This window comes from Thunnus albacares, chromosome 18, assembly GCF_914725855.1.
Source record: "Thunnus albacares chromosome 18, fThuAlb1.1, whole genome shotgun sequence".
NCBI classification, from domain to species: Eukaryota; Metazoa; Chordata; class Actinopteri; order Scombriformes; family Scombridae; genus Thunnus; species Thunnus albacares.
Window position 1 is genome coordinate 12690964 of NC_058123.1, and position 144179 is coordinate 12835142.

The following is a 144179-nucleotide window of genomic DNA, read 5'->3' on the forward strand; positions in this document are numbered from 1 at the left end:
CCAGTGGAGGAACAAAGGTGAGTTGCTCTAAAAATAGCACTATGTCTTCCCTGCGGTAGTTCCCAGCTCTGTGACAGAGGAGAGAAACTGAAACAGTAAACCATAATCTTCTAGGGAAAACAATACATTGCTCCTGTGTCTTTCAGACGCACACACACACACACACACACACACACACACACGCACATGCAGAATGAGAAAAATGAAGATACGCATAGCTCCTGGGTATGTGTGAGCACACTAATACGACTGTTTAGTCCTAATGACACCTCAGTCACAACAGGTACACACACTGTCGACTGTTCTCTTCACGTCATGCTGAGCGTTGCACTTGTTTGCTCTATGAACCCTTGACTTATTTAACAAGAAAATACAAATACAAGGCCAACAGAACAAGTCCTCCATTGATAGCATGAGTGTGCTTTAAATAGCAAAATGACTTTTTTTTTTTGCTGTATGCGAATGCGGTGACACTGGTGCTGAAGCCTCCAAGACAAACAAAAAGTTGTGTTTTTCCCTCAGCATACAGAGTGGAGGTGTGTATGAGTGTGTGTGTGTGCATATACTTATATGGTGCTTGCATGCCCACGTCTCACTGGCTTTTTGTAAAGTCCCACAATATGCCGACATTTCGCCACATGACAGTATCCTGCATCATATTTTCCCTCCACGATGCAGATGTTTGCTAGCTCATGTCTGCCATATATGTGAGCAGGCATACATACTGTAGCTTGGCATTGTAGGGTAGTGGAATAAGTCCTCACACTGGAGAGCATCCACTCTGGCTGTAAGGTCTATAAACCGACGCAGGGCAACGAGGTCACATAGTTAGAAATACAACCGCCATGTGAGTCACACAGTTCTCTTAAAAAGTCTGGTGGCTTGAGGTATCGTTGGAAAAGCACACAAGGCATTCATATTATAATAAAGTGAGATATGTATCAAGATAATTATCCAAATTATTTTGAATCTGCCAACTAATGAAAGCATTCATTTCAAACAATCATAGGAGCAGTGGATTTGTACAACAAAACTGGCATCTCCTGAGGCTTGAAATGTACTCCAAATCCAATTTGGCATGTTCACACAGGCAAAATGGTAGCTTTGGACCAAATTATGCTTTAAATACTGCAGCTTGTAGAGGCAATGACCAGCCGAATGTGTCAAATGTTTTCACACAGTCTCATTCATCATCTCGCCACTCAACCAAAGTTGAAATATATCAAAAATAACATCTGATTATCCGCCTTTTCACACATGTTTCTGAGTGTTAGTTCCAGATTTAGTTCTTGGTTTTGTGGAGTTCAAGTCTCACATCTACTCGTGTCGTGTACTCTGTGATCTGCCATTGCAGCTCGCAATCTCCTCCGATGGCAAATAAAAGTACACCACTAAAGGAACAGACCGCGACTTACAGTGAGCGTACTTTTTATTTGCACACAATTTCAAAAGACAGGGATATAAAACTGGCTCAAGTTACAGCAGATAAACTTGTGGTTTGATGGTCTATTTGTCCATCTCTCAATGAGTGAACTTGATTGGTGTTAAAACTGTTAAATATTTGTTGTTCTGTCGCAGTGAAGTCTCACTGTTAGCCAAAGCTCTAATACTCTTTCTTTACTGGTATCATGTACACACAACAGTGTTCCTGTGCCAGTAGCTGAAAAATGAGACAACTGATCTTACTGGGATCAAGTGTTGATCTTATAAGTTGCATCAGTGCCAGTGGTCTGATGAATGCTTATTTCCAATGTTTTCAGTAAGTTTATGAAGAATAAAATTACAAAAAAAAAAAAATTAGATTTAAAGGCCATCTTTACACAATTTACTCAGCTTTCCACCAAAGATCAATAAAATGTGTGGGCAAGAAACACAGTATCCTGAGTGCTAAAACAGACTTACATGTATTTTCATTGATGGCCAAATTTTAATGATTACCATGCTTTTGTCATGTTTATGGGCACTTATGTGAAAGATTTTGCCAGGGCAATCCTAATTTAATTCTTTAGAACTTCTCAATGTTTTTTTTTTTCTAAAGCCTATTTCATTACAGTACCATAGCCTACAAGCTACGTCATGAATGCCATTAACAGTTGGTGAATTTACTTTAATGCCTTCAAACTGCACTGTTGATCACAGTTGGTATGAAATCAGAAGTCTCTGATGTCTGTTCAAAAATGTCTGCAGATGAAGAGAGTTTTGCTGATGTGGCAGATTTCCCATTTTGGTTGTAAAGAAATCCATGTGAACCTACTAATTTAGTTCACTTCTAACAGCCAGTTTTCTTTTCAGACTCATTAAATCCATGTGTCTAATGAACAGCCTGTACCTCTCGCTCTGCTCTGTACTGGAACCTTACACTGGGCTCAAAGGAATAGTTTGACATTTTAGGAAATTTAGAGCATTAGGTGAGACGATTGATACCACTCTCATGTTTATACGGTAAATATGTTAGCTTAGCTTAGCATTAAAGCCTGGAATGAGGGTGAAACAGCTAACCAGCCTCTGTCATAACAAAATCCGCCAACCAGCACAACTGCTTTTGCCAAGAAATAGTTTGGCACATAACCCCATGTAAAACATTTCTTGAATGGATTAAACCAAATGAAATATAACAGTGGACCGCATATAAAGATGGACGTAGCGAGGTGTGATGTCACCCATTGGAGCATTGGAGCCGGTTTGAAGCCCAGAGTTGCAGCTTATGGTTGGCGTCATCTTTTCCGTTTGGGCTAACGTTAGCTACTTTAGCTAAATTGTGCTAACAGGACAGGTATCGCAGTCAAGTAACATTAAACTTACTCAAATATTGCGAGTGCAAGAAGCAGGTGAGCGAAGTGTCAATCACACCTGTCAATCAACACCCACCTGGCAGACATCGAAGCCTACTATAAGTCTTCAAATCTTATTAATGGAGCAATAATTTCCAGCACAGTTATTAGAGAGCCCAAATTTAGCGATTGAGACCATAATATCTGAATGATCCCCTTCACGTTTCTACAGAGAAATTGACACTTTTTGAATGAGAGTCAATTGGAGTCAGTCCTCTTATGTAATACTCGGCAAGAGACCGAACAAGCGTATTTCCCAAAAAATCTGAACTACTCTTTCATTAGGGGATTCATTAGTCTATCTTGGCTGTTCAAAAAAAAAAGATATAAATCCATGGAGTTCAACATTCAAAGGTGCTTTCACCACTTACTTAACGCCTTCCAGCTTCACGTGTCTTTATGATAAATGGCATGGTATCAAATTCTTACAATCAATATAAATTTGACCAAATAGGTCAGTTTTATGACATTTTACTCCATAGTTAAGTATTTCATTGAGCCAAAATAGCTCTGTGAGTGCAAGAGAGAGAGAGAGAGAGACAGGATGGAGAAAGAGGGGCTGTTAGTTCATGAGCTGGTGGCCCATCTGGTTTGAGTTACTGAACCCCCCCCCCCTTTCTCAATTAGACTCAGCATGATGTCAATAAAACGTCAGACTGGAGAAGCTATCACTTAAATTGGGCCTGTCAAGCACTGCTCTTTCCTCAGCATTCCAGCAGGGCCGATCGGTCTGAAATGATTTGTAGTTTGATTAAGGTTACCACAATGTGCCATTTCTGATTTGATTTGGGAACTTGCCTGCTAAACGTTGCCATGAAAGTTGTTTGCCTATTACTGGGGATATATATATACAGAGAAAATGGACTGAGGAACGAAAACTGATGCGGCTGAGTGAGAAATTAAAGCAAGAAATAAGTTAGTTTCTACTTTGAACTTTTATTTATTTTTCTTACAACAATTTTCCATGTCTTTCCTCTTGGTCCTTCGCAACATTCCTAGTGTTTTCCAAACTTTTGCCATCTAGCCTCTAGATTTATGCTTGAATATTAAACTTTATACAAGGGAGGTTTGAAGAAACAGTGGTGACATTTATGTTTCTTCTCTCTTACTGCAGAGTGAATTTATTAGGAGTTCCCTGGTTTCAGCGACGGGAGTTTCCCAACAAGACTGTATCCCCTCTCCTACAAACCATGGATCATCCTGCAGCGCCTACGTGCTTACATATAGGATTATTACTGTCATTTTATATCTCTGAATGGTTGCGCCAATTGCAGGCATGTTTCCAGACAGTCAATCCAAGGCCTTAAAAAAACAGCGATTCATGGAAAAGGTCACACATTCCCAACCGCTCCCAGTGGGAAAACAGGAGAGTCCACACCTTCTCAGGAACGCAGAGGCCTAGTACCCTGAAATCTGACAACAATTACCGCATGGATTTCAGCATATTATAATGCCAAACACTTTATCTGCAGACCTCCACTCGATGGTGCTCAGTCAGTCTGGAGATCATCAGCAGATGATGCGTATTTGGTAGTTCTAGCTGTAAAAGCGATCCATTTAAAGTATTCAAGCTTTAAGCAAATCTGCCGGAGAGCTCAAAATTCACATTACAGATGCTTAAAATTCCAAATGATATGCAGGCCCAAAGCCCTGTAAATCACACACTGCAGGTCTATGTCACTGAACCAGCAAGCCTCTATCACATTGCATCTCAAATTCCAGTGTGCCTCGCGAACATAAAGTTTTAATCAAGTGTTGTGAAAATGTGACAGCCACGGTTTAACAGCAGTGCAATGAGAGGATAGACGACCTATTAGCTGCCTCTGAATCAATGCCAGAGCACTCTTTTAGGTCTAAGAATGCCGGCCATTGCCATAATTGCCGTGCAGCAGGGGTCTGATTTCTGGGACTTAAACTTTAATACTCATATGTTTCTATGGGAACCTCTCTAACATAGTAAAGATGTGGTCTTGGTGTACTGACAGACTATACACTTAGCTTTTATGGTACAAGCATGACTGAAAAGGTTTGTTTTAAATTAGATTGTTCTGTAGCTCTTCTGGAATATATACCGTAGATACAGGGGGTGGGCAAAATGATGTAAACATTTTAAGAAAGATAACTACATTTGCTAACACAACTACAGATGTGGGTCATATAAAAAGACTGATTAGCAGAACCATATGGAACAATATGATATAAATGTTCAACATATCCCTGCTGGCCAGTTTCCGCTTGTGACTGTGATACTTGTTGTTTGTTGCAGTTTGCCAAGTTATCGTGATTTCTGAAATGATTTTGCCTACATATTTTTCTTTCCCTGCATCTGCAGTTTAGGCAAAGTTAAGTTATTTTCTCTGCTGAAACTTTGAGAACTAACATCAAAGAGCTGATTGCCGGATGTCTTTTATAGCTAACAAGTTGCTGCTAACTGGCATTCAACCTTAAATGACCCATTTTCGAAGTGCTGTTTGTAAATGTGATTAAAGTACCGCAGGAATTAAGTCCTTCTCCATGTTTACATTATGATGTCTACACCCTGCGGGTAGATAGTACATGCAGCGTCTATTTTATTAAGGACACTGCCTTGTTTATGCAGACGGCTCAACCATTTGGGCAGTGAGTCACATTTCAATAACACAATAAGTATGAAGCATGAAAAACCTGGTGGAGGGCTTCAGAAACTGAATGTTCAGCTCACACATTGTAACATGTCCAAGATTACCAATCAATTTATTTGACTATTTCACAATCTTTTGATTATTTTTCCATTCCTAAACCCTACACGCAACTAAGGTTGAATGTATTCCAACATCATTTTTATTATTTTTAGTATTTGAGTATTGCAAAAGCTTTCAGTTTGATATTGCATGGATTCAAAACAGCTATTTCCCTCGTGAATTGCCTTGATTTGCGCTTTATTTCATCATATCTGAATATTTGAATCATCCCTAAATGTGAATCTTCCTTTTTCTGTCACTCCCAGTTTACCATAAACTTCGACTCCGTCAGTGTCATAGCAAAAGCACCACCATTACACTAGTTTTAACATTAAATATACTGTATACTAGACAAACAACCAGTGGTATTATATATATTTAAACAAAATTAAGGCTGACATAGTCTGCATGCACATCATTTTAAATGACATGTGTCCACTGTAGATGTAGAAACAATGAAAATCAGTTAAACATAACAGTCTATGATGTGAGGCTGGTACTAATTTTGCTGGTAGTGAGGTTAGTGCAGATTGAGACATGACCTAGTCCAAGTTCTCTGTATGTCAACAAGGTGAGCTCATGGGAAGTCCCTGATTCTCCCATGTCAGAAAGACAGAGAAACACATTCTCTCTAGCTCTGGCAGTCTAGTCCCAGGCCTTTTCTTTTTAGAGGCTTCTAATCCTGGCGGGTCCCTGGCCTGACGTCACAGGGCCCTCCCCCCACCCCTCTGTCTGCTGATGTGCTGTACCCACACTCTCATTTCCTCCGCAGCTCACGAACACCAATCTCCGCTCTGGTCTTTTTAGCATCTGACGTCTGAGCATCTGATTAAGACACTGCCTCATCTGACGCCCTGGCTGGCTGAGAGGGTTAAACTCTGAAAAAGAGTGAATATGTGGGCTGGTATGGGTATGAGGCAGCCAACCAAGCTCCATCTCCTCCCCTCAGTCACTCACTCTTCCCCACTTCCCCTCTTGTATGTCTCTTATACGGCTGCCTGAGATTCATCATGTGACCAGGAAGTGTGGCTCCCCTCCACTTCCCCTCCTGACAGAAAGGAAATATTGTAACAGAGGGGGCCGGCGCTGGGCTCTGTTACGTCGCTGGTTAAAAATAACTGGCATATTTAAGGCTGCCGAGGAATCCCAGGGCAGGCAAAGGCTGGACAGCCTGCCGCCCGGCAGGAGCTCTCTCCTCCTTCTCGGTCTGTTTCTCGCTGACTTCTCCCTCTGTCTCCCTCCTCCTCTAAACCCATTTAACTTTATACACAAGACCCTGCAACACAACTATAACCACCATCGTTCACCTCAACCACATTTTTTTACACCAGTGGAAGCCCACCACTAAATTATATGACGTGATGAAAGCACAGTGTTGGTTGGTTGCATCCCAGCCTGGCCGCAGCTCTGTCCAGCTATAAAGGCTTGGCTGGAATTGTCCAAACAAACAGCCTCCCACTGACTCAGACCTCATCCATATGCATACCATCACACAGCGAAACTGTCAGCCAGCCCCGTCTGTTAACACAGTAGCCCTATGGAAAACAAATACAGATCTATTTTGCAATAAAAATGACCATAACCAATTCCCGTCACTGTGATGATTTACTGTACGCTCTGCTTGCTGTTGGACGTCTGGACCACAGTAACAGGTGTGGTGAAATCTAGGGGAATAAAAAACTGTGTTGAGCTGAACACTATGTAGGACTGGATCCATCAGGTGTTTTATATCTTCTTATCTAAGTCTTTCAGTTTATCTTAAGTACTTCTGTTCTAAAAGGACTTTTGAAAGGTCTGGTTGACTGTAATAATAATAATAATACACACTAAAGTGCATCTACAGTCAACTCGCATAATTTGTAACGTCAATGTTCTTTCATCACTGGAAAATTTCTGTTTTTAAATTACAAATGTACACTTCTATTGTCTGTTTTAGTTATGTATTAGTTATGCAAAATGATGAAAATAAAACAAATTTCAGTAATCAGACATCCTAACATGTTGTAGTAGAGTTGAAACGATTAGTCAATTCACAGAAAATGATTCTGCTATGAGAATCAATTCATTGTTTTTAGTAATTATTAAAGCAACAATGACATTTGCATTCAAATTTCACTGCCTCCACTTTCTCAAATGTGGTGATTTACTCGTTTTCTCTGTTTTATATAAAGCGATTTCAACATGACATCATGGACTCGGAGGGATTGGGATGAATGTTTCACTACTTTCACATGTTTGTGACATAGAATAAATGATTAATCGATTAAGAGAATAATTGGCTGATTAGCTGATCATAAAAATAATTATTAATTGCAGCCCTAGTAGTTTGTATCATAAGTTGAAGGATTTTAAATACCCGATCAATGGCATGGTGTTCATTATTGGTTTTTGAATTCATTGAATAGTTGCCTGAATGGTTGTTTATGATCCTTGGAAAACACTAAAACTATGGCTAAAGGATGATTTAAGTGGTGGACATTAGATGAACTGACACGTTTTACTGCAAATATTTTTTTACTTGACCCACAGAGCTTTTTTTGAGCCAGTGAAGTCTAATTTTATCTGAGATGGAGAATTATGATTCCAAACTAAAACATTACTATTCATGTCTTAAAACACTGCAGTACCAGAGGAAAGGATTATTATAATTAGACCTGCAGTCTGTGCCATGTTGCCGGTGCTGTTCAAAGATAAACAATCTAAAATTCATCTGAACCTTGCTTCTTTTTTGGCTTTGCATTGGGTGACAAAACAGAAAAAGCAGAAAAACCACCGCTAACATAATAGTTTTTTAGAGCTAATGTGAGCTGTAGTGGAAGGAAGTACAGCAGTGAGAATCAAGAAAGTTTGACTCGGCTTTCAAGAATTAAGGAAAGAATGAAAGCTATTTTTTAATTACTGAACAGCATCTGGAAGAGAGCGGTGAAAACCTCAATATCTGGAGTTATAATCCGCTGGTACTCATATTCACTTGGGCTCTTTCCAAGAGGGGGGAACTTGACTGAGAGACACCGATGGAAACCATGTCAGTCAAGCCAATAAGTGCTGTGCAGTTGAGTTATTTGACTATTCTACAGAGCTCCCCTGGGATCAACTGAGAAAAAAAAGATCCATGTGTAAAGCTGTACCCTCAGTTTAGAAAACTGTGCTCTCGGATTCATAATCCGTGCCCTCGAGTTACAAATCCATGCCCAAGGAATTGTAAACCACGCCCTAAAATGTTTTAATTATTTTTAAATACTATAATTATAATGATATTATTAATTGTATTATATTTTTTATTTTTAAATATCTAAATTGTCTTCACCTTGTTTGATGCTTCATAACTGGATAAGCAGTAAATGGAAGCTTCTCACATTGTTGTGACACAAAGTTCGGCTAACAAGTAGGCCGGGGAAGCTAACGTTAGCTGTTTCCCGGCTAGCCTCAAACTGAAAGGTTGGTTTTGGAGTGAAAAGCACAATAAATATGTTACACAATGAAAACTGTGAAACGTCCAAAAGTTGTTTGAGCGCATGGATTGAAAATCCAAGAGCACAGTTTACAATTCCATGGGCATGGATTCGTGATTCGAGGGTGCGGATTATGAATCCGAGAGCACGGTTTATAAAGTGATTTCTACACTGAGAGTACAGATTTACACATGGATCTTTTTTTTTTTTTTTCTCAGCTGACCCTAGGGGGGGCCCTATTCTGTTCACACTCTACGCTCTATTTAATATCAATGTTCACAACTGTGTGATCCGATTATCAACTGTTTTTGATCTCGATGTGAATAGTAGCATGACCCACAGATTACGTCAACTGTACCGTGACTGTTTTGGAAATACTGAATGACTAACCAATCGAAACTCTCGGAACAGCTGAGACAAACACCCGAGTTTACCTTTAAAACTGCATTATTTTGAATGTGCTTCTTCAGGTGGGTGTCTACACTTGATCCACACCGAGAGATAACGTTGTCAGGACACATGAATAAGAGGAAAAAGTTACACTTCTAAAGTACCGAATTGGTACACAACAGCTATCCATGTTGATACAATAACATTACCTCAATCTCTCCACATCTGATTCTTGCAATTATGTCACCTTCAGGATAATGTCAATATCTGGAATTATGTTACACTTGAGATGATTCATCGTGGGCAGGTTATTGCAGCTTACTCGTTTATATTCCACGCACTGTAAGTGTTGCATTAACATATTTTATACAAGCAGTAACAAGAGTTACTAAACCACCATGACTTCATTGTGTCAGGAAAAGTGCACAGTGGTGTCATCTTCTCTTCCTTTATCTCTTTTTTTTTCTCTGTTCCTCCTCTCTGTGTCATTATTGCAATGCAAAGCACCTTGGTTGTCAAAGTCAATCCTTTGTTTTCAGGATCATTTTCAAAACCATTATCTCCCACCATAAAGAATATATAATGACTATAATGACATGAGTCCCATTGTGTTCCTACCTGCTGTAGGAAGCAAGAGTTCAAAAACAAGAGATGTAGTACAGATATTGTAGATTTAAAGACATGACTCCTCACCATGCAAATGCAGAAGTATTTCAAAGAGAATACACCATATTACTGTTTGGATAAATATAGATTAAGTATCTTATTGTTCGTATATCAAACAATAAATCATAAGCTGTCCAACAGGATACATTTTCTATTTACAATGTTCCTGTGCTATTGTAGTCTCTATTTTTCCCACCAGTTTTTGTTTGCCAACCAAAGTAACGTGCATTCACACAATTTAGAACTTTGAATTAAGAGACCAACAGACACTTAGCCTACAGTAAATGTGTCCTGTTGAAGTGACGGCATGTTTGTTGACATGCCTAACGGACAAGATCCTGATGCAAGCAGGATCAGTGGCAACTGCTTTGTTTGCTCTTGCACTGAACTCTTGAGTCAATGTGTCTAATTATGTCGGATAGAGAGGCTTGTGTTAGCTCGCTAGCTCTGAGCAAACACTGCCTGAACCCAATTCAAACTCAGCTCTGAACAGTTCTCAACATTTTAATGTTCCCAGGTAAGTCTTACTCATCCAGAATTTTCATTTGTTAAACTGTTCTTTGTGGGGTTTTTACGCTAGTGGAAAAGAATGTGAAGGCAATAGAGATATTTAAGTATAGATAAGCTTAATTAGGGTTACTTGCCATAACATTGTAATAGGTATATAATTTTGTATTCAGATACCTACCTGTGTTATTATTATAAATTACATTAGTCTGACATTCGTGTCAAGACATTTAAGTGTTTAAGACAGCTATGTATAATATGTCTACTATGCATATGTGGGTATACTGTATATTTATAGTATAGACTACATGTGCTACGTAAGCTAATTGTAAATTGGCAAAAACAGTAATACAAAGAAAAACAAAGATTAAATGTTCTTTTGCACATGCATGTACAGTATGTGTTGTGGGTTGGCTGCTGCTATTGCAATCCCAGGATGTAATGTAAACCCAACATATGGGAGCATTTTGCATAATTACCTATAGGCTACTTACCTGGTACAGTGCTAGTACTGTATATCTAGTGTAATTTTTGCCTCCAATTTATACAAGTGGAGCAATGACAGATGGATTATTTGATAAATCAGATAAGTACACCTAACTTTCAGCCTCTTAGTGTGAGTTTTTTTTTTTTTTTAAAGGTTGCTAATGATGCTAATGTAAACTTTTGAACATCCAGGTGATGCCCTCGCCTGCAGGTGTCCCTCCTCCTTACCTAGTGAAATAAAAGTCACAGTCATTCCCATGTGAGCCAGACTGAAAAGATGCGCCTGTTCGCCCACATTTCACACGAGTAGCAGCAGTAAGGATAGGTACGGTTGCTATGAATACAAACAAACCTCTCTCTCTCTTTCTCTCTCTCTCTCTTTCTCTCTCTCTTTCTTCCCCAGCTCGTCCCAGCCTCCCCTCCTCCCCCCACACGTGCTCCCTCCCTCGCGCTAATGTTTTTCCGTGCTTGTTGCTGGGCAACGAAGGCGTGTCCAGCTCCAGTGATTTAAGGATACCTCTCACGCGGTTTTTCTCAGTCCTTGCCGGTCCCTGCATGGCAACAGGCGCGAGGGATTCCCCGCGTACGTCGCCACTCTGTCTTCCCGTTCAAAACTGCTTTAGCGTTAAAAAAAAAAAAAGAAACAACAACAAAAAAACCAAACAAAATCTGTCTGGCTGCTTCGACCCGGCGCGCCCAGCGGCGGCAGCATGTCCTGGAGCACAGTATAACGCGCGACGCGGAGCAGAAACTTTAAACCCGGGGATATTTAACCAAAACCCAGTGCAGTCACACCGAAGAGCAGCTGAAAGGACGCCACTTACACATTCTCATTGATGAGGTGCGGACCCTGAGAAACTTTTCAATAACTGACATCTTACTGGTGAACATTATGGACTATATCAGTCGCTTCCTCGGGATCTCTCCACAAGGATTTAACATATTTTCTGTTTAATTGCAGGCAGCCTCCAAATGACGTCGAGATGGCTTTAGGTGGGACTCTTCTGCCATCCATATCCACGTTTGCCAGCGGCCCCACTGTCAAGAGCAAATCCATAGGAAGTGCCAATTTAGTGAGTAGCCTGTGGTCACTTCTTCTTTTACATACACATGCCAAATAACCATCAAATAATCTGTGAGGGGGGAAAATATCTAGCCTGTGCAGTTTATATTTACAGTGTTTTCCAATGTGTCGCTCCCCATGTTATTATGGGAACAGTCAGGGTTTGACACTGGGCTCTACTGGGGCGTGCACCAGTTTACATAGGCTGGCTACTCCAGGAGGGTTTTCTGTGAATGGGGAGCACATGGGCCACTACACAACTCCAAAGAAAAAACATTGTAAGTTAATGTCCAATCTGATGGACTTGTTTACTTTAATATTAGGCTGTTCAATAGGCTGCACAAATTCTTAGAATTACGGCCCACTGTTCCTTCCTCCATCAGAGAAATATTACCTACCTACGCCTCAAGCTCTCCGGGGCGATTTCTTTGTGAGTAAGAAAAATCTGTATTCTAGGAAGTGCTCTGTGCCAAGGACACTTGCTAAACTAGACTTAGCTCAGTAGCTGAGCTGTCATAATAATCTCTTCCCCTTATAGATCCAGGTTCCGTTCTCCTTGAAGCATTAACTTCTACTGAAACTGATGTCTTAAAACAGATTATTCAAAACAAGCTCTAATTTTAAGTAGGACAGGGTAAAGTCAAGGGTGATTTACTTGTCTGTTTTTTTCCAAACAGTAAATTACACAAACAAGTGCAGTCATAAATGCCTCTGTAACTTTCCTCTAGAGATGGAAGGAGGAGTTGTCCCATCTTAAGAGACCCAGTGTGCCAACTGGAAGCAGCTGCTCCGACCCAGACCATCCCACTGCCACCAGCACAACAAGCCCCAGCATGTCCAAGAAAGACGTAGAGCTAGACCTGGACTTGGACTACGACTTCATTCTCTCTAACTCCATCCTGCAGCAGCAGCAGCAGCAGCAACAGCAGCAACAGCAGGAGGAAGCCATGGCATGCGGCTCTGCACAGGGCCTGTCTCCTTCCCCTGGCTCTTTCTCCTCATCTTACCCTCTTCCTTCCCCTCCGGGCACAGCCAGTGAGCTGCTCTATACCATCCCAGACATCAGCGACGTCTCGCCCTCTGGAGGCTTTGTGGCAGAGCTAATGAGACCCGAGCTTGACCCGGCATACCTCCACCCCACCAGCCTCCACGGCAAGTTCGTGGTCAAGACAACGATGGACATGGGAGAATACAGCCAAGGCGTGAGCGTAAGCAAGGCCTGCGTTACTGCTGTGACAGACCCAGCGCTTTCACGTGCCTCGCCATCCTTTACATGCCACAGGATAAAGCAGGAGAACCCCAGGAACTGCACCCTCTCGCAGCCAATAGACCTACACCTGGCTGGGGTAAACTCCCAGGGCCGAGGGGGCCAGCAGCGCCCTGGCCACTTGGATCTACATGGCTTCCCAGTTGGAGGGAGGTCCATGACAAGCAGCAGGTTATCCTCATCCTCTTCCCTCTCCCCAGACCATCCTCTGAGCCGGGAGCAACAGGGGCTAGGCCACCCTCATTCTCAGATTCCTCTACCTCCCCAGGGATACCACCATAGCTCCCCGCAGGGCTACACCTCCTACCCTCAGCCATCTTCCATGCAGTACCAAGGTTAGAGCGCATTTCTTTTTCACATAATTCAGAGTTACTTTATATACTTATAATCTCTTGTGGCCACTGGTTGCAATAACTCAGCGGGGAAGAACGTGTAATTTAAATTCTGTCCATTAGTCAAAGCAAATATATGCATACATTTAGAACAGACTAACAAAGAACAGATTAGTCAACAGGAATACAAAATGAAAGTCCATAGTCTATTTAAATACATCTTATACAACCTTGAGGGCTTTAATTATACCCCAAAAGCCAGTGGTTCAAAAGGAATAAAACCTACAGCCCATGGCATTGGACAACAAACCTCTCTTGTCATCATAAAGTTAAGTCATGACCAGATGTTGAACAAAGCATCCAGATATTTTGCTGTTTTCATAGGATGAGTGTTATGTTGATTGCGCAAAAAACTGTTGCGCTAAAGTACTACTAAGTCTTTTGCAAAGCGGGCTGTTTTTCATACAAGCTTTTTATATTATTTAAGAATAACGCGGGTGTTTTTTTTAATTGTATCTTTACGCTAATGACAGAAAAAGTACTTTATCGGCCTATTAGGTGATCTTTTTACCAGATCTAGCAGAATATGTGACATCATTACGCTGTGGGATCTCTGATTTATATACACACATAATATTTTTCTCTATACATTACTGTGATAAGGTACAACGATGAAGAAAGTGATATTTGATTCTTTGACCCCACAGAGTCCCTCATGATCTCCAGTGGGGACTGCTTGCCAGAGGAACCGAAGCCTAAACGTGGAAGGCGCTCCTGGCCGAGGAAGAGAGTCGCCACACACACGTGTGACTATGTTGGCTGTGGGAAAACCTACACAAAGAGCTCCCACCTCAAAGCACATCACCGGACACACACAGGTATGTAAACTGTATGTTGAAGTTGTCTTTAAAGTATTTTTGTTATTCCTTTAGTTTTTTGTGCCATTTGTATCTGGTTTAAATTAAATAACGTCACATGCAAATAGCTTTCTATGTTCTCATCGAGAGGCATATTACTGGTTTTTATTGATGCTAATAACTATTTAAAACAGTTGTTTTAACACTTCCATACTGTTTTTATTGTTCAGAGCTTATTAATATCTAAAACAACAAGTCTGTTGCACATTATGTACCAACACAGAGAATAATAGAGACATGAATGGGGTTTAGATGGGGTAGGGGAGTTGTTTGGCAGGTGCAGTGAAACAGGTTGATACTGATCCCTGTTCAAACACAAAACCCAGGCTGATTAGCTTGGCCTTTATACACTAGCTGCAGGACAGGAAGGACCTCTTTTTTCCTGGAGGTGGGGAAGGTTGGGCCATTTTAACCTCAGGGCCAACGCTAACTGCTCCGTGTGTGTATTGTGTTTCCATCAAAGGGGAGAAGCCTTACCACTGCGACTGGGAGGGCTGTGGTTGGAAGTTTGCACGTTCGGACGAGCTCACACGCCACTACAGGAAACACACAGGCCACCGGCCATTCCAGTGTCAGAAATGTGACCGGGCCTTCTCAAGGTCAGACCACCTTGCTCTTCATATGAAAAGACACTTATGAGACCTGCTTGGAGGAACTGAGTGGATGGCGGTGGATGAAGGCTCTAGAAAAATATACGTATATGTTAGTGAAACCCTGAACAAACTTGTGACCTACACTTTTAAAAAACCATAATTTGCCTTCAAGCTGTTGTTAAGCAACAAGACAAGCTGTGGTGTTCACGGCAAAAAAAGAGCATTTCTCCCTCAAGAGTCTAGAATTTCTCTTAAGACTGATCCCGTCTTCACACATGGCGCAGGTGACTCGATGAGACCTCTCAGTCAGGGTTGTAAACTTTTATGAAAGGGACAAAACTGGAATTTGTCTTATTTATCCGACAAAACTTGGAGGACCAGGTGCCAACAACTTTTAACTGGAAATGTATTTTTTGTCAGGGAAACCAGGAGCAACAGACAAACATCTCCGGAGGCCTTCTACCAGCAACATGCCATTATAGGCTCTGTTAACTACACACTGTTCAAAATACTGTATTAATAAATACATATATATTTATATACACATTTCACCTGCAATGCCATTAATTTCAGGTACATTGTTAATTTATATAGAGTGGTGCTCAGTGACTCTAAAGAAGGTTTTTTTTTTTTGTTTTTTTTTTAAAGAAAAGGTACCAAAGATTACGGAAAATATACAAAAGGGTGAAAACTATGAAAAAGTGCCATATGGTTGTTTGTGTGTTTCTTGGAAACCTCTCTTACACAATCTGACTTAAATCAGGTGAACACTTCACTTTTGAATGGTGATGGCAATCTTCAATGCACTGCAGCTGCAAAGTGCAATAATTTATATGAGACATTCATATTTTTGTATTGAATGAGTAACTCTGAACAAAGATTTTTTTGTTTATAGCCAAAATATGTAATATAATCTCGAATTTTGTACATTTGTAAATAACAAACATTTTGTTATTGTTTTGTATTTCACAATATAATAAAATGTATTTGAAATAATAAAACAATGATGACCTTTATACTCTTCTACTATATCTACAACATTATTATTCACTTCATTGGAAACAAAACAACAAAAAAATCATGATGACACTCTCAAGTAAGCGTCACTCACATTAAAAATGACAGAAAGCAGAGGCTCCATGAACATCATTAGTTACAGTAATTGGAGATTTCCATGGTGGTGTAATGGAGAAGCACATTTAAATGGCAGCAATAGCTCACAGTCACTCCCCCCCTCGCTCCCCCGATAATACTCAGATTGCCGCAGGCAAAGTAACACAATGTTGCTGTTAAAAAGATTTTTAAAAAATACACTCCCACAATGTCGTGTTTCCATGGGGTTCTCTTTCCAACTGTCAGCGGGGAAGAATGGGAAGGACAGCCGAGTTGCTGGCTGACATTCAAGTGTGACACCAAATCTGACTGCCACTTTCTGCTGGAGCTGGAGCTCTCAGGTGCACAATATGAATGAAACCCATAGAGAAGCTATAGTGAGATAGCGTCTTGATATGTGTATCTACTGTATCTATCTACATGCATTTTTCATTAATTTCATTTATCACATTCACATACTGGACTGGATTCACAGTAAGATACATTGTGTTTATGTTCACTGATTTTTTTTTCATGTTTTTGGTTCATTTGGTTCTGAAACTTGAGTTCATGATGCAGTTTAATTAACATATAGTGCCTAATTTTGTAAAAAAAAAATAAGATAGCAGTTCTGTTTGGTAAGTAATCAAACCTTTAAAACTGATTAGTGTGTGATCACCAAATGTTCTCTTATAAATTAATTTTAAAAAATGACATCTACTTCACGTATGGCAACATCATAACCTTGTAAAACATATTTTAAAATTCATACAAGCAAAAACAAGCAGGAAAAATGATGAATTACATTATGTTGATAGTAACAAAATCTTCAAACAACATAAAAAGCCCATGTTTTGAATGAAAGCAATATGTGTATCCATAAAAGTCGCATGTCGTCCAAGTCTGACTATTTACATATTTAATTTGTCTTTAGAAGTTGAACTGTTGTAACAATTTATTCAAATGTTGTAAAAAGGCTTTAGATATTGACACAGGCTGGCTAACAGCTTGGTGTTGACATTGTTGACTTTTAGGTGCATGTTGTGGTCTATTCTGCCCCCTGTAGGTTAATTTGGGTTAAGCACACTCAGGACTAGTTTATTTATAAATGGAGCACTATGGAGGCTGCCTTTTTTAGAATGTGTAAAATTGAAAGAATTAAATTAAGACTTTATTTAAAGAATAAAAAAAAATTGCAACTCACTAACAAGCCTGGGGTAAGAACAGTGAAATAAAAGGAGCGGACTGAATGACACTGATAAAGCACATAAAAATTAAAACAAATCATAAAGGCAAAGCACTCGGGTTAATTCACACTCTACGTTCAGATTTGCGCACAGCCACACACCAGGCACACAAAGGCTTTCATTTTTCTTCAAAACTTTATTTTTTTTTTTCCTGTAAAAATGACAAGTCATTGCAACTACACCCTACCACATGTATGTTAACTATATACATGTAAGAATGCTCTGACATATGCCTTCCAGTTCAGACTTATCTCGTGTCTTTTACACAGCTCTCGCCTACAATCCTGTTGCTTCACATGCAGATGAGGGATGTTAAATAGAAAAAGAACCAGTGCCGTTCATGCTGCTTCTTTGTAATTTTTCTATCTCCAACTTGTCAACTTGAAAAAGAAAACAGTAAGAGTGCATGTATACTGACATTCCAAGCCATATTGATTTTCCTTAAGACAAAAACAAACAAAAAAATAAAATCACATTGAACTTAACTAAAGTAATTATAAAAAAATCAATAGCACACAGGTGATTTCTGATGCAACGTTATTGTACTTTAATTGTTCTTCCATTTCAAACTGATCAAAAACAACAGCCTGTCTGTGTACACCAGCTGATAATGATCCAGTGTTATTAAGAGAGGTGAATGTGGAAGTGGTGAATAAAACTTGTGTGAAATGTAAAAGGTGTGTTGAACACATGTATCCGATATCAGCAATCAAAAAGTAGAGGAAGAAATATGAAAAAAAAAAAAAAAAAAAGTCAAAATTAGAATGGCTCTTTTAATCATCGTCGAAATTCTGTTGTAAAAGGAAGTTTGCAGCCAAGTTCTCGTTCTTCTCACAAGCAAAGTAGGCTTGTATAACAAGTCCCTCTGGAAATCCTAAGGCTTTTAGCTGGAACGGGAGAGAGGAGAGTTGCAAATTAGCCAAACGATACTCTAATAAGCACATCACAATGTGTGATTCATGTTAATCAGTCTCTTGTTATGTAAAGAATAAAAAATCAAAGTGAGGATTTTCACAACATCATCAGAATAATGATAATGATAATCGTATTCCTGTACTTTTTGTTAACTTTGAACTGATGGGAAATGTTAACTGTGTTCCCTGCTCACCCTCTCAATGGCCTCTTTCTCCTGTGGTGTGACCTGGATATAGCTCATGTGACCTCCGCCGGGTGGATCACCTCCCATCCCTCCGGCTCCCCCTGCTCCTCCCGCTCCCCCCGCTCCCCCTGCTCCGCCTCCACCACCTACCGGTACGGCTTCTGGGTTAGGCTCGTTGAGCATCTGGATGAACTGCTCTTGGTGGTTGCTGATCTCCTACAGTGGTAAATGAACAGTTTAGGCACGACTGCAGAAGCATAGGAGCTGTTAATTGTTGCTTGGTATTTAAACAAAAAAAAAAGCCAAAAACTGAAACAACAACAGCATAATTTCAGGTTATATATTTGGTTTCTCAGTGGAGTGAAATAAAAACACCAGTTATGTGAAATATTAAAGGGATACTCCAGTGATTTAGTATTGCATTTCCATAAAGCTTGGGGACTCTCAGGAGACAGACTTACAAAAGAATAGTTGAAAAAGCTAAAATTTCCATAATGCAACTCAATAGTGTTTTTCATTAGACCCCTCATTACTCAACTGTCAAAGGCTCCTCTTAGACGAGTGAACTGAAATTCAAGTGTAAAATTTGTGGCTCCAATGACTCTGATTAAACCAGAAACATATTCCATCAGAAATGTGTCAACACATCCACACCTACGGCAACATTCTTGCCATTTAACACGTATCAAGCTCTGCGAGTGCTTTACCTGCAACAGCTCGGGGTTTTCTCTGCCAATCTCCTGCAGCAGGGCAGGAAGCAGGGCGGCATTCTGCTGGATCAACTGTCGCATCACGTGGAACTGGGGCTGATTTCTTAGGAAACTCAGAGGGTTTCCTGAGAGGATGAAATATGAGCCGGAACGTGTGAGAAGCCAGGTGCAAAAAAAGACAGACACGGAAGGATAATTACAGAAACAAACATTTGCTTATTGATTCTGCTGCAAATACGCAGAGAGTACGGCCCTCTTACCTCCCCCAGCGCTTGGTGAAGAGCCAGTATTAGCAGGGACGGTTATACCGCCTGCAGACACAGCTGGAGCTCCACTCACTGGAGGCACGACTGCATCAGACCCTGTTGCATGGCCCTGATCTCTGCCTGGGATACCCTATAAGAAAAGCCATGAAATACAACATTTTAAAAAAATGCCAGATATACTGTACAAGCTGTACAAAGATAACTTTGTGTGATAGATTTGTGGGTTAGATCATGTCATGTACACATTTTAGGAATTCTGATTATTCAGGAAGCATCTTAAATGTTTTTGAGAACTGGTTATGATGGTGGAAGATTTGCATAAACATGCCATGTCTGGTAACAAGTGAAGTAGGACAGTTAAAATTCCTACATTTCAACACATTGCCCAAACCCCAAGGCTATGCACCAATCCAGCACTTTGATCTAAGACACATTTTCTAGGGTTCTTACTGTGAGCAGGTACTCCACAGCTCTGTCTGGGTTGTTGAAGCTCGCTCTCAGAGCTGCTACCACCTGCTCCCTCTCGTAGCCCATGAGCATCATCTCAGTCACCATGGCGTCGTATGATGGGCCTGTCACTAAAGGAACACACCAGACACACAAGTGCACTTAAATAGTGGGACTAACTCGTCTGTGAACTTTTATTTTGTCAAGAACGTCACTGTGCTTGGCCACATCTAAAGCCATTTCAGAAAATTAGGAACTTAAGTCCAATCATGTCCTTATAATAAATGACCCAATATTTGCAAATTAATGTTAAGTACAGTTTTAGTATTGAACATAAAAGTGTGAATCATTTAATTTAAATCACAAGTGTAAAACTGTCAGGACCACCAGAAAAGTAGATCCTACAACTGTGGAAAACAAATAATCTTTAAACGTACTTGTGTGTGTTGCCAAGGCAATTTAATGAAACAAAATAACAGCATACAGTTAAAGTTATTACTATGACAGCATAATAAACAAAACACTGCATCTGTTGAGCATAATATTAATACATAACAGGGGAAGACACATATAGGAGTTTAGCATACGTCAAGGTAAATTTCTCTACTGTGTACAATAAAAACAAACAACCTGCCTCAATTACTGAAAAGTGACATTAATGGCTACATCAGTCATTATAATTAAGACTAATAGTATTTGCTCTGAGCATAGTAATATTTGCAAAGTTAAGAGCTTGTGGCCACTGGGAACTGTGGGATGATGTTTTTGCTGAGCTGTTGTATTGTTGATTAAGATATATTGATGTCAGCACGCTATGGGTATCCACAAAAAAAACAGAGGTGGGCCGAACTGAACCAATATCCTAGATTCACACACACAAAATGATGTATACCAATGCAGCCTTACCTAGAGTTGAAACAGCCTCTTCAACTAAGTTTGTGTTTGTTGAAGCCTCAGAGCTTCTGCAAAACAAAACAGACCTTGGGTGAGGCATGATCTGCACGTCACTGCTCAAAGCAAGACACACTGAAATCAGATAGATAGTTAAAGACAAACATCTACCCATCTTTACCCGACAGGGGTGGAAGGTGGGTCAGCGGTTGTGGACTGCCTTTCCTCTGGTTTGTCATCTGTAGAGACACGCTCTGTTGGGTTGTCCGAGCTGGAAGATGAGGCGGGAGGTGCTGCGGGGGCTGTAGTGCTGGGAGCTGATGTGGCAGGTGAAGGCTGAGAGGCAGCTGAGGTCGTTTTAGGCTGCAAGTCAATTTTTAACAAAACATAAAAATATGTAGCTTGTCCAATAGCACTTGACAGTATTCATTTGCTTACCAACTGTCAAATGTTAATTTTGGGCTGTCTGTCAGCAGCGATAACACTGTGAGCTACTTTTTCCTGTGTTCAACAGCCTTGATAGACATAAGTGGTTTGCGGTGGAAAGCGAAGGTTACCAAATGTAAGCATGGTTCAGTTTTTGCTCATACTCATAACACTCAAAAAAATCTGTTCAACCAACACACAAACTGCCATTTATTAAAACTATTTCTAATCTCCGAACCTTTGTCACCATGACGACCACAAAGTTCTTCTCATCGATTTTGTATTCTTTGATGGCTGTGTCATCGCTGAGGATTTTACCTGGTAAACAAAAAAAAACAAAACAAGAAAAACAGGAAGATGAGTCACAATACTACTGACATTACCTGCCATGAACTCTGAAACAACACACAGTGATCTAACAATAGGCAGTGTCATATTATATCTTTGAATAGAAGGTTGTTGAGCTGATCTGCTAAATCTCTTGCTTTTGTCCCCGTTTCTGGTTCTTTTTGCTATATTGTAAAGAACTGCTTTAGTTATGTGTGTGAATATATATATATATCAGATAAATGAAGTAGGTCAAGCAAAACCCCACTGTCCAAAATGCTATAATATACATATACAATATACAGACGGGCAGCAAATTAAAGGAAAACCAACATAAAGTGTCTTAGTAAGGTGTTGGGCCACCGCCTGACGGCTTCAGTGCACCCTGGCATTTATTCTACACGTCTCTGAACTCTACTGGAGTGATGAACACCGTTCTTCCAAAAGATATTCCCTCATTTGGTGTTTTGGTGATGGTGGTGAAGAGCGCTGTCCAACACATCAGTCCAAAATCTCCCATAGGTGTTCAACTGGGTTGAGATCTTGTGACTGTGAAGGCCATAGCATATGATTCACATCATCAACATACTCATCAAACCATTCAATGACCCCTCGTGTCCTATGAATTGGGGCATTGTTCCTCGAAGAGGCCACCCCCATCAGGACAGAAATGTTTCATCATAGGATAAAGGTGATTGATCAGAACAACTTTGTACTGATTTGCAGTGACCCTTCTCTCTAAGGGGACAAGTGGACCCAAACCATAGCAGCGCCACATATGCACTCATCCACTTGTCAGACCATATCGCTTTTTCCCCCCCCACATCTCTGTAAACCAGTGCCTATGATTTTTGCACCACTGAACTCTCAAATGTGCATTCATCTTTGTAATGAGGGGTTTATGCACTGCAACCCTACTATAATATCTCTCTCTATGTAATTGCCGACAGACTGTTCTCGCTGACGCAGTCTGATCACGTACTGCCTTGACATTCTCAGTCACCTGAGGAAGAGTTGCTCTTCTGTTTTTCCTTTACACTAATGCATAAGCATCACAGTCATCAAATGTGTGCTGTCAGCCACACAGGGCTGAACGATTAATCAATTTTGTTCAGGCTGCAGTGTAGGTAGGTCTCGCTCTCTCTCCCTGTGTGTGTGTTTGGTTATGTTTGCTTGATGTCTTCAGTGTGGTTTTTGCTCCTTTGTCTTTTAGATATTATTGTTTGACAGCACTTTGAGATGCACTGTTTGCATGATAAGTTCTATATAAATATTAATTATTATTATTATTTAATGTATTATTATTATTACAATTATTATTACTTGTTTTATGATTTGTTTTTCTTATTGTTGCTGATTATATTGCTTTCTGTGAAGCACTTTGGAAAAAGAAGACACTGCACTGACTCAGGCACAGCAAGAGTTAAACTGCCGGAGCACTCGTTGATTACAGAGTGTCCCACAAGATGGGACTCAAGGGGTATGAGGGTATGGGAGCAGAGCAAGGCCTCGTCTCAGGTTCTGACTGAAGACAGGAAGACGAGTCCCCTGGTCCCTACTTGGCAGGACACAGAGGTCCTTGAATCAATCAACAACGCCCTGCGTCCTCTCCAGGGGTTTACAGATGCCCTCTCTGGTGAAGCGTATGTAAGCGTGTCATACCTAAAGCTAGTCCCGCATCTCTTGAGAACATCAACTCTGGCTAAAAATGACGAGGACACTGACCTTACCAAGGCAATAAAGTCAAGAGCCCTTGGCTACATGGAGGATAAATACAGTGTTCCAGCCACACAGGAGCTTCTGAACATCACTTTGTTCCTTGATCCAAGATTCAAGATTAACTACATAAACGCAGACAATGTCCCAGACACCACAGAGTGTGAAGAGTGAAGACTGAAATGGAACAGGTGGCAAGAAAGGTAACCTGTCTTGTTTTTATGTGTAGTTTAGTGAATACAAGATGCCACATTCAATATGAGTTATTGTATTTTTATTAAACTGATTGGCAATTTTTTGAACTTTTCAAAACATGCCCAGTTGCTCTGAACTACATCACATTGCAAAACTTAACAGCTCTCATCTCTGTGTTTTGCAGAAGAGTGCTTGTGTCAGCACCATAGACACCGTGCTTCAAAGTGCAGCAGAGGCAGAGCCATCCACTGTGAAGAAGAGAAAGCGGTCATTAGGCAGCTTCTTTAAAGAGCAGCGCTGTGCCCCCTGCTTCATCCCCTGTGCAGTTAAGAGGATGCCATGGACGCTGAGCTGAACAGCTACCTGATGATGCCTACCATTGATAGAGAGGAAGAGCCCCTGGCCTGGTGGAAGGTATGCAATGTTAACTTTCCGATGCTGAGCGAACCGGCTCGCAAATTCCTGCGCATACCGGCCATGAGTTCACCGTCAGATAGACTGTTTAGCGCTGGGGGGAATGTAGTCACATGTCAGTGTTCAAGTCTGAAACCAGCAAATGTTGACATGCTGGTTTAATTGTCAAAAAAATCTGTAAAGACCGCAGTGAATGTTGAGAAGTGGAGATTTCAGGAAAACAAGTGTTACGTAAGGCTTCTGTTGTTTGGAGACTGTTTTGTTCTGCAGTTGATCATAAAGTGGCAGCCTTGGTGAAAAAAAATGTTCAAAAATTAAAATGCTGGTTATCAGCAAATAAATGTCTCAGTTGAATTGCAATATCTGGATATTTTGTGTAACATTTATATTCTTATTTCTATTATTATATTTATCACTTTTTTGAAAATTCTGTGGTTTGTCAATCTGTAAGCTAAATGCTGGATATCAGTAAATAATGTTCTATTGATTACAGAATGTGCAATATTTAGATGATGCTCCTGAGCGAGGGGTGAAAGAGCTACCTATTTCAATGTCAGATATTGTATACAGAAAGTTTTTTTTAATTTATTATTATTACTTTATTTATTCAACTTAACAGTGACAGCTTTTGTGATAATTGTTTTCCTTTAATTTATCACCTGTCTGTATATAAACAGTGCCTATAAAATGTATTCAAACGTCCCCTGGAGTTTGTCATATTTTATTGTTTGAAAACACAGAGTATAGTGGTATAACTAGGATTTTTGAGACTGACAAAAATCATATTTATTGCTTGTTTTTTTCCCCCCATGTTCCCCAAGCGTTATCTTAATGCACCTTATGAAAGACAGATAACTGCAGAGCCTATTTAAACAAATGGTGGTAAGCAGGTCATGAAACACTTGTGCTTACTCAAGCTGCAACCTTTGCAGTTATAATCTGGCAAACGTTTTCATTTGTCTGACAAGCAGACATTCTCTTAGTCAGGTTTCTTGCTACGGGCATAGTCAAGCAGGAGAAAAATCAATATATTACATTTTCCTGATCCTGTTTAAAAGCTGGTTTATATCTTTTTTTTTTTATATAAACACATGAGTTGTCCCCTTTTTAAATTCCCAATAGGGCTGGAATAAACTTATTTTCACTCTTTATAAATCTTCCCATCATTTTTCAATTTCAGTTGTTTGGTCTATAAATCAAAAAACAATGAATGGCCACCACATCATCAAATGTCTTGTTTTGTCTGACCAACAGTCCAAAACTGAAAGATATTCAATTAATTATGACGTAAAACAAAGGAAATGCAGCCAATTCTCAAATTTCAGAACGTGAAACCTTCAAATATTTGCCATTTTTGCTTAACAAAGACCTACAGGATGAACTGATTATCAAAATGATTGCAGATTAATTTTTTGTCAACTGACTTATCGACTCATCAACTGATCATTGCAGCTCTAATTTTCAATAATGAGAAGTTATGAATAGGGCTGTCCCAAGGCAAACTAACGGAGGGGGGGATCCAGGCAGGATTTGTTTGACTGACTGATACTGTCTATTATTAAACTCAACCTATTTCCAACATTCGTCAGTTTACTCAGAGTGTGCCAGCTGTCAAAAATGCCACATTGTGCTCCTCTAAAACACTGGATCGGCACGGCCGTGTGAGCAAGGGAACTAGGAGAGAACCATCAAAGCAGTAAACAGCAGCCCGTAGTTTCAATTATGTGTCAGCATGGAGCAGCAGGAGATGTGAGCAGAGCTGCTGCTGGGAAGAAAAAAAGGAAACTTTGCCTTGATTTCTGCAGTTTTGCTGGAGATGTACCACACCTTGTGCTCAGTATTTTTTCATGCTGGGTTATAAGGGAAGCTGTCAACTTTTCTGCCACAATATAGCATAAATACTACAGTGAACCATTAAAGGGAAGCTGTGATGCAGACTATATTTTCTTTGTATTCAGCTGGCAAACATTTAAAATTTGTAATAATTTTAATGTAGGCCCACTTTAGGCTACATGCATTGTGTATCAACTTGTAGCACAGAACCACATTTCAGGCGTTCAGACCAATTTAGGCTCCTTATGACTGTACAGAATACCACATGCACACATCATCTCATTATGAATCAGAAGAAACCACTAGCATGAAGGCAAACTGTTGGATATAGCTTGATTAAACATATCTACACCCACTCATCAAGGTGACAGTGAGGGCTGGAAAGTGAGAATAAACGTCCATTTCAACAGTAAAATCACCAGATAGGTGCTTACTGTCTGAGAGCTATCAGCATCACAAACGTATTGCACTTAACAGTGTAACAAGTTGCAGCAATTAGATTAACATCCAATAAATAAATAAAATACATTAGGGCAGCTATCTGGTAGCAAATTCTAAATGTTTTATCTAATCTAAACAGTAAACCATTGATCAACTGAAAATAAAAGTAGATTTTGAATGCATGGGAAAGAAATGATAAGCTCTTATCAAGAAATGGGAGGATTTAAGTTGGGTTAAAACAATAAACAGCCTGTAAACATACCAGCATATATCAGTTTCTGTCCAGCAACTGGAAAATTGTCCTTTCCCTTCTCCTGCTCAATCCTCTCCTTTAATGTCGTCACCTGTGGAAGAATCGTGACAATTTTCCTGATCCTTGCAGAATACTAGTATATAAAATGAATAAACTTTACAGCCACCATTTAGCCCACCCCCTGAGTGTATGACACGAATAAAGTCCAAAGTGTGCACCATCATAAAATCCATGTGGTCAGTGTCATGATGAAGAGACACATGACACTTCTGCATTCCTGAGACAACTAAGCTAACTCAAACGGAATACAAATTACTCACTCGGAGCTTAAATAAAACCTCAAGCCAGTTCATAAAATGAAATTGTTAGGCTAGTCGAAAGTAAAAGTGAACGGTTGGCGTTAAATTAGCAAAATTTAAAGTTTTATGAAACTGTAACGTCACAGTTGCTATCAGTCCTCAGTAAGAACGACCGTTAGTTTTTATTTCTTCGTTCAGCTAAACGCTATAACTACATTTAACAACGTTAATTAGCTTCTACTGCCCCCATTGTGCCGCTAATTTAGATTTTTATTTCACAGAAAATTAACAGTGTTAATTACTCATAACACGCTAGTTCACAACAGTAAAAGCTAAAGCTAACTTTTCATATTCTTCCCCCCATCTGGAACCTTAAGTGGGCTACGTCTAAAAGCTGATACTATTAACTACTTTTCTAACGGATATTTAATAAATGAAGCTAATCTGTCTGAAGTTCCGCGTCAAACGTGAGCCACATAATCCTGAATCTAAATCTATCTAAACCCAATCACTTATTTTAAAGCACTCCTTGCAATAGATCGTTAACTTTGAAAATAACTAAAATACTTCGATCCAGGACATAACCGACTCCCACTTCACCACCCCTCACAAATGCCATGGTTCCCAACTCTCACCGTCTCCTCTTCATCGATGTCGATTTTGAACGTCTGCTGCTGCAGGGTTTTCAAAGTTATCTGCATATTGGCGACAGAGATTTATCCCCGGCCCTGGTTGAAACGCTGTAAATCCAACTTGCAAGAATCTTTACTGTTTTCGTTCGCTCATTACAAACTGTCAGCCGCCATGACTTTTCGCCTTCTTCTTCTGTGTTCTGTAGGTAAGCTACGGCGCTTCTTCTTCTTCTTTGGTTTTACTGGCGGACTACAAACCAACGTTAAAAGTGCATGCCGCCACCTACTGTCTCAGAGTTTGTAACATCATGACTTCAAACAACAAAAACTAACAAACAAACAAACGAAAATATACTTTATAAAGAACTTGTACTCTGGATATTTAACCTGTTTCGTTTAAATATTTAAATAGGCTACAGCGCCCCTGCTGGTTAGCCTCAAAATTGCAGTGGAATTTGTATTTTTCCCCCCGGTTTTGTGTTGGATCCACTTAAGTTAGTGGTGGAAGAGTATTCACATCCTTTATTTAAAGATCCCTTTCAGACATGTATTAAGACATATATAAATACTCAGCTCGGAACAATAGTGTGTCTGATATGGTTTTTCCACACAAAAAGTATAGCCTAATTACCACGTTCAAATCCTTGAAATGGCATCTACTCCCCCTCCATCATAAAAAAATTCAGAATCTCTGAATATGTAGATATATTTCATCTCAGAAGTTTAGTTGCTGAATACAAGACATCTACCTCTCTCAAAAGGCAATGTATGTGTGTACTGGAGGTTTCAGGTTTCCACATCACACTTGTGTAAGTTCAATACTGGACTACAATTGGCTTCAAACTAGTTGTGATGTCACAAATCACACCCTAAACACTTTTAGCCTGAAATTTTATGACTTTTACTGTGACCCACAATATGCAAAAATGAGTAAATGAGAAAGAAATATTTCAAGTTTTTTATTTTTGTGCAGCTGATTTTGACACATTTTTGTATATTGAGGGTATTCTATGTTAAATTTGACCTGTATTTATAAATAAAAAAATAAATTAAAACTCACCATTCAAAAAATGTTGTTGTATTCTTCACATTCAATAAAATTCCTTGAAATCATGATGGTTGTTTTGTTCTCCTGTTGTGTGATTATGAATGTTTTTTCTACATAAACAAATAGTGTAAAACCTAAATAATACACTCTTTCTGCTCTCTGAAAACTTCATTACGGCTTGGTTAATTAAATCCATTGACTTGAACAAGAGTCAATTTGAACAACTGCTGCTAAAGCTTGAAACTACTGGAAAAAACAAAAAAAGTTGAAGTGTATACACTCTGCAGTATAATTTCTATGCAACAGTTCCACTTATAAAAAAATAAAGACAAATACCTCAAATGTTACAAATACTTTAAGTGTGTGAGCACTATATCACATAAATATAGCTGGACTCTTTTGTCATATTTCAAAAAAAGCGGGAAGTCTGTTGTGAAATGACACATAAAATGCAATTAATTGTACAGTTACAGTTATTTTCATTATCTAATATAGTACAACGTGAGGCAGTGTAACTTTTTATACTAAGTATGAAGAGAAAAAAGACATTTTAAAGGCCTCCATTTTAACGTAAACACACTTTCACTTTACCATTGGATGCATAAGCTGAATGTTTATGGTGCCTGTGCACCATGTTCTTCTCGAGACTTACAATGGTGGAATAAATTTGCTGCTCTTACTGAACTTGAGATAGTGTTTCATGCTGTTATCACCAGTTTCAACAATCCGATCCTTCAAGCATGCTGGAATTTCAATATCATCCATCCAGCACTCAGTATTCAGAGGCTTTATTGACTTCTGTCTTGCATGCTGCCCAGCTCAGACTTTGAGAGGACTGTTAAGTGGGAGAGATAATATGCTGGATCTCAATGGGGTCTCTTCCCCGGGCCACTTCTCCCTTATTCTCATATCACTCCCACTTACTTTGTATGACTGTGTGCATGAATCTTTCTCCCACTTCTCTCAACTGCCTCTCCCTGTCCTCCTGCCACTCTTCACCCTCCCTACTCTTCTTCTGTGATGACTTTTCCTTCTATCTCTCAACTCAATCCCCCCCACCCCCCTTCTCTCTATCATCCAGTTATTACGACAGGAGCGGTGCCCTCGTCTGCCTTGGCCTGAGCGCACACTCATCAGGCATTCCTTATGTTGCTCCACTCGGCAGTGTCCTCCTTTCCCCTCTCCACACAGTGGCTGTGCCTCTTGCTCCTGTCTCCAGGGGTCGTCAGTCTGCCATCAGCCCCCTCTGAAGTGGTGAGCCACAGAGATTACTGTCTGATCCTTGGTGACTTAGAGATATTTTTAAGAGATGATGTTATGTGAAATAAAGACTTGGCCCTTTCTAAAATAGGCAGGAGATGAAATGCAGAGGGTGTATGTAAAATCCTCTGGTAGGAAGACAACTACGGCCTTCTCCAAGTGTTGTTTTTTAAGTGATACAGTGAGATCTTCACAAAATGAAAAGCCATGTTGGAAGCATAGCTGAGTGAACTTGCTGATCTCAATGACTTAGTATTCAGGAGCTGCAGCATTTCATGCATGTACATTACACAAGCACACAAGAACGTACACAAGTGCACACTCACAAGTGGCATTTTCAGTGTTTGTGGTTTTGGTCAGCAGAGCTCTTGAAGGATGTGGGGTGGAGTAGAGAGAGAGAGGGGTAAAAGAGTGTAACACAGAGTGAAGGTCATTGGGATGCCATTTCCTGTGGACAAGCTGCCTGAACTATTATTGGTTTTCCAGGGGCTCTGTGGACATGCTACAAAGGAAATCCTATGTGTCATTGAAAATGGGAAACATGTCACACAAAATTAGCCAAATGCTAATATTAGCTATTATGCTATTTCCCTGTCTTTTCAAACACCCAGTGCCAAACTAACATGCTGATGTTTACCATGTTCACCACCTTACTTTAGCAGGTTAACATTTGCTATGTAGGCTAATGGTTATTTCATTAGTTTTGCAGGAATTTGGTCGTAAACTAAATCAAGTATTGATCAAATTTGACCTGATGTCAGGGAATTAAAAGTTAGAGGATCCCTAAAGTTATTGTAAATCAATCACCCTGACAGGGACATGAATATCTGAATTAAATTGTCATGTCCAACAATCCCATTGTTTCTTAAAAATTCACAAATGTTAACCTCATGGTGGCACTAAAAGATTAGGATACGTCATCTGGGGAATTAGGAGCGTCTGTACAAAATTTTGAGCCAGTCCATTCTGTAGATGTTGAGATATTTCAAAGAATAAATGAAAATGTAGACGGTGAAGCTATAGACTGAAAGTCAGTGGATCACCAAATGCACTCTGGGCACCATGGATATCTGTATCAAATTTGGCAATGGCAGTTCATCCAATAGTTGGTCCAGCCTAGCCTAGCATGGCTAAACATATTGTATATTGCCCAAAGATCTGCTCAAGACTGGATTCCTAAATTATCATTTTTGTACAAAGATTTGAGAAAAGAATGGGATTTTAGTGAGATAAACGATCCAATAGTGAAATTCAGGTGTTTCTTCCCTGTTCAATTCCTCACAGCTTTCAAACACTGGCATACTGTAGCTGACTAACTACCTACATATGTCATATTTGTTTTTCATTTATGACCAGGACAGAGCAGCAATGCCAACACTGTCCTTCATGTTCTGCCATCCAGAGATAGATTTCTCCACAGTTTGGGTATTTGTATAAATACACTGGAGTAAATGGTGCCAAGGTCTCTTTTTCATGATATTCAAATTCTACATTAGCTTCAAGTAATTTAAAATTTGAACCCCAACCCAAGAAATGACATGCAGTAGACCTATTCATTCTCCAGTCAATTTGACAACAATTGTTTGTTTAAGTATGAAGTTGTTGTGATCACACTTCAGAAAATCCTTGTCCTTGAAATAGGAAGCACTTCACTTAAACCTTTTTTCTTAATTTGCTATTCAGGAAGCTTGCTTATCAGGGAATTTTAATACTTTGACATCTGTGCTGATATGCATAATTCACTGATTTAGAGGGCAGCAGAAGTTCTATGTCACAAATGAGGAAGTGATATTATGCGTGATATCAAGTGTATCAAGTCTGCAGAAAACATAAAGTTATTTTACAAGGTAAAAGTACATAATGTTCCCATATTTCTATATTTGAGTGATCACATATAGCTCAGTTAATATCTTAGTGTTAAGCAAGGAAAAGTAACATTTTAGAGGCCTTAATTGTACATATCAAAGGAGAAATTGTGTTTACAGAGAGAAAAACCCAATTAACCGTTATCTGATAACTTTATTATCAAGTTAAAAAAAGACAATGAATTACAATATTTACAGAATATCCAGAGATAAATGGAATAAAATTGTAAACAATCATCCTAGGCAACATCACAACCCACCATCAGGTAATCAGATTTATATGGGAAGAAAGGCAAGAAGGAGAGATTCTAGTGTCAAACTATGGAGACAACAGTCTGAAAAGAGAAATGCATCGGAAACAAACTAAACATATATACAAGTATCCAGTGTGTTGTCAGCAGGGACTTAACTTTGGGTAAATTGGGAATATTACAGTCTAAAGACTGCACACAGTGAGGGATTCATAGTCAGTTTCTATTAAAATGATCACAGAACAACAAACAATTTTGGGTTGACAGCTTCATTACCCAGATTGTCCCAATTTATCATCCGGTTTTTACACTGGGCTTTCAAGCTGGGCGACAAGCTGCCTTACAAAGCTTATTTCTACAACAACAGTTTTACTTTCAAAAAGCTACAAGCTGGTTCTGTAAAACAGAAAAAGGGGGCTTTGAGGTTCAGCACCAACTCAACCTGTTTTTAAGGTACAATAAGGATTGAAGAGCATGGCAGGGCTGCTACATTCCCACCTATTGTTGAGTGGGTAGACTATGGGCAGGCCTACTTGGAGCAAGAGAGCTGCTGCCCTTACTGGTCATGGTTAGAAGATACTGGAGTGTCAGATGGGAGACTGGACATGAGTGAGCTAGATCTCAGAGGGATCTACAGGTTGACTGGAAACCCAGTTGGTGACCGAGCCCAGAGGACCAAGCAGTTAAGGTAAACGCTCCCAACGCAACTATTTTTTTTCTTGTGTCTTTCTTTGCAATGTTTTTCCTCTTCACAAATAACGCCCTGGCCATTAATTAGTAGGGAACTGCATCATTGGCTTTTACGTGTTTAAATATGGTACAACCACACTGCTCTTCCTATCTGCTCGTTCCCATTACAGTACAAAAAGGAGATATTTTTCATTGTAGCCAGACATTGTACAACAGCGTAATAATGTTGGATTGGGGACTCAAAAAGCCCCTAAGGGTTATCTATCATCTTTAGATTTCTTTTTTTTCTATTTTTTTCTTTTTTTATGAGAACACCTAAAGGAAAAAAGGGTTAAAGTATCCTTTCTGAAACACCACAGTTCAAACACTTAACGAGTAGTTTTGTTTTCTATACATGGCTGCAAACATGTAGTTTACCTGGGATCCACCCATAGAACTCCAATTCTAAAATTCTATTGTCCAAACCCAGATTTCCCATTTCCATCAATGGTTCAACGCTCAGGAAAGACAATCACAGCAGCAGCAAACACAGCAGGCGTAGTAAATATTTTGGTACCAAGAACACAATAACAATTTATTGTGTTTCTCTACAAATTTCATATTGTAGTTATCAGCCATTTCATTTCAAACTGTTTAACGTTGCTTATTGGTCATGTTGGAATTTTGACATAAATTTGACTTAATTGCTATTCATTTCTTATAAGGCTTAAGGGCATTCAAGCAGCAACTTGCAACAAATACAATCTCTGCCTTTTGTCAACATCAACAATGATAACTTTGTCTAAAAAGAAGAAGACAAATGCAGGCTATGACAGTTGTGTCGATACAGGATAAGAATTTAAAGGGGTTTAAGTTGGGGGATTTGACACCTTTAAAAAATCAATCTTCACATTACAGTCCCAGTGGCACATATACTTTATATATGTGGGGGGAAAAAAATGGTTTCAAAGCTTTCTGCCCAGGTTACACTTGTCTTTTCAGTGTATCCGATCACGTCAAAACTGAACCATAGACTGTTAGTCCGTGGCATCAGCCATATGTTTCTGAGGGGACGTTTTGAAGGCTAGATGTGAGTTAAATGCTTGATGTCAGCCTGTCATCCAAATTTGGACAATGTGGCATAACCTGTATGGAGTTATGGTAATCACCAGGGCTGACTGTGAAAGGCCGAGACACCTGTCAATCAAGCAAATATACTTCCAAACATACCCCCTTTAGCATGGAATCTCATTTGTGGTGCTCACAGCATTCATAGAGACTATTTCTTCAGTAGATAGTATGAAACCTGTAGATCATCCACAGTAATGAGACACTGCTTCTGGACTGAGATGTTGAATTCTTAAAATGTATTCTTTTCAATGCTGTAAGCACCACCAAACTTAATTCCATTCACTACTTTTATATACAGGAAATTAGAGATGGATACAGAATCTGGGCACATAAAACGGAACTATAGAAGGAAGTGAGAAAATATGTCTTTTTTTATTCAAATTTTGTCAAATGCAACTTTCTATTTTGAGAGAGAAGTTGGGTGTTTTCCTAGTAACTTCAAAACAGTTGGAGTTTTCTCAAAGCCATATGGTGGCCATTAGAGGAACTGCATTTTAAGGCACTTAGGCACTGGCTTTAACACTGAGCAATGGTGATCAACACTTCAGTACATAGTATGGTCCGATTCTGTACACAATGTAATCCAGTGAGCCAGACCCAATAAATTGGAATAATTTTTGTTCTGATTGCTGTCTATGGTGTTTCAGCTCCTCTGACTGATTTGAGGTGGCTTCTGTGCACCAATCAGGAAGTCATGAATATTTCATAATTAAGTTTTGAAACCAAGTTTTCAGGGGTTTTCATTGTCATGTATGGATACACATACAGTACATGGAGAGAGCTGGATTCCAGCACATCCATACACAGTTTTTGCACTGAAAAGACAAGTGTAATCTCTCTCTTTTTGGTCATGATGCCACTATTGATTAAATCTGTAGTCCTGTTCCAGGCTAACCCTTATTATTCTCAGCTTAACGGACACCTTTATCGTATGGTTTCAGTCATGACACATTAAACATACCTCTGTTGTTATATAAATCCGCTGAGGGCACAGGTTAACTATGATATTGATAACCTGGACTACAAACAACATAATGTATTACATGGGGAAGGTAGATTTCAACTAATCCCATTATTTCCACGATTTCATCAGTGAAATAACTGAACAATGAAACAGTACAGTCAAAATGCTAAGGGTGCCACAGGCTGAAGGCTTATACGTAGTATAATATTAAGGGACCTAAAATATAGCAATTTGCTACAAACATTGGGGTAAATTGTCAGTATTTCTACGAATGAAGAAAACGGGATTTTACTAAAAATAGTTAAGGTGCGACTCGTCCTCAAGGAAAACTTCTACACATTTAACACAAGGATATGATGGAAAAAATCTCAAATTTCAACAAGAAACAAGAAAAGGTAGCTCTACAGTGGGCCATAGTTGTAAATGCTTTCATATCGTATTTGTTTCTTTTGGGTAAGTTTACAGTACCCCTGTTTTGGAGTATAAGGGGGAGTGTAAAAGGTGCTTCAAATAATAAAATGCTAAATTTAGTTCATTGTTTTGGACAACATTCTTTATAAATAGCTTAGTTTTATCTAGGTGGGATCTTTCACTGTAGATTTGACCAGAATGTCAGCAATAAAGAGTTCTGTTCACTATTGGTTACCAATATATTAAGATCTGTCCTAGGGGACCGCCCATTTAAAGAGCTCAGCCGTTTTATGCAGCACAACCTAATACTTATATATGTAACACCTAAAATCTAATAATGCGCCAACTCATAAGAAGTCACTTTTTTTCAGTTTCGATATTTTTGTTTCCTTTAACGTCCTATTTTAAACATCCAACTCAGTGCTGATCCTACCCAGTTTTATCATTTTCTAGCACAATATCCAGAGAGGCCACAATCTGTTCAACCAAACTGTTGATCCTTTTTGGTGTCAAGCATTTCTTTGTCTTCCATATACTGGCTTTGACTTCTCTGTGATGGATCCGCAGGGTTCCCTTCCTCTTTTGTGTTGCTGGACAGGTCCAATCCTGTGTCCATCAAGACAGAGGAGCCGGTGGAAGATGGAGCTGAGGCCTCTATTGCTGTAGTGGTGCTGCTGTCCATTCGACTGTTGTTGACCATCCTAAAAAAATAATAAAAAATTGTGTATTAAGAATCATAATTTCCAAGTCTGAATGCACAACCTGGATGATTTGCCAAATCAAGACTAACCTCAAAGGGTATATTGTTTGCACAAAGACCAGAAAGATAGATAAAGAGGACTATGGTAAAGGAGGAAAGGACAAAATACTTCTCACAGCTCACTGACGCAAATTCACAAATCCCCAAGTTACTATTTAAGACTATAAACTCTCTTTCTTATTCACCACCCTCCTTGTTCCTATGAAGTCTCTGGCACTGAGAGATGTGAGACATTTTTGTCCTTTTTTTGCTGAGAAAGTTGCCAGCATTAGAGCACTAATCTTGCCATCTCTGTTTATCTTACCATACAGTGAGGCATCTCAGGTTTTTAATTCGTTTAGTCTCATATCTCAGTCTGACCTATTGAGGACGATTAATGGCATGAAATCTTCCTCTTCTGTTTTAGATGTTTTACCCATTAGACTTTTAAAACAGTTTCTCCTATTTTTGCATCTGATATTTTATCAACATTAAATAAGTCTTTATCCTCAGGAGCTGTTCCTACTATTTTTAAATCAGCCCTTGTTCAACCACTGCTGAAAAAAATGAATTTTAATCATTTTAGACCCATATCTAGATTGCCCTTTCTTGCTAATGTATTTAAGAAAGTGGTCTATTCTATACTTAAGATCCTTTACAGTCACAGTATATTAATTGATCAACTAAATCATTGAGTAGGTGCAACTGGGACTGCTGTACACTACTGAGAATGTCTCAACCTAGCAATGCAAATATAACCTGTGGGGTTCAGCAGGGGTCTATTCTTGGTCTTTACTGTTCTCAAACTACATGCTATCATTGAGTCGCAATAACATTTCTTTTCATTGTTATACTGACGATACACAGATATATTTGTCCATGAATCCATCAGACCCCTCTTCGGTTACCTCAATCACAACATGTCTTGCAGACATAAGGGCCTGGATGTGTAGTAACTTTGTGATGTTGAATGGTGATAAAACAAAAGTGATGGTGTTTGGTCCTAAGGGTGATCTTTGATTCTGAATTGAATGTCTTTACACTTAGCACTATTACTAAGTCAGCTATCTGTCTTGCTAAGGAGCATCACCAATATTAGATCCTTTCTTTCATTCAGTGATGCACAAATCCTGTAACTCACTATTTGCTGGATTGCCCCAGTAACCGATTAACTGCCTCCAGCTTGTACAGAATACGTCCACTAGGGTTCTTATAAGAAGTAGAAAATATGAGCACATTTCTCGCCTCCTTGCACTGGTTAACTGTGATGTTCAGAATTGATTTTAAAATCCTACTGCTTGTCTTGAAGGCACTGATTGGCCTTGCCTCATCCCACATTGTCGACCTTGTCAGTAATTACACTCCTGTTCAAATTTGGGATCTGCTGACCAGCTGTTGTTGTTGTTGCTGTTCCCCATGGCAAGAATGGAAACAAAGGGTAGTAAGGCATTTGTTTTTATTCTTATTATTCTTATTTTTTATACCTTTCTTTTAGATTTTTATTTATTTTTATTCAATTTCTTAATTGCACTGAAATTATGCTATTTTGTAATTATGGTATGCATGACAGAATTGGCTGGGGGAGCTTACTGAATAAGGGGAGAGATAGGCTCACACATAAAGAAGAGTACAGAAGAGGAGAAAGGGGAAAATAAAAAAAAATACTAACATGCCATGTCGAAGGACATGACGTTCCCACTCGAAGCTGTTGGTGAAGCAGCGGCCACAGAACTCACAGGGAAGACGCTTCTCTGCACCGCTCGGCCCAGAGCTACTGCTGCTGCTACTGCTGGTGGGAGATGCAAGGACCCCTGGGAAACAGAATTTAAATGATTGTTTATCCTTAGAATAGTAACTTCATAGGTTTCCTATTTGTTACAATATGACATATTTACTGCTACAGTTTATTTATTGTCATGCAATTCATATTCCACAAGTAATTATACATTAATCATTGAGTAAAAATGCTTAATATATTAGAAATTCTGGCTATGTAGACCAAGGAGGATCAGTATATATTAGTATTAAATCTACTTTTCACTAGTGACCATGTATATTCAGTGAATTATAAACTTATGGCTATTTTAGGAGACAAGCTGTGTTCAAACAGAACAGCTAAAACACATTACAAAGCATACGTATGTATGTTATGGGACTTCCAAGATAAACGATATTCTGAAAGAATGTTTGTTTTCTTACTTCTGGGCACATTTATCTGGCTTAAAAAGAGACACATGAGATTTTTCCACAAAGATCACAATTTGATATGAAATAACCGAGAACACCAGAGAAAATGGCTTTTCAGCAGATAACAATTTACAGTGTAATCCCAGTAGGTTTTCAGTTGTGCAGTAGACTCATATGGTATGGCAGCCAAACAGTACCCAGTAGTGTTCTCTGTTTACCTTGACTGTCTAGGTGTGAAATGTGTGTTTGCTCTTAGAGTATTTACCACCGAACATTGATCTTTTACTGAGGCAAAATATACTGTTTGAATAGTTTTAAGGGATTTTTACTGTAGTTGTATTTGACAATCTGATCTAATGTAGGATTCAAACTTTCTGATACTGTAGAGCCAAGCAGAGAGAAAATTATTTTACAACAGTTACTGACACACAGGATTAGGAGTATACTCCGTTGCTCATTAGCATTCATTGTGTCTGTGATGTTTTGGGAACAAATATGCCCTGATCATTGTTTCATGTTTATTTTAAGTGTACAACAACTATTGGATTTGTTAATATAATGTGGTATTATCTGTTTACATAGCTCTAAACGTCTCCTTTGGATATGGACATTGTCTATCTCAGTGGTTCCCAAAGTGGGATGTTGGACGATTTTTAGTCATTCAACATTTATTGTGTATTTATTGTGCATTTTTATTATTGTTTCACCCTGTTAAATCAATTACAATGTTTTCAAATATATAAAAACAGAAGTAATAAGAAATAAATATCAAAACTGAGCAATAACGTTTAATATGCAGTAACATTACAGCTAATGGTAACTCATGGTTCCCAGTTGTCATAGTAACACAACAACCATTGTGGTGGGGGGTTCCATGATCAAATTTTTCTTATGAATGGGTGCTGTGGTCTAAAAAGGTTTGGGGACCGCTGGTCTATCTGACAACAGTGTAAAGATGAGTGAGGGTAGATATTCACCTTGTATGGCGGGCTTCTCTTCTTCTACCTCCTTGACTTCATCTTCTTCTTCTTCCTCCTCCTCCTCTTCTTCTTTGATGTTGTTGTCTATCTCTTCGTCATCCACCTCTCTCTGTTCCTCCATCATGTTCTCCGTAATTTCCATTCCTTCATCCTCCTCCTCCTCCTCCTCCGCAGCAACTTTTCCATCTACCACCAAATCCATAATTTCTCTCTCTTCTTCGTCCTCTGTGCTGCTCCCTTGTCCCTTTATCATCTCCAGCTGGTCCAGGTTGACCCGGCCCATCAGCTCAAAGTTACGGATAACCTGATCAAAAACAGGATTGTTTCATAAGTCTTAAAGTCTTTTTAAGCTGTATGTTTGTTATTTACCATTTTTATATTTAATAATTTACCAGAGAACCTCAAGAATAATACATACAATATAAATTCTGGAGCCTCTTTATGCAGATTTCACAACAGTGTTGAGATATTAAAGTTGTTGTTTCTGCTTGGGTGTTTGGTATAGTAGCTATGTTTCTCTGATCTATGTTCATTCATTGTAACACAAATGAATATCCTGCCCATACACACAATTAAAACCATATTAAAAATAAGTAAATGGTTTTTCAATTATAGTTTTATGTTCTGGAGCAAAAAAATTGCCATTAATGAAATTTATAGTAGCCTACAGTGCTAAAACAACTGGGTTGGCCGGCTTTTTGAAAGTAATCATATATTTATTAATTCCAGTGGCAAGAAAATAAAATTAATCTACTGCCTGGTGTGCAATTAAGACCCACAACTCAGGGCTCCGTGAGTGCTAAATGATTGCTTTATGTAGTGGATAATGAATGATTTAAAGCTTTTAAAACATGGCTCAAGTGCTTTAAGGCACTGTCATGCTCAAGTATCTATCCTTTTTTTTTTACCTTTATCTCCCAAACATCTTGAGGAGCAAAATTTCTGTGCTAAATGACGGCTTGAATGAGGAGGGTGCTTCACTCCCTGTTAATGTGCTGAGAGAACCACATTTAATTGAATGTATTGTGATGTACTGCTATACACGGTAAGAAATGATCTGAAAAGGTGCCGCCTGTTCATAAGTAAAAGACCTTTCCACATCCAACTGATAAAAGAAATCTGATTTCACATTTCTTTTCAGAAACGTACACTCACTGATTATTGGTGGCGGAGTAGTCTTGATCTGTTGTGTGCCACTAAATGTACCTCAAAACAATTATTTTAGTTTTCTTGGATTTGCAACATTTGACTTTATCTGTCTATGAATGAATTATTTTCTTATCTCTTATCTTTTATTATCTGTTTTCATTATATACTGTATAAAGTACCCGTTCATCCATTCACCCATTACCTGTACCCACCTATTCCTGTTTTAAGTAACAAGTAACAGTTGGGCAAAAAACAACGATCTGTAAAGAATGAGAAACGATAACCGGGTGCCCTTTTAAGTTTAATGTACTATAAACTCCTAAAATACCATCTGCCTTCTGAGATCAACTCATGAATTATCCTCGTTCAGGGAGACTGAGAGACGAAACCTTTTCTCTCCTGGATATGTTTAGAATATACTGAGTCTCAAGCAATCTGATATGTATGCAGCAAGTCATCTTATTCCACTGTATCATTCAGCAGCCATTTCTCTGATATTTTTATCTCCTTATCTGTCAAGATGCAATATGCAGTTTAATTTTGGCTTTATAAGCTTGTGTAGCAATGTTATCTGTCATTTGAATAAATCTCTTCCATAAATATTCACATTCAAGGACGCTAAAAGGAAGAAGTTTGCTTAGAAAAATAAGACAAGGAGGAACAGAGACGCTCCAACTTAACTTCATGGCTCAGAGACTCTGGAACTCTCTGTAGCTAAAACCAATGGTGTGTAGGAAAATACAATTGACCCCTTGCCCAAGGCGCTGGAGAAAGTTAAATTAATCTATATAACCCAGATTTATCTGTGACTGTATACAAATGTTCATACCACCATAAAGATATGGTCTGTATTGTTTTTCTATGGTAGTTTATGGCACTTATAACACTTTTTTTTTTTTTACTACTGTCTGTCTTACCCAATGTGCCATCCAGGATAGACAAGAGGAGGAGGGTAAACTTTAAAGACCAGAGGAGTAAAGAAGAGCCTTTGTCGGGCAGTTGATGAATGCCATAATGTACATGGATAGACAAGAGTATTAGGTTTGTACGGTTATGTTAGAATAATCTACGTTCAGTATTACAGATGTATGTAGAGGTTGATGATTTGTTGCTGTCACTCTAACCTCCAGTATTGAAAAAGAATAAATTTATCACAAAAATACTGTGGCCCACTGTAATTGGAATATAATAAAGATTTCTCATCTAATAAAGTTTTATTACGCATGTTCAAAAAAATAATATCACATGCAAAATAAATGACAGTTGAAGCATTAACAGGGTTTTTCTTTCCTGCCTGTCTTAATCTAATGTGGGTTGATTTGGTTTTCACTGTGAAACAGCTGCAGTATTCCCATATAGATACTGGGAATAGCTCAATTATATTTTAACTGACACACAGTAAGTAGTTAAGCTGCTCTAAACTCTCCATTTGGACAGTTATGACTCCGTTTTAATACTTTTTGCCGGTAGGTTCCCTTTCTATGCCGCTGTATTAAAAGAGTTCCACTGCACTTTGGTGGCATTAGACAAAACTTTTTTTTACTTGCCTGACTATAAAGATAGTTTCTTTTAGGACATGCATCAGTTCTTTTCATATGTTTTCAAGATGTTAGATCTTTTTTATGGTCAGTAAGTTTTATTTAGGAGTTGAGGAGTAAAATGGGATTTAGCATAATATGCAATCTCCTGATGCTAAGGCTTTATAGTATATTTAAACAATTTGAAACGCGTCATGCTATAATTGTCTAAACATATTACATAAAGTATATCAGTTTACATTTAGTTACACATGTGGACTCAACTGACCTTGTGCTCAAGGCGAAGATGCTCCTCTAGCTGGCTCCGTCGACTGCTGTCATAATAGCAGAGCTGGCACTGGTAGGGTTTGATCTCAGCATGCTTCTGCAGGTGCAGCTGCAGGGCCTGGTCACTGGAGCATGTGAAGGTGCATTTGTGGCAACGGAACACCAGGCCCTGAAGGTGGCGTGACAGCTTGGAGCGGCTCACCTCCAGTGGAGCCACACGCTCCTCTGATGGAGGAAGAGGAGAAGGTTGTTATGGATTATTAGGTTGGAGAGAGGGAAGGGAAACAAGAGGAGAGCAGGGGAAAAGGAAAGAAGAAGAGCATCAACACAGCAGAAAACACACACACAAACACGTACAGACAGCTGTGAAGGAAACAAGGTAATCGCAGTAGCCGTTACTGTTTGGTGGTTTTGATATTTTCTCTATTTCATCGCAAACTTTTCCTCTAGATATCTGAAAATAGCCTAATAAAAACTACCCAAAAAAGTTTTATCAAACATCAGAGCAGTTCTATCCCTCTGCGCTTGCTTTTAAAGGACCAGTGTATAAAATTTAGTGACACCAAGCGGTGAGGTTACAGATTGCAACCAAATGAATACACCTCACCTACCCCTCCCCTTCAAAGTGGGTAGGAGAACTTCTGGTGGCTGTGAAACTAATGAAAAATGTGAAAGGCCCTCTCTAGAGCCAGTGTTGGTTTCTCCGTTCTGGGCTACTGTAGAAACATGGCGGTGCAACATGGCGGCCTCCATGGAAGAGGACCCGCTCCCTATGTAGATATAATCGTTGTCATTTGAAGGTAATGACAACGATTCTTATTTTCATAGGATTATACACTAATTAAAACATACTTATGAATATTAGATTCCATTTCTGCCAAGTCCTTTCCACTAGATGTCGCTAAATCTTACATACTGGTACTTTAACCTTTCATTTTCAGTTCTGATGAACTGTCTCTTACAAGCAGAGCCTTCATAGAATAGCTTCATTTTTGTACTATTTTTATAACTTGTGTTATTATTATGTCTATATTTCATATACTGGAACACAAGACGCACAGCAAGGTTGTTGAGAAAATTTAGTGTTCAGTTTTTCAGCCATTCAGGAAATATGTTTGAAAATATGTTTTACAGGGTTATGAGGTTTTCACTTGACTGTGATAGCAAATATGCTTATTCCAAGAGTTAGACAAGAAGATTAATACAACTCTTACATCTGTACAGTAAATATGAAACTGGAACCAAGAGTTAGCTTAGCTTAGCTTAGCACAGAGACTGAAAGCAGGGGGAACCAGCTGGCATGGCTCATTAATGGCAACATTAATAAAATACACCTATCAGCACCTCTAAAGGTAATAAATTAATGTAATTAATCTGTATAAAAATGGAAGTGTAAAAATAACAAGTTGCTATGCTGCATTCATATAGTTCAAACTGTAATCTTAACTGTAATTCAGAGTCGAAGATATCGATCATTTCTGACAGTGATGATATCTCTAGTCCAGTCTCTGATATGTTCTAGTCTTTATGCTAAGCTAAGCTAATGGCTGCAGGCTGTAGTTTCATATTTACCATACAGACATGAGAGCAATACTGATAGTTTCCTCTCAAAAATGTCAAACTATTCCTTTAAAAGCACAGCTTTCTGTGTCCCTGGTTCCATTGTGCATGATGCGTACCTCTGTGCAGGACAATGTGGTCAATCATATTGCTCTTGTGTTTGGTGTGGTAGAGGCAGAGAGGGCAGCGCAGGTCTTTTGGGAGGTCCTCAGGTGCGTTGTTGTTGTGACCAGCCTCCACATGCATGGTGAAAGTATTCCTGAGAAGGAGTCAAGGACAGAAAGAGGGATCATTTAACTACTATTTTTGTACAGGTGAATACTCATGTATAAAATATCAATATTTTTTTTGTCAACTAAAAGCGTTTCCTTACTTGTAGCAGGTGAAAAAGGAACAGTCTTTGCACTTGAAGAGCTTCTTGCCACCATGGCGGTCCCTGTAGTGCCGGCGCAGGCTCTGCATGTATCCAGAGCTGAACTCACAGAACTCGCAAGTGAGGACGCCGTCTGGTCGATTGTCAGCCACTGTAGAGCCACCAGGTGTTGAGCCGGAAGACATTTGACTGCGGGAGGCCAGCTGGTAATGACTAAGCTGCTGACGAACATCCGCTGGCTCCAGGTATGATGGGTCTGAGACAGGGGCAGAGAAATGGGGAGGAATTTGCTGTTAATTATAACACGCTGTATGGATTTCTGTGGACATGGAAAACCTAATACGTTGTTCTAAATTAAGAACTTGCTGGAGTATATTCAGAGTATATTCTTCTTTCATGATTATTTTCTAACATAGACAAGAAGTAACAACTGTCTTTTTTGCTTATTTCAAGAGGATTTGGGCTCTGACTTAGTGCTGCAACGATTAGTTGATTAATCATTTAGTTGATTGACAGAGACATAATTGGCAACTATTTTGATAATCGAATAATTGTCATTTTTTAAGCAAAATGCCCAAACATTTGCTGCTTTTGGCTTCTCAAATGTTATGATTTAATGAATTTCTTTGTCATACATGATAGTTAACTAAATATCTTTGGGTTTTGGACTGTTGTTTGGAAAAAAATAAGACATTAAAAGATGTAATCCTTGACTATGGGAAATGATAACTGGCATTTTTACTGCTTTCTGACATTTTAAAGACAAAGCGATTAATCGATTAATGGAGAAAATAATCGTCAGATTAATTAATAATGAAAATAATCATTAGTTGCAGCCCGACACTGATTGTCAACCCACAAAAATAAAAAATCATTTAATAATGTTATTCCAATGCACATGGAAGCTGTCAAGATTTTTGCACAGCAGGATGGAATTTAATCTGCATTATGCATCTTTACATCTCTTCTATTCTGTCAATGAGAGATGTCTGATTATTCAAAAAGACAAAGCATATATTTTGTAAATATACATAATATTTAATAAGAGGTGATTAATTTCATTCATCTGTGGTGGACAGCAGTTGATCCTTTCCTCTCCTAAGAAGAAAGGACCCCCCCCCACCCCCCACTTACTGATACAGAAATGTTACTGTTACTGTCATCATTCGTCCCCTACCTCGTTCCCTCCTCATTCCCTCTCTCAAGAGTCTATAATATCAGTGAGCAAGCTCATCTTTTCGTCCTACTTTGAGCCTCCAACACATCAATAAATAAACCACAGTGACACTAATAGAATATCTATCCATGTGAAAAATGCCTCATTCAGCAGTCGGGAGTATATGAAAAAGCATGGAAGAAAAAAATAAAACTTTTCTTTTAAACTTTAAAAAATGCTTGAGATCCAATTTCTCACTTTTGCAGAAGAGGCAGGGGAATTCATACGAATCAAACAACGCCACAGTTGATTCATGTTTTTAATATCCTCTCTGCATTGTGGAGATGTATGGAGATGAGATAGTAAATTCTGTAGTACTGTGGTATTGTGTCTTCTTGAATGGATTGAGGGCCAAAACTATCTATTACATTGCACAAACGAGAGGTGGAATACTTCTGTGAGGGGTTGAAGAAGACGGATGAGCAGAAGAACGAGAACAATTTCAAAGGACTTGGGTCTTATTTTCATAGTTTTGGGCAGGTACAGGTTTAAACAACTGCAGCTACTATATATCAAAACAGTTTCTCAAGAATTCTAGTAAACATCACTCCCAATAAGAGGCAATCACATGGTAATATTTTCAGAACACATTTCATTTTCACCAAAAGAGAACAAACTCTCTGTATTCCACTGCAAATACCAGAATTTTACAACTGAAGGTAGCTAGTTTGGCACGGTAGAGAGATATTCAATATGTCAGCTCTGCTCTTTCTCTGTGCTTCATTTGTCTTGGTAGGGCACAGCTGACAGTGGTAGTTGGTGCATTGAGGAATGCTGCCCTGCTTCAACTCCAGGGAAGATTCCACAGCTCCAGCAGCAAGGTGACAGCTGCTGCCAAGAACAGTCTGGAAGCTAAAGCAGCGGCTGCACAGCCACTAAAACACCTAAAACTGGCAGCACATCAAAGAGTTAACTGCTGCACCTGCAGTGAAGGTGTCTCTTTGACTGAACATATTCCTAAAATTCTTATATAATTTATCCAATCTGTGCACACAGCCCTTTTCAAGACTATGTCTATGACACAGACTTGTTGACTATATCTGCTGATTTTCTAAATTTATTGCTAATCTAAATCATGTCACATTAATATATAGTATAAAAAAACCTCTAGGATAAAAAGGCCCACCATAAAATGTTAGTTACAAAGTATCTATGGGTCACTGACGGCAAATAATTTTCCACAAAATATTAAATATGATGATTTTGTTTGACTTCCTGTGTATCTGTCCAATTACGTTTGAACCCCTACACATTTGGCACAATGTGTTAAAAAGGCTATATCTCCCACACAGTTCTTCCAATATTGATGTAAACCCCCTCAAATTAAAGTTGAGACTTGCACTTTAATGTAGTATCCATCCATTATTTTATTTCAGATTCTATGTGCTGAAGCACAAAACCTGAAGAACAAAAAATGTGTAACCGTCCAAATACTTCCTGTCTGGACTATAGATTATATAGGCTATATACTGTATATACAGTACTGTGCAAAAGTTTTAGTCACTAAAAGTAGTGAGAATGCTTAAAAAAATATTGCTACAAATTGTTTTAATTTATCAATTAACTTCTTACAAAGTTGAGTAAACAGCAGAAACCTAAATGAAATCAATATTTGCTGTGAGCAGCTTTGCCTTTAAAACAGCAGCAGTTCTTCTCGGTACACTTCAACACAGTTTTTAATGGTAACTTGCAGGTAAGTTGTTGAGAAAGAATGTTCTTCTGTGGATTTATTATTTAGGCCATGTCGGGTGCTTCTTCATGTAATCCCAGATTGACTCCATGATGTTGAGATCAGGGCTCTGTGGGGGCCATACCATACCATCTGTTGCAGGACTCATCATTCTTCTTGTTGCTGAAAATAGTTCTTTATGACTCTAGCTGTATGCTCGAGGTCATTGTCATGTCATGAATAAATTTGGGACCGATCAGACATCTCCCTGATGGTATTGCATAATGGATAAGAATCTAAACATCTAGGGTGCCTAAAACTTTTGCACAGTACTGTAGATACTTAAGAGTTGCAACTATTAGTCAAGTAATGGATTAGTTGATCAAGAGAAAGTTGATCGGCAGCTACTTTGATAAATAATAAATAATTTTAGTCATTTTTCAAACAAAAAATGCCAAGCATTTGCTGGTTCCTGCTTCTAAATTGTAAGGATTTCATGCTTTTCTTTGTCACATAATGATCTTTGAGTTAAAAAAAAGGGTTGAATAAAACAAGACATCTGAATACATCTGCTGAACTGTGAGAAATTGTAACTATTTTCTGTTCTTTAGCCAAATAGTTGGCGATAATTTTATGTTTATTTAAAACATATCAATTAAATATTAATATATAGAAATCTCCTGTGAACCCATCGGGATATCAAACCCTCACAAAGCTGAGGAATTCTGGTTTAAGCATTCTGCCAAAATACTCAATAAAGATTTTCCAAATCCGGTCAAACAAGTGTATCATATGATCTTATGTCTATTAAAATGACATTACGCATGATCTCATACCATCCGGGGTCAAGGGAGTCTGCTCTGTGTTACCGGCCAGCCGGGAGGGCCTGAGGGCGCCATGAGCAGCCTGGGTAGCAGCCCGGAGTTTGTGGAGGGTCAGGGTCTCACCATGGTCTCTCAGAGAGTGCTCCTTCAGCTGGCTGATGGTCATAGAGGAGAAGGGGCACGACAAGCACTTGTACATGTGCTGCTCACCTGAAGGAAAAACAAAAATCATCATAAGTCAACATAAATGATGATATTGGGTTATATAATTGAGAACTCACCCAACCCCACTATATAAAAGATTCAAAAGGAATATTAGATTAGGATTTGCAGAGACCTATAAATGGTTGTAAATACTCATAGTGATAATAAACAAATCCTCCACCACAAACAAAGCAATTCCCCTCTGAGCCAATCTCCAACAAATATGTCACCTTGTACTCACTTATTGCTCCCTTTGCACTAATTAGTCAAATGTTGACACATAGACATGAACTTATAAACAAACACCTTAAGTCAGATCCAGATCGCAACCCTCCAACATATACATTTCTTGTAATTTGTAAGTCAAAGTTGATGGTATATTTATCCTAAACAGCATCTACAGCACAGTATGTTAGAGGCATTACAGTGTTTATGTGAAACTACTATCATTTTAGAATAAAAGGCCCTGAGTGTTAACAGAGCCAGAGGACAGAAAGTCTGAATGGGAGGCAAAATGTCACTGAGAAACTTTTTTTTTCTCCATAATTAGCATGAAGCTTATTAGCTAGTTTGACTGATTGATGTTGTTTTTCAATGGAAATGGCAAAGGAGACCTGAGTTGACTTGGCTGACTTCATCTGTGCACATTCATTGAGTAACATTAAATGGAGTTTTGTACAGGATGTTGAGCCGGGCACAAAAGACAATGTTCCATACAAGGTTACAATAAGCTATTAGATGACTCACATATGCTGACCAATTCTTCATTGATTCATGCTGCTACAGTATATGACTGTATTGTACGGATGCAGTTGTGGCTACTGTGTGTGTTTGCCAGATTTTGGAGGATTTATAGCATTTTGCTTCTTGTTCCTGTTGAATATATTTACTTCATAACCTAATGCAAGCAGCACACTCAGGGGTGCAGCCATCAAAACCAAATCTGATGTGATTGTAGCATGTTTGATAAGGAAACCACTTCCTTATATAACTGTTTCTGGTAAGATTATTTGGAATAAGACGGCTCCTAGATGTGGATGCGTCAGTCCAAAGTATCTTTAGCCTGCTGGAAGACAAGCAAGCACACAAAGCAAAATAAATAAGCCACAGTGATGAGATTTTATTGTTTCCAAAATCATCAAACCCAGCTTTTCAATTGTAATCGCCTCAAAATGCAATTAACTCTTACTGCTGTTTCTTGTTCTTTCAAATCAGACAGCCAGGAGCTCTCAAATGCCTTTTTGAAAATTGGCTTTTTCTAGTTTGCCAAAGATTGTTTCTTTTTCTCCTCTATCCAATTGTCAGGTGGAGCTCTTTTGCATGTGCTTGTATGTGTATGTTTTTGGATCAATGTCTGCTGTCTGGCTCTCTGAAAAACAAAAATGATCACAAGCGAAGACGTAAATCTAACTAGACACCTGTGTGCCTTCACCTTTATAGCACGCTGCGGGTTTCTCACCATATACCCAAATAGACAATATTAACAATATATTCACCCTGTGCTAAAATCTAAATCTAAATATGATTATTTTGGATGTGCTTAATTAGGTGTACCTAATGTGCTCAGTGAATGGTGAAGCTCCTCCTCAAGCTAATCCACTGGTTTCATTGTGCTGGATAAGCTAAATCAAGCACAGCATCGCTATGTAGAAGATAATAAACAGGGGGCTGCTATTCTGGCCAGGGAATACCTTGTTAGTCATGGATACAGCTGTGAGATGTGATTTTAATGTATGTATGTGTGTGTGTGTGTGTTTTTTTTTTTTTACCTGTGTGTGCCTTATGCAGGTGGCTCTTCAAGCGACTCACGTAGGCAGATTTAAAGGGGCAGAGCTTGCACTTGAAGGGCTTGTGGTGCCCGTGGTGAGACTGCACATGTCTGTCCAGACTGGCGATGAGACAAAATATACAAAACCAGAAGGGAGGATAGGAGATAAGAGGATAAAAGAAAAAAAAAAAACAGATGAAATGAGGACAAAAGGATAGCAGATAAAGTGAGAAAGTGACAGGAATAGAGTACGGGTAAGAAAGAGGGAGAGAGCTCCACTCTACAGCGTCTACTTTGATGATTTCAACGGCAGGGTTTTCAGCAGCATCTAAAGCGCTCCATTCTGTTTACCTCACAAACAACAGCCACACATTTCCAATGACTACAGAACAAGGAGCCGTGGGGTGAACTCATCTACCCACAATCCCCTGGTGGGAATGAGTGTGTGAGTGCCTGTGGGGACGGTGGCTGTGTTTTTAATGCCAGCCTCCTAGGTGGCATGGGAATGCGGCTTCTTTCTGGGTCAGGGCACATACAGTACAGAGGGATTACACCTGGGAGCTCAGAGGAGATGAGGACTCTCTCTTTCCCTCTCGCTCTGTGTCTCTGTGATGGATAAAACAAATCACACTATCAAAATGTCTGTCTCGCTGCTGCAATGTTTGTCTTACTCTCCTAGGAGGCTAGAATTCTTAGAGGAGATTGAGGATTCAAATGGGTTTGAGATAGGGTAAACAGAATAAGGTGTAAAACTGTGCTCTGTAGAAAATGAGTTTAACATCGAGTTGATTTGTAGAACAGCTGGTGTAAGACTAGTTTAAGATCAGCTGCTACCGGGGCTACATATTGCACATAGTGTAAGGGTGCAGCTATAACATGCATGACCATTTCAGACAGCAGCCATACAGTTGGCAAGAAATGACTGTTAGGCATTAATCTGCTGCTCCAAAGTGTCCTAAAAGTCCTGCAATCAACACCACAACACACATGAAAAATTACGTTCTGTTATAGATGTTTTTAACTTGGAGAAAGGTGCTATATGTACAGTATCTATACACAGCTGTGTCAGAGGTGTCAATCATATCGACTCTGCTCCTCCCTACTTACTTGTGTCTGAAGGGTGAGACGAACTGGCAGTACTGGCAGCTGTATTTGTCCTCTCTGTTGAACAGCGCCATGGCTGAGTGGCTCCTCTCATGGGACCTCAGTCCCTGCATGGACATGAAGACTCGGTCACACTGGGCACACGGGTGGCCCCCCGCCGCTAGTCGCTGCTTCATCGGGCCCCCCGATGCCACGGCCCTCGCCGCAGCCACGAGGGCCGCTGCCCTTCCCTCGACAGCATCCATTTCTGGTTCCAGTGTCTCCACGGCAACAGCAACACCGCCAGAGCCCGGGGAAACCAAGGGTGGGCCCATTGTTGTAACTGCTGGTCTCTCGAGGCCATCGGCTTCAGCTGCTTCATCCTCCTCCAGGTCGCCGTTAGTTAGGCTCTCTGAAGGCAGGGTCAGTGGGACCTCGCTGACCTCCTGCTGCAAAACAAAGAGGAAAACTCTCAGATGCTCAGTATTCTTTCAGTGCCTGTTGATTTTGTCTATCAAAGCCTTGAGCGTGTGCTCATTTTAGTTATATGGAGGCACAACACTGCAATGAAAGTGTAACCCTTTATTTGGATAGCCCAATGTTGATACACAACCAACTACCAGATGTCAAAAATAGCTGTTCACTTAAGTATTAGTTAGAGTCTGGCAGCTCTAAAGCTTTTACCCAGATTAACAGCACATAAGCAACAGTTGAGCATCTGTTTAACACCTCAGATTCTGCCAACTCTATGCTGTATTAGTGCAAAAATTTTCAGCTAAGTTTTACCTTCAGCTCTTTCTTTTCTGTTTTTCACTCACGGTCTGTATAGTCATTTGACTACATTTATGCTCAAGTGCTGAACATTGGAAGAATAACATGTGGGTATATCATTGACCTGAAAGCCTTACATGCAAGGCATTTTCCTGAAATACTGGCCAGGAACACATAAAAAAAAAAGTTGCCTCAAATGCTTGAAGCTGCAGTGCGGGGTTGTATGAGGGTAAAATGAGAGTGTTTCTGGTCCAAGAATGAATGACTGAAAAACATGACTGAGTTGAGTCCAGGACGGGCAAGCCTTAACGCTAACCGTTAGTCCAACTCCAACCCTGACCTGAAACTCTGCAGACTGCTGGTATTTACTACCAAATGGAATGTGACAGTAAAAGTCCAACCCCTTGAATCTGGTTCTGTTACATATCATTCCCAAATCTCCTCCACCTTTCATCTATTCCTCCACCATAAAACTCTTAAGAATAAAAATAAATGCAATAACATTCTTCTTAAAGCCAATCACAATATGCACCCAGTCCTACCTTAATACCAAACCGCAAGCGTTTATTCTATAATCTGTTTGACTACCAGACTTGTTTCATATGTAGCTGATGATGATGATAGATCACCCTAAAGAGCTAAAACAGCAGACCTTGCACATTCACTACAAACAATGAAACATACCAAAATAAATGGATTACTTGTCTTCTTTTGTTTGTTAGAATGGTGTACTATAAAGAGAGAGCAAGAGCTATTCATCAGGACAGTTGTATGTTTAACCTCTTTTTCATTTCAACTTCTTGGCAACTTAGCAAAACAAAACTTCTCCATCTATTTCTTTGTCCCTCATGTGTTGGCCGAGTGCAGGCCGGTTTCTGCAGTCGTCACAAGTAGACAGACAATCACCACGACTTTTTTTATTGCCTCGAGGAAGCTCATTCTTTCTGTGGAAGGACCTGACCCTGCACTTCATGCAGCCATAAATAAGATGTGGCATCCAGAGGCCCAACCTTGCCATCCAGTCTGTTCCTGACTGCACTGTCAGCCTGTTCTTCATCCGCCTGTACAAGAAACAGTTGCAGGTCTACAATTGAAACTGTGTTCATGATACTAAAAAAAGTAACATTTATTTTTACTCTCTGCAAAGTGTTAAGCATACAGTATATTCCCTCTGGTGGATGTAGTACATGGTCATGGTCATTATGTTGCTTGATGTATTAATTCAACACGTTCAAGTGTATTGATCTCCAGGAATGATTCCATATACTGAATATACTAAAAAAGTGAAAGTCAGAACAGAAATACTCTATAGATGCCAGCTGCCAAGGTGAACACAGTACATCTTCACTGTATCACTCTCAGTGGCCTCAAACCGTCTCATCTTAAATACATAAAAGACAGACTGACGGAAGAAACAGGCCTAAATTTGGGTGAGGCGTTGGATCCTTAGGCCTGTTCCCCTCACCGGCAGTCTCAGTGGAATACTAATGTTCGAATGGTTACCCACCGCTGCCCTAAAAGTTATGGCTCACCACTCTGTCCTCCACTCCTCCCCCCACCAGTGCAATGGGACACCATTGCTTGTTTTCTCTGGGGGAAGCTGACAGACTATCTACCCAGAAGCCTCCATCAGTAATAAACAAAATGGGAAACAGAAACCAAGTCTAGTAAGACAGATTGCTGCAGAGCTAGGAGGACAGGAGTAAGATTACCAGACAGAAACAGTGGGGACAGAAAAAGTGGGCCTTTCAAATATTGTTTAAGATGATATGATGGTGAGTAAATAATGTATACTGTTCTTTTGCTTTATCAGTCCAACAAGATGTGTTAATACATTTCACAACAACAACATACATACAGAAATATTTCCAAAACAAATTTTTACTGTAGCAATAAAATAATTAATAATAGTAATGAATTCAATCTTTTTTATACAAACATCTGTTTAACATTGACATTTGGATAATGTAGTAAATTCCCAATCAAAATCCGAAAAAAAAACACCATTTAAGAAATTTGAGAAGAAATCTAACTCTGTTTACCTTGACATGTCCCTCTTTGACCTCTCCATACTGGACATGTTTCCTAAGGTGGTTGCAGATGGCTCGGAGGGTGGGGTGCACCTCTACGCAGAAGTTACACCTGAATCCTATGGGAGCTTTATTTACAGGGCTTTCCTGTTGACACAAAGAAAAATGACAAAAGTTATGCAGTTTCCCTCCCTTTTTGTTTGACATCTTTTATAAATGTAGATGGAAATTATTTATAATAAAGATGTTTATTTCAAATTATATTGTTTGACTTTTAAATGACTTTAACAGTGTAGTTTACTTTTTGCTTAGTGTCATTAATGCATATGAACAGTCTAAATCAGCTGATGTTTGCCACAGTCAGAAGATACTACTATCTCTTTTCTATGAGATTTACCTTTTCTCTGTGAAGTTATAGACCGCCACTGTTCTCAAATATACTTTAAATGAGATCGATGGTATTATTTATTATGAAAGTAATTATCACTCGTCCACTGTTATGTACTCCTGGTGACAGCGAAGGGGCAAATGGAAATATATAATAGTGTCTTTAATTGTCTCTTCATTTCAGTGTTGGCGGAATTTGAATACTTTGGGTACAACTGCAATTAATGTGGGTTTATAAAGTCATGTGATGATAAATTAACAGTACTGTCATTGATAGATATATCTCTATGAGCTATTTTCATAGATTTTCATAGATTGGAGCCTATGACTTCCAGGTGTAAAGAATAGCTGTAGTATGATTGACAGTCGTAGCTTGAGACTGCGGCATCAGATGATTTATAGCATGTTCTCATATACATTAATGGTAATAGGATAATTACATTTTACAGTTTTATTGTTTGATTTACAAGGTTTCACTCATATCTGCGCTCACCTTCTCAGGTTTGGTCTCAGGTAGTTCTGCGGCTTTCTGTTTGCTGAGAAGCTGCCTCCTCCTCTCCTGCCTCATGGCTCTCTTCTGAAACTCCTCATTATGGTTGAATAGATGTTTGGCCAGAACTGGGAGAGCCAGGAACTTGAGCTCACAATGAGAACACTGGTACAACTCAGAGTCCTCATCCCCGGGACCAGGCGATACCACAAAGTCCCTCTTCAAGTCGTTGCTGTGGTGGTCGTTGTAGTGCATAGAGAGCAGCTCGCCTGTGCTGAAGGACAGCCGGAAGCATTTTAGACACTTAAATGGCAGCCATTCAACCTCTCTGTCCTGCTCGGGTTCGAGCGGAACCTCCAGTACTTCTTTTTCGTCTTCTGCCATTGCACTGACAGCGAGTTTCTCGGGTTCTTTGGCATAGATAACGGTAAAGTAGCGACCAAGCTTGCTAGAATGCTGCTTCTTGGGGAAGACACCTGGGTGGCGTTTAATGTAGTGTGAGACAATGCTCTTCCTGCTGAAGGCCTGGAAATTGCAAAGAGAACACCTTCGTCTCTCCACGGCCAAACGCAAGTCTTCACTCATTTCTGAATTGTCTCCTTCAGATGGCGGGGGTGCCATCACTTTGTTGGGCTTTTCGGTTATAGTCTTGGAAGCAGCCAGACAATGGGTATAATAGGCATCAATATCATGCCGCTTCTGGTAATGTGCTGCCAGGCCTTTGCGTATAGGGTTTGTGTACGCACAGAGTGCACATTTGAAGACATTGTTTTTACCCTCGGGCTGAGCACGAACATTGTTGTGCTTGATACGGTAATGGCGAGCAATGCCTTTCCTGGTGGAGCAGAAGTATTTGCAGAGCTGACACTTGAATATAGCATGTTTCTCTGTCTTATTGATGGGTAACTGGGAGAGAGCAAAGTCCAATTCACTGACCTCTTGGACTTTTGCGCCGCTTGATATATTACTGGCACTGCATTCAGCTACTGGCTCTGTGTCCTTACTGGAGGAGAAATTTGTCAGAGCGGGAGTGAACATATCAGAGGCCGACTGATTGTGATATTTCTCATAATGGATTTTGAGTTTCTCCAGTGTCCCATGTGTGTACGGGCACATTTTGCATCTGTATGCGCCAAAGCCCTGCCTTTGAGTTTTGCACTTGTCATCGCTATCATTAACGTCACTGATTTGCTCTATATCATTTGCAAAGTCCTCTGCAGTGACTTTCACTAATGGGTGTCTTTTCTGATAGTGAGTGAGTACGCCATGGATACGGGAGTTTACATATGGACAGTGACGGCATTTATACACAGAACTGGGGTTGATATCTGCCTCCTGTGCAAAATCTGCAGCTTTTACCTTCATGCCCGGGTGCTTCTTTCCATAGTGAGTGAGGAGGCCATGGAGACTGTTGTACTCAGACAGACATACAGTACACTGATAAGGATTATTAGAGATGGAAAGACGGGGGTGGGTAGGATGGGGGTTGCTCTCTTGAGGTGGGGTGGCAATGACCAAAGCTCCATCATCTTCAGCAGACTGGCAATTGAAAGACGCATGCTCTTTGGCAACCTGCTGGTGGATCTTTTCAGCTGAGACATTTCCTTTGATGATATCCAAAAGCACAGATTCATCCCCTTTAATGGCCCAGGGATGGACTGCCTGATAGTGACTGGTTATGTCCCATATTGTACAGGCCTCAAAGGCACAATCTCTGCATTTGTAATGTTTAGTTTCCGCATTGCCCCCTTGTTGGGTGGTCTCTGGCCCAGCCCATAGCTTGCTGGCCATGTATGTGTAATCGACATTGTGCTCAGGATGGCGTCTTTGGTAATGGAGCAGCAGGCCTTGGGGTTCAGCATGGGAGTAAATGCACCACTCACAGTGGTAGCCAGCCTCAAGAATGCCATCTTCGTAAGCCCAGTGTAAAATGGTCATGGCTGTGGCTTTCACAGTGGGGTGCTCTTTCTTCAGATGCTTCTTTAGAGCATAGACATAGGGTGATGTGTAGGAACAGTGTCTGCACTTCAGGGAACGCAGAGGCGTTGCATTTTCAGAGTCTGGAGGGGCTGGCACCATTGCAGAAGAGACACTGCTTGACTGAACCATCTGTGCACGCTCACGCTGACTCCGGACAACTGCAGTGTGACGACGTACAAGGTCAGCATTGGCCTTGGTTTCTCTATGCTTTTTCTGGTAATGAATAAGCACCCCTTTTACAGTGCGGTTGCCATAATCACAGTGCTGACAAAAGAACAGCTCGTCCTCCCCTTTCTCGCCACTTCCTGGTTTAGGGCTTGAGTTGTTGGATCCATCGTGACCGTTGTTTTGAAATTGCTTCAAAAACTGTTTGGGAGCTGCAATTTGCAATTCATCCATTAATTTCATCAAACCTGGGGTGGGGGCACCATGTTTTATATATTTTGCTGTCACTTTTACTTCTGGGTGTCTCTTTTGATAATGGACCAACACACCAACAACAGATCTGTTGCTGTACACACAATGTTTACAGTAGTACATTTCTTCATCTGATCCATACAGTGCTGCACTTGATTGTTTTGGAGGCGTAGCCATGCTGAGGTTAAATGAAGAGTTGGCAACAGGTTGTGACTGATCCACTGAGATGACCTTCATGGTTTTCTGTATACGGAAATAAGATGCCTTTTGCTCTGGGTGTTTCTTCTGGTAATGGACCAAAACAGAGTGCATGTTGGGGCTCGCAAAAGAACACACATCACAATCGTAGACAACAACATTGGCACCCATAGCTTCTTTGAGGGAGTCTGTCTCAGCACTGGCCTCAGGGGTCTTGGGGACTGCTTTCGGTACTGGGCTTGAGGAGGACCTGGGGGTCGACGTGGCTGAGTTAAAACTTTTGGGGCCAGAGTTTAAAATTTCCCTCAAAGTCTGCGATTCGCCAGTCTTGTGGGACTGCTCCACTACGTAGCTGGAGAAGATCATGGCATTGTTAATTTTTACTGTTGGATGCATTCTTTGGTAATGGGGCATTAGACTCCTGACATTGGGGCTTGTGTATGAACAAAAGCGGCACATGTATACCAAATTTGGCTGGTTGAAGTTGAGAACATTGCTTGCTTCAGGGTGGTGATCCATGTAGTGTTGGTGTAGATCATTGTAATTTGTGTATTCAATGTAGCACTCTAAGCAACGGAAGACCGCACTCTGGTCCTCGGGGTCCAGGATGTACTTAAAGCTGAACTTGATGTAAGGGTGCATCCTCTGGTAATGGGTGCTGACGCTACGAGCCGACTTGTTGTGGTAATCACAGTGTTTACAGTAGAAACGTGCAGTTCCAGGTTCTTCTGAATATTCACTGTTCTCTTGGATAGCATCCCTACTATCACTTGGGTCAGCGGAGATGTTTTCACTGTCATCTGAAAGAGTCAGCGATATAGGAATGTTTCTAGGTTTCGATTTAGGGTTGCTTTTTCTTTTCCCTATTCTACCTCCCTCATGAGAGATTGTTGATTCTCTTGAATGAAGCTGCTGTGTGTTGTAAGCAAAGACAGGGCTTTTGCTATCATGGTTTCTGCCCACTTTATCCGCACTGGCATGATTTTCTCCAGCTTCTTCATCATCCATGTCATCCAGATTTATGATCATGTCCTGTTGGCTTTGGCTAATCTTACTTTGAAGGTTACTGGCAATTTCATCAATTCTGGTTCTCTTCTTGACCGAGGACAAATCCAAAGGCAAGTCATTAATGGACTTCCTGGCTCTTTTCCCTGTTACTAAGGGCTTTTTGGTAGCAAGTCCTAAAATGGAGGTCTGGGTTTTTTGTAGAAAGATCGGAGAGGCGTCCACTTCAGCATCCAGCTGGTCAGTCAGCTGACTTTCAAAGACAGTGGGATCTAGGTCATCACAGTAGGAATGCTTGTGCTGCTGGTGAACCCTCAGACCTTTCAGAGTGGTGGTAGAGAAGCTGCAGAGCGTGCAGCGATGAGGGTTCTGCTGGTCGTTCAGTGTGCTGGTTGTCTTTTTTCCATTGACTTTGGAACTTACATTACCCCCATTAACTGGCTCTGCAGCATTGTCATTCTGAGGTTCTGGACTATCACTCGTCAGGTCCAGGGTCTCTAAATCTGAGGAGGTATGACTCTGTTTGTGTGTGCCCAGTTTAAGAGGGCTGGTGCAAATAAATGGGCATTCATCACATTTATACACTGTGGTTTTACCAGAAAGGTGAATGTTTTCAATGTGGCGGGAGATGCTCCGCCTGTGCATTGTGAGGAAGGAGCAAAAGGGGCACTGAAAGCGATTCATGTACTTTCTGAATGGTATTCCTTTAGTCTCCAGTAATTTATTATCCTCATCAGTCAAAAGCTGCTTTGCATCTGCTGACAGGGTTCCAGTATAGCTGGGATCATCTATATCGCCCAACTCTTCTTCATCATCATCTTCTAAGCTGCTCCTAGAGTCTTCTTCATTGAGTAAGTTTGCGTCCATCTCTATGCCACTGTTGGAGACATCAGATGAAGCAAACCTCTTCGACACAATGGAGGAACCTGTGCTGTTGGGTGTAACTGCACTCATCTGTGCATACTGAAAAGATGAGATCTCTGCAACTGATTTCTCCAATGTATTTTCTGGTGTTTTTCCACCTGACTCCTCGTTTCCACGATCATCTGTGAAACTTATCTTTGATACAGTCGGGCTTTGGGAAGAGGAGGGAGAATCTGGTTTAGGTGAGCTTGCACTTGCCTCCCCTTCCAGCTCTGCAATGGAAGAAACTATCTTGACTTTGTCACTGTGTTCCTTCACCACATGATTAGTCCAGCTGTCCTTCTGGTCAGTTTGATAGTCACACCATTCGCAGGCGAACATTCCCTTCATGAGTCCACTGGCCGAGTCGGATTCTCCTCCAGTCTCAGCATATTCCGAAGCATCTCCAGCGCTTTCTGAGGGAACTTTGTTATGATACATGATTTGGTGTTTCATTATCCTTGCTTTGCGTGGAGACTTGTATGTGCAATACTGACAGGAATACACCTTTGAATGGTCATTATGCATTATAACAGTGTAGCTGGGCTGCTTTGTTGTTTGTGTGGAGATATTTTCCCCTGAATCTTCCTCTACAACATTATGCACCTTTTTGGTGTGATTTCTTAAGAATGACTTCGATCTGAAGTAACGGACACAGAACTTGCACTGGTAAAACGGCAGATGGGTTTCAGCTGTCTGCTTCTGTGACGTTTGGTTGGAACCTTCAGTAGAGTTGGGGCCTTGAAAAAAAAGAGAACGTGTGTGAGACATGTGTTGAAAAATAGTAAAACATGAGCATTTAGCTTTTGCTGTTGTCTCTGTTAATATAACCAGCTACATGTCAATGCATTTTTATGCTCCTCAATGAAATATACAACCATCCTACTATGTAGAGCTCTTTGAAACAGAGAAAGAAGTGTTTCCTAATCCTCAACAAATTAACTGTAACATCTGAATTAATGTGGTAGGCAGGCATACTCATTCCAGCTTTAGGAGGCGTATAATCCTTGTCATCCTTATCCTCATATTCCTCCTCTTCCTCCTCATCTTCATCCTCGTCTTTCAGCGAGTCAGACTCATCTGCATCTGCAGGCTGCAGGAAAACAGTGTGTACTTCCTGAATGTGGGTCTTCAAATCATCATATGACTCGGCACGGAAGTCACAGCCATCACACTGCAATACCTCCATCACTGAAAGGGGGGAGTACTCCCTGGAAAATCAGGGAAACCTGCAAAGAAAAAGGAAAAAATCATGAGGATATACAGGATTTTCCAGGGAGTTATGGCACCATGCATGTCTAATTCATCTGGTTGTGACTGAGAAAATAAAAATGAGAATCATTGGCTAACCCCCATTTACCCTGCAAGTTTGGGGGGGGACTTCTATTACAAGGAGACTCTCTGTATGTACAGACCTAAAAAAGCTTGAAGCCTGAAGTCAGTTAAAAATTCAGAACAGGGAACATGTCCATAAAAATGATCTTAGTGATAATCTAACATGATTACCAATGGCAATCCCTGCTGTGAACCAAGAATAATCAAGTACAAGATGAATGACATGTCTTTTCAATATAACAAGTGAGGCGATGGTGAGCAAAAACTATGACGTCTTCAACCGTTCATGATTACATGCTCAAAACGATATCCTTAGAAAGCACAGCCTCATTTGCTAGCTTTATAGAGCCTCTTCAAATTGCATTTGCAAGAATGTCCTACAAAAGCAATGCAGCACATTGCTGTGAATGGAAAAAAATTATCTATGACAGCAATGAGATGGTAAAATAAAAAGTTGTAGGAACGAAAAATTAAAAATTATATGAAGAACGCACATTTGTTTGTTTATGCCACAAATGTCTGTTGTCTCATTATGATGACAAACCACACTGACAAATAGTCACAAATTCATACAAAAACGACACCATTTTCAATCTCTAATGGACTGGAGCTGTCAAAAAACTCTGATAGGGAGCCTCGCAAAACATGTCAAAGAGGGAAATTCAGCAGACGCTGATGTTACCCGGAATACTAAGAAGGTCCCATTTTTTAGCAGAGCATCATTCCAAGAACAATGGAGGGACTGAGGAGGGATTATGGGCTGATTTGTCCCATTTTTATTACCTTGGGATAAGCAACAGCTGGAGAGCAGCTCCACAGCTCAGTATTTAGAGCAGACTATTCCATCAGATTGTATCAACCGCTCTGAAATAAGATTGAATGAATCAACTGAGAGATGAAGGCTTTATGTCTTTGGGCTTCTCTGCAGTTTGGACTTGGCCAGAAAAATGGAAGCTGGTGATGTGGCCATCATTTCACAGCTCCTTCATCGAGGCTTTCTAATCAATTGTCATTTTGTCTAAAAAAAAAAAAAATCGCAAATAGGTTTTATAGCTCATACTGGTTATGACAGGTAGTTTAAGGTCGCAAATTACAACATTGACGTTCAAATAAAAACCTAACCAATCAGACTTTTTCACACCCTCTTTTGAACACGGTAATGAGTAAATCAAAGTATAAAGCTTCTCATTTCTGACAACATATTATGTCTCCTTAAGACAGGTGCATACTGTGGTGCACACAATTCATTTGGAGGAAAAAATCTAACCAACCAACACCACATGAAAATCAACTTTTAAATGTAACAATAAAGGTGAATCATATTACTTTAGTGTGACACCTGATTACACAGTAAATATATGCCAGGTCTCGTGCAAACAGATCAAATGGGCAGTGCCCAAACTGCAGGTTCATTAGTCCCAAAAACTGCATGTTATATACGAAGAAACTGCATCAACAAAAAGTAACCTCGCTAATAGAAAGTCAACAAATGAACACTTAAGAAGATTTTGTTAAGTTAACACCAAAGTGATTCAGCACCTATCTGACAGTGTTTCAATAAAAACTGTTTTGAGTCTAACAAAGTTGATATTCACACTGTAATAAGGCTCCCATTCAGAAAGTCCTCGTATCCCATACCGTAACCCACGGTATCGGTAGCTATGTTCTGGGAATCAATAGGTCTGATGATTGCTCTTCATAGATGCATAATGGCCAACATTTACAGTATGAGGCCCGGTTTACAGGAAAGGATGATTACCCAAACCACTGAGGAAGTTCAAGAGTGGTTTAATGATTACTATGAAGAACTACTAGAAAACTTTGCAGAACATATTAATTCATGATGAATTAGAGCTGTTTTGAATGCACAGGTCCTCCTCTCCATTACCTCCTTGATATACTGCCAGGTGTTTTCTTTATTTTGTCCACCCCTGCATATCAATGTCAGTTGGAAAAAAAAAACTTTAAACACAAGACTAAAACAACAATGACGTGAACAAATGGAGATTTGTGTACACACCAACACACTGTGTACACTGTTTGTCAGTTTCGTTTCTAACGGTTAAAAACGACCAGGAAAGAAACTTGTGCAACAACTTTTTATGTGTTTTTCTTTTGTGTCAAACTGACAATTGACAACGTCATAAATCATTCAGAATGTTTTTAAAATATTTTTTCCTTCATTGTACAGCTTGACCGTATGAGTTAACTGGAAAAATGAGAGGAGAAAAACCACTAGTCCATCCTCACATCCAAGGCGACTCATTTAAATCAAATTAGATGTAACTCATTCAAAATAGCACCACACTGACGAGCACTTTCCAAACTCAAAACTCACATTTTGTCGGGAGCTGAGAGCAAGCATTAATTTGTGTGTACTATTAGGCAAAGATAAGAAATATTTTGCATGTATTCAAAAAGGATTAATGGTTCACACTGCAAGCATGACCCTTGGTGAATATTATTGTATAATCCATTGTTCTTAATGGAAAAAGTCTACATTATAATGTGACTAGAATCTGACTTAAACCACTCTTACTATAACCATAAGTGCTCTTTATACTCTTGCTGAAATGCCAGAGTTATTAAAGAATAATAAAAAGTCAATATTCCACTGTAGCTATAATTAATTGTATAACACTCTCATAATAAACTGCTTCAATTTGGGCATCCTAAAAATATGAGGGGAAAAAGCATCCTAATTGAGTTATATTCATATAACAGCAGCGTTATTAAACTGCTTTGGAGCAACTGTGACATGAGCGCAGTGCCGCTATGTGTTTTTAATTTGGGAATCATCATTTAAAGAAACAGCAACTTTATTTCAATCAATCTGAAGTTGTATTCTACAAGGGCGGTCTCTCTATAGGCTTAAAATACTCATGTAAAAATGACAGCACATGTATTGTGTAATTATTACACATAATTTGGCTGAATCTATCTTGTCAAAACTGTAAAGTGTGCAAATAAGGAAGTCATTTAATTGGAACTATAGCAAACCTTATAGGCCTGTAAGCTTTTTTCCATTTCTTTAAAATAAAGACTAATGACTTTCTTGTCATCAAAGAGAGAGAGAAAGAGTGAGAGAGTACAATATTTACTGTCCACCATTTTATTTGACTGTCTGATACTCCCATGACTCTGTCAGTGATGATGGTTGATGATGATGATTGGTAAGTGTCCAAATTTCACTATATTGCTCATTATTGAGTAAACTATTGGGTGTCTATTGTCTTGGGAGAAGTGAATGAGTGAAGGAAGGAGTGATTTCAGCCTATGAGTCTTGTATCACAGTTCCTGAATTTATTAAGTGTGACAATAAGCAATCAGACCTTGAATACACCATCACATGAAACAAAAACACTGCCACATTTGACTGACAATCCAAATATTATAAAAAAAAGATGTGAAGTATCTCCAAGCCATCAGCTTGTTAAATTTTGATAAAATGTATTGTTTCAAGTTGTTAAAAGTGAAGCTCCTGTGTAATTTACTTTTCCCTAAAAAAAAACAATGAAAGAAAATTATTCAATACTGAAAACTGAAAAAATATAAATTTGATCTTGTGTTACAAATTCCGCTTTGATTTTAGCAAGGACACCAATGAAATACAGCTTTGGTAACACTATCAAATTCAGTCCAATGATCTGGATACTGAAACCAAGAAATTTCAAGTGAGATCCAGCCAGAGACAGTTGGGAATCCCGCCCTGCTTCCCACACCCAACTGGCCAGCCAGGGGAGAGCTCCATGTGAGCAGGCCAAGCTGCCAGTATGTCCCTGAGCAACCAGGGGATCCATTGTTATACAGGGTCAGGTTACAGCCTCACCACGGGGCCCCACCCTGCTCTCTTGGCAGTTCACTGCTGTTTTGAACAAAGTTGCCTCCTAATGCCAGGTTCCTTGACATGGATATCAAGAGAATCCTTTCGGAGAAGGAGGGGAGAGGAATGCCTGGGGAGTGAGGGAAAAAAAAAAAGCCTCCTACACAACCACCATCTGCCTTAGAGTTGGCTGTGTCTTTTCAGCCAGTCAGTTCCTGCGCCACACCAAGTTAATGGGTGAGATTGTGTAACTGCTTTCATCCAGTCAGCTGGGGCTCTAACAGGCAGCGACTGAGCTGCTCAGATCCTCCTCTGAGCCGAGCTTCAAGGGCAGCCATTTTAGGAGCTGACTATGTGCACTTAGGTGTTCAGCCAGCACACAACATGGACCCACAGATCTGATCCTCTTCCTCAAAGGCAGGCAGCCTGTCACTGGAGAGCTGCTGACAGAAATCTATCTGCCAGATGTACAGCACTGTACCCAAGCCCTCTGCCCACACAGCTCAGCAGAAAACATCTCACATTCTTGCCAGCCTGACTTTGCCTAGTCCCTTTCATTTCTCAGGGACATTATCTCTCACATCAAGAGCTTTTCAGAGAAATTCTAGAAACCCCGTTCGGAGTGAGTGGCATGCACTGACACTTTGTGGAAAAACCAGAGGAGAAATACAGCAAATGCGTTTTGTAGGAACTGCCAGCAACGTTCCGCAAGGGGGTCTAAAAATGTGAGGCATGTCTGAACTTCTTTATCTCAGAGCTCTGCAATCCTGAGCCCTGAGGAGAAGACGAGAAGGGACAGAGAGAAGCAGAAGGGGAGAGCAGGCCGGAAGGGGAAGGGTGGGAGGAGAAGGGGAGGCAGCGAGGGAGCATGACGGAGCCACCTGGAAGACCTTCAGTGGAAAGCAACAGAGGACAAAGCCATCAGACTGGGCTCCCCAGATTCCAAAGTCTACTGACATTTGTTAATCACCAACCGGTCTCTCTGCATCGGTGAGCTCTGCCAGCAGTCACACCCTCTACTCAAACTGGCTGACAGCAGCTGCTCTGTCTGAAAGAGGGCCTTTGAATAAGCCAGCATTAAGCTGATTAGGAGTACAGAGGTTTTGTCCTTAACTGTTGGTTAGTGCTACCATCTCATGCCGTCGGCGAGAGAAAACCCCACGGATGTGTTACATTGTTATATGGCGAGCATCCTGGCTACAGATAATTTATCTGCCAAACAAGACAGGACATGCATCTCCTCAACCTGCACAGCCTCAATAATTAATGACCCATTGATTGAAAATGACAGCCTGCTTTTTAAAGGAAAAAAAAAAAAATACAGTGGCGGTAGCAGCAGGTAGCCTGAGCCATGGAAATTGATTTTTACCGAGATGAGATGACAACATCAGAGAAAAATCAATAAATTTTTAGTTTCAAGAAAGTTCTAAAATAAAAAAAATAAAAGAGAGAGGAGTACAAAGGTAACTGCATAACATTTGAAATCCTGATCTCTTTCCCACAGTGTTCTCCAGGTTTACTCAGACTAAAAAGAAGAGAGCAAAAAAGACAGCAGAGAAAGATCTCATTGTGTCTGCAGAAGAGCAGCAAACGTTGCGTCACAGGACCAGTGAGAATTTGGCCTCTTGCACAAACAGGAGATAGAGAGCTGGAGATCAAGATGGCTACTCCCATCCTCTGATGTCAGCAGCCCTGGAGGATTCAACACACCGGATCTGATAGCTTGCTCAGCAGTTACTTGTACACAAATAACAGTGACCAAAGAGTTGAAGCTACACCTCTTGTACACAGTCTTGACAAAAATAGGATATAAAAGCAAGTAGTGGATTGTGAATTATGGTAGAGGTGTTCCTACTGTACTCATACTGTTAACCTTCTCTATACAGATAGATATGGAGCTACATGAGACAAACCTTTACATACCTGTACTGTAAAGCAGCAAATTTATAATGAAACTCAACCCATGATCTTTCAAATTCCAGCTAAACCACAATCTAAATATTTAGCTCACATGATGATCATAATCATAGAGAATGACCCATCAACTAAAAACATTATTACATAATATTTACTGCTCAGAAAACCATGCAAATCTCTCACTATGTCTGCTCAAAGGCCACATGTATTAGACTTCAATACGACTGTAAATGTAACTTCAGGTAATGTTATCCAACCCAGAAAAGCTTGGATTCAGCATCTGAAGAGTCAAGACCATAGAGCGAAGGAGCACAACAAAACTCTGGACAACAGCATACTTGATAATGGTGGATGACATTTTCTATTCATAGCAACACTGATCTTATGGCAACAACGTCTGTCGTTCGTGTTCTCAACACATTTGCTTTGTCTTATTTTAATTTTAGCTCATGGTGAGAAACTGCGGAGACATTTTTTTGACTGTGGTACACATCACAACGGTTGACAGCCTCTGTGATGTTTTTGGCTCGACTACCAGGCGTTGCCATCGCACCTGAAGAAAGATACTGTTAACAGGCACCGGGCCAACGTATGTCACAGACAAGATGTGGAACTAACAGCACTTGATGTTTAATTTAATTCTACCTAGCGGACGGATATTGGTTAGTTCACATTTTTGATGCTTTATTTTTTTTCCTTGGATCACCTACTGTGTGTGTTGTCTTTCCATGCTGTGTGCAAGCCTGCATCACACGTGTTGTTTTATATTTACTAAACATTCAACAGCACAACCTGCTTTTCCTGAATGTGCCAAATCTACCGACGGGTCTCTGAATCTACACAGTGCTACACAGTTATTTCCTTATAATTCTGTTAATAAGTTCATGTTTTTGGTATCATACACCATATTTTGTAGGGGTTCTATGAAGTACTTATCCATAGTCAGTGTATTACCTGCAGATCTGTGCACTTTATTACACCACATATCAGCTGTTTGGGTCAGAACGTGCTGCTGTGGCGTAACACAGTGCGCGAAAATACGAACTATCCCTAAAAAGGGCCTATAGCTTTGTAATGGTATGACATGAAGCAGCATTAGATAGCTTTGTATCTCAATAGAAGGCTCATATCAATCTCCTGAAACCCAACATCTGCTGATGCAAGTATGGGCCAAGTCAAACAGGAGCAAGATATATTTATTTTGGCATCAAACCTTTAATCGTTCTCTTTACCAGATACAACTGAGCAGCTTTGATACCAGAAAAAAAATCAAGTAAGGCTTTTGGTTTCAAAGCCAAAGTTTTGTTGTTTTTTTTTTGCTCATCCTACACCTGGTGACTGCATCATTTGGTGTATCTGGAGTCGTGGTTGGGGCCTTTAGATGAGATATTTCACAACTGTTCTGGTTTACACAGTAAGCATTAAACCTGCAGTTTAACAGTTTCTGTTGGTCACTACACTTTGAAAATGTTGTTGTGAAAATGTGAGAAAAGAGCCGACGGTTAAGAGGGGTTATGATTAAATCAAGTATTGATTTTAATATGATTTAAGAAAAATGTTTTCACCAACATTTTGATGTGACTGAACATGCACCCTTCTGAGCTGCCCCTTGGTGAGATGTCACAACTGGTCTCATGTACTGCTAGATAGTTATACATGTGTCAAGGTCAGCAATGCGTCAGCCAATCAGTCATGAATAATGCTGCTCCTAACATCCTGTTTCAGGACTAGAGCCGAAACTATTAGTTTGTCAATCGATAAGTCTACAATCAAATAAATATTTAGGTTGTTTTTCAAGCAAAAATGCCAAATATGATCTAGTTTCAGCTTCTCGATTGTGAGGATGTCGGTCGGGCAAAACAACCGATCTGAAGTCACATTTGGCATTATTGTGACAGGCATTTCTCATTACTTCCTGACATTTTATAGACCAAACAATTGATCAGTTAATTATGGAAATAACTGTCAGATTAATCACTAACACAGATAATCAGTAGACGCAGCTGTAGATCTGATTTCTGGTTTTGTAACACTGAAACTGTGTTTTTCTGCTTGAAAACACACACGCACACACACACACACACACACACACACACACACACACAGATACTAAGTAAGTACTTTCTTTGTGTAGAAGGCTACTTGTCACAGGAAATATTTAGCTGTCCTGATCTTTAAACCCAAGAAAATAACAACATCCTGAAGGGAGTTCTAAATCTGTTCAAAGAGGACAATATGTGAGGCAAGACCTGACAGGATTCTAACTGTGTTAGGCAGAAATCCTAAAAACAGGTCCAAACCAAGCAGGCTTACTCAGATGGAACACAAAAACAGTTCAGACTCGGTGACAGCCACTACCATCCAGGCGGCCCTGAGTTACAAATAGAGCCACCATAGACACTGACTAGAGGGTCAGGACAACTGAGTCACTCTTTCCACGTCTGTGGAGGATCTTAACACAGCACTTCTGTTTGAGCTGCAGAAGACTCACTCAAACGTGTTAACCACAAATGAAGTTTGATCTGTCAGCCCTGGGCGTAAAAGTTTAAAGAAACTGTTATTTTTTTTTTTAAATCTTGATACCCGTATCTATGGAAATACTTCTTAATGTATCCTGTAAACACTGTGAGAAGTTGTTATGTGGTGTTGGTAGAGGTTTTCAGGTTTGATTATCACCACTAAATATGTTGCACATTATAATCTCCAAGAGCCAAAAGTGGTGTCTTAAAATTCTACTAAATTCCTGTTTTTCAAACAGTTTACTATCTTATATGTCAAAGAAAAGCAGCTATTCCTCACATTTGAGAAGCTGAAACAAAAGCCATACAGAAGATGTTTGAAATTTGCCTGAAAAATGACTTTTTAATTAACTGATTGCCAAAATAGTTGCTGATTTTTCACAAGCTATGTCTCCTTCCGCCCCTCAAACATTTTAAAAACCCTTTTCTTAACTTTAAAGTGAGATTATGTAACTTTCAAAAGGAGATACATTTCTGCTATATTATTTATGACTACGGCCCAGTCAAAGGGTAACCAGGAGGCTAACAGTTGTACTGTTGTACCGTCAGCAAACATGCACTTGTACAGTATGCGCATGTGTCTATAGCTATGCATGCACAGCATTCACAGAAGAGAAATAACACTAATACACACATATGCACACAGTCTGGCAGCTCTGTTACCATCTCAACTACATACAGAGGTCTGAATTCCAGCGTCGACTAGTTTGGGATTTTTCATGGCCTCAGCCTCACCTGAAGGTCTTAAAACACACATTAAAGCCATGACGTCTGAATATAACACAAGAGTATTATTCCCTAAAAAGGATCTCCCAAGTATTTCTTAATACATGCTTTGGAAGTTATTTCAGTTCAGATTAGGAATGGTGCCCTCAAATACAAGCCAGCCAAAATAACAGCGTCTGGTTTGTAGCCATTCTTTGGCCTGCATGCACGCTGCTCTTGTTGGCTCACAGTTCGGCTTTTATCTGTCGGCACTGTAGCAGATAACAACACTGGTTCAAAAAAGAAAAGCTGGTCCGACCTGACTGACCTTCATATTCCAATAGTGTGCTGCCGCCTCATCCCTCCACAGAAGCAAAACGTATTGACAGATACAACCACAACACTGCATGGTAGTCTGTGTTAGTAAGCATGTAAAGTGGAGATACTGTACGTACAGTAGTTGCTGTGTTTCACATATGCTAATCATTTTCTTATTTTACAGGTTTTCATGAAAAGAAGACTGATTTAAACGTCTTTTTCCTTGTTGTGTCCCCTTGCAACTAAAAGTGTTGGGTTTCCTGCTACAAGAAGACTACGTGCACCAAAGTTGACTGTAAAACAGGTTTTCATGCAACACAGGAAGCTCAGATAACGGTGAAGAGTGAGGAGAAAAGTTAACAAGTGAAGAGAAAAATAGGGGAAAAAAAAGCTTCTGATTATGCACAACAGTAGGCCAATCATTTTAATTGTCAATCACTGTGTTGATTATTTCAACATTTCTGTGAAATGTCTAAAAATAGTGACAAATGCGGATCACGGTTTCAAGGGGCCGATGTGATGTCTTCAAATTGCATGTTTAGACCAACCGACAGTGTAAAACCCAAAGATATTCAGCACACAATGATGATATAACAGGGAAAAGCTGCAAATCCTCACATCTGAGGATCTCAACCAGCAAATATCTCAACAGATATCGGATGGATCGCAATTAAACTTGGTACAGATGTACATGGTGCCCAGAGGATGAATCCTAATGACTTTGGGGATCCACTTTTTAGCCAGTGGCCACCCTTGATTGTGTTTTTTAGTAAAATATTCCAACTATTGGATAGATTGCCAAGAAATGTGGTACATACATCATCAGGTCAAAATTTCAATTTGTCAAATACCTTTTTTATGACCTGCAAAACCAATGAGCGTCAGTTGTATTTTGTATTTATTGATAATTAGCTAATGTTAGCATTCTAACACGTTGAGATGGAGAACATGGTAAGCAATATATCTTCTTATCAGTGTGTTAGCATTGCCATTGTGAGCAAGTTAGCATGTTGACGTTAGCATTTAGCTCAAAGCACCGCTGGGCCCAAGTGCTGCCTCACAGAAACACGAGCTGCTTGATAGTGACTTAAACAGGAAATGAATTATTAATCAATTAATGGACTAATAGTTTCAGCACTGCAAAAGAATACTTAAAAGTAAGATAAATAGGATCTAAATTAAGACATAGCCTGAATAAATGGCCTTTTTAACATGTGATTTTCCACCATTTTATATATTTAAATAAAATATGTCAAAAATAAAATTAGACAATAATGCATTACTAGAACCCCATACTACTTTAACTATAGTAGTGGTGGCTGTCATTTTGGCCTCCAATGCCTTGGTTATTATATGCTAATATAAATATGTAACAATATGTTAATAATCCACTTTACAAGTTTTACACACCAGACTTAAACTACAGTACTACCACCACTAAAGTCTGACAGAAAGATACCTTGTTACTCTAGACTTGATGAGCATATCTGTTTCATCACAACAGTGTTTCAGCACTGGTGTGATAAGAACAACAGTGAGCTGGACAGTAAGGTCAGTCCTTCCTGCCTGTGATCAGAGCGCAGAGCTTACTTAAATGATGTGATCATGTGGTGCTGCTCATTTGAGGAAGTCTGAATACACAGAGATGAGACATCGATCCCACCTGGCCGATCAATGGACCAGGCCTTCACAGACGAGATGTGAGAAATCAATAATGTTCAGTATGAACGTTTTTGTCATAACATTCATCAGACATCTGCTGGAATGGAATGAAAGGGTTGGGAATGGCATGAAACAGAACAGAATAGAGCTGGAAATACAACACCAAAGCCATCACACAACACCCTGTAAATTGTTGGTATAAATTTTACTTTTTTGATTCTATTTAAACTTAAATCAAGCCCGAGTACTTCTCTGATGATAATACATAAAGGCTCTGTTGTGCTTGGAGGTCAATAAGAGGAATAAAGACAGCATATATTGCAGTATTATTAATCATCTTTAAAGCTAAACCACCAGCTATGCAGCTACACTTTTGGACCTTAATCATAGTAACGCTGAAGCCATATCTTGTTAATAATGAATCAACCAACAGTGGATGGGCCAAAAGTCTAAAACGTCTATGAGAGTGGTCAAAAACATCAACACTGTCATAAGATACTATCAACCACCTGACAAAAACGCAGGCCTTAATCTGACAACAAATCTGTTTCAGCAAGCATATGGCATTCAAAAAAATAGGTCAACCATTAACCAGCCAACACGGCCTTGACCATAAACATCCTTCTAGCTCTCCTTCATCATAAGCCCCAAGTCCATCTGAAATGACTGATGTGAAGAAGAAAAAAAAAAAGTATTCTGCATTAAAGCAAGATAATGACAACACATTTCTAGGCCTGTTGGGGGGAGCAGCAGAAACAAGTTGTGAACACAACACTGACATATCATCACCTTTTAAGCTGATATGTTGAACTTGGTGGCAAACAGCTGCTTATTTCCACATCAAGCAGTCACAGAGAAACATTATCATTCATTTGGAGTCGTGTTTCTGTCCACTTGGCGACAGACTAAGTCCAATATTCTCTCTCTTTTATCTCTGTTTTTGATCTCTTTACCTTCTAAATGCTTCACTATGTTCACCAGCCAGTCGCTAACGGTGTTTGTTGACCATTTGGTGCTGAGCAGGTAGTGTACAGTGAGTTTTTAGAGCTTTCTCTGAAAACAACACTATGAGAGCGGTGAGAGTGAACCAAAACACTAAAGCTGCAGCCAGACAGCTGAACCATAGGCTAAAACTCAATATGAAGCTCCATAAAGCCGGGGGGAGCTGCAATGTCAGGTGATAATTCTCTGTCGGTTCATCACTACGAGCGACGCCTTTGACGTTACAGATCGTCATTTGATACATTGTTATTGTGAAAAATATCAATTATAGCTGCTTTAAAATAGATATTGTGCTGTAACTGACACCTACCAAGTCAGTTCTCTGACTTAATGACTCTTCTACTTTTATCCCAAAGTTGCCGCTGTTCAGCAAAAGTTACATTGGATCACTTAAAATGGAGCTAAAATGATGTAAGACTTCTCTGCTGGGCTGCACTGGTTAACTTTTGGAGACAGGAAGCATTTTCCCCCAGTATTTTAAGTATTTACTTGTGTAGGTTTTTGAGTTACATTCTAAATTAATATATATTTTAATTCAATTTTAGTTTTTGAATGCAGTTTTTGATCTCTGCACATCTGCATTTAAGATATTTCTTTGCAGCCACAATTAGAGTTTATACTTTTTTTTTTTTTTTTTTTTACTTTTTTTCTTTACAGTGTAAACAGCTTCCTTGTGTCTGAAGCTATTCTCTTCCCCGCCTCCATCCTGCCCTGCAGCTGTGTAGCAGCCACCACCATGTGTTGCAGAAGGTATTGTCCTTAAGGTTATTACCTGCTCTTGATGTAGCATTGCTCTATATTTAGGAACTGAAGATCAAAAACATTCAAACATGGTCTCATCAGGTCACGAGTTCCATTTCCTGTCATGGGAATTAACCACATGCTTTCAAAATTAAAAAGTGCTTTTGGTGAGAAGTAGTACTCATATTGTCGGCCTACTCCTCAGCTCAGCAGTGTGTAGTAAACACGAAACTCTTGCAAAGTGCATGTTGAGGACAGACTCTGCTATACAGTCCTTCAGTTATTTTTAGCTTCCTTTTGGCCTCTTGGTAGTTTTTCCTTCAGAGCTTCCTCTTTACATGACCGTCCATCATTGAAAGATGACCTGATTCAGATGATCCTGATGGTGCCATAATTCCTCTAAGTCTTGAAGTTTGTCTTCACTATGTTCCAGAAAAGATGAAAGGGTCTTAAATCTGATTTAACGTCTAAAATCTGTCTTCTAATCTGAATCTTTCAGCAGTAACATCTCAAAAATGCTGTGTTGGCTCCTTTTCTGACCATGTTCATCTCTGTACACGTTGACATTCACGGAGAATCTAGTTTGATTTGATCCAGTCAGAATCAATGCACTTAATTTAAGCAACATTAGCTCACTTTAATGCCACTAATTGAATCCTAAGACAGCTACACCCTGAGTTAACAAGTTATGCGCATTATGCAACTGAAATGTTTACTCATTCTTAACTCAGAGGGGATACAAACATTAGCCTTTTGTGTTTAGCTTTCTTTCACTGGTTACTCAAACTGAATGAATGAGTAAAAAGAAAAGTCTGGGTTTTCAGGAAACCAGCTCAGTAATACCAGATTGTCTCAGAGGACTGGTAAATACAGGTGCAGAGCTTTTCAGACGCTGCAATCCAGAAAGCTTTGCTGATCTGTCTGCAGCCTGACCTTCAATGGTGTCACATTCACAGGGCATAAAAAAGAAAACACCTCACAACAGCAGGCCCTGACCACCCTTAAGGATTCAAGGTAACGGAGAAGCTTGTGTTATGACCGCCACCATCCTATTGAGTTGACTGAATACAGGTTTAATTGAGTAAAATACAGCAGGAGCTTAAGAGCTTTTTTGTTGTATTGCTGAAAGATATCATGTCAACATCTGATTCAACAGTTAAGTTACTGCATTACATGATACGGACATGCGCCACCCACAACGAGGTTTGGACGATTTTGATCGTTGGACCTGAAAGTATTCTGCTGGTTGAGGCCGTACCTCAAAAAGAGACAGAATGGCTGAAAGAAGGAGCGAGGAATGCTATTAGCATGGCTCCTCATTGCAATACCATGCTAATCCCAGCAAAAGATGATAATTTTCTATTTTATGTCTGGGTCACCCATACTGCAAGGTCAGACAGTGCCTGTGTCAGCCTGTCTCTCTCTGACAGATGGATACCTGACATCACCCACCCAGTCAGATACTACTATTAATACTTAATATCACTGCAATCACTCTCCTCTTTATAGCAGCTTTCTTTCTTTGCCAACCAAGAACATTCCCTTCTCTCAATCAAAGACATCTAACTTGATAACTCCATGTTTCTCTCTAAAGCTGCACCAAAAAAAAAAAAAAAAAAATGAAAGAAGCTGGCCATCATGGTACAAGTAACCTTGCTCCAAGGGTAGCCTTTGTGTTTAGCAAAGGGCTCAGATTGTTCCTTCTGAAAAGGGGGCTGCTGCGACACAGAGCACTCGCTAGCAACATTTGGCCTCTTTTGCATAGACAGAAGATAATGACCAAGCAGATTAGGAGGAGACAAGCATTAATGGCCATCTTCTGTGTGACTACTGTCTTTAAGGTTGTCATGGTGAGAACTTGCTGTTTAAAAAAAAAAAAAAAACACTATTCAATTCACAATGTAGCGCTTACAGTCTTTTACATCTCCTGCATTTACGTTTTAATCATGAGCCTTTAGAGATATTTATGTGACCTTCAAGCCCGAAATTTTCACAAAGCAACAGAGGGCTGGTAAATCCCTCAGCTAAAGCCTGCTGGGTGTGAAGGTTAGATAATGAATACCCTCACTCTCTTCATTCCTGTTAACAAAACCAAAAATGAACCTTTTCATCTTAGCTGATTTTTTTTTTTTTTTCTACCCACTGCTGGTCCTTTCAATGCAAAAAAAAAAAAAAAAAAAAGCACCAAATGAAAAAATGCAGTTAATAACACATATCAAAACCCAGGAAATCAAGTAGTAGTTCAGTGTGGATAGGAGGTGGAAGGAAGCAGACATGCATGGCTTGAGTTCTCTAGAAGTCTACTGCTCAACCTTCTTTTAGTATAGTCACCTCACTTGGCTGCTCTCTCACTTCTCTCTCTCTCTCTCTCTCTCTCTCTCTCTCTCTCAGGGCTGACAGAATTATCTTCTGCATCAGAGCTGAGGCTGGGCCAACGCTCCACACAGAGGACTCCATTTCACACAGCGGCCCCACTGTGGCCAAGGAGACACAGCCAATCACGCTGGAGTATCAGTGGCATGGCCATCCACCATTTTGTGCTCCTCAAGGTCTTTGACTGTCCTGCTCAGCTGAGTGGAAGCTGCCTCTGCTCCCTCTGCTATCTTGTTACACAGATGGAAGTGTTTAACTTTAAGAGCACAGACCTGAGCGAGCAGCTTCCCCTCCTGTCGGTTTCTCTGCAGACTGTCATGGCAGTCAGCAAAAGCAGAAGTGAGATGTGTGTGGTTTTTGTGCGCTGCAAAGATGGCCACCTAGAGTGCGACTCGGCTGTTCTTCACAGGCTGAAGACAACGTCCTGAAGAGATCTGCCTCTAAACAACAAAGCTTTCAATCACCCTGTCACACAAGTGCAGAACTTTATGAGATACATGCAAAGCTTCTGTAGATAACTTTATCAAATAAAGGCGACCCAACATGTTCTGAGGCAAAATCCTTTTTTCTAGACTGAAAAGCATAAAAGATAAAACTTGGGGCAACCCTGAGCAACATGATTAAATATTCCATCCAAAAATGATTAAGTGCACAATTTAATTAATAGCCCGGGGCATGATTATTTTTACAATTTTATATGGGAAGGAATAGGTAGATATATTTGGTTTTCTCAAGAGGGTTCTTCCCTTGAGCTTGAAGAGAAAAATTCTCCGAAAAAGAACCCTATCAAGCGCTGTACACAACACAAGTAGGCTACGGCAAAAAAAAAAAAAAAATACAGTTGTCTGCTTCTCCAAACAGTACACGTTCACAGTCCGACACATGAGGCTGACAATATGATTCAGATCTCCTAAAGCTGAACCGCACGGGTTCATCAGGCTAAATAAACAAGACTTAAGTCAGGCAAGTGAAGGATGTCCCAAGGACAGATCTTGGAGAGAAACCAGGAAGTGTTTTTCCACAAGGACAATTACTCCAGGAAACCTTACATTCCATGCAGCCTTGTAGTCCATCTCTCCTAGGAAAACATTTCCTGACATAAATCAATCTGCTGTTGTCTTGATCCAGCAATTGAATAAATTATCTTATTTGTATTATTTGACTACAATATGAATTCTTTCTCACTATGAGTAAAACCGTCTTCCACCAAAGGCTCTTATCACATCTCAATCAAAAGTCTGAAACTTTTTTTTTTTATTTTATTCCTATTTTACTTTTGTTTTCTTCTTCAGTAATATCTAACTCCACCAGTTCACCAAAAAAAGACCACAAAAAAATGATTACAAGACTGTGAGATGCACCGAGGGGTTTCTGGTAAGTGGTGTTCAGTGGACAACTGCCAGATAACACTGCAATGCTGACTTCCTTGTAAGCCTGAAATGGCAGTTACTACAGTTACAGGGAGTGGGTGAGGTTACAAGCTAGTCAGGATGGAGTATTTCAGAGTGACCAAAAGAGGACGCAGGAAGCAATAAAAAAATAAAAACTCGGTCTGGTTTACACACAGAATTCCAGAGAAAGACTCTGCTTTGGCAATCTTTTAAAAAGCTACCGGTAACTTTATCTAAGAGGAGAAGAAGTGAGGTTCCTCTAAAGGTTTACCAAACCAACCTCCTGAGGCAACTCAACAGGTTTGAGAAGGGAAAGATGAGAGACCCATCAATATTAACTTACCACTGAGACCTCCTTTCCAAGCTCTTAAATATTTAATCGTCCTTGGACAGCTCTGTTGCTTCGTAGGCCGAGCCAGTGGATCCCTTCTACAAGACCACTCCTGTTCCTGCTCAATGAAGGCCTTGTCCAGTGGCACCACACTGCCCAAGGAACGGGCGTCTCCAAAGAATTCAGGATTTTTTCCACCACAGGCAGCTTTAGGCTGACAGACTTGGTTCACTGTGTCTTATTAGAGAAGGGCATAAATCCTGAATTTAGGCTGGAAACCTGAGTACGCCGTGTAGATGGCTTAATTTATCTCACTGGACAAACTGTCTCTTCGGCACAGCCACTATATTCACTTTTTGTTAACCTGGGTCCCTACATGCTTAATATATATGCTAAAAAGACTAGCAGTAAAGATAGAAACAACTGCAAGCTATACTGAGCATTTTTTCCAGTAGGGGAAAGGCAATATTAAACTGTTGATGTTCTGATGGAAAGCAGAGACGAGGAACCAGTTTTGCAGCAGTGTAACGTGGCAACTGACAACAGAAACTGGAATGACACCTCTAGCATGTTACTTCCTTGTTCCATTTAAACCCTGACATGATGTGGCTTTTTAGTTTTTCAAATAGGCTCATAACTAGTTAGACGGTATTAAATTATTCAATGGATCCCGGCAGGTTTTAACAGTGTCATGCTTTCATATGTGACACAATTAAAATGCAGCAGAAACAAATGTGTTCATGGCGTGAGGAAGGTTCATTAAAGTACAACAGGAGATAGCAAGGTTTTTAGCTGTACTGTAATGACTACAGTGTTTTGGATGTGGGGGCCTGTGTGTTTCAGCACACTTACAAGAGCAGCAGCAAGGGCCAAGCGGCATCTCTTGAGCCATGCATCATGTCAAGAAAGCACTCACTGGAGCGTTTCAATTTGCTTTTGTGCGTCTCCCTAGCCTTCTTCACTGCCCCAGGTAGAGAAGAATGGAGGAGTGCATCACCCAATGTGAGTGAGTGAATGAGAGGGAGGGAGGGAGAGAGGGAGGGAGAGCAGTTGTGTTTGTGTGTGTGCAAGAGATGCAGAAAGAGTATCGGAGTGAGTGATGAGCTTCACAACCACTTCCTTCCAGCATTCAAACCATCACTGAAGTCTCTCTTGTTTAATCCTCTGTCCTCAGTGTCGAGCTTTTTTAGCGTAATCCTGAAATACCTTGCTAAAATCCAGTTATGTAATTTTTTTTTTTTTTCTAAAAGTATCTACCATAGTTCAGTTCTGCCAGGTCACCTTGAAGCCGAACTGCAACAGCAAAACATGTCTGATATTTTCACAGAGGTAAAGTTCAACTAGTTTGATTTGGATAGAAATTAGTAGCACAATACAAACATTTAGTCAGTCACAGAACTGGACCATGAAATTACAATGAAACCTACAAATGTCAATATAAAAAATATATGACAATATCTTACAGTATGTTGCAAGATGTTATGACGTCCATTGAACAATTCAATGCTGTGTAACTACATTATAAGTAAAGCATGTTTGTGTGAATGTTTGGAAATGTGTAGCAGGGCCAGATAAACCCTCTATGGGGCCCGGGGCAACAATGGGCCCCTTTTGTGCACTCACACACATTCCCCTATTACATTTTTGCTAGAGTCCCATAAACCAACATTATTTATATACTTTAGGTCAGTTAGCTTGTGATAAATTCATTAAACACAAGTTTGTTTAAAGATAAGCACCATGTAAGCAAAATATTGACTGAAATAATGAAAGGATTAAAAAAATTTAGCTTTGACACAAGGCCTCTTTGTAAGACAGGGTGTCAAGAGTTAGTAAAATAGCAGGCGCTACCTTAGGGCCCTGACAGTTTCAGCTCATTGTGCTTTAGGGGTGCATATTACCAGACAAATTTGTAATTAACCAACCCTGAGAGTATGGGCCCCCTGGTCAGCTGCCCACATCACCTGGTTAGTAATCCAGCCTTAGTTAAAGGCTACAAGAATTAGCATTTGAGTCTTCAAAACTAAGACAAACTGCTGGAAATGCCATCTCTGCAACAGCACAAACAGCCCTGATGTACATGACCTTATCTGGTGAGTTGAACCTAAAACCTGAGTACACAGATAACCTCCAAGAACAGCATGAACGAGCTATACAATGAGGAAGAGACAAGAATGTGTTGCGCACTTGTGAAAGTTACTAAAGGAACTCTAAGTACAAAGAGAAAGCACACAGTGTCAGAAACGGAGTAGACTCAGAGCTCTCCAAAAAAAAAAAAAAAAAAAACCCCATCACAATCACATCAAGAGTTAAATCACCAGGGCTCATTTGCAGAACATCCACCATCTAGACTATACATTGCACCCGTCTGTGAGACAAATGTGTCGACCGCAGCAGATTCCTGCCTGGCCGTCCTCTATCAGCTCCTCCTTGAGAACCTGTTTGCCCTGCCACGCCAGGGAGAAGGAGCATCGCCACCATTTTGATTGCTCTTCTCAGCCCCAGCATTGTCGCAGCACAGTGTGTCAAGCTCACAGTCTCCTTGTCAGCAAGATTTCACACAGTGGCCGAGGGGAACTGCAGAGCGTAGCACAGCACACACACACACACACACACACACACACACACACAGAGCAACTGCCACACACACACAGAAACACACTACAGCTTGCACACACACACACCTCCTTCACTCTCCTGACAGGCTGGTCAACTGACACCTTTAGGATATAATGTGTGAAAAGTCACCTAAGGCTGTGCAGTGGGCATAGAGTGCATTACAACATATAGTCTGTTAATGAATGACTGACAACATAATCCAACACTCTAAATAACTTTTAAACTAATTTAACATACTTGAAACAATAATAAATTACTACCATCTTGAAATAACAGGCACACGTGTGTGGCCCAATAAACAGCGGGGAGTCTACTAGCTCCTCTATAAATAATTAGTCTACAAATTATAAGTAAGACTATAAAACAAACACTTTACTTTTTCATTCAAAGCCATCACTTAGTGTAAAGACAACAGCAACTGAACCCTTAATTGAGTTTAAAAAAAAACTCACCAAAACAGAAAGCAGAGAATCATCTTGAGAACTTCCTTATAGAAACTTCACTCTCATACACACACACACACACACCTGCCCACAGAAGAAAGTGTGTATGTGTGTGTGTGTGTGTGTGTGTATGTGTGTGTGTGCTGAGACCACTTTGTTGAACATTAACTACCTAGATGGTCAAACCACTGCATTATTCAGCATTAAAATTCCTATCTCATCCATGTGTCCCCATGTGTCCCTCAGCCATCGCAATCTCAAACACATACTGGCTAAAAAAGCATCAGGCAAAAATCTTTCAAAAAATCCACATATTTAAAAGTCAAATTATGTTTAAATTATTTAAATGAAAGCAGCAAGTTCATGGAGTTAAAAGGAGAAAAAGACAGAAGTTAACCTTGAAAGCACCCCCCCTCTTCACCCCCCCAACTAAATGATCTAACCTCACTTTTCAGAGTTCTTCTGCTTCCTCTAGCAGACCAACTTCCGAGCTGAAAACGCAGAAAAAAAGCAGCAGCAGCAGCAGAAGAAGAAGAAGAAGAAGAAGAAGAAGAAGAAGAGGAAGAGGTTGTTGGCCGATCATTTTTGAACACAACCTTTGTTCTGGCGTGAGGGATCCTGCCTGTCTGACTCCAGGGCTCTCCTTGGAGACTCATCTGCTTTCCTCCATTTTATGGTGAAGCCCTACTAGTATATGACATACCTGACTTGAGAGCAGTGACAGCAAAACAGGCATCCAAACAGTGCAGGAGGGGGGGTTGGAGGAGGAGGAGGAGGAGGAGGAGGAAGGGGTCAAGCGGGTAACAATATAGCAATAAGCACCCAGAACAAAAACAAAACATTAGATGGATACAAATATAAAAGCACACACCGCGCTTACATTCATTTCACCACCATCAAAGTCATATCTAGCTCCAACCCTGTGGAGAACCGACTCAAAATCGCCACCAGATTCTGTTTTAAAATTGAGAGGAGCAGAAGAGGAGGTGAGGTGGGGGGGACACATATAGCCTCCTCACACTGGACATGGCTTTCATGGTGTGTGTGTGTGTATGTGTATGTGTATGTGTGTGTGTGTGTTTGTGCGTGTGTGTGTGTGTGTGTGTGTGTGTGACTGGACCAGCGGCTATGCCAGCTCCTCTGTGTCGCTAATGGAGGCTGGTTGGGAAGAGGAGAGCAATCCGTGCAATGGCTTCTCCATGAAGCTAACGCGCAACAACACGCACGGCCGGAGAGGGGGACGCACAGCCGGGGACCAATAATTCCCCTGACCAGACATGTCAGAATAACAAAACACTCCGCTCCGGTGCTGCTGAAACACGCAGGCGAGCCTCTCTTACAACCACCGCGTCCATTTCCTTGTGTCACTTTGACAACAAACCGAAAGGCGACATAGCGAGGAAGCGCTAGGTTGGTTAGGATATTAACTGGGAAGCGAGAAGACCCACTTGACTTTGGCTGCATGAGTGCCAGCCGGAGCGCCCACCCGACTAAAAATTCTCGCCCCGGCTTCCTCTCCCAAGTCGGCTGGACCTGGACTAAATGGAGAAACGGAGGGGGGGTGATCAGCTCTTTCCAGGGCATTCACGAGGCGCATATCCCATGATCTACCATACCGACGTTCTCGCAGACCTTGAAAGCTCAGCCGAAATCTTGGCGAAACTGGAAATATAGTGCAAGAGGGGAAAAACTCACTGGTACAATCTTCTCCTCAAGCGATCCTCCCAAAAGTTGTCCTCGTATTTCATGCGTGCGCCCGGTCGGTCTAATGGATGATCGCCATCTTTCCTGCTTCTCCTTTGCTGCAGCTGCAGATGACCTGAGATCCGTCTGTCTCTGAATAATGAGCAACCACACAGACAAGGAAGACAATCTGCAAAGCAGGCTACACAAAGAAGTTTGGGAGACTAGCAAGCACCAGAGGGTGCACAAGAGTTTACGACGAGACGAGGGAGCATCAGCAGGATGGACAACGTCTATGTCTGAGAAGCTCATCCTTCATCTAGACTGAAAGTCAGATAGCCTGCAAAGCTTTTACCAAGCGGCTCAGACCACCACCAGATACATGCGGGCACCGTGAATTTTATATAGGCTTTCCATACTGTGTCTGCCACGTCATGGGGTTATCTGCAGTTCACTTTGGTGGTGATGATGCTGCTTCACGCTTCTACCAGACAGACAACAAGACTGTTAGATAGATAGATAGATAGATAGATAGATAGATAGATAGATAGATAGATAGATAGATAGATAATACAGATTTAGTGCACACCCCATGTAAAAAATTAAATGTATTAAAATATTTACATAATAAAAAATATAAACATATAAAAAAAAAAAAAAACACCAGTCCCCTTTAACACTTTCTATATAAAACTGCCTCCATCCACTGATATGGCAAACAAAAGCAAAGCAAAACAATAATAAATAACATTTCTCATGAGAGTGTTAATTCATTTTTTCCTCCATTCAGAAAAAAAATAATAATAAAATTTAAAAAAAAAACAAAAAAAAAAACATGGCTGATAATGTTGCAGTATGTTGTCATTACACTGTTACAGTGGGCACGGTGGTGCTGCTCTGTCCACCAGCTGCTAACAAAGAGGGAGCCCAAGACAAAAGGTGCAGGGTCCTGCTCAGATGTATGTCAGTGTAAGGATAGGGTGGTGTGGGTGGATGGTGGGTGGGTGGGTGGGTGGGTAGGTAGGTGGGGGTTAAGCGGCAAGAAAGGGGCACACATGGGAGGGTGGGTAGTGAGGAGGACCTTGCATGATTGATCCAAGAACGTTTATGTGCCTCGATGGCCTCTGTTGAGGAGAATTTGACATTTAACGTGTGGGTTATTGCCACAAATGTGAAATGTGTTTAGATTATTTATATAATCTAAATGTTCTTGTCATGTTTCTGTTATTCAAGATATTTTTAATATGACAGCAATTCCTTGAGAAATGTAGACCTCTGGGTTTTATGTCAAGAGCACTTAACACTTAAATATCTTCAATATCTGAAGAGTTCAGATTTGAATGCATTGCATGATGTAAAGCTTTTTTTTTCTATAACTGACATTAGTTGATCTTTAATTCTGCAGAATGAATCATACATTATAAGCTCAGACTAAAGCTTCATTTTGGTGGAAATTATCCAGCCTTGGGTCTAATATATTTTTTCTGTCTTGCAGAATTATGTGAAATGATCAAAGTTATTCTGTATATACATGTACACATGAATATCTTTCATTATATTTATTTAATTCATTATATTTATCTGAACCATGTTGATTTTTTTAATACTTGTTCATAGTCATTACTGTGCTCTGGGTGATGTTCACAGTTCTGTGAGTGAGACACATTGTGTTTTTTTCTTTTGTCTTTAGCAGACAGAAGATGGAAATAACAGCATCTGTCCTGATTATTCAAACAATAGCATGTGTTGCCAACAGTTCTCTACTGACTTTTTAAAAATTAAACAGTGAGTTTTTATTCATACAAAAAAAAAAAAAAGTTGTTTGAATCCCAGAAACTTCATTTTGTTCTTGCAAGTCTGTCTGTGACATTCAAACACCTGAAAAACCTCCATCGCCACAAATCTTGCAAGCAGGCTCAGTAGTGATTGTTCTCTGGTTTACAGGCAGAGACACAGAGAGGAATTAAATTTGTGTAAGATACAGACATAGTTAATCATGTCTGACAAGTGTTGGTGTTGCCTCTTGCTAGCTTCGGTCATGAATTATGGATCGTGGAATACATATATTTTTTTGTGGCATTTAATAGAAAGCTTCAGATAGGAAGTGATAGCCAGTCACTTTTTGTATCAACAGCCTGTTCATCAGTGCTAATACCCAGCTAGATTCTCCACAATGCTGTTAAACAGTGCGATGTAAACAGCGTCTAAACTATGTGACACATTGGGAGCTGAGTCGTGTGAGAATATGAAATATATAATGTGCTGTTAAGCATAAGGTGGCAGATGGAAACAGGAATGAGTCTTATTTAATGCACTTCCATAGTGCCAGTTCTCCTGTTGCAGTGACGTACATAGCCCCATGTATTTCCCAAACACTGTGGCAAATGATCACTTGGCCCAAAAGTGACTTCCTCCTCCTTCAGGGATACCTCTGATGCCCAGGTGTTCATTCATGCTTTTATGAACTCAAAGAAAATTTAAAAAGTACAAAAAATAACCACAATATTTATGAAATTTTTTGATGTTTCAATAGATCTTTGTAGGAATGTCTCCAGAGGAGTAATGTGTGAAATACACACATCCATGCAGACACACACACACACACACACTGTGTTGACAGTGCGTCTTGTGGGTGCCAGATAGCAGCCGGGGTTTATCATGCTGCTTAGACATATGGCTGCTGCGGCAAATCTGATTAATATGGGACGGCCAGGAGTCCAGCGTTACAGCGTAGGACAGACTGCTTCAGGACAACCCCACTGGTCCAACCTCCCCCGCTCACTATGCCAGGCCTCCATCCAGCACAGCACAGCTAAAAACAGACCAGTCGTCAGGGATTCAGATGGTCTAAGCGGTTGGAGAGCTGGTAGAGAGGGGGTGCTGTACAGATTTAGAAGGTGGCCAATGACTTTTTGGAGATTGGATTGGAGATTTGGAGACACATTATTAATGTCATATCACCATATTACTGGAGAGCTCTTCCTCATTTAAGTGCTTCTTTAGGTTTTTGCTAATAAACACATTTAAGTTGTCAAGGTTCATGGTTTAGTTTTACCGTCATTACACAATACAATACAGGATTGCACAATGAAATCCAGATCCTTCCATGCTACACACAGAAAATGTATCAACAAACATTAAAATATTTTAAATTATAATAAAACAATAAAATTGGCAATAAATGAGAGCAAAGTATATAAAAGAAGCACTGAAAAAAAAGAAACTGAAAAATTATATTTACAAGGAATATACAGTTATGTACATATTATATACACTCACTGAGCACATTATTAGGAACACCATACTGTAGGGCCTCCCTCTGTTTTCTCTCTGGCATTGATTCCACAAGATACTGGAAACATTCCTTTGAAATTCTGGTCCACGTTGACATGATTGCATCACATAATTTCTGCAACTGCACATTCATACTGCAAATCTCCCGTTCTACCACATCCCAAAGGCGGTGTATTTGATTCCGATCTGGTGACTCAGGAGGTCATTGAAGTACACTGAACTCATTGTCATGTTCATGAAACCAGTTTGAGAAGGCTTTTGCTTTGTGACATGATGCCTTATCATGCTAGAAATAGACATTAGAAGATGGGTAAATTGAGGTCATAAAGCAATGCTAACAATACTCTGATAGGCTGTTCTATTCAAATGATGATTGATTGGTATTAAGGGACCCAAAGTGTGCCAAATAAAACATTCCCCACACCATTAGACCACCAGCAGCCTGTTGACTGTTGACACAAGGCAGGTGGGGCCATGGATTCATGTTGTTGACGCCAAATTCTGACCCTACCATCTGCGTGCCTCAGCAGAAATATAGATTCATCAGGCCAAGCTACGTTTTTCCAGTTTTCAGCTGTACAGTTTTGGTGAGCCTGTGCCAGCTGTAGCCTCAGTCTTCTGTTCTTGGCTCACAGGAGTGGAACCTGCTGTGGACTTCTGCTGTTGTAGCCCATCCATTTGATGTGAACATTAACTACAGCTCCTGGCCAGTATCTGTGTGATTTTATGCATTGTACTGCTGCCACATGTTTGACTGATTGGATAATTGCATGAATAAGCAGGTGTACAGCTGTTTCTAATAAAGTGCGTGGTGAGTATATAATATAACCCCCGTCCCCGCCCCCCTTATACACAATTTTGTTAGAATATGTGCAAAATTCATGTAATATGCAAGTTATACTGCAAAAAGACTTGAGGTAGAAGTGAGAGCGAGGGAAGCACAAAGGCAATGGTATGCTAATGTGCATAAGAAGACCAAAAATAACAGTTAATAGTTCAATGTCAATTTTATCTTTTGACTGGCTGTTCTGCGGATTCTCCAGTTTGCTGGTGAGAACCCAAATGTGTCATCTTGAAAAGTTCCCAAGATGGGAATTGAGACACAGCAGAGTCCTGTATGGGTCAGCAAGCATTAGATGAGGTCTGATCTATGTGCTAGTGGAGAGGAAACAGAGGAGATACAAGGAGATAAAATGATTGCTGTCCTGATAATGCGCGTTTTCATGGACAACTATCTTCAACTACAAGTCTGATTACGCTTCAAGTTATGTCTCCCTTTTATCCCTTGACTTCTCTCCCTCCACAAAACACAGACAAGCACACGCAGACACATTGAAAACATACTGTGTGTCGTTTTTAGATTTTCCTGTGAGACAAACAGTAGAATGAAGGGATTCTTCAAATAGAGACAGATTTTGACATGTCTATGCAATTTAAATTTTAAGAGTTTTTTGAAACGGGTGAAATGAGAGCATTACAGATTCTTTTTAAAATATGAGATCATGATGAAAGAAATGGCAGTACACATTATTGTTTCGCTCGTCAGAATCTACACCATCTCCCCAGAATAGCCTTTTCTCTTAAAATGACATTGCAAGCTATGAGGGATCACTTAAATTACAAAACACAAGTATAACAATGTGCATAAAATGGACATTAAACCATCGGCAGCTGCCTGCGAGGACTTTTAGACAGAGATGTTACATCCGGAAAATTGTCATGGCATGTGCCTGAATGGAGAAATTATCATGAATTATTAATGCTTCAATTACTATTTAATTTAGATAAGCCCTTTAACTCATCAGAATGTTTCACAAATGTCTTCATGGTTTCAGGATTATTCAGAAACAGTTGGCCAGGCATCTGTCCTGTAAAACTGAGTTAAATTTCAAACCCTGGCCTGGTTTGTGTGAGATTTGCATGTTTGCATGTTCTCCTTGTTTGCACATGGCTCTCTTCTGGGTGTTTAACCATCTTCCAACGGTTTAAAGATGCAAATCAGGTGAATTACAGGCCTTAAGTTGCCCAAAGATGTGTATATGTTTGTGTTTCCCTGCTGTCTTCTCAACGCATGCCGCGTCCAGCTCCCCATGACTGAACAGGAACATGCAAATAATGATAATGAAAAGAATGAGAATCTGTAAAAACGTTCTACCAAAAGTAATGACAAGACTCATGAGCAGTATCTGAGGTATAAAAAAAAAAAAGCCACTCAATCATTCAGGTGTCTCTGGGCCTTTATTTAGTTGGATTTTTGTACCTCATGTCGTGTCCAGTCAAATTTTCCTCCAAATCAAAAGAGAACAGGCTGTACAATCATTACAGTGCACTTACAGTACATATCAAAATAGCACAACGAACAATCGATATACCTGCTGTGTAATCTGAATGCAATTTTCAGCAGTCTAAACTTGAAATGCCCTTTTGAATGAGAGCTCTTTATATATCTTGTGGAACACAACAATTTCTGATGGCAGACAATGCAGGTTGACTGAGAGTGAGCATCTTATGTTTATTTTCAAGCTTTGAAAATGCTGTTTCTTTTAAATTATGCATACTCAAAATGTTCCTAATCATATTTCCAGAACATTTTTAGTTATTAAGAAGCAAATAGGAAAGGAACACATTGTTGCATATGGTTTTATTGGAAGACTACTAAAACATTTTATGGCATTACATTTATCTTCTACTGACCTTCAACAACGAGTACAATAAAATAAAATGATAAAAGTGAACTAGACAAAATATGCATTTTCACTTAACTTCAATGAGCACCTAACACATGTAAAACAATTCATTCACATACACATCAAAATAGATAAAAGAAATTTGAACCTTTGAACAGTCTAGTTACAATCTGTGAGTTGTTTGTGAGTGTCAGAGTATTTAAAGATGACATATTTATCTGTGAAATGGCCCAAACATAACAGAACCAGTGTGGCTTTCGGCTGCCAGCAAACTGCTGCCTGGTGATTTGCATAACCCTTCCACACCTCATTTGGCTATGATATTCTAATCTGTAGATGTTGTCACTGGATGTATCACCTTTCTAAAGGGCTTGCTGAGGGATTGCTCTGCCACTCCTGCTTATGCCTCGTCTCCCTCATGGCTGACTGACTGCTTCTCCGGTACTGATGGTGTGTAGGAGCGATCTGTGCGCTTGGACTGAATGCAAACAAGTGGATATGTCTTTTTTTCCATCCTTTTTAAAAAAAATTTTGCCAGTGGAGTGCTACACTCAGCATTTTCTCAGATCGTGAAGAAGTCATCTCTTGATACTTTTAATGTAGACAGTAATAATGCTGAAACTATATGATTTAAACAAGAATAGGTCAGACTACAGCCATGCCAGCAGCACCGTGAAGCTCTACTGCCAAGCTGGCATCAGCTAAATGCTAACGCCAGCTTGGCAACATGCTGATGTTTGGCAATATAATGTTAAATGTTCTTAATCACCGTCATTTGCTAATTAATACTAATCACATAATACAGGTGGAGTTGATTGGAATATCATTAGTGTTGCAGGTTTATTTTTACATAAACCAAATACTAGACAGATTAGAGTATTTTAAGATGTATAAAAAATACTCTACTCTGAATAATAATGGGTGTCTTATATGTTTTTTTTTTCACAAAAAAAGTTGAATTATCTCATTAAAATTACATCTGCTCCTTCTCCTTCATTAAAAGTTCCAGGATCTATGAATATGCAAATATTTTTAATTTCAACACAAGATGTCTCCTACTTCACTGAAAAGTCCATTCTTAGTGTATGTGAGCTGGAGGTTTCAAAGTTTCTACATAGCGTTTGTGTAAGTTGAATACCGGACCAGGATTGGCTCCAAACTAGCTGTTATGTCACAAATCATGCCCATAGGTATACCTCTTAAACTCAGATTGTCAATGAGTACAGAGAAACCTTCCCCCTTTAGCAGATGAATGTGAAAGAAGTCTTCTAGTGTCAAATTCTGCTCAGACATCCTTCGCAGCGAAGCTCAAACATCCAACTGGTGGTGCTCGATAAAAAGTCAGGGGATCATCATGTCATCCGCAGGGGACCATGAATGTCTGTACAAGATTTCATGACAGTCAGTCAGGTCAGTTTGGACCACAGTGGTGGCCTGATATTGCCATCCTTAGGGCCATGCCGCTTGTATGGCTGAAAATAAATAGCACTTACTATTCTTACGTTCATGTCGTTTATCTGCTGTATTCAGTTTTCTACAGTTGAACATATATGTGACACAACATGTTAAGACGGTGTTCTTTGCCAAATACTGTTCAATACATAATAAAGTGCTTTTCCATATGTTTTTACACAATGGAAATGTGTGAGAATGCATGTGTGTATGTTGCCGTGTGTGGGCTGGCGGATAATTTCTCATCATGGGGAATTTTATTGCTTTCAAGTCCTCATTCTTTGACCTCAGTGAAGTGATTGCCTCTGATAATGCCATTAACCACTGCCCTTCAATTCTCTGGGGTGCAGTCAAGAGACTGAAAATAGAAAATACTTTTATTTCTGAGAGAGGTGTGGATGTTTCTCGCTCCTGATTTATCAAAGGGCAAAAATTGACCACATTTTATTTGCTTCTAACTAACTGAATCATACATTGATCGGTCCTAACCTACTAAGCCTTTCATTTGTATGCCAGAGGCTCGGGTAGAGAGAGACGGTCAAATGAATTGGCAGTAACAAATGGCACTCTAATGTAAAAAAAAAAAAAAAAAAAAAAAATGCTCAGGCCCTCTCCTGTTTTATTGCTGTGAACAACAACAGGGCATGATAATGATCTGAACATTTCATTACAAAGAAGAATAGCAGAACTCTGCTGGATGTAGTGTGTCAAATCATTGAGTGTTTGGTCATTATTAAGTGCCCGATATCCAGGTATTATCCTTGAAAGTGTTTTTAGAGTAATAGAAACAAGCGATTATGTCAAGATACTCAATGGAGTTTCATCAAACTGCATTTTTATTAGTCGATGTTATGATATTCCTTATCAGTTATCATAGGGTTTTAAAACTCTGAGTTTAAGCCACACACAACACACAAAATTTGTTCTATTTTGCTGCGCTGTGAGCTGCATCTTATGTATGAAATATCCAAAACAAATCAAGTTTATTATTATTATTATTACACAGTCCTGTAACTATTATTCTTCTCTATTTTCATGTCTGATCAGTGGAAGAAGTTTGATACTTTCAATGAATGCAACAAGTTAAGGAAACAGATTTGTGCAGCCCACGCATGTGCGTGCATGTTTAGCCTCTGTATTTGAATTTGTCGTCATAGTTTCTACTTCAGAACCATCTGAATCTCTCTGTGTCCCTCCCTCCATCCTACTATCTACGTGCCTGTCTGCAGACAGAGTCCAAGGGGCCTAGTCTTTATCCCCATCTATGTAACAATAAATCTGCTCTGCCACAGGAACTAAAAAGTCCCCAGGTGAGAGCTACGCAAGGAGGCCGTCCTATCAGGGAACAGCCAAGCATACAGTGGACAGTGGCATCTCTGGGATTAAAAACTGCTGCATCCACTGTTCCCCTGGCCCATTGACGGATGGATAAAGCCTTGGACTTCACCTTATTGAAAGAAGCAGAGAGCGCCCGGGGAGCCATGAAATCCATAGACCCTTCTTTAAATGGGTTTGTAAGAGGCTTCCGCCTAGCAAACCACGGCTGAAAGAGCCCATTAAATAAAGCCTAGCTCCTCAACAAGGAGCTGAGGCAGATTCATCAGAGAGAAGAAGGCAAAGATAATGATAGTTCATGGCCAAATGTTAGACATTTGCTCCACTCTCATGTCATGCGGGTCCCTGCCAATAACAACAACAGTAGTCTTTTCTAACTTTTGTCTGCCTTCGCTCTTTGGGGGATGTGTCTTGCCGAGGAGCTACATGCAGACAGACATATGAACACATAATGTATACAGAAGTTTGGGGCATAAAACATGAGTTAATTCACCTCCAGGTGGACCATTTTCTCATTTAAGCAGTCTCACTCTCTTCTGTTAACCACCTTCAGAATATTTCATCATGCATCTCAGGCTAGTGAACTGGATATGAGCGCTGCAGCGCACCACCTACAGCATATGCTCTGTCATTTTTATACATCTAACTGTGGATTAAGAATCAGGGTGGAGACATTAGTCCACCTTCTTTCTCCCTTGGTGGTTTGGCAAGACCTTCACGATGAGAGAAGGTGGAAAGCAGCCTGGGTAAATTTGAATATCAATGTGGTCAGATAGGAATGGGAAGGTGTTGGAAGGAGGGAGGAAGGAAGGCTGAGGATGGCCTCTGGCAGGACAGTGGGTGAGAGAGGGAGTGAGAGAGAGAGAGAGAGAGAGAGAGAGAGAGAGGGACGGAGAGAGAGATTTGTCATTTGCTCTCCGTTCCACCTGCTCCCCTGTCATGCATCCTGCTGGGGGGGAAATACACCCTGATGTCTGTGGGAGACAGAGGGAAAAGGATGAGTGAGGTGGAGGAGGGGTTGGAGAGGCAAAAAAGAAAATAGGAGAGGGGAAAAAGATGGACAGCAATGGGAAGGAGACAAAGGAAGGCGAGATAGAAAAAGAAAGACACACAGTTGTAGGAAAAAAAGAAGAAAATATATGCATACCATTGCGTATTTGAGGTGCCAAGTCCTGAGATGCAGGAGCACAGGGCTGGCAGGTATGCAAATAGGAGGATGAACCAGTGCGCCACCAGATTACTTTTCCTGCATTTGCTATTCATATATTTGCAAGGTGACTCACTTCAGACAAAGCAGGTGATCAAGAGCTCTTTCCTTTTCCCTCTCGTCCTTTCTCCTTCTCTCTTCCTCCACATCTGAATAGCAAGGAGAGTAGGAGAGCGGGGAAGGATGCATGATGGATCCACAGCCTCAGCAGAAGTCATAAGCCTCGCAAATGTCGCAGCCCACAATTGCATGCCTGCAGATTTGATATGTATTCCGTCAGCAAACCCCATTTAATCCATTTTGCTGTCAGCCCCCCTTAAAAGCATCTCAACTAATACAGGGCGAGTTTAGAGTGGAGGAGAGAGACAAACAAGACACCAACATGCATAGCTAACAATCACGTTCGAATCACTGAGAAACATTTGAAATTTTCATCTTTATGCTTTTCACTGTGCTTCTCCTGACCAGTTCTTTTAAAATTTCTCTCTATTTATGCACAAGATTCAAGCTTAGCATCGATATCTTCATTGACTAATGGTACACAGTTAGAGTTTGACTAAATGCTTTTGGCAACTAAAGCCCAGGTAGCTAATGGATGCAATCAACTTTGGGAAAACCTGCTGTTCACTTAATGAACATCTCATGAAACAGAGTTCAACTTCCTCTGAATACAAATATAGAAATATACATATTGCAAATAATATGTTTCTTTCTTTCTAAGGCTGGGTTTCTACTAGAGTCTTGAAGATTTTGGCTTAGGGTTCTGTGCTGTATGAGATTGGAAAGTTGTTCCCGAAACATCTAGAAGTCATTATTCCAACATGAAGGTCCTTGCCCCACGTACAACAACCATCAATGGAACCACTTTGGTGTTTCCACATCCTCTCTGGTTCCTCTCTCAGCTCCTGTTATTCCTTCAGCTTCTCATATTCCTTCTTCTTGATGTTGCTGTCACCTGGGACCACTGCATGTTTTTCCACCACCATATTTCCTTCCCTGTCCATTACCACGCTGACCAGTTGTGTAGCCACTGCTCATTTATCTGAATCTCGAGGTCCCACAGGATCTGAACTATGCTATTCTCAACCCTTTGCGGTGTCTCTTGTGTGGATACTATGGCAGGATCCAGCTCCCTATACTCACCTTTAGAGACGCAGCTACAAGGGCACATCATATTAGGATGGCTGCATTGTGCGATGTGTCAACCTTAACAGAGGTCTTACTTAATATGTGAGTTTGATATGTGGCACAATAATAATGGTGTTCTAGCAGGACTAGCCATGTTAGCTGCTCTATGAGGCTCCACTTAGGCACAACAATGCTTTACTGACATCAGCATGTTATCATGCTCACAATAACAAGGTTTACATGCTGATGTTAAGCAGGTATAATGTTAATCATGTTCACCATATTAGTGTGTTACAGTATCATGCTAACAATTAAAAATATCTTAAGATAAATTACAGCTGAGGCTGATGGTAATGTCATTACCATGTCTACCTCACACAAATGTCTACCTCATAGTGGTGCTGGAGGAAAATTAAAGTCAGGAGATTCAAATCAATTCATGTCAAATTTATTTGTATAGTCCAATTTGCCTCAGGGGACTTTATAGTCTGTACAGCAATACAGCATCCTCTATCCTTAGACCTTCAATTCAGATAAGGAAAAACTCCCCTCAAAAATCCCCTCAAAGGGGAAAAGATAGAAGAAACCTCAGGAAGAGAAACAGAGGAGGGATCCCTCTCCCATGACAGACAGACATGCAATAGATGTGTGTACAGAATACGCCAAGATTAGCAAAATTACAGAAATACAGTGGGGATCACCTTGGAACCATGAGTATCTGTACAACATGCCAATCCATCCAGTACATGTTGAGATATTTCACTAGATACGTGAACATTTTACTACTTGTGGTCAAGGTATAACCAAAATCATTAGGATTCATTCTCTGGGCTCCATGGATATGTGAACAGAATTTCACAGCAATCAATTCAATAGTTCTTCAGATATTTTAGTCTGAATCACAGTGGACCGACTGACTGGCAGACAGACGATCGACAGACTGACATTGCCGTTGTTAGAGATACGCTGCTAGCATGACTAAACAGCATAAAGGTTCAATACTTGAATACCAGGCACAATGGTCAGATTTAGAGTCAGCTGGCAAGATTCAAACATGGTGGGGAATCTGTAATGGCATGAGCAGCCATCTCATGGGAGTAGGTCCAAAGCACATATATGTCTACAGATATAGATACATAAATGTTTATTCAGCATATTGAACAGGATGATTCTGTGACCATGATACCAGGCACTCGACAAGCCTCTGAGGGCTTTGTCTCAATGAGATATGAGATGAATTCTTACCTCCAGGACTGTTTGATTACAGCCTTATAAGCTCTCAGTAAACACTAGGGAAAGTACTGCAGGAATAACACTGTGCATTTCCTTTTAAAATCATGAATTTGTAACATTGTGCCGTCATATGAGGGAATACAACATGTAAAGAGAATGCATATCTCTGAAGCACAGCGCTACTAGGTGCCACGGTTGCTCCAAGGTCACACTTCATTTCTCCACCAAGGCTGTCATGCAATCACAAGAAATAAATGAAAAGCATGCAGCATCCTGAGGGGGGAAACCACAAGAAACCCTCGGCTGTGGTCTTCTGAAATCCTACAAATCTGAAAACAAACTGCATCAGGTTCCAAAATCATGTTTGAAACCAATTTTCATTAGATTTTTGTTTTATTTTAGGCCAGAAAACTCCAAACACCAAATGTACACTGAATGGTTATTCATGAATTTAATTTTGGGGCGAATTTTCCCTTTGGCTCAAATCTAAGGAATCAAATCCAAGACTCCAGGCAACATCACGACCCATATTTTTAATGTGGCAAGTTCCCTCACATGACATGACTTCATAGTTTTACTTCACCCAGTTTTGGTATAGGGCTCTTTTTCCCAATCTCCAGTGCGGTCTCCTAACCAATATACAAATATTACAACAATTATTCATCTAAAATTCTCTAAATCTTTTTATTGATCTTAAAGCAGTTGAATATATTGCCATCTTACATCTCTTAGGTTCTTAGGATTTAATATCAAACTTTCAGGTATTAAAATAGCAGAAAGGAAAATGTATGCTTTAGCCAGGCAAAATATGTTATGAACTTAAGATGACAAGTTTTAAAGTTATATAAAATAGAGTATTACTATTCTAAACTGCAGGGAAGAAAGGATGTCTTGCCAAGGATATTATTTGTTGTCAATGGGGTGTTTTTTTTCTGCAACAATTTAATTTCCTTGATAAATGAAGAAGAAGAGAAAAATGTTTCCACATAATTTGTAAGCATTGCAGGGTCTAACTAATCTTGTGTTAATTGAGGCATCCAGAATGTCTGACAAGTTCATTTTCTCCCAAAATTAACAGCCTGACTACATATTTAAATAATACAATTTACTCCGTGTTATTATAGGATAATTAAAGGGCTATTTACAATCCTAACACGAGGAGTAACCACCGGCAAAATCACAGTCTGTGAAACGACATTTTGTTATGTTGTCTGTTGCCTTGAAGCCTTGAACCCAGCTCTAGGAATTGGTCAAAGTTGTCAATAAAAAGATATGGAAGATATGGAAGCAGGTATGAAATATTAAAGCCAGGGTGTAACTCCAGGAAGCACAGAAGAAGTTGTCGGCATTTAATTTCACTTCTTTGTTGAGATTTCTTCCTGAGACAGTTGGCAGCGTCAGCAGATTCTCACCGCTGGCACGAAATTCATGGGACAAGAGTCCATGTCAGCACTTTCTCCCCCCTCAGCCGGTGTGTAAAAGGACATCACACTTGTCAGCTGCGGTAAAACGAAATTATAAGGACAAATAAAATGGTGTGTCTGTGAGCGGGGCTTTTCAAAGAGGATGTCCTTTTGGCTGAACGATATGATAACCTGTATAAGGTTCTCACATGGGCTGACAGACTGTGTATGTATGTAAGAATGTGTGTAAAAGAAAGTCTTCAGGATGTCTATGTGTGCATTTCTGTTTGTGTAGACATTTATTTGAGTATTCGCTGCATTTAAAGCATGTGTATAAGAATGCTTGTTATTACACCTCAGTATAAGGTGAAAACACCCGTCATGAACCTGTGTCACACTACCATTGACACACTCTTGCTTACTCAGTGTGAGGTGAGTCAGGTTAGGAATTAGCAGCTGGTAGGGGCGGATTAAGGTTTCTGCTCATTAGACAGAGGTAGCAGAGCTTTAATCCACGTCCTCCCTCACAGCATATACAGTACACGCACTGAAACAAACACCCAGCTCAATCCATTAAAAAAGTTTACATTCATTAATTTTGCATGACCAAATGGCAGGAGCCAGCCTTTCAGGTTTTACACACAGAGTTGCTGATGTAACTGTGTGGAAATGACAGCACAGAGTTGCAGCAGGTATATAGGTTGAGATTTTATCTGAGAAAACTGTGGGAATGGCTGTAGTGTTGCAGTGCCTGGATCTGGATTATGGATGCGGTCTTTTTCTGTGGCTCCTTAATCAGTGTGATGGAGCTGAAGCAGAGGTCTGCAAAAGTCTAATCCTCCCCGAGTTCTATCAAAATCCTCACAGGGTGTCATTATGAAGTTATTGATCAGACAACTTGCCGTGCTGAATGTCACAGCAAAGATAGAGATTTGAAGGTATCGAAATTGGACATACTGTAGTGCTGCAGATAGAAATTCATTCACGGTGTATACAGTATATTAAGGTATAATTGGGTTTACTATAGAGGAAGTGACATTATATAGGAAGTGCTAGTTCCTGTGAGAGGAAGTCATAGCAAGGTCACAACTAGGGTGGAATCCATAAACAGTAATCAGAGATTATTATGGCTTTGTCTTCATAAAACAGCTTTATGTGACAATATGAAACAACACATTATACATTCCTGTTACTACAGTCAATAGATCTCCACAAGGTTAGATTCACAATTTCTCAAGTCTGTCTTAAAACAAAAGTCAGGTGTCCATATGAACACTGAATTAGTTTTTGGTTGCTGTAATCATTCCTTCTGTTCATACTGACAATTATAAGATCTCTTCCTAATACGCTTCCAGTCTAAACGATGGGGGACAAGATACATGGTGCTCATCCAGTGCAAAAACACATCTGAAGTTAATATGATGAGTCAGGTGCCCCCCACAGTAGAGCAAACATGATAAAATGCCCTCTAAGGTGCCCACACAAAGGAAAAAACATACCGAAGTTCTGTAATCGCTGTCTGAGTTGTGGGTAAATCAGGATGAAGTGCTATATAGAGTGCCTCTATATGTGACAATCTGGAGTGAAGCGCCCTCATGGGTGCCCTTTCAGTGGAAGGAAATGTGATAGTGCCCTGTAAAGTACCCCCACAAGATGTAATGCAGTGCCCTAGGGGTTTGCTGTTGTAATGAGGTGAGCTGGAGGTTCTGTATAGGTGCCCTTCTAGTGAAAAAAGCTGAGAAAAATGCCATTTAGGGTTCCCCTAAGTCTAACATACTGAAGTGTAGAATTGGGTGCCCTTTCAATGAAAAAAAGAGGTCAAGTGCCCTCTAGGGTTCCCCCAGGTGTGAGAAAACATGATGCCATGATGAGTGCCCTTTCAATGAAAACAAAAAAGTGCCCTATAGGGTGCACTGTATGGGAGATTCATTGTGAAACGCCCTTCCAGTGAAGAACACGAGACACTTTGCCCTATAAGATGCCCTTATAATGGAGTTAACTGGCTATTAATTCAGAAATTAATGTATCCTTTGTGACCATTGGGAAAATAAAGCAATCTTAAAAACATTTTGTAGTTGTTGTAGTTGACATTATTCCATTCAGTTGATTATGGTACAATGCTACTCACTAGTTTTCTCTGCCACACCCCCCTTATATTGTTCTGTTGCCTTTGGGTGTGTGCAGTCTAAGCTGCCAGTGACAACTGCATCAGTTGAGCGATTGTTCTCCAAATTGATCAAGACCCAGTTAGAAACAGATGTGGAGAAGGAAGACTCTCAGATCTTCTTCTTTTGTCCACTGGGAGGAACATCCCAGTTGACCATAATGAGGTCATTAACATTCACAAACTCATGGCCAAAATATTCTCCCTCTATTTCACCAATCTTGCATCTCGCTTCCCTTACAAGACTGCTCAAAACAGCTAATTCTCAAAATAGTTCCATGTTTTAACTACAGATTTATTTGAGAAATAAAATGTTACCCATTCTCTAGATTTTATTAGAGATGTTTGCTAAATAAATGTTTAAAAAGTAAATCCTTTTTGATACAGAGGTGTTGTGAATATATCAGGTGCCCTTTATATTTTTTTCGCCCCTGCCCCTCAGACAGCCTGGGTCCGCCAGTGGTCAGCTGATTGAGTTATTAAAATCAAACAAGTATATCCCAAAGTTACAGTCTTTTTAGTATGATTTCCCTCTTTGTTACTATCCCTCCACTGCAGCTCAAGAAGGAAAAACTGTCTGGGGAAACAGGAAAAGTGAATTTCACACAATAAAAAATAATAACTGTCTTACTTGATTTGTCCGACTCTGCTTGCTGCTGAAGCCTCAACGTCAGATAAACTTTTGAATGTAGAACAAGGACTGTGTGTCTTGTCCCCCATCACTTAAATTAAAAGTGCATTATGAAGGGATCTCTTAATGGTCACTATGAACAGGAGGAATGATTACAGCAAACTTTTTATATGGGCACCTAACTATTGACATAAAACTAAGAAATTGTCCTTATTGAGCTGGTCCAGGACTGGACAATAAGATGGGAAGGCTTATATGATTATTGTAGGGCACCAATACTTTGAGTGACTACAAAAAATGTCCCTACTTTACATTACTATACAATAAAGCCTCCCCTTTGCATGAAATTATTAGAATTTTTGCTAATTTTTGCTTTCTATCTCTTTCTATCTATATCTTTTTAACTCTGATGTGTCACAGTTACAGATATATTTACAATTTTGTCACACCTCTCAGGCTAATTTATTTCCATTTACAGTGATTCCACTGAAAACAACTCCAGAGACATAAAGCCAATAAATTAATCTATTTGTAAAGCTGCATCACACTGGCAATGTACTCAGTTCTCTGTATGTTCATGAGCGTATTTCCATCCCCTTTTACAATAACAGTAATCCCGCAGTACTATCAAGGAGGCGTCTGATCGGTTCTAAATTCATTCTGCAGCGTGACAATTACCCCAAATCATAGCCAGTGTCAAAAAGAAATATCTTCAGCGACAAGAAAAACAAGGAGTCCTGCAACAGATGGTATGGCCCCCACAGAGCCCTGATCTCAACATCATGGAGTCAGTCTGGGATTACATGAAGAGACAGAAGCAGCTGAGACGCCTAAATCCACAGTAGACCTGTGGCAACTTCTCCAAAATGCCTCGAACTACCTACCTGCAGAGTGCCTTAAAAAACTGTGTACTGAAGAGAACTGGTGCTGTTTTAAAGGTAAAGGGTGCTCATGCCAAATATTGATTTTTTGCTGTAAAATGAGGATGCTTTCAAAAAATAATTCCATGAATGTTTTTTATTTATCAATTAATTGCATGCAAAGTCCTATAAACAGAAAGAAACACTTTGACTTTAAAACAGCACCAGTTCTCCTCAGTACACCTGCACAGTTTTTCAAGGTAATTGGCTGGTCGGTTGTTCCAAGCATCTCGAAGAACTTGCCGCAGTTGTTTGGTGGATTTAGGCGTCTCGCTTGCTTCCGTCTCTTCATGTAATCCCGGACTGACTCTATGATGTTGAGATCAGGGCACTGTGGGGGCCATACCATCTGTTGCAGGACTCCTTGTTCTTCTTGTTGCTGAGGATAGTTCTTTATGACTCTGCCTGTATGCGTTGGGTCTTTGTCATACTGCAGAATACATTTGGGACCGATCAGTCGCCTCCCCGATGGTATTGCATCATGGATAAGAATCTCAATATCTGAAATGTCTAAAACTTTTGCACAGTATGTATAATCAAATAATCAATTGCCAGATTAAAAAAAAATCAATCTTAGTTGTGTGCACTTGATCTCAGTATACACTACTGTTCTGATTGTAGTGAAGTTATTCTTGGTAGGGAACATGCTGCATTGTTACATTGAACAGTAACTTGACTTTCCGGGTCCCTCCCTGTTATAAGAACAATATTCAGTTCCTTCACCGTGTAATGAAGATAAAGTGTGATTATATGTGTCGCAGAGCTGATAGGCTATTGATTTAAAAGGTTTATTTGGACATAGCTTATGTTCTGGTTCTCCTGAATGCTCTGTTTTATAAAAATGTGTGCAGAAAAACTTGTTACATTCCTGAAAGTCAGTATTCTACTGCATCTTTCTTTTCCAATGTTGGAAAAAAAAATCTGTTAAGTATTTGCAGCATGCAGTAATTTGCTTATTGTTGACTGGAGTGAAATTTGGATGAGAATGATGTCAGCAGAAACGAGAACAACAGCTTAATGAGACAGTTTATGAACTAATTGGTGTATATCAACAATGACAGCTCTGAGTAGCTGTGGGGAACTGTGTGGCTTTTGAGCTGCAAGGTAATCATATCTGCTTTAAATAAGCAAAAACCTTTGCAGTGTAGGTGGGTATGCCTCAGTGGGAAGTACATGTGTCTGCATTTGTTAACATTCATTTTCCTTCTTTTGATGGACACATATTCTTCCTAAGTGAGCCGCAGACCACTTTACAAGCATTAACCATCACATTTCAGCTGACAGTGTGGAAAACACACTCATTTGGTATGATAATTTTCATACCTCAAAATGTTTTTTTGTGATTTTAGTTTGTCGCAGTGTATTTTTATGCACATTCTGCTGTTCACACCCTTCTCTCATCAGCATGTAATCATGTGGGAGGGCACTATAGCTCAAAAAGGCAGCACCTTTATAAAAAAAAAAAAAGAAAATCTGAACTGCGTCTGAAGGAGCTCCACCTTATCTTAGAAAGAGTGGAGGCAGCTTGTCAGATGTTTTATATTCAGGGGTAATATCTGGATTCAGATGAACAGAGGAACCCAGGTGTATCTGGCCACTGTCTGTGCAGAATTCAATCAAAGCCAAGTCAGATCTGCTCTATCTCCCTCTCCCTCTCTATTTTTCTTAATTTCACTTCAATTCACTGTGCTCTATTGGCATGAATGATAGATGAGAGGTATTGCCGCAGCATCCAACAATAAACATTTGTATTCTTTAACCATTTTTATGATTGTGTACTGTATATGTATGTATATGTGTGTAGTGTAGACATACATACACTGTATATTGATGTATTCAACAGCCAGACTCCTTTGTTCTCTTCTTCTCCAGTCAGGTGATATCACTTTTGACACGTTTGACAGGTTATCATTATTAAGTTCATCCATTTTAACCATTTTAATGAAAAATATATTTTTTCTTTTATCAAAAGAGTTTGTTTCTTTGAAGAATAATTTCACACTGTATTTTAGAAGGAGGAAAATTGATGGATTGGACTGGATTCAGTTACTCTTCAAAGGGTAAGTTCAAGTTAAGAAAAGTTGGAGAAAAACACATTTTCTCACTTCTACTTTCAAGTCATACGGCTAGTTCTGGTTTTATTTGGGTTAACTGAGATTTGAGAGATCTTTGAAATTTCTGCATTGTAACTACTTTTGATATATTCCCTGTATACAGTATGTTAACTGTTCACGGTGTGTTCTGCTGTTGAACTTTTAGCCAACGGTAGAAGCCGTAGTTAGCAGCATAGCTCTATAGATAGCGATGTCAGTCAGTGAGTCCACTGCTTTTGTTCAGACGGACATATCTCAATATGGATAAGCATGAAATTTCATAGACTTTCTTACCTCTGCAAGGTTGACATTTTTGATTTTTAGTGAAATGTCTCAGCTACGATTGGCATCCAACAAGTCCTCCAAATTAAACAACCAAATACGTCAGTTGTGTTGTCCAGAACGACACACAGGAGCGTTTTCTGATCTGATGCCCTTATCAGCAGTAATTTGCTGGACAACATCATTTGTCTGTGCTTTCCAAAATTGTTACAAATCACTGTTAAAAAAAATAATTCTGTTTTATGGTGTGATAATGCTGTGGTTAAGGTCTGGTTAGGGTTAGGCACAGAAACCCCTCGGTGAGGTTTAGGAAACAATCACGGTTTGGGTTAAAATGATCACTTTGTTAAGGTTAAAGGAATACATGGTGTGGGTTAAAGTTACTATTTCCTTAAAGTTAGGTAACCTTTGTTGTTGTGGCTGCAATAATAACCAGGGCATTAAGGTTGGGAGATGAGCGTAGGTATGTTTTTTTAAAGACAGTCTGAAATTGTGACCATCTGTTTATCCCACTTCCTCTGAATGAGGAAATTTGTCAGCTGATATTGACATCATCTGAACTGTGCCACTGCTCCGCATCATAATTACTACGGCTGCTAGATGGCATCTGTCACTGAAACCTAACTATAGGTCATTTTTGAGTGACTGAAATTACAACCTATTGTGTTAAATTTCATGTTTCTCACAGGATGAATTGCAATAACTTTGGTGATCACTTCACTTTTTATCTGGTGCAATCATCAGGTCAACAAATCAACAGGTCAACATTTTAATTTGTCCAATACTTTGGTTTATGACCAAATACCTGCAAATGTAAAGACATTCCTGTCAGCCTCAGCTGTGCTTTGTGTTTAGTACTAATTAGCAAACTTTAGCATGCTAACACACTAAACTAAGACGTTTGACTGCAAAACATCAGCATGTTAGCATGATGACGTGGCTTCACAGAGCCGCTAATACAGCTGTAGACCCTTAGTTTTGTTTAAATATTGTGTATCAAAGTAATGTAAGCTCAACTTTAGAGCTTTCCACCGCATCTCAGCATCTCCTTCTTTTAAATGTTATTTTGTACTTTTAGCACCAAAACCTAATTTACATAATACCTCCATTAATGGGTGAAAAGAGAAAGATACTCAAAACCTGATCAATTAAACCAACACTATCTGCACAGCTATTTGCGAAAAGAGTGTTGTTTTTGCATTCGCTTGCTGTAATTTGGGTGAACTGACCCTTTAAATAACACAAGTTCCTGGCTTAAAAGAGGGGAATCTCTTCATCCAGCCGTGCTCTGTGGTTCACATTTGCTTCTGTGTGTGTTTGTGATCACACTTTGTTGGCCAGGGATTGGATTTTCTCTCTCCATTTGGGCCACCAGTGATTAGATGAGTCTATGTCTGAGAGTTAATCCTTGTTGGAAGGAGCACCAAGTTGCATGTGGCATGCACACACACACACATATTGACACACTCACAATTTGAGATCCAGATGTATCTTTTTTTAAAGTGGAGCTGCATCTGCAGGGAGGCATGCGGCCCTCATGGCACAGGCCCAAGCTGCTTATTGATGGGCAGATTTAGCCTCCATTCATTTCACTCAGACATTCCTTTGTCAGACCCCTCACCCTCTCTTTCTCTCTCACACAACACACACACAAACACACACACCATGTGTCAGATGATGCCAGCAGGGGCTGGAGACTTTGTGAAACAGACCAGAACATAAAGAAATGATAATGTCTTTTAAAACACTGTTACTTACCGGTAATTCAGTATTAAGTTATCTCATGTCTTTATCTGCTCTTTCTTCTTCTTCTCCTACTACACAAATTTTTCTTTAAATAAAAGTTGATGGACTAAATTGACAGTGAGCTCTACTTCAATGCATTGTGGTTGTAAATCTGCCTCAGACAGAAGGACAGAGTGGTTTTTAGCATAATAATGCAGCTTCTCTACTGTACATTAATATTCATATTTACAGACTCTACTCTGACAAGTTGGCCGCTCTTGCACCTGCCAGACATCTGTGTCAGAGCAACAGCCAGAGTGTGTCTTTGCACATACGTATGCAGATTTGTTCATAAATAGTTTTCACACTTCAACTCATAACTTCACCTGTAACACACATGTTCAGAAAGGACCTTGTTGTTGCTCCTCCTGTACAGAAGTGTTTATTTGGATCAAGAGGTTAGTGCTTAAACTAGACATCACGCTTTTATCTTTTTTTTAAACATCCACTTTCATCCAGTTCTGGATGGTAACTTTGCCCCAATATGCTGCTTACGGAGTTCATATTTATGACTGATTCACCTAATGGCTCCTTATAAAACACATCTAAAGCACTTGAGAGACAGAGAAGTGGGAAATACTTTTTTTTTATTATGAAAATGAATAAATGAATAGAACACTTTATTGAATTTTGCTGAAATAATAAATCATTCAAAGTGTTTCAAAACTGTTAATATGAGGTCAGCGTGACCATTTTTGCATAATGTGTTTGACTAGAGGCCTCCTGTGTTGACAGACCTTATAATGGATTTTAGCACTTTTGAAACAAATTAGAGCCAGTTATTAAGTTCAGCCCGGCCTTAAACTAAAACACTGATATATAAAAGGCTAAACTGATGAATTGCAAGCTTTTAGTTCATTTTTTAAATTTCATTGCCCCATCCAATACGACCTAGAGTAAGGTGTGCTATTTAAAAAAATATACAGCTGAAGAATCCTGGTTTGTTTTAGTTATTCAAGGGTAATATGTCGACAGGACCACTGCAGTGTAGACAAAGCACTCTGTATACTTGATAGCATTTTTGTATTTCTACTAAATTTTGATACGTGTGTGTACATTTGTCGAACTGTATATCATGAACTGACCATGACCATTTTGGATGTTGTTGTTTAGAGTCTTGTAAGCCCATATAGGCTGTGCACTATGTGGTGCAGGACACTTCAATCAATCAATCAAAAAATATATAAAAGAGAATTTTGTGAAAGGGAAAAAAACCTCAATGATGGGTCTCCTTTAAAGAAAAAAAAAGCGGGGGAAAGCATGTATGGTAGCCGGGGTTTTACTTTTTGAGGTTTCCTGCCTCTGTGCCACAGCAGCTGCTATTTCCTCTGTCCTCCAGTGCGACTCATGCATCCTCTGGCTCCAACACACACCATCATGTTACTCATACCATCCCAAACCACACATACACACACCGTCTTACTCATTTGATCCCAAATGCAAGGCTGCTCAGACCATATTTCATCAGAGACACACCATCTCTGAACAAAACAGGGTTACAGAAGCTCTTCATTGCCTCTTTACATTTCTTTTTCTCCTCTCTTCTTCTCTATGAGAATTTTCCCCAAACACATAATTAAAAAACGGACTATGAATATAATAGAGACATGAGATAAGGTGATTATTGCAGCCTCTCCACTCTCTACAAAAGACTGACTGGTAACACAGAATCTGTTTTATGTATTCAAATTGAATCTTTGTCTCAGTCACTTTAAATATTTCTGTCCCTCCACCAAGCCCTTTATTCAAGAGGTAAAACTGTGCTAATGTGTGTGAGGGAGACATCTGGTACCTGGGCGAGGCTCTCTCCTCAGAACTGTAATGCCTTTGCCTGTCACTCCGGCATTTCATTATTCGTGATAATCTTTTCTCTCAGGCTGGAAATAACATATCTTACAGCACAACAATGGGAGCGTGAAGGTTGAGAGATGCATCAGAGGAATTGTCTGATATTCTTCAGGGGAGAAAAACAAGAGGCTTGGTTTTGTCATTTAATTGAGAAACAAAAGCAAAGGTGTTTGCAGTGGAATTAGAATTGGGAAAGGGGAGAAACAACAGTTGGGATGTAGGATATCACCGGAGGCCATGAGGAACAAAAAGTGGTTTTGCAGAGATGGTAGATGAAGAAAGCTTGTGTTTATATTGCCACATAGACTTTCTGTCCCCAAACAATCACATTTCGTCCGTGTTTTGATCTACACGGTTCTCCACGGATGATGCCGGATTTTAGCTATTTGGCAACCTGTCTTGGATGACACTTTTTATTGCGACAGAGACAGTGAAAAATGGTCGGTTCCTTGCAAAAATGCCTCGCTCGTTCTCAGAGGTGAGCGTTGCGCAATTAGTATGCAACAAAGACACCTCAATGTAGCCGCAATCTGAATAGAGAAAATGAAAGTTGTGGAAAATATGATGTGTTTTCAGAGCCTTGGGAGAAAGGAGCTAATATGCATGTCAGTCAAGCCTACTGGCAGCAGATAAAGCCGAGTAACCATTTTATACCTGAGAGTGACTAAGATATTGGTGTGAACTAACTGACCGGATGCTGTTTTTAGAGTCAGTGACCTCCAAACAGAGATTTATGCAGAGCAGGGTAGTGAGGGAGAAGGTAACAGTGATTCTCATTTGTCCAAGACGTCATTCAAATCGGGAATGGAGTGACACTTCAATTAACTCCCTGTCCTCAACAAAGTTTACCTTGGTCTTCAGAAAGGCACCGTATTTCGTCTCATCCTGCAGGATTAGCCAATCATATTTCCAATCTCAGACCTGTCACCATGGTGTCGCTATGCGGCAGCTGGGAGTCATAATGACAATCTATTCTTCAGGAAGTGAAGAGATGTTCCCTCAATTTTCCCAACCAAAGTGGAACATTGTGTTTTTCTCCCTCATAGCTCCTTCTCATATTTTCTTCCTCATGATAAATGCAGATTTTCTCCTGTCCATCCATCTGTTTGTCTGTCTACCTACCGAAGTGTCAGCTTGCCTCTGACTTGTTGCATGTCTGTTCATCTGTCCATCTGTCCCTCCATCTGTCTGTTATTCTGTTATTCTGTGTATCTGTTTCTCAGTTTGGAAATACAGACAGATTATTTTTTTAAACGTTTCATGCAATGACACATTTTCACCAAACTATGAATACAAAAATGATTGGTAAATAAAAAATGTGATTTACTCTTTCCCAACATTCCACCTCTGGGCTGGGTCTCGCCAGAGGTTTGTGTCTACATCACAAACAATGTTGGCCCTGGCCACGCAGCAGCAGAAATACCCCTGGCATGAGTCCAAAGCTTTGTGTCCACAAGCCTCCTCTATTGCCTGGAAAAGGTTTTCTGCACTTACAGGGATTTCGGTCCAACAATCTCACGGAGGAGAAAACTCCATCTTGGCGTTGAAGAATTGGGATTAGGTTTGAAGAAACACACTGGGGAATCTCAGGATTTCAGCAAGGCAGCAGATATGGACCAGTGGAAACTGACATTGTTCCAGATGTTGTGTCAGGACTGCTCTGGCCAGTGTTGCTCCCTCTGCTTCTGGAATAAAGCACCAAGAGACAATCGAGGAATGCAAGCAGATGTTTAGTATTATGTAGGCTCAGTTTGGCTTGGCGGTCCCATGATGGATGTCATGATGGCTGACAAAGAGTGACACTGCCTCTGCCTTTGCTGCAGCCAAGGATGTCTACAATGATGCAGTGGCCAGTAATGTTCCATTCTCTGTAAAGAAAAACATTACTGTTGTCAAAACCTTATTGTAAAATAGAGATCAGGATAAGTGGGCCATCATCCAGTCAGATGATTTTAGAATAAGTCTTTTTACTGGAGCTTTTACTTTGATTTCAACAGGGTTTATTTGTCACAAACAATATAGTATAGAGAAATGCAGTGTGGTGTGCTACTAAGGTTGTGCTAAAAGACTAGCATGACAAATAAGGATTAGAAAAATAACTATAAAGGATAAAAACTTCCAAATTATTTAGCATAAATTAGGGCAAATCCCCAATAAGCAATATGCAGGGGACTGTAAAAGATTTGCTACAGACAATGTGCTAAACAAGGCCAATGATATAAAGAGGTCAAAAGACAAACACAACACAGTTAAAGGGGACCTATTATGCTCATTTCCAGCTCTATATTTTTATTCTGAGACTCCACTAGAGTACCTTTGCATGATTCACAGTTCAAAAAACTCCGTATTTCTCTTATACTGGCCCTTTATTCAGCCCCGCAGTTCAGCAACAACAACATATGGAGCTCTTTATTCAGCTGATCACTTAAAAATAATGCAGGAAGGAATAGTACAGGCAGAAACAGGCATAGTGATGATGATGTTTGATGAAGAGCTGCAGACAACCAGCACACCTCAAACAGGTAAACTGCTTATTTTACTTTGCTGTGCTGTGTAATGGAAAAACACTCACAGCGTGCCAGCTCGATTCGAGTCTTGACTCGACATGACTACCCCCAAAACAATGGAAAAATGCCATAATGTTAACAGAGCGGGGCAGTGAACTCGTGCCCTGTGCATGGAGCAGGTGACCGTATAAAGAAATCCATCACTAGCCAACATTGGCTGATAGTACAAAAAACCATTGGAAACCGAGCATTTAAATAATGAGGAAGCAGTCTGATGCAGCAGCTTTAGACTGCTTCCTCATTATTTGACACTTTGGCCATGTTTACTATGAACATCCAACATTGTAACATTATGTATATGACCGAAAATCATGAAAAGCATATAGATCCCCTTTAACTATCCTGATGGTCTGAGAAAAGAAGCTTTCTTTTAGTCTCTCGGTGTTGGATTTGCAGCTGAGGAGGCGTTTGCCAGAGTGTACAAGCCAGAATGGTCTATTGCTGGGGTGGTGAGGATCCTTCATAATCCTACTAGTTCTGGTTCTGCACCTTCTGGTGTATTAGTCCTACACAGTGGGGAGTGAAGATCTGATGGTATGCTGGGCTGAGCAAAACACTCACTTTAGGGCTTTACGGTCCTGAGCAAAGCAATTGTCATACCAGTGAGGAAGCTTTACAACACCAGAGAAGAGGATGTTTAGGACCTTCAGATACAGACCCCTCCATACTACTCAGCCTGTGAACAGTTGTGTAATTTCTCCTATGGCTCTCAAGGTTTGTCAAGTCTGAGAACACTCAAGTGACATCATCCACATTACAGGAACTGTAAGTGGTCTCGAAGCTTTACCCATAGGGACTGAGAGTGAGGATATGTCTGCGATTCTAACCACCAAGTACCCGACCTCTATGAAAGTGTAATACTAAATCACTGGATTACTTTTTGGAAAAACATTAATTTTATTTCTATAGAGTTACTCTGAAATACAGCAATTTACACTTATACATTGAAAGTTGTGGTTTATGGTCAAAATGTTTACTCATTCATTTTGCTTTAAAATGCCTTCATCCTCTTTTATTCTACTCTGCATGACTTGTGGGTGAATATCACTGCAGAGAACAGACGTATGTTGACAATGGCTTTTTCTTTCTGCCACCATCAGCTAGTCGTCCCTCATTTCTGTAAAATTAGAGCAACTGCTGTGTTATTGTCTCATTTGTACTCTCTCTGTTGGTGGTATGTATTCATTGCTCCGACACATATGACCCTTTTTAAAAAATATATAACTTTGAACTGGTGATTGCACAATAAAAGCTTTTAGTGTTTGCACTGTGAGGGCATAATGTTGCATTGCAATGACTGTTGTTTTGTATAATGAATGACAAGGTTTCTACATGAAAACACAAGATCACGATTCAGCTAAAGTAAAGCTTTGGATGCCCTAATCTCACAACAAAATGTAATATTCCAGATGTAACATCAGAGTCAGTTGAGCTGAGAATTACTTGTATTCCCTGATTTATTATCTGGCTGTCATAAACAAGATAATCATAATATCACACTTGAAGTCTTACATCTATTTTGTCTTCTCCCCCTTCCAGCTGCATTGTAATCCAACCTCTCAGCTACCAAGTGGCTCTAATTTAATTCATACGTGACATTATAAAAATGTACAGTGTATACATGAATGCATTGATTACTTCAAGACCTTTAAAATGCTGCAACAGGTTTTTCTACCTCAACCGCTTCACCTTTCTACATCCAGTATTCATTATTCAACAACAAACAACTCACCTACGTTAGATCTGCATTACATGTGAGGCTAGATGATCAAAAACCACCGTAAGCCACACACAGATCTGATATATTTATTTGCTTTTTTCCATCCTAGTCAACGTGTCATCCTATGCAGGTGACACAAGCTCATTCCAGCTGATGCAAACATAACGAATATCATTCCCTCTATAGCCTTGTGTGGCAGGACATGACTCCTCCATCATTACACACCTTAGAATGTGCATTCATGGTCATGAATATAAATTCAATGCTCCATAAAGAAGAGGGTTTCAGCAAAAGCGTCTAATAAGAATATTCATATTGTATATCAACCAAGACATGCATGAATAAATATAATTGAGCGACTGGGCACAAAGGCAAAAGAGAGGAAATGACAGACAGGCAGGAGATATACTGTAAAGAGATGGAGAGATGGAGGTGTCAAGAGTTGTGTGCTGAATTCAGAGCTTAATGATTGAAAAGGCAAACAAAGAAAAAAATTATCATGCAACAGTTGTTCACTGTTGCAATACATAACCCTGAGCCCTGTACCTTGAAGATTTTTGACTCTTATTTGAATGTATTGCCTGCTTTTAAATTATTTTTATTCCATTTCTGCATTTGTCTTTGGATCATCTTTAATTGTTAATGTAGCAAAATTGTATCAAATCTCCTTTTTGACTGGACTGCAACAGCGGGGGCCAGCCCTGCACAGCCCTGTCCGTCACTGAGTTACTGACTAACTGAGTGATGGAGTTACACCATTGGTCAGCTGAAGGTGGCCGAATCTAGGTATCCCAGAATGCATTTTCCACCAACCCACAGCAAGCAGCAATGGCAGAGATTAAGCTGTTGTAATTTTCGCTGTAGGAATGTTGATGTTTTAATATTATTTTAGGTGAGAATAGAGCCCAATTACCTACCTAAGGAGACTGTTGTTGACATTTGCGTGAGAAGACAGGATGCGTTATTGTGGGTCCCACTGCTATTCTTGGCAAGACACGGCCTACTCTGCCTGTGATTGGCTTATCCTGATATTCTTACCAATCTCACTCTTCATGTCTAAACCTAACCAACCCAACCAACGAAGGCAACGAGTACTAGTACTAGCCAATCAGAGGCAGAGTGGGCCATGTTTTGCCTAGAAAAGCAGTGAGATCCATAATAACACAGAGAGGATCTGTACACCATCACCGCCAGTGTAACTTACATGTTTGTGTCTGTTCATAGTAAATTAAATAAAAGCAATATAATAAATATATTTACGAATGGAAACTTTACACTCATGAAAAACACTGTATTGGGGTCATTTAGACTTAGCATTAATGATTAACTTGATAGTTACTGCATTAAAACTATTTTTAGGGTTGTGGGTAAGTGAAATAATATATAAAACATATTAAAAAAAGCCTCAATCTTAACTTAACCCTTCTTACAACTGCACCATATAGCCTACACCTTAAACCTGGTTACAGTGTATTTTAAGTAGTTTCTTTTATGTACAGCACCTTGAGTTACAACTACTGTATGAAAAGTGTTATACAAATAAATAAACTTACATAAAAACATACATCTTAAAAATGTTGGTGATGTCCATGTCTGATGGTAACCAAGCGACATACAGACTAAAAGCCCTTTAGCGTTTCATACACAGTTCAGCTATATACGAGGTTTTGACCTTTACACATTAGCACTCCGTATGTTGCTATGTACCTTTGGGAAAAGTCAATATGTTATTTTTTGTACCTGTTATTAACAGAAGGTTGTGTCTTCAAGGGTATTTTTGTGATCTCACAGATGTCTGCTTTCTGTCAGGAAAGATACTGTGAAACAGGGACTACCTTAAAGGATAGGATCACAATTTTTCAGGTCTGTCTTAAAACAATAGTCGGGTGCCCATATGGACATTGAAACAGGTTTTTCTTGGTGTAATCATTCCTCCTGTTAAGTTAAAATCGTTTTATTGCCAAATTCCTTCTTTTTGTTATTATCCTTCCACCACAGCTCAACAGGGAAACACTGTCCAGGGAAACACAAAGGGAATTTTAAACTAAGAAGACAGAAAGATATACAGACTGCTGAAGTCTAATATTAGCTTCACTTACTTGCCTTTAAATGCATTTTTTGTACAAAACTGTGGATTTTGTCCCCCATCACTTTATTGTAAGCACACTTTGGGGGGGATTTTTTAATGACCAGTGTGAACAGGACGAATGATTACATCAATCAAAAACTCTTTTAATGTTCATTTGGGAACCTGAATATTGTTGTAAGATGGACTTAAAAATTGTGATCCTATCCTTTAACAGCAGCAGAGCTACATAAGTTCCAGTATCACAGTGAGATCTGTGAGGTTTACACATCCTCCAACTCTCAACAAAACCTAAGTGCTTCCTGAATGTAGCCTTACCAGTAGCTAATGTTAGCAAGCTAGCTAAAAACACACAATATGTGAATATGACAACTCACTGGGAGGCACATCTCTCCTCTTTTAGTAAAGGCCCCTGTGCCAAACTAACATGAACAGGACAGTCTGTCCACTGAACGACCAAACTGACATCAGCCCTCCATCAAATTCCCATTAAAACAGCAAATTTATCCAACCCCAAATTGTCAAAGTAACAAAGTGTTTCAGGTAACTGTGATCTAATAACTGCATTTCAAATCATAATTCTTTACACCACACAACAATGAAAAGAATAATCACATTACTGTAACATGTTAAAGTAATCCCTGGTAATGCCTTATAAATAGCACCACTCTCGTGCTAAATGAAGCCATTTCTGAGCAGTCTAACCTGTTTTGATAATAATTTTGTCTGCCTGGCTTAGACATGTAGTGGCAACACCTCGTGCCCAGAATTAAAGCAAGTGGAAACATACTGCAAAATACTCATACAACTACTACCAATAAATACCACTTTAGAAGGTATTAACTTCCTCAGAGTTGTGGTTTCAGAAAGGCTTCAGGTTTGCTCAAACGCCTGTGCAGGTGACACATTTAACTTACCACGTACCACGTACTATCTGTTTCCAAAACACGCACACATGTTTACAGGCTCACACCATTTCACACACACACTAGTATGATTGATATCATTTTCACACGTTGGCCACCTACTCTGTCAGCAGCGTTTTCCTTTCTAGCAAATCTTCAGATATGAAGCATAGAGTCATGTAGCTGCATTTCCTGGAAAGGTTACAAGGTGACAAGAATTCATTTCAACACGTTTTAAACATCAGCCAAGCTCATTCACATGCACCAACATTTAGTGCACATAAATGCTTTATACAGCATGAATGTGTAGCTATAAACAGATATAAGGACATTTAAATATTATGATTATTTAAGAAGTATTTTTACTTATAGATAACTGAGCAAACGCCATTCACCATACCACAAGATGTGTGAAATCTAGTAAGTAGCAATTTATTGAGTGTTAAAGGGGGTGAAAGTAAAGTGCTACCGTTGTGTCTTTTATGTTATTGGTGATTAAGTTTATTAAAATTATTTCACGCTGACGATATGACGAGTCACCTCTTTTCACCGGATATCAGTCTTCATCAGGTTTAAGTGCATAAGCTTAACACCGTTGACCTTCCCCTAGCTAATGACCCTTGTCATCACACGGGCTTCACACCAGCACTTTACACCAGGGAGACAGTATAAACAACAGCCTCGGTCGACCAGTCCTCAATCACTGCTCCATAATGGCGGTTACCTTGGCACAGTCATATCCATCATCATCATCTTCCGGCATTAATTTATCATAAGGGATGAGGCCGTAGACACTGCAGAGGGACAAAGCATAGCAGTGCAGTGACAGGGGCTCCCTCTGCTGTGATGAAAAAAAAAACACTGGGAGCTCTATGCTGTGATGGGAAAAATAGTATGTATGTCACAGATGTGACAAATTATGTGTAGGGAAATTGAATGGTGTTTCAAAGAAGATTGCAAGGGAATTATAGTAATTTGAGAGTTTTCTTAAAATGTGTCAGCAGTTGGAGAACTATTTCTGTTTGTTTGTTTGTTTGTTTGTCTGTTTATCGGCAAAGAACAAGATCCCCAGTACAGTTTAATACTGCACAAGTCCTCTAGAAAGCATATAAGATTATCAACGACCCCACACATGTCCTCTATGACAACTTTAACCTAATGCCAGCAGGAATGCGTTTTAGATTGCCTGTGTGTAAAACAAACAGAAGGAAGTTTGGTTTGATTCCAGAAGCCATTAGACTTGTGAGCAGCTACAGTACAAGAAATGCTCAGTTCACCTTGTGTACAGACTGATAAATTCATGCACTCGTAATTTGACTCTTTTATGCGTTTGTGGTGTTGGACATTGTTGGCCAGCTGTAGACCAGCCATTGCCATTAATCCTTGTGTGTTTAAACTCTTTCTGATATTGTTATATTTGTATTTTTTAGATTTTTTTTTTTTTTTTAAATGTATGTGAATGAATTGCATATGTGTACTTTTTTTGCACTCATGCTTGTCTCTAATTGCCCCTTGAGGGATGAATAAAGTATTTTGAATTTAATTGAATATGTACTTCTCTGTTTTTTATTATTATGATATATACCAGTTCACAGAGCAGAGTTTCTTGCAAAGGGAATTTGGGGGTTTCAGTAACCTTTAGAGAATTTTAAAATTGCTTCAAGCTGTACTTTTATATTAACAATGGATCAAATTACTTGAATTATCAGAATTATATCCCAACTCTGCTGTTACCCTTGGCTCTGTGGAGCTTTATAGCATCTTTCAGCTCATTGTTTTGGTTTTCTAACCCGCAACTTTACTGTTTTGGTTCACCACTGTCGTCAGGCATCAGGCAGCTGTTTTCAGTGAAAAAAACTCACTATACGCCACATGCCCAGCAACAAATAGTACATGAACAAAGTTAAAGACAAGCCAGTGAACATAGTGAAGCATTTAGCAGTGTAAGAGCCAGATTTTCTCTCGGGAGATGGTGGAGACCAAAGTGGAGCTAAAAGGAAACTTAATATTGTACTTATATTCATCAGGGGGACATAAACACATCTCCCGATGAATGTTGTGTTTACAGCTTGATGTGCTGCCCATAGTAACCAACAAAATGATGTGAAATGATTTGACCTTCATACAAGGAAATGAAATAGAAATGCTTTATTTTGCAGGTCTTTAATTTCTGAAGAAGTTTTCTGGAAAGAACAATGTAATCCAGTACAAGTAAAAATAGAGACACAGTTGCTAAACAACCATTTGTGTTAGAGTTTAATCAGGTGTGTAAGGTTTATAAGCAGTTGTTGATATTTAAAGGAGTTTCCTTGAAAAAACTGAAAACACTTCATTTAACTTGCAGAATACATCATTGAACAGCTAACATAAGTAAAACATGAATCCAAATCTAAATAATTAAACATTTTGTAGTCTTTTTGGTAGTGGTAGTGAAAAAAACATCTCAGTATTAGACAATGTAGCCATGTTGCAGCGGTGGAGGTTAATTTTTTAGTAATCAGTAAAACTGGAGTATAATGAGAAAGTCAAACTGAATAGGATAAAATGCATGAGTTGTGAGCATCATAGAGTATGAACGTGCTGCAGAGGCTTTTCACAGTTACTGTGAGACTGAGCAAACAAGCTTTGGTTTACAGTAAGTAGCATGTTAACAGTAACCGTGATAGGTTTACAGACAGTTCCATAGGGGGCTGTAAGGAGGAGGCACTGTCTCCCACAGGAAGGGTTTTCGGAGCAGATGGTTGCCTGGGTGTGCAGGCTTGGTGGCGATCCTTCCTGCCCTTTTTTTGTCACCCTGGCATCACGCAGCTCCTTCGTGGAGGGCAGCTGACAGCCATTCACCCACTCATCAGCACAGACACTATATTGGAGCTTGTCCTTGGGAGGAGGCAGATTAGAAACAGATTGTGGTGTGGAGGATTTGAGGATGTTTTCAATCATTGATTTAAAAAAATGGAGCAGGATTGGTGAGGGAAATGCTGGGCTTTCCCAGATGCAGGATGACTTTTTTTTGTAATCTGTTTGATTTGGCAAGAAATATTGGTTATGGTGTAGCAACCCAGACAAGAAAATTGATATCGACCAATTCTGCAATATCCTGGATTACTTTCTGTGACAAGGTTTCTTATGTTGAATGCCAATTTCTCACTTTCTCGCTATCTGGCACTGCAAGTATGTTATTGTTTTGGTTAGGGAAAGATTCAACATACAATATGTATGTAGTTCCAAGGGATACTTGACTGAATGTGGCCAGACTGCTGTCTTCTCAAGCTAAAAGAAATTTGGACAAAATGTATTCAAAACTAACAGGATAAAGAGGACATATCATGCACATTTCCAGGTCATTTTCTTTATTCTGGGGCTTTACTGGATTATCTTTGCCTGATGTACAGTTCAAAAAAACTCCTTATTTATCTACTGGCCCTTTATGCAACCCCTAAGTTTATCCAACCCTTAAGAGCCCACTCTGTTCTGATTGGGTAGCTCCCGGAAAAATTCCCTTTGGCAAACTTCCTCCAGTCCTGGAGGTTACATAAACAAATGGTAGCAGTAGGATTTCACTTATTTTTCTTTTTCTTTACTCATAATTGAAACTTCTCAAATACATTCAAGTATGTTTGAGCCCAATTCGATCTGAAATACGTGAGTGCACAACGCCAGCAGCCCATAGAACAACCTTAGCAACAAAGGTTACAGAACTGATGGCTATTTGTGGGTATGTGTGTGCGTCAGTTCAATGGGGAAGTACAGTAGAGGGAACTTTGCAAACAAAACATTCAGAGCAGGCTGAAGCCTGCGCTTTTGACTTTCAGGGAGCATTTTTATTTACAGTATATTCAAATTTTGGAACTTTGACCATGTTTAACATAGACATCCATTGAAAACAGATTCCTAGATTCAGCACATGATATGCCATCACATTATGTAGACTTCCGATATTATATAAACGACAGTAAATCACAAAAACAATGTTATGTCCCCTTTAAGAGATTCTGTCAAATCCATTTTATTCTTTAAAAAGGCCTTTGGTTTATTTCTGATATGGTATAGATAAATTCTCCATTATTTGATTGTGTTGGTTTGAGGTAAAACAATGATGTGTATCCACCATTTTGTAACATTTTGGGGGTTTGTTTTGCTTGAATTTCTACAGAGGCCTGGCTACTCTAGGTTAATATGTAATTCGACTTATACAGAAGATAATCAAGGATTGACTTGAAGACTGGTTGACTTAGAAGACAATAATCTACCAACCCATAATAAACAAACAATGTTGATCGTTATCATCACCAGGTTGCTAGCAGTACTTCCTAGAAGTGGCATTTCTCAGAGTTTGATCTCCACATGTTGATCTGTCTCACATCACATTGCATGGCCACCTGTTTCCCCCGTCCTCACCAGACATTTCCTTTGTGTCATGATGTACTTCCTCTTCCTGCTCTCATCACCCATACAAATCCAGTGCTCACTCTTCATCACTATCTATTTCCTCTTTCTGCAAACTCTTCCCTTTGAAGACACCGCATTTAAAACCACAGACACACACACACATGCACACACTTGCCCCAGGTTACAATCAACTTGACCTGTGCAACAGTTATACAACACATTCTCAATGCCAATATAAAAAGCATTATTAGTTCAGCCAGTATTGATGTTTGCTGTTTCTAAAAGCACAAGCTTTCTCTACCTCTCTCTCTATCTCTGTCTTTTTTTTCCTTTCTCTTTCTGTCTGGTTTCTAATGTATTCTACCCCTTTGGTGGCCTCTAGCCAGCCTTGCTCTTATGTTCTTTAACAATGGAGAGGGAGGAGGTCACTTGATGCCTCTCCCAAGCTCGACTCGGCTCTCTTTTGCTCTCCTCATATTCCCTAATATGCTGTGTTCCTATCCCCCCTTTCTTCTGCTTTCCTCTCCTCTTTTCTATCTCCCCCTCCCCTCCCGTCTTCTCCCCAGCCCTCTGGGTGAGGTTGTCCTACCAGGCTGTAACTAAGCTCTCTCTCTCACCCTCTCTCTCTCTCTCTCTCTCTCTTTCTCTCTCAGGAGAAAAGAAAGAGCTGATACAAGGCGCATTACAGCACGGCAGGTTCTTCAGAGGACGATTTGATTCTTGAACATACGGAAAGAAATGTGCTGTATATAGAAAGCAGATGTTACAAATACCCACAGATGGATCATGTACATGCTATGCAAATAATATGAAACAAAAAGAACCACAAAGTACACCATGTCCGTGGCCAAAAGTATGTGGACGACTGAATGTTACAGCCATTTCTGATTGTTGAACATCTTATTCCAAAATCATGTCCATTACTTTTCTGATATGACAACATCTGCTCTTCTGGGAGGACTTTTCACAAGATTTTAGAGCCCGACTGCAGGGATTTGCTCCCATTCAGCCACAAGAGCATTATTGAGGTCAGCCGCTGTTGTTGAGTAGTAAGGCCTGGCTCACTGGCAGCATCGTAGGTCATCCCAAGGTGCTGGCCTGCACAAAGGCCTGACCTCAGCCAAGTTGTTCCCAGCTTAGCATCATGAGGAATTACAGTCATTTTGGATGATTCTGTACATCATGATTTACGTCCAAAGTCAGTGCTCAGTACCGATGCAGGAGATAATGTGCCCTTTATGTAGGGAGGCATTAAGTAGGAGGAGGAGTTTGTGCCCTGTCTCACACTTGCAATTATTGTTTCTACAATATTTCCCTAACCTTAACCGTATTATAGTTGCTATGTGCAGATATTGTAGATAGAAATTCACAAGCAAGGACCACACCATCAACTGAGATGCCAATAAATTGTTTATTGAATATGAACTGTGTAGTGACAAGTGGTGTGGGGGAGGATCTAGCAGGGTTCTGCAGATCCGCAGAGGACCCTATGAGAGATGATAGAGAGAAAAGCAGGAGGGAAGGGCACATAAAACAAGAATAAACAGGCCTCTTCCTGTATGACAGGAAGAGGAGTGTTTGAGGTGTGTTCCTGCTCCTGAACTTCATCTAAAAATTTCAAAACATTGACATTTAACATGCAGGGTTTTGCAGAATGGGCCTATATCGAGGTTCTCATCTGGCGACCTATGAAAAACAGCCCCTGACCAAACATATAGTCCTACAGGTAGTCCAACAAAACTTTAGCCTTTCATTCAACCCGTAAGTGAAGTTTTGATCAGAATTTGTGCTTCTCAGCCTCCTTCCTTCCAATTTTCTACCATCTAGAGTGGCAGCTACTGCTACTACAGCCTCATATGCCGTATGTGGAGTCAGCAGAGGAACTTGCCATCAGGTCCTGATCGACCTCCCCTCAACCCCTCCGCCCTTCCATCCCTCCACCCTGGTCCTGGACCCTGCTGGCGGCCATGATGAATGATTCATCCTCTCGGTGAAAAGAGCTGACTCAGCTTTCAGCTCCATATTTCCAAAGTGGGCAGGAGCTAAATGGCTTTACCAATAGCCTGTCCTTCTCCCCAGCTACAGCTACCTTTTTGTTGTGCTGCTGAATATGCAGAAGAAGGAAATACAGTATTAAAATGTATTGCTGCACTTTGAGTAGAAGCTATAGAGGCCTATTTATCTCACTAGGCTGCAGCTAATTGCAGCATAGTATATCTATATAATTTCAGAATGTAGGCGAATGCATGACTTTTATCTAATATGCTGCCTCATGAGGTTATTACTCAATTCAAACGAGGCTATCTGATCTGGCGATTTATTAAATGGTCATCTTAGAAGCTGAGGCCGCTTAATAGTCAAAAATCTCACCAGAGTCAATGTCTGTCTCTTTGAAGATTGGCTTTGAGGACCTGGTGCACACAAATATTCACAAACTCACACTCACAGTGTGACATTTTGAGATGAAGGACATTTTAGTTCTGCTCTGCTGCAGTGGGCTAATGGTCAATAACAGATTTATTTTCATCACAGTACAGTACGTGTATGCATGTGTGTGTATGGGCTGTGTGAGCGTGCATGTTCGTGTGTCTGTCCTTCACTTCCTTCTCCGGCAGTTATTATGGACATTTGAAATTCTGAGCCAGCTTCTAGATTGAGCGGGGGGGATTACTCATCTGCCTCAGATATTGTGCTCCTTGGTGGTGCTTGGCTTTGTGGCTGACTTAATGAGAGTGGAAGGCTTTGTTGTTGTGAATTTCTCTATTCATCCAAAAGGAGGAGGAAAGGTGCTCCACTGAGGAGAAAGAGAAAAAAAATAAGGTAGCTACTCTCGGGCTGCTTTTCTCGGTGAAAAGGAATGACAACTAATACCTGAGGGCACTTCCTTATCTCCAGCCTGTCAACACAGACAGGCCATATCATTCACCGGGAGCTTTACTCCATGGGAAAAAAGCCATCCACCAATGGGAATAAGCCCTTCCAAGAAAACAGTGGTGCTCTATCTCTTACTGTGACTCTGTAACCTTTATCATACAGTGTTTATGGAAGAATGGTTCCTCCACTCTGCCAAATAGTGAGACTTTCTTTCATTTCCTGATTTCAAAGCAATGCTGAGATGTTCTCGGCTTAGAGGAAACAGGATGAGGTGAGGAGGCAGGAAGTGCATTGTGGGACAAAGATGAGATTATGGTGTGAGGAGAGAAGATCAGGTTTGAGATTCAAAAGATGTGCTGACCACAGGTAGTGTTATTAATGTGAAAGAGTATGTGTATGTGAAAACTTTGCTCTCGCAGACATTTTTTTTTTATCCCATGTTTAAGGATCACAGTTTAAACGATGTTGCAGTTTTAAAGCTCTGCTCTCTTTTACTGGTGTGTTAGTGCAAAAATGAAGAAATGGAAGAACATCATTGCTGAATAACATGACAGCAGTGAAAAAAGAGAGAAAGATGCATAATGCCATAAGGCACAAATGGTTAATTAACGTCATACTGTCTTGAGCAAATTTAATTGACTCTTGTTGATAAGATGGATGAATAAAAAATTATGTAACAACAAGACGTCTATTGTGATTTTCTCTAGGGAACCAGTGTGAACGTGTTCATAGCTGTGCACAGACAGGCAGGGACCTAAAGAACAAAAGATGCACCCTTTACATTTCATTTAACCTCCGAATAAAACCACCAAGACCACATCCTGAGAATACCCACTGAAGCCACATCCGTCTGAACCCAAGTCAGTAGTTCTTCACACGCTTGGTGGGAATTCTCATGCGTCGAAAACTCATTCAAAATAGTTATTTGGAGAACCACCTTTAAAAACCCTGCGCTCTGCTGAGCTCTGGCAATTTCCTGATGAAAGAGAATGGTCCAAAGCATCAGCCCCCTCTCTCCCCCCCCCCCGCCTCACAAAAGTGTCTCCCTAGAAGAAATCGATGACCTTCTGTGGGAGGTGGAGATATGCTACAATCGACTACACAGCCCACTAAATAGGCAGCCACTGGCAGATGATGTTAAATGAGGCTGGGAGGAGATAACACATTTGGTTACATCATTGCTCCAGTCCCACAAGGAGGCGGAAAATGATTCAAGGAAATGAGGTGAAGAGCCAAACAGTCACTAAAGAATTTTATAAAAAATGGTGCGTTAGTAGATTTTTCCTGTACCATGACCTTTTTCCAAAATGTCTGATGGAAATACCTTTTAAAATATTCAGCTAAAAAACAGAACAGTTGGACAATAAATTGAAAACATCCAGAGAGATTAGTGGTGATAATAATTTTAACTATTCTCATGCCAGTGACTCTCTAAGGCATCTAATTGTGGAACATCCAGCTGATGTTTGGTACTGTTATGTACTGTAGTCAAAATCAATTCTCTGATTGAATTCAAGGTTATTTCTTTGCTTTTGATTTTCTCTGCTCTTAGCTTATTTTCATCTTCATTGTTACCTAGTTTTTAGTATTACTTTATTTGTGCGCCTGGTGTTGTATTGTTCGGTCTGCAACTTTTAATGCTTTCGTTAGGTTTCCCTTGCAAAAGAGATTTCCGATCTCAAAAGGACTTACCTGGTGAAATAAGGGTTAAAGTAGAAAAAAGCCTTCAGCCTTCATTTATCCTAAATTGTAAACCAGGAACACAGGCCGCCCTGAAAATACTTTTGTGGCCTGTTTTTACTTTTGCCAAGTATAACAAGACTAAGAGTCTGCAGCCATGCTAGCACAGCAGTGCTTTGGGCTAAATTCTAACATCAGCACGCTAAGGCTACATTCAGACCGAAAACATCCCTGCATTAAGACAATGCAAGAGTGATGGTGGTGGGAGGCGGTGAAACAATGAAATACAGTCCCGAAAGCCAGGGGCTACAGATTAAATGCATTTAAAGGCTTATCAGATGGCAAAACACCTCACAGTGGTTTGTACTCACAGAGTGGATTTTACAACTTTGGACAGTTATCGCAGTGTCAACCATTTTATCTTTTGTCTTTTGATTGCAAAGTACACAGCACAGCAATAACGTTACAAATTAATCCAAATGTGCGCTTGCATGTAAGTGATTGGTCAGTTGGTCAAAGCAATGGTGCAGAAAAAGTTGAATTCAACACTTTTGGCAGACAGCTTTGCATTGGCATCCCCACTACATCAATGCACTGCCCGATTTCAAATGAATGAAAGGGATGTGATTTTTCACGCACAGCTAATGTCGGTCTGAAAGCTGCTCACAATAACAATGCTAACATGCTGATGTTTTGTCGATATGTCGACCTTGTTAACCATCTTGTAAGCATGCTAAAATTTGCTAACTGGCACTAAACTCAAAGTACAGCTGCGGTTGATGGGAATGTCATTTGTTTTGTAGATATTTAGTCATAAAACAAAGTAATGGACAAATTAAAATTTTGACCTGATGATGGTGCTAGATGAAAAGTTAAGGGCTCACCAAAGTTATTACAATTCATCATGAGGGGAACACAAACCGTACCAAATTTCATGACAATCCATCCAATAGTTGTTAAGACATTTCACTCACAACCTAAAGTATCAACCTCATGGTGGCATTATGGGAAACATGAGACAAAATGCAGATATTTCACACACGGTACAGTACACACAGATATCTTTCAACCTTTTTTCCTTTCCCCTCTGATCCTTTTATCGCCAGCTTTCCCTAACGCCAAGTCTTGTGGTCTATGTCTGATAATGATAGTGATGATGAAGTATTGAGGACCTGTAGTCTCCAGAGTTCTGAGTGGCTCACATCCACTTCCATCTCTCTCTGATATGATTGGTCGCTGAGTTAATTGTGGAGGTCATGGATGGATGGGGAATTGAACATCTTCCTTGGAGACCAAAAAAACTAGATCACTCAGAAGGAGATGGCATCGTTAAAAGTAAACTATGGCTATAATAATAAAGATGATTGTGACCATTTCTCTGTCCTTCTCTGATTCAAAATTTAAGGTTAATGATCTGTTAATGTAAAATAGTAAATAAAGACTTTGAGTGCAAATTCATGGTAATTTAACCAAAATATGCTTACTCTGAGGATTTGTGTGCCATGACATGGTAAAGACATGGTAATGCCCTGAATGCAATGTGGTACTGTGGTTTTCACTTCACCGTGGCTCAAGTCATAAGTGGTAAACTGGCGGTTTACTGGAGCAGTCAATCGATATCACCCCAGCACTGTGTTCACTCAGTTATGGAATCTCCCGATAGCGATGGATGTTGTGTCCGCCGTGTTGGTTTTGGTGATGTGTGTGAATTTTCCACTGTCAGTGTTAAAGATTGATTAGTGCATTACAACCTGTGACATCCAACAGGCAAACAAAAATATCATAAACTCACTGTTGAGTAGGTACAATAGCATAGAACTACATGATGTAATTCCAAATGATAGAAATATGTGATGAGTTACTCAAAACTCATCTATTAAAAACAGATTTTAATGTTTGATTTTATGTCCTGCTCTATTAGGATGTTTTAGTTTTCTAGATTCTTCTGTCATCTAAAGCATAGAGCTTCTTTGAAATAACTCTGTAGATATTAAAGTGGCATTTAAAATAAGATAAAATCACTCCAAATACCTTAATGTGACTGTAAAGTAATTCCACCCGACCAGATACTTTACTGGTTTAATATTCATACTGGTGAAATATTCATTGAATGTCATTGCCTTCCTTTTGTTTGATCATACCCAGACTGACTAGGTTTAATTCAGTTTTTGCTGATTTACTGATGCCAGGCAGAACAAGAAGATGAAGAGTTCCTTCAGACACATGAGCGCAAAACTGTTCCTGAGATAGTCAAGATTAATGATTGCAAACAAGTGGGTGAAATGGAGACATAACAACTATAAATACTGATGCGAGTGAGCTGGGATCAGGCTGGAGCCCTGCACATCAATAAGAGCGTCTTTGGTATCTGTGCCGCTCATTGTCTATGCAGTGAAAAGGAGAGTGAAATTTTTTTTTTTGCAACACTTTAAGTCACTCTGAAGGTGAAATTTAAAGGTTATAGCACCTGACATTTTGTCCAAGTGGTAATTTTTAATTCAAAGCACATCAGATATTTATTGAGGGCTGTAAGGCTTAAGGTGAAGTACTGACCTATGTTCCTTTGTGGACTAGATTGATGTTTTAACCATCAATCCGTTTTGCTCATTATGCAGTAGTTATGTTCTTGTTTGGACCTACGATGTGATAGATTTATGTTTTCTCTCCTTGATTCTCTCCTTAAGATTGACCCAAAAATCTCAAGTTTTGACTGTGTCCTCTGAGAATGGATAGGTAGACGTTGGAGGCTACCCTGCAGGATGTTAGGTGTCAGGGAGTCTGTAGGGTTGTCTTCTTGCCACTGTCGCTTCTATTCCCATGTCCAGGTAATTGGAGGCCACCGCTGTGAAACACAGATCTCCAAAATGTTGTGCACATCAACAGTGCAGCCACAGAAACCGATAATCTAATGTAGCTTTGCCTATCTTTTCTGTTTTCCTACATGTATAACAGAAAAGTGACCAGTTTCTCTGTAAAACTGGCTTGTTGTACCGTCATACATCAGTCTGTAAAGCAAATTAGCCTATTGGGTCCAAGAGGGTACATACAGTATACAAACATTTCTTTTGTGTATTACCCTGAGATAAGTTATTGTCTCAGTGCAGGGGTAGAAACAACCCTAAGAACGCCAATATTGGACAGTTCAGATTATGGTCAATCGCAACATATTTGAAATTCTTGCTTTCTATGACGTCTGCATATGGTAACTGTCACTGTTAACTTTAGGGAAAACTCATGGTTATGGCAAATAAATGCCTGGTAAGGGTATAGGTAAGGTTAGGCAACTACAACTCTTGGTTAATGTAAGAAAATATAAGTGAAAACATTGATAAAAATATGTATTAACTGTATCCAGTTGCAGAGTGGACATTCACACTGGCTATTGGTAGCACTACTTGCCATACTAGTCATACTTTTTAAAGAGTGGCTAAAATAAAATAGTGGCAAGAGGATGAACATTAGAGAAACACTAGCAGAAACCTTGACATGATTGTACCAGTTTCTCAAGTAGAGCGTTTTTCTTTTCACCTATCACAGTGAAAACAGGCCTTCCTCTTTTGCTGCTAGTGCAGTTGCAGTGTCAAGATGTGGTCTGGAAGTCTATCAAATACAGAGCAAATAAATTCTCAACTAAATAAAGTTCTGGGTGATTCACTGGTGGTTAGATGAAAATGTAATCATGTTTACTACAGAAGCAGAGCCCAGGTCAGTACTTTGACTTGGTGTTCAGCCTGGTTTTGTCAGCCTTTCTCGTGGTCAGACTTCTGCATTCCTTTCCAGAGGCAGGTTGGTCTCAGTGCCAGGGTAAGCTGGAGTAACAGATGGTTGCTGGAGCAAGCCTGGCCTTTCCCCGTCTCTCTCTCTCTCTCTCTCTCTCTCTCTCTCTCTCTCTCTCTTTCACTTCCTCATTCTCTCTCTCTCCACAATAACCCCACTGCTGTTCTCATGGTAACACTATCTGCCAAGTCTGAAGGATTGGATTTTTACAGGACGCATGAGCTCAGCACTGTACCAGGAGTGGACTCTCTCACTGTCTCTCTCCTTCCCTCCTGCACCTTCATCTTTCTCCCTGTCCCTATTAAATGTTTGATTCCTTCCTCCTCGCTGGCCCAGGATCCCTTTGTCTCCTTTATCTGGCTCCTCCTCTCCTCAGCTCATCTGTCATCGCTGCTCATTGAGTCAACGGTCCCTTTCCTTCTTCTTCTTCTTCTTCTTCTTCTTCTTCTTCTTCTTCTTCTTCTTCTTCTTCTTCTTCTTCTTCTTCTTCTTCCTCTTCCTCTTCCTGGTTTTGTTTCCTCATCCAGAAATCCCACCCATAACTGGGCTTTATTATCAGTTAGCGTGTGAAAAATCAAACTCCAATCTAATCTGCTGCATCTGCTGTGCTATTGTTCCTCTTTTCTTTGTTCCACTGTTTCTTCAAACGGCTTGCTTCTACTGTATCATGTTCTCCAGGCTACGTTGATATCACAAGACTGATGGTTTCAACTCTGGATATGATCTCTCACTTGAAGAGAATGGCGCCCATTGTGGTGTAAGGTTCTTGCAGTGTGGTTTAGTTGACTATTGGTGCTTTTTGTTTGTTTTTGTTTTTTTGGAAGTTAATTAATCAGGGACACACACACACAAACCCATACAGACACACTTATTAAGGATATTAGATTTAAACAGACTCAGCATGGTGTAGGAAAGACAGCCAGCTGTTCTTTGGACCAACTTAGATTTCTGAAACAGTGGCCATCTGTGGCACAATGATTGAGGGGGTGACCCATCCTGAATTCAAAACATTTACAAATCAAATGCAGGACCACACACACTCTCACACACAAATTTGCCCAGCCCCTGCTCCATCAAAGAAGAAATTCAAATCACGAGAGCCAAGAAGGGAAGCTGGCTTTCTGTGTGTCTTGCCATCTTTCCATCCACAAGGTGAGCTCTCTCATACCTCCTCGTCCCTCTTTTTTTTCCTCTGACGGCATTGTAAATGGAATGAGTCTGGTTGCATTGCTGTATTACGGTGGGATAAAGTATCAGTGCTGGTAATCTTCCGTGGATTAATGGCTTCTTCTTTATCTGCTGCGGCTGCTCCGCTCAGATGTCTGGCCGGGCCAGGAGCCTCCTGCTGGAATACTAATGACAGACAGACAGACAGCTCCAGCTCTCCCTGTCGCTTGCCCCAGCCCAGCCTATGGGAGCTGTGTGTGTGTGCGCGTGCATGTGTGAGTGTGTGTGAACGTGTGAGTGAAAGAAAGGGAGCACATACGTGTGAAGTGCATGTGCATGTAGATAGAGGGATCCAGAGAAGGAGACTGCACGTGTTAAGAGTGTGTGCGTGTGCACATGTGTGTGTGTGTGTGTGTGTGTGTATGTGTGTGTGTGTTCGCCCCCAAGACCCTGTCGCCTCCTTTGTGAGGTAGTCGCTGTCCTCCTTGTCCTGGCTGACACCTGCTTTGCATAAAGGAGGGGCCAAGCGGAGAGGAGAGGAGGGGCAATGATGGTTAAATGAGGGTCCCCCAGGATGTGAGAGAGGGGACGACAGAGGGAGAGGACAGGAAGAAAGAGGAGGGGAAAGAGGGAGGAAGAGATACAGCAGATTAGTAGAAGAAAACAAAGCAGATTGATGGAGTGAAAGGAGGAAGCAGAGAGAAATTTGAGAAAAGGAACAATGGGAAATATGAACAAATCACAGCGATTGGACCACACAACGTCACTCTTTTCCTACATGAGGAGATCCACTGACAGACACCCATTCTGTAGTAAATAACCTGCTGTAGGGTGTAGTCATTGTAGCATGATAACTCCAATTCCATTGCCTTAGCAAGGTCACATTTACCCCATACAGACCTTGAGCTAAGAATATCTAGTAGGTCCTTTTATGAAAAGGAAAAGGACCAACACTAAACGCCATCTGCTTCCTCAGTGAAAGAAGAAAAGAAGAGGAGGAGGAAAGGAAGAGGAGGGGGAGTGACAGAAGCACACCATGTACCAACTACTGGCCATGCTTATGTGAACAGAAATACTGAGGAGAACAAAAGAAGTCTGCACACCCTGAACTTACCTCATTTCCAAGGTAGAACAGGAACCGATATGAGAGCAGATCATCTCTATGTGATCTGGGATAAGTTAAAAAATGAAAGGCCAACATCAGAAAATAGTTATTTGAGGATCTTAAGCACATCAAACTGCCTACAAGAAATGTAACCATATTTCCGCATCTTCACAAAGTCAACAAAATACCAGAAAAACAAATTAATGAAACTATTAAAATAATTTTCTCAGAAGCAGCAGGTTCGTATATATTTTTAGTTGATATATGTTGTGTCAGCTTTCAAAGCCTCAATTTTATTTAAAGCTGCACCTCACCCATAGATGAACTCTTCATATAATCGTTATGAAAATATAGCCACAAAAAATGACAACAATATTAAAAGTAGCATCTCTTTGAGTCTCAAAATCTGAGTGCATTGTAAGCACTAAAAACTTGGTGTACAGCTGCTATCCAGAGATCTTGGGTGTATTCAAAGCCACTCATGCACAAAGATCCATAAGCTCTTTTAAGAAGCACAAAACCTGGACCCTTGAAATGTAGACTGATTTAGCAGATGTGGACCTCTGAGATAAACTTTTACTACATCCTGCCTTTTTCCATTGACCTTTTTTGAAGAAAATTGTCTTTTTCAGTGAAAAAAAAAAGTTTGCTTTAGCTAACAAACTACATGCTAATGATTTTTTGTTGGCATTTTGAAATGATGGGTGAAAGACAGTATATGACTAAAAAACAAGAATATCAATGGGGATGTTTGTTTCATAATGACAGTTGGGACTTTTCTCTCGCCCTGGCACAGCATGTATGAAGTGTGAGGAGAATATTAAAGGGGGCGTATCATGCACATTCACAGTTCTATATTTTATATTCTAGGGCTCTACTGGAATATCTTTGCATGATTTACAGTTCAAAAAAACCTCTTATTTAACTTATACTAGCCCTTTATGCAGCCCCTCAGTTCAGCCTCTGTCTGAAACAGGCCGTTTCAGTTCTTGTCCTGATAAGCCCACTCTGTTCTGATTGGTTAGCTCCCAGAAGCTGCACCTTGGCTAACCTCTGGCTACGTAAACAAATAGTAGTAGTGGGATTTCACTTCTTTTTCTTGTTCTTTACTCAAAATGGACACTTCTCAAATACATCTGCACATGTTCAAGCCTTTATCTGATCCAAAATATGCAAATGGAAAACACAAACAACCCATGGATAAATCCTGGCAACACCCTTAACAACAAAGGCTACAGAATGGATGGCCGTTTGTGGGCATGAACAAACAATCAGATGTAATCATGAGGAGGAAGTAGAGGTTACACTGCAAACTAAACGTCCAGACCAGGCTGAAGCCCTGGATTTTGACTTGCAGGGACCATTTTTCCATGTTGACCTCAAGTTTTGGAACTTTGAGCATGTTTAACATGGACATCCAATATAATAACAGTATAAAAATGACATCACAAATATGTCCCCTTTAATAATTTTGGCATATTCGATATATACTGTTGATTGTTTTGTATTTATACTACATGAAACTATAATAACTTCTACGTTATTGTAGTTTCCTTTGGACAGTTTTCATGGGAAGAAAAGCAACAGATTTTTGGTCATTCATCATTTAAAAGAAATAAAAAGTCCAACTCTAATTCAGAGGGCTGAGAGTTCACCTGTTTAATCTAATGCAATCCAATGCAACAGCCTTGCAAAAAGCTTTGTGAAGCTTATCATGTTCAGTTTTTGTTGACACTAGGTTGTGTCAGAGAGGTGTTGATTCAGCTCTATGGTCATTTTCTGAGGCTGTATTTCGTGTTTTATTGTATTGAGAGGTGTTTTAAATCTTCTGTCCTCCTCAGAATTGTGAATGAGTTTGGACAAAATGTTAAAAACCTTTCAATATGTGTCCTTTCAATGACACTTTTCAATATATTTTATATTTTTTTCAGCAGTAAATTAAACAAAACCACATTGCTATAACAGCTATGTAAAGTACTATACAACAGTTTGATCACTCATAGCCAGATTTTATGTTTGCTCATTTTCTAAGTGAAAAATCAACATAAATGCTTGTATAGTTTTTTTGGAGAAAGCCCTTCCATTCACCCATACACGCAGCTAGCTTGCAAGTCAGATTACAGCAGCTCCATTTTTTGGCATTCTCCTTGCAGCTATTCTTTTCAAGTCAGATCTTGAATGGTGGTAGACACAGACTGTTTGGTTGAGCGCTCAGAGCTCTCTGAAGAGACTGCTGTGTGTTTTTGTGTGTGAGAGACAGAAAGAGAGATGTCATGCAAACACCAGAACGTTGTCATGATGACCCGATGTAACTCCAGTTAGTCTTTCTTTCTTTCTTTCTTTCTTTCTTTCTTTCTTTCTTTCTTCCTTCCTTTCTTTCTTTCTGTCTGTCTTGCCCTTTATCTGCCTTTCTCCTTCCTTCTCCCTAACTTCCCTCACAGAGTCTTTTCCTGTGTGGTCTCAAGCAGCTCTCTCCTCACTTTCATCTCACTTGAAGAGATAATGAGTTGGATTGCATCACCCCCAGAGTCATTTGACAAAACTTTGTATTAAAAAAACACTCACTTTGATCGTTAAAAAAAGGAAGAAGTTGTCAGTAAAAAAGCTAATTAATGCCTTGCATTTTGATATGATGCACCTACTGTGTCTTTTTATTCCATTAGGTTTTTTTTTTAATTGATATATCAACCATGGCAGGCATCAGCTTAGAGGTAAATTGGTGCACACAGTTCCACTAAAGATCATGTCACGTCCAGCCTCTGACAACACGTTAAGAAACCACTGAGTTGGAGCAGGTGCACTGCCACAAGCTAGGAGATTGCAGCTAGTTTAACACTTTCACAGTCATTTTCATGGAATGAAGCGAGGTGTGATAGGGCAAAGCATCAATGAGATGAATGAGACTGACTGGGATAAAGCAAAAAAAAAAAAAACCTCTTTGTAGATACCTTTCAGTCTAATCACTGAAATAAAAAATGCTATATCGAAATTTGGACAACCCACAGCTTACAAGTTGAACAAAGATACACATGCAGTGACAGCAGAGGTGTGAATGTGCGAGCAGGTCATGTTGGTTTCTCTGGAGGAAGAGAGGAAAACACGCCTTGGTCTCACTGGTGGTTGGAGGGATTTGTGAGTGTGTGGCGCGTGTGTGTGTTTGTAGGTGGACATGCATGTGTGTGAGTGTGTGTGTGTGTGTGTGTGTGTGTGTGTGTGTGTGGCCCAGAGCTCTTTGTGCCTTTTTGATGGACTCAGCCTTTGTTGCCACTCTGTGTCACATACACATGCACCCTCACAGATGAAAGTACACACACATATCCACATGCAATTTGGCTGCTTCTACTATACTTAAGAGAACATCTTCTTTACTGCAATCAAACAAACTCCAGCCCAAACTTAAAAATATAATCCCTTATTTTGTCATAGCGTACAATAGAATCCATGAAACCCCTTAAAAATGGATTTTTTAAAACTCTCACGTTGACTCTAAAATGTAATTTTGGGGCTGGGGGATGCTAAAGGAGTGTGTCTCTAACCACTAACCCTAAAATCAGCTTTTCAGCCCACATAAATTGTCCTTACAACCCAAAATGTCCCCACAAGAACAGTGAACTGTCTATATTGGATCCTCACAAGCACAGCTAAAGCAGACCACACACACTCACACACGTGCAGGCAGCTACCATTGGTTCTGCAAAGAAAGTCCCCTCCTGTCCCCATCCCTTCTTGCCTGCAGCTGCTGGCCAGCCTGTCAGTTCCCAGGCATCAAGCCATCGGTGATGACGCCTCCGCACGCCACCAAGTGGTAATCACCTGTCCTGCACCACTCAGCAACAGGAACTCTTATCCTCCAGGCAGCACTGGAGTTTCAGATGCTACCAAAGGTGTTTTGCAGTTTCACTAGAGGAGGTTGGAAATCAATGTGTGTTCGTCTTAAAGCTGGGACTGAGAGTTCAAGCCATGTAATGAAACTGCATATGAAAACGAGCCATCTAATTTAAACTGGCATGTAAACATGTTGTTATAGCATCATGTTTTTTGTACTGTGGTACCTTTATTAGCTTGTGCATGTGTTAGATTTTATGTAAATCAACTTTTGTAGCATTATAGACTGATAAAGAACAGATCAGCCTCTTTGAAGTGATCAACATTTCCCACTGACAAAGATCTATGATTTTCATTAAAGTCCTTTCCACTCAAAAATGTGTTTTGCATATTTTTATCTCGATTGGTTGTTTGAGCTTCACTCTGCAGAACGACGTATGAACAAAGTTTAACGCTAGATGGCTGTTTTCATATTCATTTGCAGAAGGGAGAAAGTTTCTCTGTGCTCTCCTCAAATCTGAGTTTAAGGTGTGTACTTACAAGCATGATTTGTGACATCACAACTAGTTTGGAGCCAATCGTGGTCCAATGTGCAACTTACACATGTGTGATGTGGAAACTTGGTGCACATATACTGAGAATTGACGTTTCAGTCAAGTAGGAGACATCATGTGTCCAGCAGTTAAACTTTTGAAGTGAAATATATTTACAGGTTAATCGCTTTTTGATTTTTCTGGAGGGAGAAAGAGTGGTGGAAGTTTTAAGAATTTTCAACAAGGTTTATTCAACTTTTCTGTGGAAAAAAACTGACAGACATAACATTTTTATTCTAAGCAGATCATGCCTTAAAACATGTCTGGAGGGGCTCTTTAATATTTTATCCGCAAACTCTAAGGATAGACTTTTATTAACTTTTTATTAAAAAAGAAGTAAAGTAAAAGGAGTTGTTTTTTGTTGTTGTTGTTGTCCAAAACCACCATGCCTTCATTCATCTTGCCATACCTTCTTAACTCCTGTCTGCGGCATTTAGCCCCTAGCCCATTCAGAAGGCATAAATCTTATAAAAAAAAGGTCAAAAATATATTACTTCATTTTTAGAAAAAGACTAAGTGATTTCCCAAAATGTTTTTTTTCTTTTTTTCTCAGGGGTAAATGGTGAATTTGTCAGGGACTATTTTCAGATTTGGTGCACTAGTGAGTAGTTTAAGGCAGCAGGACAGTTGATGCGAGATTGATTCAAAGAGGCTCATGTCACGCACAGAGATATCAGGGTCTGGCTACAGACAACACTTGTTAGGAGAATCAATTCATTGTTGGTTTTGGACTTTTTGTGGGATTTGTTGACAATAAGAAAAATATAGAATATTACCAGATTTAACCTTTCAACTTTTAATTTAAATGTTAGAAGTATAACGGGTGGTGGTGTTTATGAAAGGAAAAGTAAAGAGCAACAGCAAAACAAGTCACAACTTCAAGCTGTTCGTGTCAGAAATACCCCTAGTCTTTCTCTCTACTGTGTCTCTCTGTCAGCTGTGGGTTTGTTTGTGGGTAGTATGTCATGGTCTTGGTATGTCTCTGACCTCTACTTAGAAGTCACTGTGGGTTCAAAGTCATGTGTGAGCTTACAGTACTTGCTAGCATTTTGTCTATGTGCACAGTTTATATGTGTGTGTGCATGTGTGTGTTATATAGTACGAATCGTAGTATGTCACATCTTCATTATATTCGTGACCTCTCACACACCACTGTGGTGTTCAAAGTTATATGTAGAAGAATGTGTGTATGCATTGTGTGCAATATGTATGTGTAAACAAGCTTGTGTGCACACATTTAGGTCAGGATTAATCTTCTGCAACTAGACAACAGGCAGAAATCTGGGGCTAGAAAAGAGTCTGAGGGGATGTGTGCTGTAGGGCAGGTGAGGCACAGGGAGGAAAGGGCTGAGGTGAAAGGAGCAGGGGCTCGATCAGTTCAGTGAGTAATTGTGGTAGGGGTCAAGTAGGTCTGGACCTCATTAAGAGAATTGCTTGGGAACTTTCAGGCTCTGGGCTGTCATCATGTCATCAGCCTTCTTGTCATAGGAGGCAGCGTCAGGAAAACAGTGGCTTATTAATGTGTTTTTCAGTTTTCCAGGTCAAACAGTTCACCATTACAGTCAATAAGATCACACGCACGCACACACACACTTACACATACACACAAACATAAAGCAGTTTTTCAGCTAACACTTTGAGATACAAGCCTGTAATTGACATGCATGCATCTGACAATTTTGGACTTGAGGCGTATTAAAGGCAAGTGCATCATCTCTACCAGTATCGCTTTTGATCGTCTTTGAGCATCTTCTTTTTTCTCTTCAACACCCCCTCCCCATCTCCCAACCCCCCCACTGGTTTTTAATTTGTATTCACAGGTGGATTCTTTGCCGTCTGAGGTTACATAGATGAGAACTGGGGGGGGATTTGGGGGATCTCTCTCCAGCAGCTTTATAAAGAGGGTGAGGTATCAATCAGGTGCTGATGTTACACTGATGCAATGTTTCAGCCTATAGAGGAGGTTACTTCTGGGCACTGTACTGATTTATATCAATTTACCAGCAGCTAATATAGATATCAGTTACTCTTTAGATATGATATTGAGAATAAATGTAGCTTAGAGACATAGAAATGTATTTCTATTCCACTATAACGTTCTCAATTTGTGCATCCGTGTTCACTTCTATCTGGATCTAGAGGCGAGGAATCACATCAACAACACATCGTCTAGTGCATGTAAACATGTTTATTCTCATGCTTTCAATTGTAATTCAACGCATTCACCAAAGAAACAGAACACACTAAATAGTTGTCTTCCGTTTCGATGTTATACATTCAGAGTGCAATTATGTTTTTTTATAAATAGAATAAAATATCTGAATATCGTAGTATATAATCTCTCTTTTAAAAAAATGTTTCTGCAGAAATTACTGCAGAATAGGAAATATAGCATTTACATGAAGCAGAATATACACAGAAAGAAGAAGATATAGACATTCATAGATCAGCGGGTGCACAGCACTGTTCCCAAAACCCAGAGATAAAATCATCATAAGATTGTTCTCAATATAAATGTATATAAAAAATTAAGCTACACAAGTGTACTGCAAGTGTGCAATCAGCCCAAGGATAGTAAGATGTTCATATCCAACAGCATAAATATTAATACAGTTTACAGTACATTAAGGATGGGGTGATTATCCCAGAATAAGGTACAGGGTTGATTGGAGTCAGCTCTTATCGGAATTCTGTTTCAGTGTCTTTTAAATTACATTTGAAAAAAAAAAATGCAAAAGAAACAGTTTGGAATAAAAACGTTTTTAGCCAGTAGGGCAAAAATGTCTTTCTTCATAACAGAAAACAGAGCAGAAAGTTTAAATGACCTCCTGACATGACAAAACTGAATCAGAAATGACTCCACAACCCTGCTTGGAGGTAAAAGGGGAGAAAGGGCAGAGGCTGACTAGTCGGTCTTCTTGCAGCTTGTTGTCTCTGCGTTCTCTGACTCGTCTTTGGCTTTGAGCGATCCGCTTTTTCCTTTCCCTGCTGCCTCATTCTCACTGGACTCTTTGGTTGTTGTGGTAGAGGTCGTCCGGTTCGCTGCGCCGTTATCAATATTTGCTTTCTTCACATCGGCGGTGAGGGCGGCGTAAGGGGAGGAGCCAGCGAAGAAGGTCTTGTAGATGGCTGACTCGATGGCAGCAAAGGGCGAGGTGGACGAGCCTGTCAGCATCATCCTTGACTGAAAAAGAGACGATACACTTGTGATGACAGAAGCAAAATATGAGAAAAGAGAGAAACATTTGACATTTGTGATTTTCCAAACTGTGGGAGTGGCTCAAATCCCTTCAATATGGCAGCTGTCTTTGACATATCCTCAGCCAAACAACCATAAAAAGTGACTTTATCTAACATCACATGATGGGGTCAAGTCCAGTGCTGCTATGATTAGTCAATTAATCGATTAGTTGATTGATAGAAGCTTAATTAACAACTATAGTAATAACTGAAAAATTGTTTTAGTCATTTTCAAGCAAAAATGCCAAAATATTTGCTGCTTTTAGCTTCTCAAATGTCACGATTTAATGCTTTTCTCTGTACACTAAATATATTTGCGTTTTGGATAGTATTTAAAGATGTCACCTTTGACTCTGGCAAATAATAATGGGCATTTTCACTATTTTCTGATGTTTTCTAGACAAAGCGATTAATCAATTAATCAAGAAAATAATCAGTAAATTAATCGATAATGAAAGACATGTAACTTGTCATTTTTTTCACAGAAAGCTGACCAGTTACGTGATGTTGGCCTCTTTTACATATAATAGCACTGTATGGGTATTGGGTGTATTAGTTACGTATTAGTATTAGGGGATGAGAGTATAACGCTTGCATCATCAGGAACACAAAATAATAAACAGCAGGTTGGACACGACTCTTAAATCTGATGAAATGGCTTGGCGCTAATTTGACAGATCAGAGTCAGAGGGAACTAACAGAATGAGAGTTGAAAGAAGACATGGTGGATTTATCTGTGTCTCAGTCAAGAGCACAAGTTTCCCAGAGAAGAGAGGAGAAGATGATGCAAGCTGAAGAAAATGATGCAAAAGCCCCAGCCCTACGGGTAATACCGAGCTAATGTGAGTCACCACAGCTAAAACTTCAAAAAAGCAGAGGCAGAAAGGTCATTTAGAAGACAAGGCTACGGCAACGCCACAGATTTGGAGGGAGCCTCAGCTCCAAAACATTTGTTATACCTGAGTTAAGATCTGAGTCACAGGTAAGCAATTCAATTGAGCAAAATACACCTTCCTGTTCTGTATCTCAACCACCGTTTTGCTACCTTGGGTATATATTGAAGGTCACAGTGTCAAGTATAAGCTACTTCAGACTGACCTTGTTGACGACGGTAAAGATGGTGTAGATCAGCATCAGGTGCTGCTTCTGGAGAGGCAGGTATTGGGTCTGCTGCAGAGTGAACAGCACTGCCCCTATCAGGGTGATCTTGGTGGGGCTTAATAAAGAAACAATAAATGTTAAAAGAGCAGTTATGATATCTGAGAAGAATTAATTAAAAGTCTAAAATAGTGAGGATGATTACTTCATGCACACACTTGAGAGAAGTCACATTTTATATGCTTGAATCATCAAGGACAACCTGTCTAAACTGGAAACAAACGTCATCACTGTAGATGGCAATCCTGTGAGTACATAACTCCAATTGGTTTCAATTCTTCCTTGTATGTGAAAGACAAAGGTAACAAAGAGTTTTCTGATGATATTTTTATACACATATGGGTGCCAGCTGTAGAATACCCTCAGCTTTATTCAGTGTTTCCATGTTTGGTATAAACTAGAGTTTGGGAAATAGGTTTAGCTTAGTATAAAGACTGGAAACAAAGGGAAACAGCTAGCCTAGCTCTGTCCAAAAGGTAAGAAATCAGCCTACCAGCACTTCTAATTAACACATTATATCTTGTTTGTTGGATCTATATAAAAACCAAAGTGTGAAAACAAATATTGTTTTAGGAAGTGGTTGCATCCAGCCAATAAATAGTCTTGGCACATAACCCCCGTAACAAACCAAAGTGTGTTTCCCAAAATGCCAAACTTTTCCTTTCAGTTTCAAATTACACTCTGTACATTAAAACACACTCACAGTGTAGTTTATAATCACAAAGATAACATAAAAAACACAGATGTAATATCAATAAAGTCTTGTAGAAGACTTACTATGACATTTTGAGGAGCTCGTTGGTCTCTGGTTTCCATACACCTCGAACAAGCTGCTCAAAATTACTGATCAGACCACCTCCAGCACCTTGTGAAGGGAGATATATGATTAAATTAAAATGTATTACTTATCTGATATTAATTAAAACACTAAATACTTCATTATTACTTCAAAGCGCTTACAAAATGATGTTATCATAATACAAAAAAAGGACTGAGACACAGATCCACATATGCACACCACCAGATAACTGACCTTTAGCCCAGCCAATGGCAATCATAACCAGCAGGCTGTCCTTGTATCTGCTGTATGCCTGGGTGACTCCTCCGAGCACCTTCCATGTCCTAGTCACTTCCTTCATTCCTGACAGCACCAGCCTGAGAGGCAGCAGGGCGGCACAACAGTACACCAGGTCCATGGGGCAGTAGAACACAAGGTACCTGGGGAGACACACATGGCTCAAATAACAAGTGCACACACACACACAAACATTTCAGCTACCTATTGAATGTCAACTATGTGGCCAGTAAACAAAGTCTCTGTCAAGTACTTCTTTTCACCAGCAGAGGGCACTGTGTGTGTGTGTTTTTTTTGTGGTAAGAGTGCAATTATATGTGCCACCAGTAGAGGGAAACCAAAGACTTCATATTTAAAAAAAACCTCTCTGTTTCATTGAATGTCTATCACATTTCTTGATCCCTTTACAGGAAATTGATTATTGTACATTTCATCTATAAGAGAACCTCATTATTCTGTATTTTGCTCCAGGGATGCATAGAGAAAAGGACACGTTTGTGTATCCCTTTTCCCTCAAAGTTGCAGAGGGCCTCTCACTAATCCTATCACTTTCTGCTTCCATGCTTTCCTTTCTCTCTCTCTCTCTCTCTCTCTCACCCTTTTCTCTGCATTTCTTCTAATTTCTTTGATATTTACCAGATGACTGAAGCAAGCAGAATGCTGGTGCTGTTGGACAAAGGTGCTACAGGTGGCTCAGCCAGCATCATCCCAGACAGAACAGCTCCGCCGAAACAGAAGAGCATGGAGCTGAACCAGCAGGCCAAGGGGCTGGCTCTGGACACCTCAAGAGCTCCTGCACAAGACAAGAAGTATATTTATTAGCATGATCACTGTGGATTTCTTTGAGTCCCTACATGTACAGTAGTATGTTTTCCTTAAATAAGGTATTAGCATTCCCACAAGGTCTAAATACTCTGTGCTCTTATATCCACGTGAGTCTGTTGTTCAGTGCTTACCATAATGATCAATAAATATAAGCCTATACCTTTGATTCCATGTTGTAAGACACTAAATCATGAAAAATGTTTTACAGGCACTTACAGTATATCCGTATATCTGTGTATGTATATATGTACAATAATAATCTTTTACTACAGTAAGAATTTCGAATTCTGGACTTTTACTTGTAATAGAGTATTTTTATACTGTGATATTGCTATTTTTACTTGAGTAAAAGGTTTCAATACTTCTTCCACCACTTTATTTCCCTTCACTAAATGAAGACAGACAGGCTTTGTAATAAATAAATAAATAAATAAAGTATTATTGCAGACATCAGTTGAACTTGTCAGGGTAACTAGAAGTCAGTGGAGTTTGATGCCTGTTCCTTGGCTTTCCCAACCAAGGAACAGGCCTCTGGCTTTGTGTAAATATTAACAAGTTAAGTACAGTTTTTAGAGATACAGAAAGCTTTGAGCTCAGCTATATTATTTGCTTCCAGGCCTGGAGTTCAAAGTGCAGAGCAGAGGCATGACAGTTAAAAGTTACAAACACCGATGATATCAGTTCACTCAAGATAATAATCAGCCACTCAGTGCTGTCTCTGTTTCCACCCTGTTTTTTCCATTTAAACAATTTACACACTAACTGCATGACATGAGCGCTCATGACTTATAGGCAAATCGAATAGCATAAGAACTGCTTTGTATTATGATATTATGGCATCTGATGTAAATCTTCACTATGAAAGGATGGTTTAGTGTCGTTATTGTTTAAACGGTCAACACAGGTTTTATTTTAAAAATTACAACACATGAGATTTTGCATATCCTTGCTGCCATGGTACACTAGGATATACACTCAGTTTATGTCAATCCAGCTAAAACTAATGCAGAGAAATACACCAGTCAGTCCCATCAAGGTTATAATGTTCAGTTCTTGTTTTGCTGTTTTACAGAAGTGTTGATTCAACGTAATTGTCATTGGAGGCCGCAGTTTGTGGTACTGTTGAATTGTATTTGGTTATATATACACTGAGATATACACTGATATCAATGAGGTGGATGACAGATGAGAAACAGTTGTCAGTATAAAGGAATACAATTCAACAGCGTCATAAACTACAACTTCCAAAATAACCATCAATATTCATCAATAACCACTGATATTCTTTTGACTGCATTAATTTTAGCCATGTGTGTAATAATAAACTAATAAACTAAATAACTAATAAACTGGCCACTGAGTGCATGTATATCACTTCACCTCAGCCAGGTAGCACTCAGTCAACCCTGAACCACCTGCCTGGAGTCACTAAGGCCGCACACAGGACCATACTGGTAATCTGAGGATTACAGACAGATTATAGACTCCTGGAGAGAGATTGGTAAACCAGGAGGATTTATAGCTGTATCTCCCTCCTCTGCAGACTCCTCTGGATTCACTCAGTGCTGCTCACATTTTAACCTCAACACCTCTTTCAGTTCAGAAAGGATATGAAAATGAAAATAAACTGGTTGATGTTTAGAATTGTTTCTAAATGAGAACATTTGCAAGGGGGAAACTAAAGTTGAACATTTTGATTTAAGGTTTAACTAATAACGTTATTAATCAATGTACTAATTGAGGAAACAGAGCTATCATTAGTCATTAATAGAAATCTCTGACACAAAGACAAAAAAGAACTGTACTGTAAGTAAGAGGACTCATCTATTTGATATGTCTCTATATAATATCTTACGTTGTTACATTAAATACTCAGAGGGCATCTTTAATACCTAAACACACATTCTTTGATGCCTGAGTGGTCTCCATATCTTCATCAGTGGGCCACTATTATAACCAACAGAGGAAACAGATGGACAAAGGCATACTGTACTTGCTCCTTTTGTTTACAACGTTAGGCTGCATGGGCATTTTTCTTCATCAATGTATCTGTTAATTATTTTCTCGATTAATAGATGTCATTCGGTCTATAAAATGTCAGAAAATGGTGAAAAATGTTATGATAATGATAACTGTTTCCTAAAGCCCGCGGTAAAACCTCAAATGTCTTGTTTTGTTGCGATCAACAGTCCATAACCCCAAAATATTCAGTTTACTATCATGAGGAAGAAAGAAACCAGAAAACTATTATTTGTAGAGAGTATATTTGTATTTGATTACTCAATATCAAAATAGTTGGCAATTCATTTTCTGTTGCTCGACTAATCGATTGCTCTAGTTATAATCTATAGCAGAGTGGGAGATTAACAGTTCAGTTTAGAGAAATTGTTGTTTTTCTGTACTGTCACGTGTCAGAAAACTGAACATGAAACGATACTGTATCATTTGTGTGCACAAGAAGTCTGATGTAATTACCTATTTGTGGTTAAAAGCTAGTTGCCACAGTTAGAAGAGGAGGAAGTTTGAGAAAATGAACCAAAAAAAAAAAAAAGCACCCAAATGTCAGATAGGGAAGGGTGGTTAAAAATATGCCAACAGTCCAGTCACACACATCCTCTTCTCCTGTCATAGTTTATATTGAGTCCTGATGTAAGTGCTTAGTATTTGTGCCATTTGTGTTTTAGCAGTTGTTGCACACGGTCCACATGTGCAGCACATTGCTTATAGATTAAACACTGTTGCTATGTCATCACCTACAACTCCCTAGAAAAACAAACTGCTGCAGTTAATGTCTGAGCCTGTTCACTAACTTTAAAGAGGGAGTTGGAGACTATTTAACTATAATTTAACAAAACATAATTTGAATCAGCATGTGGGCAACCGATGCATTCACGGGTCGGCTTGGAAATCGAGTTGCTTTCCAGGGAGCTCAATTTGTGATACACGCTTGACAATATCTGCAAGTTGAAAGTCAAAACAAACCAATAAAAGAACGCTTTGGACTGCAAACACCAGACACCTTTACCAGATGAAGATCCTGTCTCCTGCTTTGCATTTGAAGGAGACACATTTACAAGTCAAATCTGAGGAATACAGGCCAAATACACCACAGCTGTCAGACTGTGTCTTTCTTTCTGTCTCTCTCTACCTCTGGTGGGAAGGTAGAGAGTGGGCTCAGGTCTCACTGGAATTAAAACGACAAATCTCTTTTTGGAAATCGCTCTCTCTTCAGAGCCAGCTAGCTAAATGTTGTGATCTTTGCCTGTCAAGTTATTTTAAATCAGATTAACTGCCACTAAATTAACATTGATTAATAGGGTATATTTATACTAGTGTATTTACTGTACATGAGTTAATGTGCAAGCATACAAATCCATATCTTTACAAATGGAGGGAGTGTCAGTCCAGTGTTTGCCAAAAAACAGTTTTGCTTGATTAAAAACTGTCATTTAAGTCTTAAGCAGGACAGCATCTTATCTACCACACACACCACACAAGCATTATCTAAGCCTGCAAATAAGACACCCCTCCTCTCTCTTGAAACTCAACTCCCAAGCTGTCTTTTTCTTTATTCCTCAGTTCCACTCTCTTAATCTTCATTTCTATAATTTTCCAAGTCCATTCTTCTTTCTGACACTTTTGTTCCCACCTCTAATCTCACCCCCCCTCCTCTCCTAAACCCAATGCCTTATTCTTTTGTCCACTATTTTACTTTTATAACCTCTCTTACAACTTTTTTAACCCCTCTCTTCCTCTCTCTCGTGGATCATTACAGGCAGCACTAGATGGGAATAAAAGGCTTGTCTCTGGTTATTTTTGGCTTGAAGATAGGACCATTGACTGACATATAACCACTGCTCCTCTTCCATGTCCCTGTCCTCATGCAACCTATACAATCCACTCATTGCGATGTTTAGTAAATGTGCTTAAAATAACCCCACAGTCGAGTGTGTTGACAGTGTGATAAATCTACAAAGTTTGAAAATCAAGTGCGCAAGTAAACTTCTTTGCATCTCCAAATAAGCTTTGTATTAATGTTCTTCTTGAACAAATGACATTTTTTAGAAAAATACTATAGTTACTTTGTTTGTGGAAGTGTTGTACAGCTGTAGCATTGCACTCCCAAAGTGGATGCACTGTAAGGCAGGAAGGGAAGACACAGGAAAGAGAAAAGCAAGGGAGGGTTGAGTAGTTTAAGGCATTCCTTTCCTTTTTGGGAAACAGGAGAACTAAAGCCGGTTCACTGGGTGTTTTGTGCCTTCACTTTTATTCAGGTTATATTGTGCTTCTTTTTAAACTATCCTGAGATTTTAAACCTTTCTTTTACTGTCCTCTCAGTCAGTTTTTGTTACAGTCTGCACTTCATAGGCAAGTACAAACACACATTATTATAACATGAAAAATGTCCCCAATATGTCTGACTGTGAGTCAACATACACATATAAGAGGAAAACACACAAGCACACAGGGGAAATATGAGGATTTTGTGTTGTGTTCGCTGACCTCTGGCATATCATTTGTCCATATTTTTACCCTGTGTGTATCTTCACTTGTAGTCAGAGATAGATAGATGGGTGTAAAGGACAGAGGGTTAAAGGTCACGGTAGCTCAGATGCCTTGCAAGGCAAGTTCTAAAATAGATGGTACATTTACGGCAGCGGGACTACAATGGAGTCGGTGTATGTGTTCTTGTATGTTTGTGTGTGTGTGTGTGTGTGGAAAAGTCAAGTCCCTGTGCAGTTAAAGTCCACCTGTTCCTGTAGCCACCATCACAGTGACGTAACATAGTTGGCTCAGTGCCTGCCTTTGGTCTGAGCTGATCCAACAGACTGCAGCAGAGCATGTAGCCTAATTTAAGTTATGTTACTTACACTGGAGCATGAGCAACAGTCAATAAGAGATAATAGATGATTGTCTACAAATGAAAAACAGATTGGTAAATGTATATTTTAGTCATTTTCTAACATGGGGATGTTTTCTTGAAACAGATATAAACTTGTAGTCTTTTTAATTATTCAAAGGCCTCAATTTTCACCTGATAAAACGGAGACATTCAGGGTTTTCTAATATAGCTGAAGTCAATATCCTGATATTAGTAGCAATGGTTTATTAATATTGATGTCATATAGCAAATACGTGTGCAAAACCCCATATAAAATAATCAAATTCATGCTAAATGTAAAAACCTGTGTTCCACTGTTGTGCATTACATCAGACAAAACCAGTGGTTGGATGTAACTAAGTTCATTTAAGTGCTGCAATGTATGTATAAGTCTGTGGTACTTGTACTTTACTTCTTTATTTCTGCAGGAAACTGACTGAAAACTACCTTTATTTGGCAGCAATAGTTACTAGTTACTTTGCAGATTGGGATTTTATATAAACATATGATCAGTTTATATGTTTATTATAAGTTTATTATCCATTTTTATAGATTAAACTACCCAATACTAAAGCAGAATCAGTACAACTGTATATGCAACTTGCACATACACATCATCATCAATGCATAATATTACAATAATCAAAGTGGGAGGCAGACCTCCCTGGGGGGGTCTCCAAACAGTTTCAGGGGAGGCTCAGTGAAGTGAAAAAATATTACATCAGTTATCAAAAGGACATCACATAGAATAGCCTAAATGTGTGTGATTTGGTTAAAGTGATAGTTCAGAGATAAAGTAGTTTGAGGGAATTTTACTGTTTTTCCCACTTTGGCAGAGTCAGAAACTAATAAATGCCTTAGGACAGACTTTTTATATGTATTTGGTGTAGTCTGAAGTTATGTCAAACAGCAATATTAGGCTATCTTGGCTCAATTGTTGAGTGTCTATGGGATCGAATAACACAATCATGTTCTCATGGGCATCCAGGAATTCAGCCAAATTAAGCAAGTAAACTAAGGGAGGGGGGTGAGGGGATGCTTTGTTCAAGCTTTGTATGAGGGGAGGCCCACAGTCTCAGACTTTGAAAACCCCTATTTTAAACTAAAATTCTTGCATATTGCTCCTTTAATTCAATCT

The 144179-nt window shown here is 39.8% G+C and overlaps 4 protein-coding genes and 1 long non-coding RNA gene across 8 annotated transcripts in view; 2 read left to right on the top strand and 3 right to left on the bottom strand.

Moving 5' to 3' along the window:
* Window positions 1-11531: 11531 nt before the first annotated feature.
* klf4 (Kruppel-like factor 4) lies at window positions 11532-15966 on the top strand. 2 transcript variants are annotated; one of them, XM_044334346.1, is made up of 6 exons: window positions 11532-11893; window positions 12014-12125; window positions 12844-13717; window positions 14422-14592; window positions 15095-15230; window positions 15645-15966. In XM_044334346.1, exons 1-6 carry the CDS (start codon window positions 11889-11891, stop codon window positions 15742-15744), a joined length of 1398 nt encoding a protein of 465 aa, XP_044190281.1. In that variant the 5' UTR covers window positions 11532-11888; the 3' UTR covers window positions 15745-15966. The 2 variants fall into 2 exon arrangements, with proteins under 2 accessions (XP_044190281.1, XP_044190282.1); XM_044334347.1 differs by lacking the exon at window positions 15645-15966 and having other exon boundaries at window positions 11538-11893; window positions 15095-15425.
* Window positions 15967-18086: 2120 nt separating this feature from the next.
* On the bottom strand, window positions 18087-27735 carry rad23b (RAD23 homolog B, nucleotide excision repair protein). 2 transcript variants are annotated; one of them, XM_044334111.1, is made up of 10 exons: window positions 27516-27735; window positions 26591-26672; window positions 21641-21720; window positions 21158-21339; window positions 20992-21044; window positions 20089-20216; window positions 19633-19768; window positions 19370-19497; window positions 18672-18878; window positions 18087-18450 (listed from the first exon to the last, which is right to left on the bottom strand). In XM_044334111.1, exons 1-10 carry the CDS (start codon window positions 27579-27581, stop codon window positions 18337-18339), a joined length of 1176 nt encoding a protein of 391 aa, XP_044190046.1. In that variant the 5' UTR covers window positions 27582-27735; the 3' UTR covers window positions 18087-18336. The 2 variants fall into 2 exon arrangements, with proteins under 2 accessions (XP_044190046.1, XP_044190045.1); XM_044334110.1 differs by having other exon boundaries at window positions 20992-21047; window positions 27516-27733.
* Window positions 27736-31819: 4084 nt separating this feature from the next.
* znf462 (zinc finger protein 462) lies at window positions 31820-82689 on the bottom strand. Of its 2 annotated transcripts, none has more exons than XM_044332765.1 (13): window positions 81724-82689; window positions 59828-60078; window positions 54350-59589; window positions 53482-53616; window positions 50693-51117; window positions 49587-49705; window positions 47626-47823; window positions 43905-44160; window positions 43651-43790; window positions 41973-42196; window positions 39015-39321; window positions 37520-37661; window positions 31820-35812 (listed from the first exon to the last, which is right to left on the bottom strand). In XM_044332765.1, the coding sequence occupies exons 2-13, from the start codon at window positions 60036-60038 to the stop codon at window positions 35593-35595; spliced, it is 7617 nt and encodes a 2538-aa protein (XP_044188700.1). In that variant the 5' UTR covers window positions 60039-60078; window positions 81724-82689; the 3' UTR covers window positions 31820-35592. The 2 variants fall into 2 exon arrangements, with proteins under 2 accessions (XP_044188700.1, XP_044188701.1); XM_044332766.1 differs by lacking the exon at window positions 81724-82689 and adding an exon at window positions 80625-80770.
* Window positions 69709-75728, top strand: LOC122967950. Its single transcript, XR_006398725.1, has 3 exons — window positions 69709-69770; window positions 72788-72880; window positions 75263-75728. It is a non-coding gene; the product is annotated as an uncharacterized LOC122967950 (long non-coding RNA).
* Window positions 82690-134029: 51340 nt separating the features above from the next.
* The window catches only part of tmem38b (transmembrane protein 38B), an 11259-nt gene continuing 1109 nt past the window's right edge, over window positions 134030-144179 (bottom strand). The window contains exons 2-6 of the mRNA XM_044334355.1: window positions 137971-138127; window positions 137293-137477; window positions 137037-137124; window positions 136200-136317; window positions 134030-135045 (exon numbers count right to left, since the gene is read on the bottom strand). Coding sequence (XP_044190290.1) covers window positions 134767-135045; window positions 136200-136317; window positions 137037-137124; window positions 137293-137477; window positions 137971-138127 — 827 coding nt within the window. The 3' untranslated portion in view covers window positions 134030-134766. The remainder of the gene's footprint in view (window positions 135046-136199; window positions 136318-137036; window positions 137125-137292; window positions 137478-137970; window positions 138128-144179) is intronic.

Excerpts from the sequence above, each read along its gene's own strand:
- klf4 (XM_044334346.1), top strand. Across the intron at positions 13,718-14,421 it reads ATCTTCCATGCAGTACCAAG|AGTCCCTCATGATCTCCAGT; the intron begins GTTAGAGCGCAT and ends TTGACCCCACAG. Across the intron at positions 15,231-15,644 it reads TGTGACCGGGCCTTCTCAAG|GGAAACCAGGAGCAACAGAC; the intron begins GTCAGACCACCT and ends ATTTTTTGTCAG.
- rad23b (XM_044334110.1), bottom strand. The coding sequence starts at position 27,581 with ATGCAGATAACTTTGAAAACCCTGCAGCAGCAGACGTTCAAAATCGAC. Across the intron at positions 19,498-19,632 it reads TTCACCAAGCGCTGGGGGAG|GAAACCCTCTGAGTTTCCTA; the intron begins GTAAGAGGGCCG and ends TCATCCTCTCAG. Across the intron at positions 18,451-18,671 it reads AGAAAGAGGCCATTGAGAGG|CTAAAAGCCTTAGGATTTCC; the intron begins GTGAGCAGGGAA and ends CTCCCGTTCCAG.
- znf462 (XM_044332765.1), bottom strand. The coding sequence starts at position 60,038 with ATGGAGGTATTGCAGTGTGATGGCTGTGACTTCCGTGCCGAGTCATAT. Across the intron at positions 47,824-49,586 it reads CCTGCATAAGGCACACACAG|GTGAGCAGCACATGTACAAG; the intron begins GTAAAAAAAAAA and ends TTTTTCCTTCAG. Across the intron at positions 42,197-43,650 it reads CCACATTGTCCTGCACAGAG|AGGAGCGTGTGGCTCCACTG; the intron begins GTACGCATCATG and ends TTCCTCCATCAG.